At 44.0% G+C, this 144,179-nt stretch overlaps 1 protein-coding gene and 1 pseudogene across 9 annotated transcripts; one reads left to right on the top strand and one right to left on the bottom strand.

The window, feature by feature from the left end:
• The first annotated feature begins 35,135 nt into the window (after positions 1 to 35,135).
• On the top strand, positions 35,136 to 44,293 carry LOC118398321 (homocysteine-responsive endoplasmic reticulum-resident ubiquitin-like domain member 2 protein; annotated as a pseudogene).
• Positions 44,294 to 54,293: 10,000 nt separating this feature from the next.
• Positions 54,294 to 128,276, bottom strand: LOC118398320 (sodium bicarbonate cotransporter 3-like). Of its 9 annotated transcripts, XM_052470609.1 has the most exons (29): positions 113,829 to 114,199; positions 109,506 to 109,722; positions 107,997 to 108,038; positions 98,237 to 98,331; positions 95,119 to 95,265; positions 88,296 to 88,434; positions 87,437 to 87,597; positions 86,973 to 87,161; positions 85,526 to 85,906; positions 76,540 to 76,658; positions 72,217 to 72,374; positions 71,879 to 71,966; positions 71,485 to 71,631; positions 70,906 to 71,018; positions 62,924 to 63,098; positions 62,097 to 62,230; positions 61,147 to 61,392; positions 60,784 to 60,889; positions 60,530 to 60,691; positions 60,123 to 60,236; positions 58,763 to 58,924; positions 58,387 to 58,512; positions 57,934 to 58,059; positions 57,631 to 57,699; positions 57,211 to 57,384; positions 56,852 to 56,989; positions 56,564 to 56,670; positions 55,683 to 55,793; positions 54,294 to 54,929 (listed from the first exon to the last, which is right to left on the bottom strand). In XM_052470609.1, exons 4-29 carry the CDS (start codon positions 98,268 to 98,270, stop codon positions 54,845 to 54,847), a joined length of 3,711 nt encoding a protein of 1,236 aa, XP_052326569.1. In that variant the 5' UTR covers positions 98,271 to 98,331; positions 107,997 to 108,038; positions 109,506 to 109,722; positions 113,829 to 114,199; the 3' UTR covers positions 54,294 to 54,844. The 9 variants fall into 9 exon arrangements, with proteins under 9 accessions (XP_052326569.1, XP_052326568.1, XP_052326566.1 ...); XM_052470608.1 differs by lacking the exons at positions 107,997 to 108,038; positions 109,506 to 109,722; positions 113,829 to 114,199 and adding an exon at positions 128,134 to 128,276; XM_052470606.1 differs by lacking the exons at positions 55,683 to 55,793; positions 107,997 to 108,038; positions 109,506 to 109,722; positions 113,829 to 114,199 and adding exons at positions 56,295 to 56,346; positions 128,134 to 128,217 and having other exon boundaries at positions 98,250 to 98,331.
• Positions 128,277 to 144,179: the final 15,903 nt, after the last annotated feature.

Raw genomic sequence — 144,179 nt, 5'->3', positions numbered from 1 at the left:
CATGTCCAGATAAAATGTCCGGAGTGAAAAAGTTGAATGAAAAAGAAAAGTTGAGTGAGGGAAAAACCAAAAAATATAAACGGTAATTAAAAAGTAAAAACCGTAAAGTTGTCAGGTAGCAAAGTAAGGTTGGCAACAAAACGCACAGAAACACGTAAACAAGTCTGCAAGTTGTGACCGGAAATGGCGTCGTTATCCTCCAACAAAAATTAACATTCTTGCTAACATTAACACACAAAGCTGGTTTACAACCTCTGCCTGACTTGTGTGATAGTCTGTGCGAGGGGGGAACCAAAGGGCCCAGAAAGTCACGCCACCAGCGGCGTCTTGAGAAGTATGTGGGAACCCCTGTACCTGTTGCTGATGTGTCTGGGTTAGAGGAGCAATGCGATGTTCCGCAAAATTTTGCTACACTGCAGAAGTCTGACACAACCTTGAAATGTCAAACAAACAAGGACTTAGCTGGGGACAGTCAATCTTCATGTGGGAGGATTTACACGGTAGACAACCACATACTCTACCTTGGGCAGATAGCAGGAAGTTGGTGGTGCCATCTACCTGTAGACCACTTGTTCTCAACCTTGCACATACAGTTCCATGGGCAGGTCATCTAGGGCAACATAAGACCTATCTTAGGCTCCCGTTTCTTTTGGACCTCCATGTATACTGATGTGGACTACCTATCAAGGCTCCCGAACCTGGTCGCTTCAGGAGAGGAGGAAGGTAATGTGACGTAGAAGTCCGTCACTGGCCGCAGGCAGCATTTGGTATTTTAACGCACGCACACATTCATCACTCCTCCCTGCTCCGTTATCAGATAAGTTAACAATGTGGGTCGACACACAAGTTAACTTCTAAATCTTAGTACATACATTTCACTCTTACGTCAGTAACCGGTTGTGGGATAAAGAAATAAACAGACAAGTGTTCAAATTTAATATATGCAATATTTATTATACTTATCGATGTTGTGGATGAGCGCGTTGTTTGTTTGTTCTGTTCCTCTCTCTCTCCATCTCTGTAGCTTCCGGGTCAACTGGATAAGGACCCGAGCTAAGGGAGCTGGGCTGACTTTGTAGTGCCTGTCCCGAATGGTTCATTAATGTAAATGGGCATATTGAAAGACACTGTCAGTAGTGATGTAATTGTGTAAATGTTATATTGTGATATTGTTTCATAAAAAACATGTTGCAATCTATATACTTTAGTATGTTTAGTTAAATGGAAAATGTAGGTCTGACTAGGTAATTGCTTAATTAATTAGTGTTAGCCCCTCCCCTGGAGCCTCTCTTTCAGTTCATGGAGAGGCATTTTGGATTGAGCTGTGGATGGGGCAGCATTGTTTTGAGCTGTCCCATAAGGTATACGTTTGATGGCAGTACTGTTGTTTTTGTTCTGGAATCACTATGTAAATAAACACCCTTGCACAGAAGGACCTTTGTGGCTCCGCCATCTTTTTTATTTTGATAGAGGTTAGGTTTTCCAGTTTAGCCTTCTGGCCTACTCTACGTGACACTCCAGTTTTCGGTTCAACCAATAACATTACCCTGAGAGGGGGGAAGTCACAGGCATGGGAGGCACACAGGCACAGGCTTACAGCTCTCCATTAAATTGTCATATATATGTGCTTTGCGCGGATGTTCTGTCTTCACAAAATTGCTAAGACAAAAAGGGTAAAACCAAGGGGCTTAACATTCCTTTTGTTACATGCAGTGCAAGGTCTCTGTTATGTCAGCAAAGACTCAAGGTCCTACTTCCTGCACCATCTGCACTGAATATCTCAGACCTTGTGCTGTGGCACCTGAACAGTCCAAGTGACTCAGCATTTCCCTTAAGCCTCTTTGGTCATTTCCGCTTCCAGGAAAGAAAGATGACCTAGGATTACACTTTAACCTCTTACCTCCACCCGACACGCAGGCGTCCCATCTAGACATCTGGAAATGCAAATGCGCTACGCTAAATGCTAATAGCACTCGTTAAAACTCAAACGTTCATTAAAATACACATGCAGGGTACTGAATTAAAGCTACACTCGTTGTGAATCCAGCCAACAAGTCAGATTTTTAAAATGCTTTTCGGCGAAAGCATGAGAAGCTATTATCTGATAGCATGCAACACCCCTAAAGACCAGCAGGGGACGTAAACAAAATAATTAGCATAGTCGGCGCTACACAAAATGCAGAAATAAAATATAAAACATTCATTACCTTTGGCCATCTTCTTTGTTGGCACTCCTAGATGTCCCATAAACATCACTATTGGGTCTTTTTTTCCGATTAAATCGGTCCATATATAGCCTAGATATCGATCTATGAAGACTGTGTGATCAAGGAAAAAAACAGCGTTTTATAACGCAACGTCATTTTTTTAAATTCAAAAAGTCGACGATAAACTTTCACAAAACACTTCAAAATACTTTTGTAATGCAAATTTAGGTATTAGTAAACGTTAATAATCGATCAAATTGATCACGAGGCGATGTATATTCTATAGCTGTACACGTCTTGAAATAATGTCCGGGTAAATCTCAAGTATTGTGGTTTATATTCAACAATACGTTCAAGTGGCGCATTGATATATTTTCCAGTTTTCAGTGATCAGATTTTCCTGCGCTTTTCGATGAAACGCACGTTCTGTTATAGTCACAGCTGTGATTATCCACACATACTATCCACACATACTAATCATATGCATATACTATATTCCTGGCATGAGTAGCAGGGCGCTGAAATGTTGCGCGATTTTTAACAGAATGTTCGAAAAAGTAGGGGGTAGGATCAACAGGTTAATCCCGTCTGCCCACACTTTTGGAGAGTTTTGCACTCTCACAGAGACCATCAAAGCTTTTGGTCTCTGCTTTTGGTCTCTTTTCCCTTGCGTGTGTAGATTGATGAGGAGGAAAAACGTTTTTTTTATCACTTTTAGAATAAGGCTGTAACTTAACAAAATGTGTAGAGAGAAATGAACATTAGACTTCAATCAGGTAATTTTTTGGGTTGCCAAAAATATGCCTTAACCAGTTTCCAAATGGGTGGTGCTTCAGTTGACTGGGACTTTGTGATCTTTTTATTATGTGAATTAGAAATACCGCTTTCTCCCTCGATTAAAGTATTTTGCAGAACGGAGGGAGAGGTTTTACATGATGTGAAAGTTTATTAATGAAGATTTTCTGCAGTTTTACATCATGTATGGTAGTGGAACAATTCACCATCCATGAGATGTTTACAAACTATAGTTCCCTCTAGTTCGCTCAATACATACTGTACTATAGAGCCTATTGTACTACTCAGGTCAATATACAGTACCAGTCAAAACAAGGGTCTTTATATACATTTTGATTTGTTTAACACTTTTTTGGTTACTACATGATTCCGCATGTGTTATTCCATAGTCTTGATGTCTTCTACAATGTAGAAAATAGTGAAAATAAAGAAAAACCCTTGAATGAGTAGGTGTGTCCAAACCTTTAACTGGTACTGTAAGTCTGACAGACATAATTCACCTGCAAACGGAAAGGCTGTCAAGTTTTCTGACTTCAATAGGTCTATCAAACTGATTCTGAGTAAGGAGCTATAATAGGGTCCATACATGTTCATTAACAGTTGCATTCTACAGTACAGAGCTAAGTTTCCCATGGTGACGTCAGTTTGCTACCAAGTCGGGGATATGTCAAACAATGGAAGAATAGACGAGTGGGTTGACAACGTCATGGATATAATGGGCATGCAACTCAGAGGTAAAAGGCTGTGTGTCATTGTCTTCTGAACGGTGTGAGAGAGAAATTTGATATTTAATACTTAACGAATAGGAAGACATTTCTGTCCTGCTAGTGTCTGTGTTTTTATGGTCTCCACTTTAGTTCCCTGCAGCTAATCTGGACGTATGGTCACCAGAGATGGCTTGAGATGACAAATGAGTTGAAGACTGCATTACATAGACAAGAATGTGTTTTACAAGGGATAGCTTAGGAGTAGAACAATCCCTCATTGTCTCAAAATCATCCTTGTTGTCACTGCAGATTTCCTCCTAATCAAGGATCGGACCAATATGCGGCGTGTTAGGTGTCCATGTTTTAATAGGGAAAACTGAACATGAACACAAATACAAAATACCAAAGTGAACTGGCAACGAAACAGTCCCGTGTGGCACAAACACTGTCCACGGTGGCGGCTCTGGCGCGGTCCATGGACCCCACTCCACCATAGTCTTAGTCCGTTTTTGTGGCCTCCTAGGAACGGCGACTCTCACCGCCAACCTAGGACTGGCAACCCTACTAAAGGGCCCCACTGTACTAATCAAACTCCTCCGAACGGATCCTGGCTGACTGACGGCTCTGGCGGATCCTTGCAGACAGGCGGCTCTGGCGGCTCCTTGCAGACTGGCGGCTCTGGCGGCTCCTTGCAGATTGTCGGCTCTGGCGGCTCCTTGCAGACTGGCGGCTCCTTGCAGACTGGCGGCTCTGGCAGCTCAGGACAGACGGGAGACTCTAGCAGCTCTGGACAGGCAGGAGAGTCTAGCAGCTCTGGACAGGCGGGAGACTCTAGCAGCTCTGGACAGGCAGGAGACTAGCAGCTCTGGACAGGCGGGAGACTCTAGCAGCTCTGGACAGGTGGGAGACTCTAGCACCTCTGGACAGGCGGGAGACTCTAGCAGCTCTGGACAGGTGGGAGGCTCTAGCCGCTCTGGACAGACGTGAGGCTCTGGCAGCGCTGGACAGGCGGGAGTACCTGTAGGGATGAGACGGAAAGACAGAATGGGTCGGGGGGCTGCCACCGGAGGGCTGGTGCGTGGAGGTGCCACCGGATAGACCGGGCCGTGCAGGTGCACTGGAGCTCTTGAGCACCGAGCCTGCCCAACCTTACCTGACTCTAGCCCGACCGATACGAGGAGCTGGAAAGTAACGCACCGGGCTATGCTATGCTCCACAGCAATAACACGGTGCCTGCCCGGTCCCTCTCGCTCTCTGGAAAGCACAGGAAGTTGGCACAGGTCTCCTACCTGGCTTAGCCACACTCCCTGTGTGCCCCCCCACCCAAGACATTTTTGGAGCTGCCTCTCGGGCTTCCTTGCCAGTCGCGTTCGCTCGTATCGTTGGCTCCTCTCTCCGGCTGCCTCTGCTCTCCTCGCTGCCTCCACCTGTTCCCATGGTAGGCGATCCCTACCAGCCAGGATCTCCTCCCATGTGTAGGAACCCTTGCCATCCAAAACGTCATCCCATGTCCAGGAATCCTGATATTGCTGCTGCTGCCTCTCCTGCTGCCGCTGCTTCTCCTGCTGCACTTTGGGTCGGCGATATTCCCCTGGCTTAGCCCAGGGTCCTCTCCCCTCTAGGATTTCCTCCCACGTCCAGGAGTCTTGTGTCCTCGGCCGCTGTTGCTGCTGCCCGTTACCACGCCGCTTGGTCCTTAGTTGGTGGGTGATTCTGTCACGGCAGATTTCCTCCTCTTCCTCTGAAGAGATGAAACAAGGATCGGACCAATACGCAGCGTGGTAGGTGTCCGTGTTTTAATAGGGAAAACTGAACATGAACACAAATACAAAATAACAAAGTGAACTGGCAATGAAACAGTCCCGTGTGGCACAAACACAGACACAGGAAACAATCACCCACAAAATACCCACAGAACATGGCTGCCTAAATATGGTTCCCAATCAGAGACAACGATAAACACCTGCCTCTAATTGGGAACCAATCTAGGCAACCATAGACTTACATAAACACCTAGACCAGAAAACACCCCATAAACATACAAAACCCCTCGACCAGACAAAACACATAAATCCCCCATGTCACATCCTGACCTAACCAAAATAATAAAGAAAACAAAGATAACTAAGGCCAGGGCGTGACACTTGTATCTGGGAGACTAAGCCAGGGTGGGGTTAAGACAACAACCCACGTGCAGATAATGACAGGATGAACCCAGAGTGGCTTATGATGCTCCTTGGTCTGCATGGGAGGGGTTGAACCAACCATGACTGAGCATTGTTATTGTCAGCTATATATAGTACTCTGCATTTGTATAAATGTTAGGTTACTCGGTCCAACACTCAAGGGTGTGGGTTCAACCAGCCTCATTATTGCAATAATTAATTGATATTGAATAAAGATGATTGTTTGAAGAAATGACAAAGTCTCTCTCACTTGATGAGAATATTCCATGACAACGATCAGACAGCTTGCAACAATGACAAGAAGCTGCTGTGTGGTGAATCGTAGGTGGCTTGTTTCAACTCGACTTATCTTGCTCCTGATACCACCCTTCGTAAACTGTGTATTTGAGTGCCTATTGGGCAAATTTATTCATGTTGTCAATAAACAATTGCAGACGAAATATAGCTTACATGTCAATAATCCTTTTATTGTAAGCCAACTCTGTCTGTTTGTGCCTTGTAGTTGCACACACACCGGGTTTTGTTGGTAAACACCTCACCCATCTATTTGAATATTCGTTGATGGAGAGCATCCAGTTGCAGCACCTGCATAAACCAGTTGCTTTACCAGATAAGTGCCACGTTCTGCTCGTGCATATCAGTGATAAAACGTTTATTAAAGTAAGTCACCATATGTTGTCATTGAAATTGACTATTTTTGTCTGAATGGCATGCATTATATTGACTGGCTTTGCATGTGGACTATGTAGACAAGGAGGCAAGGGAATGGTCCTTTTAGCTCAGAGACAAAAGGGAATCCCGGGACGTAGAAACCAATTCATGATGTCCTGTGGAGACTGCTGTGGAGATGCAGATGGGGGGGGAGAAAGAGACTCTGAGACTGTGCAGACTGCAGAAGCAGACACCCAGTAGGTGAGGAAGCCTTACATAGTCAGGGTGTCACAAAGGTGCAGGTTTCCGGAGGAACCTCCAGGAGATTAGAATGGGGGAAAAAGTTACCTTTGGAGAGGTCCTGGCACTCAACTCTTCACTTTAATTGCCTGCACAGTAAGCTGGTGCTTATGATATTCCCGTAGGTGTCAATTTTCTCCTATATTCTCTGCAGCTTCCGCCTCCATTAACATTTCATTGACGTCATTGGGAGAGAAAAAAAACACAGAGCTAGCCTCTCCGATTTTGCAGAGACCCGATTCCATTCCCACACACACACACACACACACACACACACACACACACACACACACACACACACACACACACACACACACACACACACACACACACACACACAGAAAAATCCTGCGTGGGCTGATTGCAGTTATTGAGCACTGTGTCTGTCTGAATGACAGCACATTAACAGACAGAACAAAAACAGACGTCAATGACCAGATAGAGTGAGAGGGAGGGTCGAGGATGCATAGAGAGCGAAGGGAGAGCGTGAATTAATGACTGATAGACAAATAAAGCCTACTGATCTTGACAGTGTGTGAGAGATGATAGGAGCAGGGAGAAAGTGAGGCTGGATCAGAAGGTGTCGACACACAGGGTCTACAGAGATGGAAGGGTGGAAGTAAACCGAAAATCTAGGATTTAATAAGAAGCTGAAATTCTATAAAATAGCAGCCATGTCTGCAGCCATTGCTGCTGTCGATTTGCATCTCAAACAAGAGATCGTCACTTGGCTTCTCAAATGCATATGCATGATATTACCAGACAGGATTGATGTCAACACAGAGACAAACCTGTCTTACAATATATTTTCATGCAGGTGTCTCATGGATCGATAGTTGCATAAGAGGTTATCTGGTAGAGGCATGGGTGAGGGTAAGAGAATCTAATATAATAATAATAATCTATGCCATTTAGCAGACATTTTTATCCAGAACGACTTATAGTCCATAAGTCCCAGCGGGAATCAAACCCAAGATATCCTGAATGAAGTGATTGTGTAAGACCCAACGCTGGAGTAGAGAAGCAGGTACGGAGAGTGAACATTTAATAGTGCCAGGGAGGAAGAGCGGGAGCAGTTGTGACAGTACCCCCCTCTAGGGGTGCCACCGGCGTCCCACCTGGACTAGCCTGACGGGCCGGCCGAGCAGGGGCGCTGGACCAGCCAGCTGGGGCGTAGAAGCCCTACGAACCGGTAGAGGCGTAGGAGCCCGGCGAACCGGCAGAGGCGTAGGAGCCCGACGAACCGGCAGAGGAGTAGGAGCCCGGCGAACCGGCAGAGGAGTAGGAACCCGGCGAACCGGCAGAGGAGTAGGAGCCCGGCGAACCGGCAGAGGAGTAGGAGCCCGGCGAACCGGCAGAGGAGTAGGAGCCCGGCGAACCGGCAGAGGAGTAGGAGCCCGGCGAACCGGCAGAGGAGTAGGAGCCCGGCGAACCGGCAGAGGAGTAGGAGCCCGGCGAACCGGCAGAGGCGTAGGAGCCCGGCGAACCGGCAGAGGAGTAGGAGCCCGGCGAACCGGCAGAGGGGTAGGAGCCCGGCGAACCGGCAGAGGCGTAGGAGCCCGGCGAACCGGCAGAGGCGTAGGAGCCCGGCGAAACGGCAGACCTGACGAACCGGCAGAAGCGTAGGAACCTGGCAAACCGGCAGAGGCATGACAGTTTGGAGCGGGATCAGGCATGACAGTTTGAGCCGTGAGTCGAGGACCAATCAAATTAGATTCTCGCAGAGTCCTCATTCCTTAATTCTTGTTTGAGGAAGAATATTGAATAAATATTTTATTAATTTTGTGTGTTAAAAATAGTCACATTCAAATACATATTACACATCAAATTTAGTAATGTAACAGGATTTATTTGAAACTTCCCATGCAGTGAAACTTTCGTATGACTTAATACTATTTTATTGATAGGAGTGGGGGGAAGCAATGGTATGCGTAAGAAAGATGTCACGAGCTAGTTATAGAAAAGCTTGAGTAAATCTAGCTAGACTCTTAGTATAGACTTTTTGTCAGTAGACAAAAACAAGACGAAACAACGAAAATGGCCTTTAGGTGGGAAGAACTGAATTGAGGGTCAAAACAAAACAAGGCTTCACTTCAAGTGGCCTAGGGTGGTCTAGTGGTCTAAGCTGCGGTCTCTGGGACACATAAACCGCTACAACATGGGTTTGAATCTGTCCCACTGCTATTTCAGCATTTATCTTTCCTCTCCTATCTATCCTGTCCCACTTCTTTAAAAAGAGAAAAAAGTTTACATAAAGAAAGTCCTGATTCATCCCCAATCTCTCCAACTAGAGTTACCAGCTCTGTGTCACCTGAGTGCGTCATCACAGGGAAATAAGTCCCATCGGACAGCTAAGCACTATGCAGTCATGTGAGTCAACAGGTGCAATGATATTGAAATTTACAAATTCTGTGCAATCACGCAGACCTGTTATGTAACATGATTTGTTATGAAATAACAAAGGTTCGTAAGAAGCATTTCAAGGTCCTGGAGTGGTCTAGCCAGTCTCCAGATCTCAACCCCATAGAAAATCTTTTGAGGGAGTTGAAAGTCCGTGTTGCCCAGCAACAGCCCCAAAACATCACTGCTCTAGATGAAAATTGATGAAAATTACAGGCCTCTCTCATCTTTTTAAGTGGGAGAACTTGCACAATTGGTGGCTAACTAAATATAGATAGATGACAAATTGTTCACCCCAATCAACTGTACTGTCTATGGCCATCAATGGCATGTCCAAAACATAAATCGTTCCCTTTATTTTAGAGCCAGCCCATGTGTGAGGCCTGAATATGAGCCTGTCCACTATGATTACAGATGCTGCAAATCAAGGACGGCAGCAGCTTAGGAGTGGTCGACGCTAAAGGCACACACTTCCGAATGACGCACAACGGAGAGGAAAGAACACCGGGACCACAGAGGCAGGAGAACAGCTGGACTCTGGTAACAGCTGGTAATAGTGTCTCATAAGGGACTGTGAAAGGAAGTCGAACCTTGATGTGGCACCTGCTAGAAGGTACAAAGCACAGAAATAGCTTGCCATGTTGAAAAAATGAACACAACATTAATATAGAACTACAGTTCACACAAGGAAATGCCATATCTGCTTTTAGACTGGGATCTAATGCGGACCCTCAGATATCTAACAGTTTCTTTGTCCCGTTCCACCCTCTCTCGCCCGAGAAAGAGTAAAAGAAACGGAGAACATGAGTCATTTCACATGAATAGTATTTTTGCTCAGTCCTCCAAAAAGAACTCTGGAATAATAAATGTTTTTGGTCATAGTATCCTAACTAGAAGTCCTGTATTGCTATGTCTTGTCCACCACACAACTCACAGTTCAGCCAGCAAAGAAAGGGCTTAAGTCATACGCGTGCTTCCCATCCAAAACCGTTTGGGCATATAAAAACGATGAAATAACATATATGGAATTATGTAGTAACCAAAAAAGTGTTAAACAAATCAAAATATATTTGAGATTCTTTAAAGTAGCCACCCTTTGCCTTGATGACAACATTGCACGCTCTTGGCATTCTCTCAACCAGCTTCACCTGGAATGCTTTTTCAACAGTCTTGAAGGAGTTCCCAGATATGCTGAGCACTTGTTGGCTGCTTTTCCTTCACTCTGTGGTACAACTCACCCAAAACCATCTCAATTCGGTTGAGGTCGGGTGAATGTGGAGGCCTCTCCATCACTCTTCTTGGTCAAATATCCCTTACACAGCCTGGAGGTGTGTGGGGTCATTGTCCTTTTGAAAAACAAATGACAGTCCCACAAAACGCAAACCAGATGGGATATCGCTGCAGAATGCTGTGGTAGCCATGCTAGTTAAGTGTGCCTTGAATTCTAAATAAATCCCAGACAGTGTCACCAGCAAAGCACTCCCACACCATCACACATCCTCCTCCATGCTTCATGATGGGAACTACACATGCAGAGATCATCCGTTCACCTACTCTGCATCTCACAAAGAGACAGTGGTTGGTACCAAAAATCTCAAATTTGGACTCAAACCAAAGGATAGATTTCCACTGGTCTAATGTCCATTGCTCGTGTTTCTTGGCCCAAGCAAGACTCTTCTTTTTATTATTGGTATCCTTTATTAGTGGTTTCTTTGCAGAAATTCGACCAGCTGATGTACAGATGTGTCTGTTACTTGAACTCTGTGAAGCATTTATTTGGGCTACAATCCGAGGTGCAGTAAACTCTAATGAATTTATCCTCTGCAGCAGAGGTAACTCTGGGTCTTCCTTTCCTGTGGCGGTCCTCATGAGAGCCAGTTTCATCATAGCGCTTCATGGTTTTTGCGACTGCACTTGAAGAAACTTTCAAAGTTCTTAATTTTCCAGCTCATTTATAATATCATACATGATAAATATCACTGTCCACTAGATTCTCACCTGTTGACTTTTTCCCCATTTTGTTGTGTTACAGCCTGAATTTAAAATGGATTACTTTTAATTCATTTGTAAATATTTCGAAAAACAAAATTCCACTTTGACATAATATGGCTTGTCAAAGTCAAGCACAGAATTTCAAACACCAATTCAACCACAAAGACCAGGGAGGTTTTACCTATTGGTAGATGGGTAAACAAATAAAAAGCAGACATTGACTATCCTTTTGAGCAATGTGAAGTTATTAATTGCACTTTCGATTGTGTATCAATGCACCCAGGCACTACAAAGATACAGACGTGCTTCCTAACTCAGTTGCCAAAAAGGAAAGGATCTGCTCAGGGATTTTACAAAAAGGTAAATTGTGTCTTTAATACAGTTTAATACAGTTTAATGGCTGTGATCTGAGAAAATTGAGGATGGATCAAAAACATTGTAATTACTCAACAATACTAACATAAATTACAGATTGAAAAGGAAGCCTGTACAGGATATAAAAATATTCCAAAACATCAATCCTGTTTGCAATAAGGCATTAAAGTAAAACTGTAAAAAAATGTGACAAAGAAATTAACTATATGTCCTGAATACAAAGCGTTATGTTTGGGGCAAATCCAACACAACACTCACATTTTCAAGCATGGTGGTGGCTGCATCATGTTATGGGTATGCTTGTCATTAGCAAGGACTATGGAGTTTTTTAGGATAGTAAGAAACAGAATAGAGCTAAGCACAGGCAAAAAAATAGAGAAAAACCTGGTTGTTTGCTTTCCAACAGACACTGGGAGACAAGTTCACCTTTCACCGGGAAAATAACCTAAAACACAAGGCCAAATATACACCAAGATGACATTGAATGTTCCTGAGTTGCCTAGTTACAGTTTTGACTTAAATCAGTTTGAAAATCTATGGCAAGACTTGAAAATGTCTGTTTAGCAATGTAACAACCAACATGACAGAGCTTAAAGAACAATGTGCAAATATTATACAATCCAGGTGTGCAAAGCTCTTAGAGACATACACAGAAAGACTCACAGCTGTAAATGCTGTCAATGTGATTCTGACATGTATTGATTCAGGGTTGTGGATACGTTTGTAATCAATATATGAAATTAGTGTTTTATTTATTTATTTTTATTTTTATTTTGTGTAGATCTTTGACAATAAAATGACAATTAAATCCATTTGAATCCCACCTTGTAACATAACAAAACTGTAGAAAAGGTCAAGGAATGTGAATACTTTCTGAAGGCACTTTAAATGTAATGAACTTCCTTTATGCAGCAAAATATTTTCTCACCAGGTAAAGTGAGCACAAATGGGTAGAGAGGTACTTGAGGAGGATTGGGCTGTACCTTAGAAAACCTAGATTATTGTGTCCCAATCACATCTAGGCTATAATATTGTCATTGGACATCACCCAACTCTATTCTCAATACAGGCTACACAGTGCTTAGTCTTACTACTTACATAAAGGCAGTGTAAATTGTAGGTGAATCTAAGGGAACATTTCTTTGCCGCATGATACTGTATTACATTTCAATTACAGAACCAATACATGGAATATACCAAACATTAAAAAGTATTTAGTCAGCCACCAATTGTGCAAGTTCTCCCACTTAAAAAGATGTAATTTTCATCATAGGTACACTTCAACTATGACAGACAAAATGAAAATAAATCCAGAAAATCACATTGTAGGATTTGTAATGATTTTTTTGTGCAAATTATGGTGGAAAATAAGTATTAATTAGAAGTACTAATTAGAAAATTAGCTTCTCTACAGAAAATAAACTAACCTTCAGACATCTAGATGGCCGGGCGGGTTGGTTGTGGGGCCAGAACCTGCAGGGTTTCAAACTTTAGGACCCAGTTCCTACATTTGATTATAAAAATTGGTTTTATCAAAAATATTATTCTAAATTTTATCCCTGGGACCCTAAATGTGCAAATCAGAGCAAGATTACTGAATGTAAGTACATTACCTTTAGAGGTGAATGTATCAAACCAGTTGCCGTGAAAAGTGTTTTGTTATTGTGCACTCTCAAACAATAGCATGGTCTTTTTTTCACTGTAATATCTACTGTAAATTGGACAGTGCAGTTAGATTAACACGACTTTAAGCTTTCTGCCCATATAAGAAATGTCTATCTCTTGGGAAATGTTCTTGTTACTTACGCGTCATGGTAATCACATTGGCGCACGTTAGCTCAACCGTCCCGGTGGAGGGACACCGATCCCGTAGAAGTTATTAAATAAAACTGGTATACTTTTTTATTTATCACAATTTTCTTTAAACAATTTTGGTCTTTAACGGAGGGCCGACAGACAAGTTCCTTACTTTTTCACCCTTTCACTTGCCTCTTCCATTTTTGCAGTAGTGGCGCAATTAGTTGGTTGTAATTTGGGGTAGGGCTTTTCTTAGCTGTATGTGTGACATAACTCCACCAGTCGTATTTATGTTATCATAAATATTTTTTTATCAATTAGTATATTTGATTTAAAAGATTATACCTTTAAAAAAAAATGTTTTTAATCAATAACATTAATAACATTTGTATTATTTGTTCTGTCTATTCTGGTGGATTCAACTGAAATTGGTGGACAATTCTTGATACACACAGAAAACTGTTGAGTGTGAAAAACCCAGCAGCGTTGCAGTTCTTGACACAAACCGGTGTGCCTGGCACCTACAACTATACCCCTTTCAAAAGCACCTAAATATTTTGTCTTGCCCATTCACCCTCTGAATGGCACACATACAGTCCATTTCACAATTGTCTCAAGGCTTAAAAATCCTTCTTTAACTTTTCTCCTCCCCTTCATCTACACGGATTCAAGTGGATTTAACAAGTGACGTCAATAAGGGATCATAGCTTCCACCTGGTCAGTCTGTCATGGAAAGAGTTGTTCTTAATATTTTGTAAACATAGTGTATACTCAATGTACATGTCAAAAGTTACTACTTATTTATCCGTTTTTAAGAGAGATGAAATGACCCTAACCAGATGCAATATTTGTTAAACAACCCTAATTCATGAAGGGAAGGAGTAGAGAAGGAAGAGAGAAATACATTCTGAATGGACGTGGCGTAATCCTAAACTCAGACGACAGGATTTCACAGGGTCCCTGTTACATTATGATTACAACAGCTCATATTAACAATTTCCGTCTGGTGCTGCCACAGCTTCCGGCTGCCCTTTACGGAATGCCAATGGCCCAATTAGCGCCCCCAAGCAACAGGAAGCGCTGTGCCCTCTGGGGACATGAGAGCATGGCGTTGAATTCATAACTACAATAGTGGTACAGACAGTAGTCCTTGGAGTAAGGGAGTGTGTACACTTAATACTATGAAATGAATAATGGGGCACTACTTAAAAGTCAGGAAGAAACTGTGAAATAGTTCATAATAATAACTACGGTTATTTTATCATTCTGAAGTTAATTCAGGCATGCGTTATTGGAGACAGAATATATTTTACAAAACAAATAAGATTTATTTAGAAATAACAAGGCTAAAACAATGAGTATACAGAATTAATGAACAATAGAGATTGCAATTGGGGGGTGATTTTGTAGTTCACAAATGACAGCAACCATACGGCTGGCATCTGTCCGAACACAAGAAGCAGTTCACACGCTCATTGCAGGACTGTAAACTGAACAAGAGGTAAGGCCTGTTGTCAGGAGAGATATGATTGGCACAGGTGAGGGAAAGTTCTAGGGGCCGAGCCCACCCCCATTCATCTCCTGCATTGTTTTGTGACCTGTGCAGCCCGTGAATCAATAAATTATGCACCCTCTCATAAAGTATTCCAACGTCTGTGTGAAGACTGTGTGGTCGCATAGATACCAAACAACATACTTTTCCGTGGACATCTTGGATACTGATAGTCCACGGGGCGTATTTATCAAGTGTCTCCGAGAAAGAGTGCTGATTTTAGGATCACTTTTAGGTAATAATTATTAACATCAAATGGACAGGAGGGACCTGATCCTAGTGTCACGCCGAAGTTGGTCCCTCTCCTTGTTCCGGCGGCGTTCGGCGGTCGAAGTCACCGGCCTTCTGCCATCGCTGATCCTCTTTTTCATTTTCCTTTGGTTTTGTCTTGTCTTCCATCACACCTGGTTCCTATCCCATCAATGACATGTTGTGTATTTAACCCTCTGTTCCCCCTCATGTCCATGTCGGCGATTGTTTGTTGTAAGTGCTTGTGCACTTCTGTCCTGGTGTGCGGCAGGTTATGTACCAATTATTTGATTGTTCTGTTTTCCAGTGTTTTTGTTGTTGTTATTAAACCACGCCATTTGAAACCCTCTCCTGCGTCTGACTTCTCTTCCGCCAGTACGCACTCCTTACACACTAGATCAACATTGCTACTTTGAGACGCTTGACACTTATGGACCCAGAGCTCAAGAGCATGTCCCTTTCAGGTGAGCCGTTCATGGAAAGAATGAACTCAACTGACACAATCTATAGAGGACATAATGACAAAGGAACAAATTGTGGAGGTGTTTACAGAAAAGTATCCCATTATTTGGCTATTTTGTTTATTTGATTAGCGGCCACTTTGTTTGTTGAAAGAACCTTGGCAATGTGCTAATGATGTATAAGTCTGAATCATTATTCAAACAAGTTTACTTTAGGTGCAATGCGTCATTGATATGTTTCCCAGAACCATATCTTGCATCGTTCTGGGGGGAGAGGTTGAGATGTTGGACTAGAGTGGCAGAACCAGCACGGATCCTCTTTGGTAGCTAATTCTAACCCCTCCTCTCTGAAACCCTACCTCTTCAAACATTGTCTTAAATAATTCTCCTCACCTCAACCTTTTTTTAAACACCTAACCAGCACTTCCACTTGACCCCCCTCCTAGCACTGACTCTACTGACAGCTACATTATTGAGGAAAACCGTACTTTCTATGCCTGTGATATGTGGTTGTCCTACCTAGCTATCTTAAAATGAATGCACTAACTGTAAGTCGCCCTGGATAAGATGACTAAAAAGCAAGTCTATCGCCAAGCTTTCTGAAATTCAAACAGCCAGGTCTCGATGCTCCCCCTGGAAAATCGTGATTCGCCATATATGTGACACACAACCAGTGCACTGGAATGATTACACATTTTCCATCAAATCCCACAGCCTGCCGAAAAACCAGGTCCAAATTAGTCAATTAAAGATGTTTTCTTTTATTTAACTTTTATTTAACTAGGCAAGTCAGTTAAGAACTTATTCTTATTCACAATGACGGCCTACCCCGGCCAAAACCTAACCCAGACGTCGCTGGGCCAATTGTGCGCCGCCCTATGGGACTCCCAATCCCATAGGGCCGGTTGTGATACAGCCTGGTATCGCACCAGGGTCTGTAGTGACGCCTCTAGCACTGGGATGCCGTGACTTAGACCGCTGTGCCACTCGGGAGCCCAATGATCGTACTGTACGTGCAGCAGCTGGACACAATTCAACACTATATCTGGCTGGATCTCCAATTAAACTAATTGTAGACACAGAGGACCTGAGAAGTAGAGACTTTTGTTAATTCAACAGACTTTGCTTAGTGGGACAGTAGACAACCTGTCTCTTCTCTCATGTCTCAGGTGAATGAAGACTAAGTAGGCCTAGGTATGGTACTCAAACAACATTTTGATTAACTTGAATCTTGACCTGCGTTGTCATAGAAACACGCAACCGACTCCTTGTTGTTCAAATACAACACATATTTAATGCGCCACTCATTAATGCCCTCACTGTGGTGAAACCTTTTAAACTAAACACAAACACTTTTCACTTCACTCGTTTATCGCTCATCCTTTGTCAAGGCAAACCATGCTTGGGTTGCTGGATGATCCAAGCGTGGTTTGTTTTGACAAAAGATGGATGGAACATCAAAATACATTCTCAGCACTTGACGTGTTTGTTTTTTATGAATGAACAGTCATTCCTCCTTTGATGGTGCTGACATGCCTGCCTCGTTCTTCCTGCCATTCATGCTCGGCCTTATCCAAACAACAGACTTAACAGGGGGAGAATTTCACTACCGGTGGGTTGCTCTGACTGCAAACCTCCCACACAACAAAACGTCTTTGTGTTTACAGTCGTGGCATTTTTATCTTCTGGTGGGTTGATGTGTCTGACATTTTTGTCTTCTGGTGGGTTGATGTGGGTATGACAGCAGAGGGGGAAAAGTTTTGAGCAGCGGAATGAAGCAGTGTCTGGAACAGGGACTGGATATCAGCATTGTCTGTCAGAGAACCGAACATTGTATGAATGGTAAACAAAACAAGAGGGATAACTGGTGCCAGGTTGCTTTAGGAGTACAATTATGTAATACTGTCACGCCCTGATCTGTTTCACCTGTCACTGTGATTGTCTCCACGCCCTCCAGGTGTCGCTTATTTTCCCCAGTGTATTTATCCCTGTGTTTCCTGTCTCTCTGTGCCAGTTCGTCTTGTATGTTTAGTCAAGTCAACCAGTGTGTTTTTCCCGTACTCCTTTTTCTAGTCCTCCTGGTTTTCACCCTTGCCTGTTTCTGGACTCTGTACCTGCCTGCCTGTCCATTCTGCCTGCCTTGACCACGAGCCTGTCTGCCACTCTGTACCCCCTAGACTCTGATCTGGTTTGACCTTTTGCCTATGCACGACCATTCTCTTGTCTACCACTTTGGATTAATAAACATTGTAAGACTCCAACCATCTGCCTCCTGTGTCTGCATCTGGGTCTTGCCGTGTGCCTTGATAGTACGAACTGGCCATGACAGACTTGGACCAACTCCACCAAGCTGTCTCCCTGCAGGGAGCCACCATTGGTAGACATGAGGATTTGCTACAGGGCCTTTTGGAAGGGCTCAGGTCCTTGACAGAACGCCACGACTATGGGTTAAAGGCTATTATGGAGCAAATCAGGGAGTTCGCTTAGAGGCTGCCTGCCACCCCTGGAAAAACTCCAATCACCCAGTATTTTCCCCCCCTATCTGTGGTGAATTTGTACTGCCTATCCCGCTCCCCGAGAACCCCGCTCGCCTCCTCCGGAGCGATATTCTGGGAATCCTGGTACCTGCCGGGGTTTTCTTTCTCTGTGCTTATTTTTGACCTACAGCCATCTTTGTTTCCTTCAGACAGATTGAAGATAGAATGTATTATTACGCTAATGTCGGGAAGGGCGATCTCCTGGGCTATGGCAGTTTGGGAGCAACAATCTGCCATTTGTGGTCATCTGGAGGGATTCATGGCAGAAGTGAGAATGTTATTTGAGTCTCCAGTTTCCGAGAGAAAGGCGGCCAGTAAACTGCTTGACTTCAAAACTCACGTAGTGTTGCAGACTACGCGGTTGATTTTTGCACGTTGGCCGCCGAGAGTGCCTGGAATCCGGAGCCTCTTTTCGATACTTTTTTGCACGGAGTATCTGAGGAGGTAAAGGATGAGCTAGCTGCTTGAGAATTGCCGATGGATCTCGACTCCCTTATCACCCTTACCATTAAAATTGATGGACGCCTAAGGGAACGCAAGAGTGAGAGAAGGTCTGGTCTCGGGCACACTCGTGCACCCGCTATGGCGCGTTCACCTCCAAGGGAATCCGGAAGTTTCAGAAGGCAGCTCTTCTGAGAGGATTCGAAGCCACCCGAGCCCTCTTCTGGGAATCTACGACAGGTGAGTTGGATACTGCTGAGCCTATGAAATTGGAAAGAGCTAGGTTGTGAGTTGGGGAACGCTCATGAAGAATGAATAATAACTGTTGTTTGTACTCTGGAGGGGCAGGACATTAAATAGCTACCTGCCCTATTAGGAAACCCTTGTCTCTAGTGGGTACCAGTACTATGGTGAGTCAGACTGGGAACTCTCTAATTCCCATCACCCGCACACCCCTTTTTGCTCTTGTGATGTGGGGAGACCAATCTAAGTCTCTCCGAGTGCTCATTGACTCTGGGGCTGATGAGTTTTAGGCCACGATAGCTTCGGAGCATGGTATACATGCATGATTGGACCACAAGCTCCATCCTGGGTTGGAGCCCATTTTGCCATTCCCACTGCCTTCAAGCAGCACAGCCTTCCTCAAGTCATCTCCTCAGGATGTTAGCAAGACTGTGTATGTCTCTGCTATCCCAACAGAATACCATTACCTCCTGGAATTGTTCAGTAAGGAACGTGCTACTTCCCTTCCCCCGCACCAACCTGATGATTGTGCCATTCATCTTCTTCCAGGCAGGGTTTTTCTCAGGACAAGACCCTGAGTTCGTGCACTGACTGCCAGGGACTTAATAACGTTACTGTCAAGAATCGTTACCCCCCCTACCCCTCCTCGGCGTTTGAACCTCTCCAGGGGGCCACCATATTTTCCAAGTTGGACCTTCGAAATGCCTACCACCTGGTTCGGAAATGCGAGGAGGGGTGTGGAAGATAGCCTTCAACACAGGCAGTGAACATTATGAGTACCAGGTCATGCCATTTGGACTCACCAACGCTGTTTTCATGGCTTTGATCAAAGATGTGCTTCGGGACATGCTAAACCGGTTTGCGTTCGTGTACCTTGACGACATCCTGTTTTTTTCCTGATCTGCACAAGAACATGTTCTTCATGTCAGACAGGTCCTTCAGCGCCTCCTGGAGAACCGACTGTTCGTGAAAGCCGAGAAGTGAGTTCCACCACTCTACAATCACCTTTCTGGGATATGTCATTGCTGAGGGCAGTGTTCAGATGTATCCTGGAAAGGTGAAAGCATTGGTGGATTGGCCTCAATCAACCTCCAGGGTGCAGTTGCAACGGTTCCTTGGGTTTGCAAACTTCTACCGTTTCATTCGGGACTACAGCACCTTGGCGGCCCTCCTCCCGGCACTCCTCTCCCAAGATACCGTTCAAATGGTCTCCAGCTGTCGACAAAGCCTTTGTGAACCTGAAGCATCGGTTCACAACAGCACCCATCGTCATCCATCCGGACCCCTCTCGTCAACTTGTGGTGGAAGTGGATGCTTCAGATGTTGGAGTGGGAGCCATCTTGTCCTAGCGATCTGCTCAGGACCAAAAGCTTCATCCCTGTGCCTTCCTGTCCCACCGTCTCAATCCTGCTGAAAGGAACTACAATGTTGGCAACTGAGAATGCTTGGAGGTGAAGATGGGGTTGGAAGACTGGAGGCACTGGCTGGAAGGAGCAGAACAGTCATTCCTGGTGATCTACCATAAATACCAGGGAATATCTCCGTACAGCCAAGCGCCTCAACTCCACAATCTTCACAATCTCCTACCGCCCAGGGTCAAAGAATGTGAAACCTGACACACTCTCCTGCCTATACAGTTCCTCTGCCACACCCTTTACCTCTGAAACCATTCTCCCTACCTCATGCCTAGCTGCCACTGTGGATTGGGGTATTGAGAACCTGGTCCACGAGGCACAATGCTCCCAGCCTTGACCTGAAGGGGGGCCCGGATAACCGTCTGTTTGTCCCTAGTCTGGTCCTGGAATGGGCTCATTCCTCCAGGCTGACCTGTCATCCAGGGTCCCGTCATACACTAGCCTTCCTCCGACAACGTTTCTGGTGGCCCACAATGGTCCCTGACTTCTCTGCCTTTGTCACCACATGCACAGTGTGTGCTCAGAACAAGACCCCACGGCAAGCTCCTTGTGGCCTGCAGTCACTACCGGTTCCTCATTGTCTCCGGTGTCATGTACCTCTGGACTTTGTCACTGGGCTCCCTCCGTCTGATGGCAGCACTGTCATTCTGACGGTAGTCAATCGGTTCTCCAAGGCCGCCCAGTTCATCCCTCTCCCCAAACTACCTTCTGCCAAGGAGACAGCTCTCCTTATGGTGCAGCATGTCTTCCGGATCCATGGACTCCCGGTAGACATGGTCTCCGATTGGGGTTCTCCTCTCAGTTCTGGAAGGCATTCTGCACCCTTATTGGGTTGTCGGCCAGCCTGTCTGAGCGGGCCAATCAAGACCTGGAAACCACCTTGAGATGCCCAGGCTCAACCAACCCCACTACCTGGAGCCATCAACTGGCCGGCCTGGGTTGAGTATGCCCGGAACACTCTTCCCAGTTCTGCCACGGGACTCTCCCCTTTCGAGTGCTCCATGGGGTATCAGCCTCCACTTTTCCCTGAGCAGGGGGTCAGCGTACCCTCGGCCCAGATGTTTGTTTGTCGCTGTCGACGTACCTAGAGAAGAGCCAGGGTGGCTTTTCTCAAGACCAACTCCAGGTATCGCCGACCGCCGCCGGACCCCAGCTCCCCGCTACCGCATTGTGCAGAGGTATGGCTTTCCACTCGGTATCTGCCCCTTCGGGTAGAGTCCTGCAAGCTGTCTCCCCAGTTCATTGGTCCTTTTCCCCATCTCCAGAGTCCTGAGTTCCACTGCTGTCTGTCTTGTGTTACCCCGTACACTCCGTATTCACCCTACCTTTCATGTGTCTAGGATTAAGCCTGTGTCTCACTGTCCTTTGTCTTCTGTTTCCAGGCCTATCTTTGCCCCAAGCTTATCGGTGGCCAGCCAGCGTAAACGGTGAGATGCCTCTTGAAGGTTCGATCACGGGGCAGGGGTTTCCAGTACCTGGTTGACTGGGAGGGTTATGGTCTGGAGGAGAGGTGCTGGGTCCCTGCTACAGACATGTTGGACCAGGCCCTCATCGCTGATTTCCACCGCCAACACCCCGTTCAGCCAGGTATGCGCCCAGGTAAGACACCAGGTGGCGTCCCTGGAGTGGGGGGGGTTACTGTCATGCCTGATCTGTTTAACCTGTTCCTGTGATTGCCTCCACCCCCTCTAGGTGTCGCTTATTTTCTCTGATCTGGTTTTGACCTTTTGGATGTCCATGACCATTCTCTTGCCTACCCCTTTGGATTATTAAACATTGTAAGACTCTAACCATCTGCCTCCTGTGTTTGCATCTGGGTCTCACATTGTGCTTTGATAAATACCAAGTCCATGGACATTTTACGTGGGCTGCTGGTGGCTGAGACCCACGTAACTCACAGTGCAGGGAGAGCTGTGACACAATAGTCTGGAAAGGCGGACATTTGTATTAGTCGCTCAGGAATTGAGCAACGGGTTTGATTGGTTATCTCAAATGTATTTGTTTCCTTAGGGGTTGAGACCTGTCATTGTTTGGATTTGAAAATCCAACCGTTGTAATGGAAGGGGGCGGCGCTCAGGTGCTGTTTGGCTGTTTGAGTGAGAAAGACACAGCGGCGAGCCAACCAGTAAATGCAGAGCCCCCTTCATTATTGCACATTGTGTCAACAACATCAAAGAGCCATTCCAGAAGTCAGGACTTCGAGAGTTAGATGTTAGCCAGACTACTGGTGTATTACAAGTTAACAAGTGTATTTTTGTATCATTACTACCATTATTGCTTTACCCAATCTGAAAATGTATTGATTTCGGGCACCTGTCCTTTTGCCGTGTAGTTGGAGATTCCATTTGGGTGACACCTCTAAAAGGGTCATGAACAGTCAATCGTGTTTTTCATGCAATTTGATGATATTTTTAGGAAACCAGATCAAAGTATGAAAATGACTTTTGCTTCTACATTGATAAAGTTACTGGTCCCCTCCCCCATGGCAAATGCTTGGATTCATTATTAACTTAAGTCTAATTTTATTACATCAATGGTAACATGATATTCTCTTAACTCATTTAAATAAGTACTGCCTTGTAACCAACATCGGAGAAGGTGTGATTGCAGAGGGGTGTGGTATACATAGCTAGATATCTACTCTGCTGGTGCTAAAACGTGACTGTGTCAGCAAATTTAATTATGTTTCCCATTTCATCTGTGTCTGGTGTTAGCTAGCTAGATCTTCATCCAGCATGGAACAAAGGGGGGAGTTGTCAACACATCTGTTAGCACTGCTGTGAACCGCATCACAAGAAACATGCCAAATGGGAGATGTGTAAGGGAGAAAAAAATAACATAACATTGATGCAAATGATGCATTGATGCAATTTCAATATTGGTTTGTATATCACCAAATTCACTTGATAATTTTACTGCGACACTGCATCCAAGTTACTTGACATAGGCGTTTCAAAGAGCTGTCAGTCAAAGCGAGCTCATGAATATAAGCTCCCCGCCCAATCTGCCTGTCTTTTCAAACATCCTGGTAGTTAGCCATGACAGAAAAAGTGCTTTTCAGAATGACTGTTCAGGATCTTTAAGAAAAAGACACTGGTGAATGTAGACTTCTTAACAAGCAAGAAATCTATTTTTGGTCTGTGTAGCTGTGTTAATTTAGCTAAATGGGTGGATTTCTTTTCATTCTCTCCCCTACCAAGTTGTTTGTGTCTGAATGGGATCCGCCCAACGGGGTGTGGGCGACCTATTCATGGTTCTCGGTCATACTGATTGGTGTGGGTGCCAAAAATAACCCTCAGGAAACCAATTGTTACATATACACACAGATGGCAATATATCTCAATGATGGAAACATAGTGAAGTCATTACACAAGGACTAGGGCATTTTGCCCGAACTGTTCTGTCCCAGGCTAGCACACAATAACTAACAGGGCCGGATATAATTCTACTCTAAATGACGCTGGCGCCTCCATGGTAAAAATTGCAGCCAGTTTTCAACCAGATTAAGCCAGTGGGCCAATGAGTGAGCAAATGACCTCAGCGTTTATTAATTGGTCTACCTTTTCCGTCTCAGGACTGAGTGCTATTACAGTACAGAGTGTGCAGGCTGAGTCAGACTAAGTCTGAAGGCCGCTCTCATTCTTCCCCTGATCCCCATTATTCAGTCAAGTACACATGGAAGTCTTGAGGCTCAGTGGTGAATGGAAAAGGGAAATTACAGAGCATTGCTTACATTCCGGAAATATGATTCATCAATTGACGATGTGCTAACCAGTGCAGGGTTTAACCTCAACAATGTGAGCAATTATATTGTTAAGCCCATCCATTAATGAATGTAATGCAGTTTGAGGACATCAAGCAACCGTTTCTTTAGAAATCATCTAGCATTGCACTGAGCCCTCCAATTCTTGTTGCCACTATCCACTTAGAACTAACTTATGCAGAGATTGGAAGATGGGTCAGGTTCACTGAAAGTTAGAAGTGCTTTGGTCATATCTTACACTAGAAAAAGTATCCAAAAAGTATTGTGACTTTGACTTTTTCCTCCAACAGAAGGGGGAAGAGGGCACCTCAGAACCTGCCTACCGAATGGTGCAGCAGTCTAAGGCACTGCATCGCAGTACTTGAGGTGTCACTACAGACCCGGGTTCAATCCCAGGCTGTCTCACAGCCAGCCGTGAACGGGAAACCCATGAGGTGGTGCACAACTGACCCAGCGTCATACGGGTCAGAGGAGGGTTTGGCCAGCCGGGATGTCCTTGTCTCAACGTGCTCTCGCGAACCCTGTGGCGGGCCAGGGGCATGCACGCTGACTTCGGTTGCCAGTTGTGCGACTTGGCAGGGTTGTGTTTTGGAGGATGGATGGTTCTCGACCTTCGCCTACTCTCGACAACTTGCTAATCTATCCCCCCCACCCCTCTCTGTTTTCTCACAAAATCCAGTTATGGTTGTGGAGCTCTCTTGGAGTTCGAAAACGTGTTACCATGGGGACAGCAGCCGGCTCCTGCCACACTGAGACTGAGACTAGACTGTGTGCGCGTAAGAGACCAGCGAGAGCCAGTCATCTCAACTAGCAACTTCTCTCTCTACATACTATATTGATGTATTCTGAAGAAACAATGGTTAGTTATGTGTTGTTGATCCTAGTAGGTCAAACACGTTGATCCCAATCCTGCAGCATTAAAAGAAAATACATCCATGGACTCACCATCCATTGACTCACTTTTTGTGCATGCAAATAGATGAATATGATCGATTGCTAGGTTTGGATGATTTGTCTTGGCATTCATCCTGCAAATGATCATTGCATTATACTGTACATGTCAATCAAGCTTCCCTGACATTGCATTCTCTGTCAACTCTGTTGATGTGAAGGTGTGTGTGTAAAGCGTCTGAGAAGTCCCTGTAGAAATGGTTTACATTATGCATAATGCATGCAGATATTTGCCCACTTAATGTTTTAACTGAAGAGGTGCAGTATTCTTAATTTGCGGTCATGGGGGAGGGGTGGTCACACAGTCTGTAGGCTTTTGTTCCAGCCTTGTACTAAAACGCCTTATACAGTGCCTTCGGAAAGTATTCAGACCCCTTGACTTTTTCAACATTCTGCTAGTTTACAGCCTTATTCTAAAATTGATTAAATAGTTTTTTCCCTCTGTCTACACACAATACCCCATAATGACAAATCAAAAATAGTTTGGCCTGGCGGCCAGCTCTAGGTAGAGTCTTGGTGGTTCCAAACTTCTTCCATTTAAGAATGATGGAGGATACTGTGCTCGTGGGGACCTTCAATGCTGTGTAAATGTTTTGGTACCCTTCCCCAGACAATTGCTTCGAACTCATGGCTTGGTTTTTTTGGAAGGAGTATCAGACCACTGCAAATCTACCAAGACCTGCCCGTCCCTCTAAACTTTCAGCTCATACAAGGAGAAGACTGATCAGAGATGCAGCCAAGAGGCCCATGATCACTCTGGATGAACTGCAGAGATCTACAGCTGACGTGGGAGACTCTGTCCATAGGACAACAATCAGTCGTATATTGCACAAATCTGGCCTTTATAGAAGAGTGGCAAGAAGAAAGACATTTCTTAAAGATATCCATAAAAAGTGTTGTTTAAAGTTTGCCACAAGCCACCTGGGAGACACACCAAACACGTGGAAGAAGGTGCTCTGGTCAGATGAAACCAAAATTGAACTTTTTGGCAACAATGCAAAACGTTATGTTTGGCGTAAAAGCAACACAGCTCATCACCCTGAACACACCATCCCCAATGTCAAACATGGTGGTGGCAGCATCATGGTTTGGGCCTGCTTTTCTTCAGCAGGGACAGGGAAGATGGTTAAAATTGATGGGAAGATGGATGGAGCCAAATACAGGACCATTCTGGAAGAAAACCTGATGGATTCTGCAAAAGACCTGAGACTGGGACGGAGATTTGTCTTCCAACAAGACAATGATCCAAAACAAAGCAAAATCTACAATGGAATGGTTCAAAAATAAACATATCCAGGTGTTAGAATGGCCAAGTCAAAGTCCAGACCTGAATCCAGTCGAGAATCTGTGGAAAGAACTGAAAACTGCTGTTCACAAATGCTCTCCATCCAACCTCACTGAGCTCGAGCTGTTTTGCAAGGAGGAATGGGAAAAAATTTCAGTCTCTCGATGTGCAAAATTGATAGAGACATACCCCAAGCGACTTACAGCTGTAATCGCAGCAAAAGGTGGCGCTACAAAGTATTAACTTAAGGGTGCTGAATAATTTTGCATGCCCAATTTTTTAGTTTTTGAATTGTTAAAAAAGTTTGAAATATCCAATAAATGTCGTTCCACTTCATGATTGTGTCCCACTTGTTGTTGATTCTTCACAAAAAATACAGTTTTATATCTTTATGTTTGAAGCCTGAAATGTGGCAAAAGGTTGCAAAGTTCAAGGGGGCCGAATACTTTCGCAAGGCACTGTATCAAGGGTGATCAATGGAAACAGGAAGCATCTGAGCTCAATTACGAGTCTCATATCAAAGGGTCTGAATCTTTATGTAAATATGGTATTTTCACTGTTGTTTTTTTGCAAAGATTTCTAAAAACCTGTTTTCACTTTGTCATTATGGGGTATTGTGTGTAGATTGCGTGTCGATTTTTCTTCCTTTATTTAATCCATTTTAGAGTAAGGCTGTAATGTAACAAAATATGGAAAAGGTAAAGGGGTCTGAGTACTTTCCAAAGGCACTGTATGTAAGGGTTTGATGATTGGTTGAAACAGATACATTGAAGTGCACTGCATGGAATTGAGGCATATCAACTGCAAAGCACTATAATTTCTCAAGCCACTTTTGAACCACTTTTGATTTGCTCTGAGGTATACACTGTATGCACGAGTAGAGCTCATTTGCAGCTTACTGATCATATCAGTGCTGTCTCCATAGAGCATTTAGTCTGGTAGACTTTTGACAGCATAACAAAGAAGACCCCCCCCCACACACAATTTTGTATAGAGGGGGGCCATGTTATGGGGTTATTCAATCTCCAGAGTACTTCTAAAAAGCTCTTTAGACAAATCTCTAATAGACTAGCTTTTATGAAATAAAATAAAAATCGCTTTTGTTGTAAACAAAAACCAAGTTCCCTTGTATTTTTTTTTTTAAACAAATGGAACGGAAGACGCTCTTCTGTGAACTTGCTTAGTTTTCCAACTTTCGTGTCATTACAAAAAACAAATATCTACCGCCATCCACTGTAAGCTAGTGGCACTTTCGGTCTGTGGCCAACCCATTCATTTTCATTGAGAAGAGCGCATTCTACCGCAGGCTTACAGGGAGTTGAGTTAAGACCAAGGTTATTATAACGTGTTTTTTTATACATTTTGATTTATATTAGTTGTTAAACGTTCATTTCAAATTCAGTTGAATTTCAGTGAGATGAACAGCTGACTGAAGATGGGATGTGGATTCGAGTCCGTTTCAGCGATAACGGACTCGTATGAAAAAAAAAAGTGGTAAGTAAAAAAAAAAGTAAAATACAAGTAACAAATCCTTAAACAGCAGCGGTAAAAATAACAATAGGGAAGCTATTTACAGGGGGTACCGGTACATTTACCAAATTATACTGATTGGCCAGATGGAGGCACGAAAACAAGAGAGAGAAAATGCAAACTTAGGAAAAAGGTCACGCACCTCACCCCGTTTTGTCACGAAATTCACTACATAGACCCCTCTCCTCACAAGGAACACATTTGCTACATGGGCCCCTCTCCTCACAAGGAACACATTTGCTACATGGGCCCCTCTCCTCACAAGGAACACATTTGCTACATGGGCCCCTCTCCTCACAAGGAACACATTTGCTACATGGGCCCCTCTCCTCACAAGGAACACATTTGCTACATGGGCCCCTCTCCTCACAAGGAACACATTTGCTACATGGACCCCTCTCCTCACAAGGAACACATTTGCTACATGGGCCCCTCTCCTCACAAGGAACACATTTGCTACATGGGCCCCTCTCCTCACAAGGAACACATTTGCTACATGGGCCCCTCTCCTCACAAGGAACACATTTGCTACATGGGCCCCTCTCCTCACAAGGAACACATTTGCTACATGGGCCCCTCTCCTCACAAGAAACACATTTGCTACATGGGCCCCTCTCCTCACAAGGAACACATTTGCTACATGGGCCCCTCTCCTCACAAGGAACACATTTGCTACATGGGCCCCTCTCCTCACAAGGAACACATTTGCTACATGGGCCCCTCTCCTCACAAGGAACACATTTGCTACATGGGCCCCTCACCCCGTTTTGTCACGAAATTCGCTACATGGGCCCCTCTCCTCACAAGGAACACATTTGCTACATGGGCCCCTCTCCTCACAAGGAACACATTTGCTACATGGGCCCCTCTCCTTACAAGGAACACATTTGCTACATGGGCCCCTCTCCTTACAAGGAACACATTTGCTACATGGGCCCCTCTCCTCACAAGGAACACATTTGCTACATGGGCCCCTCTCCTCACAAGGAACACATTTGCTACATGGGCCCCTCCCCTCACAATGAACACATTTGCTACATGGGCCCGTCTCCTCACAAGGAACACATTTGCTACATGGGCCCCTCTCCTCACAAGGAACACATTTGCTACATGGGCCCCTCTCCTCACAAGGAACACATTTGCTACATGGGACCCATAAGGTCCACAATGATGGATTTTAGAATTTTGTGAAAAATTCACTACTCTTTGGCACGGAATGACCGATCTGCACGAAACTCGATATGTGGCATCTGCATCAATCGTGGGGGACGTTTACTGTTCCCTTGTTTTTATCTAGCTTAGAGTTTTATGAAACATTTATATTATGTATTTTATATTAGTTTGAGTTTTAGTGTTAGGGACAGAAAGTAGCAATGTCTTCCATGTTAGCCAGTGATAGCTAGTGCTAGTGATGCACAAGCTAGACCTATTTAAAACATTGCGTCAACCCCCATTAGATTCTGATTCTTATGCAGGCGAATCAATAACGAATGTGGTTGTGGGGATGGCAGGCCTTTATGTTGATTGCTCTGAGACATTCTTGGAAGCCATGTTTCATGCACTTTTCTTTTACCTTCACAGATTGAGAAGGTATGGAGAATCTGTGTGGCGTACGACGTATGGTTTGCTCAGGATAGGTCGATTTAGAAAAGAGGTTTGATGAGACACAACCTCAATAATCACAGATGTAAAACTGTCATTTGTGATCATTTGCACGTACATGAACAAGTAATCACTCCACAGTCTACAGTTGAATAGAATGCCATGTAAACGATCAGACACCGGAGGTTGTATTGTCACAGGCTGACAATAGGGAAAGAACACTGCTCATTAGGCAATTAAAGATGTCAAATAAGACATGGCATTAGAATTGGCCATCGTGGTCGTTATCCCGGTAATGCCGGAGGAGAGGCATGCATTTAGAAATCTCTTCCTCCCAACCAGACCTTTCACTCGTGTTAGTCACAATGTGTAGGCTGAGGATCCCATGAGTCACATCAGAGGCATTTGAGTCAACACTCTCCAACATAATGTACTGTTCTTTCTAGAGGCAAACACACACAATGCAAGCAGCAACACTAGAAGGAAAATAATATAACGGTAAAAGGGGAGAGAATGAGAAAGATTAGAGTGTTCTAAGAAGAAGACAATTGGATGTCAACCATTAAAACGACATTTCAAACTTTCCCAAAGAGTTTCAAGACTGGAACATGTGTTTTTCCTCCCCAACTAAACCTCATTTTCTAGGAAAAGCTTGTGGCGGAGCTGAATTTAAACTCTGCTCTGACTTATAGGGCTAAATGTCCATTTTCTCCTCTGCCTCTCTCACTCTACTCCACTCGATTAGGTCAGCAGTGACTGTCTGTCTGGCATCATATCTACTGCTAATGTATTTCCATGGTCTAGCATGCATCAGATCCAATTGTATCTTTGAATCAGGATTGTAGTAGACCATCCAACCTGGTAAAAGTGCTTGAAATATCTTTTGCTTGTTAAGCCCCCTAAGGTCGATGTACACGCCCCCCCGCGTAAATCTAATTAGCATAATACAAAATCCCCATAAAAATCTGTCAGTTTAAACTAGAGATTTGCATTGGATGCGTCTCATTTCCACCACATCCGCCTATGTTTCACCTCCACAATCATCGGTGAAAGGTGACAGAGCTAGAGCGGTGTTTGTCAGACCATGAGACATCCTGAAAATTGGTTTTCTAACAACATTTTCTGTAGCATCCAAACGGTGTGGCCTACAAACTATTGTATGGAAAGATGAGAATCTCATGAACACATACATGTTGGCATGGGGTCCCCAGATTCTTTCTGATTAGTTAGCGGGGGATCTACACTGTCTGAGAAAAATATTTTTGTTTGCTACAGGCCACGTTTGACAGATCTTGTGCTCTCTGCACAGTGCACATAGGCTACACGTTCAGGAATAGGACAATAGTATTTGCTATTAATTCAGTAATCAAACCTTTCCTGCAAATAGTAATAAAGAAAACCAGTGTGTCAGCAATCAGGTACTTCTGATTCATACTCTTTAGAAAAGCAGAGATTTGAACAGGGTATGAGTAACATCTGATACCACCTCAGTGGCCTTGTGGTTAGAGTGTCTGCCAGAGATTGGAAGTTTGGGAGTTTGATGCCTGGCCGAGTTATACCAAAGACCGTAAAAATGGGACCCGATAGATATGTCTCTGCATGGTCACTCAGCATTAAGGAGACACTGTAGATTGGGGGTAAGGCCCTGTGATAGACTAGTGTCTCGTCCAGAGGGTGTACTTGTACATTATAGCTGACTCACGCTACAGAAAGAGGCGATAGGCTCCTGCTCCTATGCGCCATCCCGGGCTCGCACAAGGCAACCTACTTACGATTAACCTCTATTTTAGTGGCCTGAACACAAAGGGGAGCCTCCGGTAACAGCAACCCCATAACAGAAGCCACTGGAAACTATGTCAAATAAAAAACGATTCTTCAAGAAAAGCTATTTTGACATTGTTTGCCTCGCAAGTGCCTTTGTGTCCTTGCCGATGTCTTATTTAAGTTATAGGTCAATTGTTACTAAGAGACCAGGATGGACTAAAACTCTGCATATTGTGTGGACTAGCCTACACAACCCTCAACAATTGAAGATCAGTCTACTGTACATACCAGACATCATATCAGATGGAACTACTGTACACTATAGCAACCATTTTATTTTTTTTGTCAATTCATTTATACATTTGTAGTAGGTTTTGTTACCTGTTTTAAACATTTTTATTGTATACTGTATTTCTTTTAATCGTATACTGTATTGAATATTGTTTTTTTGTGTTGTGGTTTTCATATAAACCCTTGGGCTTCCAACCATACTGTTTTTAATCAGTATTGTTGTCTATCACTTGTTTTCTTCAGGGCATATAAATTAAACTTAATTCAAACTCACAAGCACATCTTCCCGAATTGTCCTTTATTTGTTTACCAGCCTGCTGAATAGGTTGGATAAGATTGGGACCAAGATATATGGAATTGCAGTGGAGGTTTTCATTATGTTCTTCACCTGTTGACAAATCTGAAAAAAAGCTTGAGAGTAAAGAGTTAGACGAGTAAAAAGCCTTGTTACGCAAAGTCATGTAAATCCCATCTCACATCTATTGCTGTTCTCATTTGGACCCCTCCTATTGTTGCAATTTCCTACAACACCAGTAACACACAGGAGGTTTCTCACCTAAGAGTAATGCCCATGGAGGGTTTTGGAGCTGCAGTGTGAACAATTATTTGTGTTGAGGGAATAAATGGACGTATTCACACAGGGCAAAGAATATAAAATAAATTGGACATCTCTTAGCCACTAATGCAGTGTGGACCATTAGAGTGACTAGTATGTGCAGTCTCTTCGGTAACATGTAGCGCCTCTTGGAACCATCAGTGTCTTCCCCAGGCATACGTGGTAGAAAGACAATTGACAGGAAGATTACCTCTGTACTGTCATGCACTCTCAACAAGCCCCTTCTACATAAGAAGAGCGGGGGGTATTTTCGATATTCTACGTGGCTTACTGTTTGCACCTGGAATTCCAACCCAACTTTCTGAACCAAAATAAATAAATACTGAATCATGTTAAAAAGTGATGACCCCATTACACAGGGATGCTGGCCCATGTTGACTCCAATGCTTCCCATAGTTGTGTCAAGTTGGCTGGATGTCCTTTGGGTGGTGGAACATTCTTGATACACACGGGAAACTGTTGAGTGTCAAAAACCCTGCAGTGTTGCAATTCTCGACACAAACTGGTGTGCCTGGCACCTACTACCATACCCCGTTCAAAGGCACTTAAATGGCAATACACACCCCATGTTTCAATTGTCTCAAGGCTTAAACATCAGTCTTTAACATGTCTCCTCCCCTTCATCTACACTGATTGAAGTGGATTTATCAAGTGACATCAACATCAAAATCGTAGCTTTCACCTGGATTCACCTGGTCAGTCTATGTTTTGTATACTCAGTGTATATTTTCTTGTCAAGAGAACCATCTTCCTGTGCCATTTTGTAATGAATTGATTCAGCAAGATCTATAAGCGGAACTTACCCACTTGTAGAATTTTAAAGTATTTTTTCCCAAACTGAAAAAAACTCTCGCTGTAAGTACTTTGTAGGTAAAAGCCAACAAAACTCTCCAAATTTGTTATTTTCAATCCCACAGTCATAGTGCTCAGTAGTAATAAGTTGGTTCCAGGTCTGAACCACTGAATATAAAACAAGTCAAATATATTAGAAAGAAATAGAAAAGGGGGTGCCTGTGTCCCAAATGGCACCCTATTTCTTACATAGCACCCTACTTTAAAAAATAATATTGGTCATGGTCAAAAGTAGGGAATTAGGTGCCATTTGGAATGCAGCCACTAACTTCCCATCTTTATCTGAAGATATAGTTTTGCCACATAATGAACCCATTGCACTCACCCACCTAATTGAACTCGTCTTACTATTAGCTACCAATCAACTATTCAAGAGTTCAATTGACTATTATCTCTTCTAGATCTTCTCTGTCATCTAGTGGTGTCAAGTCAAATTGCACTGCTGTAGTGTACCACTGTCACTGAATTTGACAGAGGTTTTCAAACCCATTTCAACTGTTCCCTCTCCAAAGCTCTGAAGATTATTCGGTCACCAAAGTCAAATAAATTGTTCAAACGAGGACCGGTCTCAAGATGGGACAAAGAACTTGGGATACACAGGTGGTTTGGGTAATAGAACTTTCAAATTCAATTTCTACATAAATTGGTCATTAAATCTTATTTGATCTTCATCTAAGTCACAACAATAGACAGATATAGTGTGCTTAAAACTAATAAAACACACATTTTAGTATTTTTCTTGTCTATATTGAATACATAATTTAAACATTCACAGTGTAGGTTAGAAAAAGTATGTGAACCCATAGGATAATGACTTCTCCAAAAGCCAAGTGGGAGTCAGGGGTCAGCTAACCTGGAGTCCAATCAGTGAGACGAGATTGGAGATGTTGGTTGGAGCTGCCTTGAGTGGCTGTTCCCTGGATGTCATAAGGTGAATGAAAACACTCTAAATTACTTAAATGTAAATGTAAATGTAATGAGCTGCCTTGACCTATAAAGAAAACTCACAAAATGTGAGTTTGCTATTCACAAGAAGCATTGCCTGATGTGAACCATGCCTCAAACATAAGAGATCTCAGAAGAAGATGAAGTGTTGACTTGCATAAAGCTGGAAAGGGTTACAAAAGTATTTCTAAAAGACAAGGGATATCCTTGTCTCATCACGCACCAGCGACTCCTGTGGTGGGCCAGGAGCAGTGCGCGCTAACCAAGGTTGCTAGGTGCAAGGTGTTTCCTCCGACACATTGGGGCACTGGCTTCCGGGTTGGATGCGCGCTATGTTAAGAAGCAGTGCGGCTTGGTTGGGTTGTGTATCGGAGGACGCATGACTTTCAACCTTCGTCTCTCCGGAGCCCGTACGGGAGTTGTAGCAATGAGACAAGATAGTAGCTACTAACAATTGGATACCACGAAATCGGGGAGAAAAAGGGGGTAATAATTTTAATAAAAAAATAAAACTATAGTTTGTTAACAAGAAATTTGTGGAGTGGTTGAAAAATACATTTGAATGAAGTTTACAGAAGTGTATGTAAACTTCTGACATCAACTGTAGCTAGATAAAGTTTAGGCAATGACTAACAAAGACAGAGAAAGGGGACTGAAGAAGAACAACCCTTTATTCAATGAATTAATACAGCACATGGATTGGGCACAGGTCTCTGATTGCGCAGAGATGACCTGCAGGAATGTGTAGTCTTGCTGAGGTCTTCTGTTACTTATTAGCATTTCACATTTTTTTTGAGAAAATTGAGGCAAATATATTGATAAAACCCACCTTGTCCGAAAGAGAATTACATTTATCAAAACATTCAGGCCAAAGTAAGGCTACACCACACATCAGTTTGAATTGTTTGGAGAATTCACGGACATTTCCTAGCGACAATAGTCCTTGCAGTGCTTCTGCCGTAAACTCTTAAGAGCCCCGAAAACCTCTGTTGCAGATATGTCTAACTTCTTAGGCACGTGTGCTTTACAATTGTGGCTATAAATGACACAAAATCCACTTTCTTCACAATGAGTGTACCCAGATAACTCAATTGACTTAAAACACTAGCAACTGGTTGCAATGCATCCACCACCACATTTTCAACAAGGCTGCCTCTTGCCCCTCTGACTCTTCAACGTCTCCACATACAGTACCAGACAGAAGTTTGGACACACCTACTAATTTCAGGGGTTCTCTTTATTTTTTACCATTTTCTACATTGTGGAATAATAGTGAAGATATCAACTATGAAAAAAAACTTAAAGAATCATGTAGTAACCAAAAATCAAAGTATCTTTTATATTTTAAATTATTCAAAGTAGCCAGCCATTGTCTCCCAACCAACACCCTGCAAGAGTTCTTAACACGTAGCCCCTAACCTTAATAACTCATTGTAAACTTCTGGAAGTCCCAAGGAACCCGGTTAGCACGGACCATTCGATTATTAGAGTTCCGGATGTAAGGAGGAACAGCTGTTTCGGACACGATGACGTATATGTCCGCTTTCTTTCAGCTTTCGGCTGGATAGCAGGCTAACAACAACAACTGTTCGGATATACAGATTATATTGAAGGACTTGTAATTTAATTTTACAGGTGATCAAGGCAAAGTACAGTAATTGAGCTTTACGGTGATCAAGGCTAAGTACAGCCGCTGGAAGCTAAGGTGGTTACAGACATTTTATCGGCCTGACATTGCGAAAGACTGACCATCATCATTGCCAGAACGTTGAGTTGAGGATAACCAAAGATAACTGTTGTTAGCTAGCTAACAAACGTTAACTCTGATAGCTTACTTCTGCTGGTAGTATAGGCTGGTACCGAGATAGCGAACAAACATCAAATATCCGTGCTAAATGAAATGGCAAGCTAACGTAAATTAGCTTGATTGTTTAATAAGTACTATCTAGGCTTGTCGATTAAGGCAGCCCCCCGTACCTCTCTGATTCAGAGGGGTTGGTTGGGTTATATGCGGAAGACATATTTCAGTTAAAGGCATGCAGTTGTACAACCGACTATGTGTCCCCCTTTCCCTTCCTCCCAATGTCATAACTCAGAAGGGTCGCTTTAAAAAAATAAAAGTTACACATGGTAGATTATTATTAGCTGTAGCCAGCTAACGTTAGTTAACTAAGAAATAACAATCAGAGATGTGATCCTCATTCCGCCTGACTCTTTATTTTCTGACAAACCGTAGCTCGGTATGTAGCCTGTGCAACTCAAATCTACTTGCATAACACAGTGTTAATTTCCCATAACAATGTGTCTTTAATATTTTTTTCAGGTTTCAATGCGGTGGCCAAGTATCAGCTAATGTTATATCTTGCAGCTGGATAGCATTTAGTCGTCGTCCGCATTGGAAGAGACCATTCTGTTGTTCCAGCCCAACATCTCTGGGCTATATATGCAAGGCACCATAAGACTCCAGGAGGACACTAACAGATGGTGTAAAACATGGACCAGGGTGTTGCCGAAAGTTCTGTAATCCTTGTTATTAAGGCACCCGACCAGAAGTATGATGACCAGACAATCAACTGCTTCCTGAACTGGACAGTGGATAAACTAAAAACCTGTATCTCACAAAACCGGTGAGTAGGTTATGGCTTACATACAGTGAGATTGGTCTCAGTTTTCATTTCCCTTGAGGTCTGTTCAGATCAGTAATGTATATAAAAAAGTAATTGGTTCAGATGGGGTTTGAACATTCAGTTAGAAATATATTGCATGGTAGATTAAATCAAATAGAACAATAGAGCCATGTCCACTCTGATGTGGGATGTCTTGATTCTGAAAATCACTTCCCTGTTTATTTAAAATTTTAATTAATGGAGGTTACAGCCACCTGGGACAATTTGTCGCTCTCCCTGAAACATTATATAGGCAGACTATCAGTGTCACAAATGTCAAACTGCTACTGACATCCCATTGGGCAAAAACTGGTTGAATCAACATGGTTTCCACGTAATTTCAACCCCCCCAAAAAATCTGTGATGACTTTGAATTAATGTGGAAAATGAATTGGATTTGCAAAAAATCATCAACGTAGTCTATTTAAAAAAAAATTCCCCACCCAAGTTTGAACCTGAATCCAATGACATGGTGAAATGTTTAGTTGATTTCACATTGAATTCACTTTAGTTGATAACTCAACCAAATGTAAATCAAAACTAGATGTTGAACTGACATCTGTGCCCAGTGGATCAGGCCTACTCCTTCCTGGGCTGCATTTGTATGCACAGTTACAGCAGCCATCAGTGGGGATTAGCTGTAGTACAAAGGTGCAAGTGACTGGATGCATTGTGATCTGATGCAGGAGTTGGCTATAAGTAGGATACATAGCCAAGTAGTCCAGGACGAATTTGAATTGAATCCGTTGTTGACGTGAATATTTTTCAACGAGTGTGCTTAATCCTATTAGTTGGAGAGAGAAACAGAACCTATCTCGGGTTTGCTTTGATGTGAATGAGCCAATTAGTAGTATAGGTTTATAAACCGTGTGTTTTATTTACCTCGTTTATTTGTCTGGGAAAAAAGGACTGCAGAATACTGACAGTCTTATCTAGCTTAATTTAGTCTTTGCTGAATTCACCATCACATTTTCTGCACTAACATCCTCTGTACCCCTGCAATTGCATTTTGCTACACAGTGATGATTTCCTAACCTGGATAAACATCCGTTTTATATCTAGGCCAACACTTTTGAATTCATGTCACATCATATTACTAAAATTGAGAGCCTAATGTCTGTGATGTGAACCTATTACCAATGGAGATTCATTTTTAAAACTCACCACCACGACCAAAATAATGTCTCAAACAGTAGAATAACCTGAAATAACTAACTATGGGGATAAAAGAGAGGTGGGAGGAGGAGGATAAAGCAATAATGAAAGGTTGTGCTGGGCCTGTATTTGAAAAGATTCTTGCCTTGAAAGGGTGTAGATTTGACGTCCGGCTGGAAGGAGGGCAGTGAGATTCCTTTGTTCTCTGATTTCCTTATGGTTCCTGCTCAGTAAACACTGAGCACTTAAAATCACTCTCGTCTGGTAATCTACATACATACATACATACATACATACATACATACATACATACATACATACATACATACATACATACATACATACATACATACATACATACAGTTGAAGTTGGAAGTTTACATACACTTAGGTTGGAGTCATTAAAACTAGTTTTTCAACCACTCCACAAATGTCTTGTTAACAAACTATAGTTTTGGCAAGTCGGTTAGGACTTCTACTTTGGATCCTTACAAATCAGCTGGGCTAGACAATCTGGACCCTCTCTTCATAAATCTATCCGCCGCCATTGTTGCAACCCCTATTACTAGTCTGTTCAACCTCTCTTTCATATCGTCTGAGATTCTTAAAGATTGGAAAGTGGCCGCGGTCATCCCTGTCTTCAAAGGGGGAGACATTCTAGACCCAAACTGTTATTTACCTATATCCATCCTGCCCTGCCTTTCTAAAATCTTTGAAAGCCAAGTTAACAAACAGATCACTGACCATTTTGAAAATCACCGTACCTTTTCCACTATGCAATCTGTTTTCCGAGCAGGTCATGGGTGCACCTCAGCCACGCTCAAGGTCCTAAATGATATCATAACCACCATCGATAAAAGACAGTACTGTGCAGCCGTCTTCAATGACCCGGCCAAGGCTTTTGACTCTGTCAATCACCGCATTCTTATCGGCAGACTCAACAACCTTGGCTTCTCTAATGACTGCCTTGCTTGGTTCACCAACTACTTCTCAAACAGAGTTCAGTGTGTCAAATTGGAGGGCCTGTTGTCCGGACCTCTGGCAGTCTCTATGGGGGTGCCACAGGGTTCAATTCTCGGGCTGACTCTTTTCTCTGTATAAATCAATGATGCGGGTGATTCTTTGATCCACCTCTACGCAGATGACACCATTCTGTATACATCTGGCCCTCCTCTGGACACTGTGTTAACAAACCTCCAAACGAGCTTCAATGCCATACAACACTCCTTCTGTGGCCTCCAACTGCTCTTAAATGCTAGTAAAACAAAACGTATGCTCTTCAACGGATTGTTGCCCGCTCCCGCCCACCCGACTATAGCATCACTACTCTGGATGGTTCTGACTTAGAATATGTGGACAACTGCTAATACCTAGGTGTCTGGTTAGACTGTAAACTCTCGATCCAGACTCACAATAAGCATCTCCAATCCAAAATTAAATCTAGAATCGGCTTCCTATTTCGCAAACAAAGCATCCTTCACTCATGCTGCCAAACACCCTCGTAAAACTGACTATCCTACCGATTCTTGACTTCGTCGATGTCATTTACAAAATAGCCTCCAACACTCTACTGAGCAAATTGGATGCAGTCTATCACAGTGCCATCCGTTTTGTCACCAAAGCCCCATATACTACCCACCATGGCGACCTGTATGCTTTCGTTGGCTGGTCCTCGCAACATATTCGTTGCCAAACCCACTGGCTCCAGGTCATCTATAAGTCTTTGCTAGGTAAAGCCCCTCTTTATCTCAGCTCACTGGTCACCTTAGCAATACCCACCCGTAACACGCGCTCCAGCGGGTATATTTCACTGGTCATCCCCAAAGCCAACACATACTTTGGCTGCCTTTCCTTCCAGTTCTCTGCTGCCAATGACTCTGCTGCCAATGACTGGAACGAATTGCAAAAATGACTGAAGCTGGAGACTTATATCTCCCTCGCTAATTTTAAGAGTCAGCTGTCAGAGCAGCTTACCGATCACTTCAACTGTACACAGCCCATCTGTAAATAGCCCATCCAACCAACTACCTACCTCATCCCCATATTTGTTTTTGTTTTTCTGCTCTTTTGCACACCAGTATTTTCTACTTGCACATCCTCATCTTCACATAACACTTCAGTGTAAATAGGTCAATTGTAATTGTAATCACTATTGGCCTATTTATTGCCTTACCTCCTTACTTCGTTTTGCACACACTGTATACAGATTTTTCTATTGTGTTATTGACTGTATGTTTGTTTATCCCATGTGTAACTCTGTTGTTTTTGTCGCACTGCTTTGCTTTATCTTGGCCAGGTCGCAGTTGTAAATGAGAACTTGTTCTCAACTGGCCTACCTGGTTAAATAAAGGTGAAATAAAAAAGTAGAGTTCCAAACGTATTTGTCTGTTTTCTCAGATGGGTCATAGCCCCAGTGTCCCCTCCCAGAGTCAATCAACCTCCTCTGAAGAGAGCTTTGACGGGCTGAGACATAGGACAAGCCCCGCCCCTAACCATGCACCACACCCTGCCTTTAAGGGTAAGTCCTTATACACCAACACGGTTGGTTCTGGACACGTTATGATTGGCCAAGAGGTGAACTACTGTTGAGAGCTCTCACTTCACAATAGATTTGTGTGTTTTTTTATGTGTTAATGTGCTTGTTGTCTTCTGATAATACCCAAACCCCTTACCCCGCAGCTGTGTACTTACCTTGCAGCTACATGTGGAACCAGTTCCCGCCACAGCAAGGCCCTCCCACCAACATGCCAGCCTACCCTGACATACAGTACAATCCCATGATGCTGCTGTGGTGGCAGCAGGTGTACGCCCGGCAGTACTACATGCACTAGTAAGTGTGCTGTCTCCCAATAGCTGTGTGACAATATGCTCAATTACCCATGCTGTGTCATGGAATCACTGAGATTCAATCACAATGATCTCACTTTCAGATCTTCTCTATATAAAACAAACCAGGTTCTCAGGTGGACGAATGATCTGACTCATGGAAAAAAAAGTCACGACCATGCTGATGGAACGAGGAAGTGTCGGTACAATTTCATAGTTGTCGACAGAAAATGTTTGTACGACATGGGATCTTTTTGTGTCGTGAAAATGAATAGTGCGATAAATGGCGGTGGAAACGCCTTCATGCACAAATATAGTTTTTTATGTGGATTTTATAATATTCGCATGAAATCTGTCAACAATTAGATGGAAACCTAGCTACTAATCCAGTTTCTCTTTACATTAATTTCTCTCTCCTTTCTCTGTCTCTCTCCCTCTCTCTCTCTCTGTCTTTCTCCCTCGCCCTTCAGTCAGATGTTGGCTGCCTCGTCTCACCATCTCAGGCCTGACCTGCTCTCGGCCCAGCCTGGCCAATCAGATCCTCTGAACCCGCCTCCCCTGGAGGCGCGCCAAGGCGACCCCAACATCCAGTTGAACGCCCAGGGAGCGGAAGGCGCTGCTGAACGACGAAGATCAGAACTGTGATTGGCTGGACTGGGTGTACACTGTGTCATGCTCCGCCATCTTGCTCAGCATAGTCTACTTTTACTCATCCTTTAGCCGCTTCGTCATGGTGATTGGCGCCATGTTGCTGCTATACCTGTGAGTATTTCCCTGCACCCTATCAAATTAATGCTGTGTGTCCTTAGCGGTGACATACTAGACTTTCCCCAGAACTCGGATGTATGTGCTGTCTTGCCAATATCGAAAGAGATAGCTATACAGCTCTGGGAGCATGATCTTTCCATTACCGACTGACTAAGTGAAAGCCAGGATCCCTTATGGATGTTACGGAGTGACGCAGCGGTCTAAGGCACTGCATCTCAGTGCAAGAGGCGTCACTGCAGTCCCTGGTTCTAATCCAGGCTGCTCCACATCCGGCCGTGCATCACAATTGGCCCAGCGTCATCCGGGTTTGGCCCAGGGTAGGCCGTCATTGTAAATAATAATTTGTTCTTAACTGACTTGCCTAGTTAAATGTAAAAAATCCACTTCAATCAGTATAGAGGAAGGGGAGGAGACTGATATATAAGCCTTGAGACAATTGAGCCATGGATTGTGTATGTGTGCCATTCTGAGGGTGAATGGGCAAGACAAAAAATGTAAGTGTCTTTAAACCGGGAACTGCAACACTGCTGAGTTTTTCACCCTCAACAGTTTCCAGAGTGTATCAAGAATGTTCCACCACCCAAAGAACATCCAGACAATTTTACACAACTGTGAGAAGCATTGGAGTCAACATGGGCCAGCATCCCTGTGGAACATTTTCAACATCTTGTAGAGTCCATTCCCCAATGAATTGAGGCTGTTCTGGGGGCAAAAGGGGGTGCAACTCAATATTAGCGAAGGTGTTCCTAATGTTTGGTATACTAAGTGTATTTGTACAAATTGTGTAAATGGAAAGTGAGATTGTTCTGAATACTTTATTTTAACCCTATACATTTCTATCCGGGTCTTCTTGGCTCTTTGACCCAACAAATGTGTTATGAAATGGTCACCCATTATGTATCACAGGGTTTGTTATTGGCTGTTTCTCTGTGTTTTCGTTAGGCACCAAGCAGCGTGGTTCCCCCTTTAACCCGGAGAACGAACTTCGGAACCCTGGGGACGGGCCCCACCAGGACGAGATGGAGGTTGACCTTCATCATGACCTCCAAGAGATGGTAGGTCATCTGTGACCTCTGACCTTTTAACTCTAGTTTAAGTGCTTTTGAATGTCAGGACAGAACCCCCGGAATGATACAGTAATCTAATTTGCAATAGCAGTGATGCATGATTTATGTAATGCTTGTCTGGTAACGTAATATGGTATTGCTATGGTGAATGATTACAATTGTAAGAGGGGGAAACAATCGATTCATTTTTACAGTTTGTGTTGTTTGACCTACACAGGAGCAGGTGATGGATGACGGCTTAGGGGATGACGATGCGGACAGTGGAGAGAAAGGACCAGAGGATCCCAATGGTTATTCCCCATGTTGGCTTCCTCTCTACAACTTGGTCATTTATTGTCACGTTCTTCATGTCTCTTATACCTGAGGGGCCCCCCAAAATGCTGCCAACTGAGGCAATGAGCCATGGAAGTCAGAATGGCACTAGTGACTGGACTGAATACACTATCTTTAGTATGCCCAGTGAGTTCACCCCTAGGTCTACACAATCATTGTACAATCTACCGGATCACAGTGCACTACCGAAGAACTGAACGGTCACAGACAAAAAAGCGTTGAAGTGAACAACATGACACTTTTGGGGGAAAAGGACATCATTTGAAATGTTCAATGTCATGAGATCTAAATATTCTTCAGTATGATCTTCTCGATCGTTGTAGTATAGGAAACTATGACTTGTAAGGAGACGGAGAACATTGATCGCTGTGTAATATTGTCTGTTTATTACAATGATAATGAGCCCTATTTCTGTGTGAAAGAATGATCAAGTATGTACTGTCTGTATAGTTGCAATAATTGTTAAATTGTATAATAAGTGTATTATTTTAATATAAACTTCAAGAAATCCGTTGGAAAGTACCCTAAATCATATTTGTTGTGATGTGTTTGGCACGTAATCTGGTAAAATGGAACCTTGGCGTTCGTTTGTTGGTAAAGGTCATGAGCATTGTTAGAGTTGTGTAAATTTGAATCTGGTATCAGGATAAATATAACAATGAGTCACGAATGTATACTATTTATTTTTTATTAGCTCAGCAATAAATGGCAAATGCAACTTTCGTATATATGGGCTCACTATAATACCACGCAGGGCAGAACGGGGAACTGACAGGATGTACGTAAACAGTTGTTCTTATACTGTGATAGGTCAACAGACGGGTTGGAACAATGTCTATCACAGTAGAGGCTGAGCGTGGTTTAGACTTGCTCAGCCTATCGCAGGCGCTCAGGCGGGTCCCCACCTCTTGGCACTTCTTGGAGTCCTCCCTCCGTCGATGTATAGATTCTTACTGTCCTGGTATCGCAGCCTAGTTATAACAGTTGCTCAGTTCCTGCTATTGTGTTGTTCAGTATTTTTCCATCTGAGTCGAGCAGTCATTTGAAAGAGTAAGAACATTTCAGTGAGGCAATTAAGGCGAAATCCATTAAAGCCAAGATAATGGAATTCATTGACCTTGACAATCAACCGTTCTCTGTCGTAGATGATGTTGACTTTTGCAGACTGGTCGAGCACTGGTGCGGTGCACACTACCAAGTGCGCTATTTTTCAGATGTTGCCCTAACAGAGTTACACAGTAATAGCGTCACTGCTATTAGCTTCACGACATACATACTATGGAACGTATAACCATGTTGGGCTTCACCACTCTTTTCAAAACCATATTGATTTTTTATAGATAAATATTCAGTTAGATATATGTTCACTTAGATAAATGAATACATGTCACTGATGATTAATGCAAATAATACTGTAGTCTTTGCACCATTTATTAGGCGTTCCAACCCTGGAGGAAGATCCCTAGTAATTCTTGGTGCTTTGCAATGTGTTGTTCCTTCTTCCTTGGCCTTTTGCCCAGTTTGTTTTGCTAACTCAGGTAAATAAATCCACACACAGAGGTCAAAACGCATACCTGGGATGTACCAGTCATTTTTCAAGATTCTGTTAATGTACTGAAGATCCTGTTTATATACTGAAGATGTCTGTTTGCTTGTTATTTGACGGGCTATCTCCACTGCCAAGATGACGTCACTACTTGTTGTGCACCTGGTATTACTACTGAATTGATATTTAGAATTTACAGAGGTTAGCTAGCCAGCTATTTGTCGTCCTTAACGTAGGAGACACTGCTAGCTAGCTAACAGCTAGTCAACGTCTACCGAATTAACTTCCCACTCAACAACACTCAACAACCCGGTCGCATTCCGCTTCGCTCCACAGGTAGTATCACATTTTCATTTCATTTCATTACAGCACAACGGTTTGATTTGCTTGATCGTAGCTAGCTACATAGCTAGCTACATAGCCGTCCTTGTATCAAAGATAATTGTGTAGTCTAGAGCGATTTTCTAGGTTAGCTAGCCAGCTATTGTCGTTCTTTTAACGCAACGTAATGTAATCAACACTGCTAGCTAGCCAGCTAGCCCCCGAATAGCTGCACTGTAGAAACTATTACACTCAACGGAACGACTTGATTAGTGTAGTGTCAACAACGCAGCCACTGCCAGCTAGCCTACTTCAGCAGTACTGTATCATTTTAATCATTTTAGTCAATAAGATTCTTGCTACGTAAGCTTAACTTTCTGAACATTCGAGACGTGTAGTCCACTTGTCATTCCAATCTCCTTGCATTAGCGTAGCCTCTTCTGTAGCCTGTCAACTATGTGTCTGTCTATCCCTGTTCTCTCCTCTCTGCACAGACCATACAAACGCTCCACACCGCGTGGCCGCGGCCACCCTAATCTGGTGGTCCCAGCACGCACGACCCACGTGGAGTTCCAGGTCTCCGGTAGCCTCTGGAACTGTCGATCTGCGGCCAACAAGGCAGAGTTCATCTCAGCCTATGCCTCCCTCCAGTCCCTCGACTTCTTGGCACTGACGGAAACATGGATCACCACAGATAACACTGCTACTCCTACTGCTCTCTCATCCGCCCACGTGTTCTCGCACACCCCGAGAGCTTCTGGTCAGCGGGGTGGTGGCACCGGGATCCTCATCTCTCCCAAGTGGTCATTCTCTCTTTCTCCCCTTACCCATCTGTCTATCGCCTCCTTTGAATTCCATGCTGTCACAGTTACCAGCCCTTTCAAGCTTAACATACTTATCATTTATCGCCCTCCAGGTTCCCTCGGAGAGTTCATCAATGAGCTTGATGCCTTGATAAGCTCCTTTCCTGAGGACGGCTCACCTCTCACAGTTCTGGGCGACTTTAACCTCCCCACGTCTACCTTTGACTCATTCCTCTCTGCCTCCTTCTTTCCACTCCTCTCCTCTTTTGACCTCACCCTCTCACCTTCCCCCCCTACTCACAAGGCAGGCAATACGCTCGACCTCATCTTTACTAGATGCTGTTCTTCCACTAACCCCATTGCAACTCCCCTCCAAGTCTCCGACCACTACCTTGTATCCTTTTCCCTCTCGCTCTCATCCAACACTTCCCACACTGCCCCGACTCGGATGGTATCGCGCCGTCCCAACCTTCGCTCTCTCTCCCCCGCTACTCTCTCCTCTTCCATCCTATCATCTCTTCCCTCTGCTCAAACCTTCTCCAACCTATCTCCTAATTCTGCCTCCTCAACCCTCCTCTCCTCCCTTTCTGCATCCTTTGACTCTCTATGTCCCCTATCCTCCAGGCCGGCTCGGTCCTCCCCTCCCGCTCCGTGGCTCGACGACTCATTGCGAGCTCACAGAACAGGGCTCCGGGCAGCCGAGCGGAAATGGAGGAAAACTCGCCTCCCTGCGGACCTGGCATCCTTTCACTCCCTCCTCTCTACATTTTCCTCCTCTGTCTCTGCTGCTAAAGCCACTTTCTACCACTCTAAATTCCAAGCATCTGCCTCTAACCCTAGGAAGCTCTTTGCCACCTTCTCCTCCCTCCTGAATTCCCCCCCCCCTCCTCCTCCCTCTCTGCAGATGACTTCGTCAACCATTTTGAAAAGAAGGTCGACGACATCCGATCCTCGTTTGCTAAGTCAAACGACACCGCTGGTTCTGCTCACACTGCCCTACCCTGTGCTCTGACCTCTTTCTCCCCTCTCTCTCCAGATGAAATCTCGCGTCTTGTGACGGCCGGCCGCCCACCAACCTGCCCGCTTGACCCTATCCCCTCCGCTCTTCTCCAGACCATTTCCGGAGACCTTCTCCCTTACCTCACCTCGCTCATCAACTCATCCCTGACCGCTGGCTACGTCCCTTCCGTCTTCAAGAGAGCGAGAGTTGCACCCCTTCTGAAAAAACCTACACTCGATCCCTCCGATGTCAACAACTACAGACCAGTATCCCTTCTTTCTTTTCTCTCCAAAACTCTTGAACGTGCCGTCCTTGGCCAGCTCTACCGCTATCTCTCTCAGAATGACCTTCTTGATCCAAATCAGTCAGGTTTCAAGACTAGTCATTCAACTGAGACTGCTCTTCTCTGCATCACGGAGGCGCTCCGCACTGCTAAAGCTAACTCTCTCTCCTCTGCTCTCATCCTTCTAGACCTATCGGCTGCCTTCGATACTGTGAACCATCAGATCCTCCTCTCCACCCTCTCCGAGTTGGGCATCTCCGGCGCGGCCCACGCTTGGATTGCGTCCTACCTGACAGGTCGCTCCTACCAGGTGGCAAGGCGAGAATCTGTCTCCTCACCACGCGCTCTCACCACTGGTGTCCCCCAGGGCTCTGTTCTAGGCCCTCTCCTATTCTCGCTATACACCAAGTCACTTGGCTCTGTCATAACCTCACATGGTCTCTCCTATCATTGCTATGCAGACGACACACAATTAATCTTCTCCTTTCCCCCTTCTGATGACCAGGTGGCGAATCGCATCTCTGCATGTCTGGCAGACATATCAGTGTGGATGACGGATCACCACCTCAAGCTGAACCTCGGCAAGACGGAGCTGCTCTTCCTCCCGGGAAGGACTGCCCGTTCCATGATCTCGCCATCACGGTTGACAACTCCATTGTGTCCTCCTCCCAGAGCGCTAAGAACCTTGGCGTGATCCTGGACAACACCCTGTCGTTCTCAACTAACATCAAGGCGGTGGCCCGTTCCTGTAGGTTTATGCTCTACAACATCCGCAGAGTACGACCCTGCCTCACACAGGAAGCGGCGCAGGTCCTAATCCAGGCACTTGTCATCTCCCGTCTGGATTACTGCAACTCGCTGTTGGCTGGGCTCCCTGCCTGTGCCATTAGACCCCTACAACTCATCCAGAACGCCGCAGCCCGTCTGGTGTTCAACCTTCCCAAGTTCTCTCACGTCACCCCGCTCCTCCGCTCTCTCCACTGGCTTCCAGTTGAAGCTCGCATCCGCTACAAGACCATGGTGCTTGCCTACGGAGCTGTGAGGGGAACGGCACCTCAGTACCTCCAGGCTCTGATCAGGCCCTACACCCAAACAAGGGCACTGCGTTCATCCACCTCTGGCCTGCTCGCCTCCCTACCACTGAGGAAGTACAGTTCCCGCTCAGCCCAGTCAAAACTGTTCGCTGCTCTGGCCCCCCAATGGTGGAACAAACTCCCTCACGACGCCAGGACAGCGGAGTCAATCACCACCTTCCGGAGACACCTGAAACCCCACCTCTTTAAGGAATACCTAGGATAGGATAAGTAATCCTTCTCACCCCCCCCCCCCTAAAAGATTTAGATGCACTATTGTAAAGTGGCTGTTCCACTGGATGTCATAAGGTGAATGCACCAATTTGTAAGTCGCTCTGGATAAGAGCGTCTGCTAAATGACTTAAATGTAAATGTAAATGTACTTGTCACAGGATTAAGAAACATACACAATTATCATAGTATAGGTCCAACATGAGAATTTTTCATAAATTATGGTTTGATGATGGATCCATGTATTTTGATTTTCTCAAATTGTATTTATTTCTCTCTTTAGGCTTCACTTGCCATCTGCTTTATTATGTTGTTTGGGAATTTGGCACTTTGACATCCTTTAACACTTCTTCCCTGGTTGCTGGTTGGGGGGGGGAAGACTAGGAAATAGACTGAAATGCCTGAATACACAAGTGTCATTTTGTCACACTCATTCCTGTATGGTGGTGTTTTTTAGGCCATCATCGCACTGAGAGACGATGTCGCACGAGTCTGCAAACCTGGAATCTGTCACAATTGCAGTTATTTAGTTATATGCTGGGGTAAATTGGTGAAATTACGTTCCTCAGAATTTGACATTTTTCTGTGACCTTTTTCAAGAGAGATCTATTGAATTCCAATGGTATGATAGCATCACAAGGGTCTCAACTCTCTACCCCCAATGTAACACCTGGTAAGATGCAATTACATACAGAGTATTGTGAAAGTATTCAGACGCCTTCTCTTTTTCCAAATTTAGTTACATTACAGCCTTATTTTAAAATTGATAAAATTAGATTTTTTCCCTCATCAATCTACACACAATAACCCATAATGACAAAGTGAAAACAGGTTCTTAGAAAGTTTAGCAAATTTATAAAACCCAAAAAAATCTGAAATACCTTATTTTCATAAGTATTCAGACCCTTTGCTATGAGACTAGAAATTTAGCTCAGGTGCATCCTGTTTCCATTGATCATTCTTGAGATGTTTCTACAACTTGATTGGAGTCCACCTGTGGTAAATTCAATTGATTGGACATGATTTGGAAAGGCACACACCTATATAAGGTCCCACAGTTGACAGTGCATGTAGTTATGTTTGTTCCTTATATAATGACAAACTGGGGCGTAGGTTTAACTACTTTTAATGAACATATACTTCAGCTAGACAACTCCATGATTAGCCATGCAAGGAATTCCTTAACCATCCGCATAGCCCGCTGGGTAACGTAGTCTCAATGTTATTAACACATAACAACACACGTCAGAGCAAAAACCAAGCCATGAGGTCGAAGGAATTGTCCGTAGAGCTCCGAGACAGGATTGTGTCGAGGCACAGATCTGGAGATGGGTACCAAAAAATGTCTGCAGCATTGAAGGTCCCCAAGAACACAATGGCCTCCATCATTCTTAAATTGAAGAAGTTTGGAGCCACCAAGACTCTTCCTAGAGCTGGCCAGCTGGCCAAACAGCAATTTGGGGAGAAAGCCCTGATGGTCACTCTGACAGACCTCCAGAGTTCCTCTGTGGAGATGGGAGAGCCTTCCAGAAGGAGAACCATCTCTGCAGCACTCCACCAATCAGGCCTTTATGGGAGTGGCCAGACGGAAGCCACTCCTCAGTAAAAGGCACATCACAGACCGCATGGAGTTTTCAAAAAGGCATCCAAAGGACTCTCAGACCACGAGAAACAAGATTTTCTGGTCTGATGAAACCAAGATTGAACTCTTTGGCCTGAATACCAAGTGTCACGTTTGGATGAAACCTGGCACCATCGCCATGATGAAGCATGGTGATGGCAGCATCATGCTCTGGGGATATTTTTCAGCGGCAGGGACTGGGAGACTGGGCCAACTTTGATTTGATTTGAGGGAGACATGGTGGAGTGGTAACGCGCATGTAAGCAGTTGCTCCCAACGGCACTTGGGTACTCTGCAGCATCCACTCTTGCTCTTGCTGCAATTACGCAGGTACTTTCTCGAAGCGGACAACACAAACAACTGGATTCGTTATCCCTTTCATGCCCTGCCTCCAGTCCACTTACCGATATCGAAATTGCAACAAGCGGTTCTGTGAAAATGTAATTTAATCAGAAGCCACTGCCAGATTTCTGGATTGGGCTGCGACTCAGAATATCCTGCCTTGGCAAATCTTGCTGTTAAGACACTGCCCTTTGCAACCACGTACCTATGTGAGAGTTGATGCTCAGGCCCTCACTAGCATGAAAACCAAATACAGGCACAGACTGTGTGGGAAATGATTTAAGACAGACTCTCCAATACAACCCAACATTGTGCATCCTTTCAATTACTACCTTCTCATTAACCTGTGGTGAGTTATTCACAATGTTTGATGAACAAATAAGGTTTTATAGGTAAGATGGCTAAATAAAGAGCAAAATGATTGATTATTATTATTTGTGCCCTGGTCTTATAAGAGCTCTTTGTCTCTTCCCACAAGCCGGGTTGTGACAAAAACACACTCATTCTTATGTTTAATAAATGTATCTGATAGTGTGTGTGTTGCAGGCTTACAATGATGGCAAAAAACAACATTTGAGAGTACGCTGACCCTGGTGCTAAAGGGGGTACGCAGCTGGAGATTGAATGTTTGGGACTATAAAAAGTTTGGGAACCACTGGTCTAGAATTACATTTTCCCTTCACTGGAACTAAGGGGCCTAGCCCAAACCATGTAAAACAGCCCCAGACCATTATTCCTCTTCCACCAAACCTTACAATTGGCACTATGCATTGGGGCAGTTAACGTTCTCCTGGCGTGAGGACGTGTTTCGATTGCTCCAGTCCAATGGCGGCGAGCTTTACACCACTCCAGCCGATCTTGGCATTGTGCATCATGATCTTAGGCTTGTGTGCGGCTGCTCAGCCATGGAAACCCATTTCATGAAGCTCCCAATGAACAGTTCTTGTGTTGATGTTGCTTCCAGAACTTGGAACTTGGTAGTGAGTGATGCATCCGAGGACATATTTTTTTCTGTGAGCGTGTGTGGTCTACCACTTCCTGGCTGAGCCGTTGTTGCTCCTAGACGTTTCCACTTCACAATAACAGCACTTACAGTTGACTGGGGCAGCATTAGCACGGCAGAAATTTGACAAACTGACTTGTTGAAAAGGTGGCATCCTATGACAGTGCCATGTTGAAAGTCACTGAGCTCTTCATTAAGGCCATTCTACTGCCAATGTTTGTCTATGGAGATTGCATGGCTGTGCGCTAAATCTTTCACACCTGTCATCAATGGGTGTGGGTGAAATAGCCTAATCCACATACTGATGTATATGCTGTATAGTGTATATATTTACAAAAAAATATACAGTATATGGGTATTGGAAATTATGCAAACAATTACATTGATGGAAGACACAATCGATCTGAAATATTAAAGCTGACCCACCCCCTAAAAATATATATACACAGTACCAGTCAAAAGTTTGGACACACCTACTCATTCAAGGTTTTTCTTTATTTTTCACTATTTTCTACATAGTAGATTAATAGTGAAGACATCAAAACTATGAAATAACACATATGGAATCATGTAGTAACCAAAAAAGTGTTAAACAAATCAAAATATAATTTAGAGTCTTCAAAGTAGCCACCCTTTGCCTTGATGACAACTTTGCACACTCTTGGCATTTTCTCAACCAGCTTTTCCAACAGTCTTGAAGGAGTTCCCACATATGCTGAGCACTTGTTCAGAGCGAAGTGGTATCCCATAACGCACTGCATTTTTTTGAGTTTGCGCAATTTAACACAAATGAATGTCGGCTTGCCTAATTATGAGTCACCTGTATTTATTTGAGTCTGTTTTCGAGACATGACACGCTACATCTGAAATACTTCCCACATTAAAATGATTAACTGTTACCAAGGTTTTTATTGTGTAAAACGTCAGGGGGAATTATTTCATTTGAATTTCATGCATGTTTTATTATTTAAATGTGGAACATAAATTGCATTATTCAAGTCAAGGGTGTGTCCTGGAGTTGAAGGGTTTATTTGATCCCTTCGCAACTCTTGAAGTCACCCTGCGAATTTCGTCAGCATCACGCGACAACGGAGAGCCCTCCGTGAGAGTTGGCAGGGGTTTGGGATTCACCGTAGGTACTGTACAGACACTGATGGTGTGCTTTGCACTTGGCTTAAATATGCAGACAGGAACAATAGACATTTCATTTACTTTTAATTGATTTCCATCAACACTTACAAAAAAAAAAATAGTTTCCGCCCTACATGTTCTTATTGTATTCAACAACATATTGCAGGAGAATGTTCTGTGCTTGACTGAGGTCAGTGTAATACATGGTCCTAAAGAATACCCTGTTTCTATGGTACAGATCAGAGCCATATTATATTATTCATGGTAAAGATGATACAATACAGATGGAATCCGTTGCACTGCAATACCATTTGTGTTCTACAATGAGTTGTACCTACTGCATACATATAGTATCACAAATACCAAAACAACATTTGTAATGACTTAAAATAGCCAACATTTGACCAGAATTGTGGTCAAACAAAAATTGCAACAATGCACATTTACCTTTTTGTTAAAAGTTAGGTGTTTGGCGAAATGCATTAGATTTCTGTCATTTTCATTCGTGATAAGTTACAATAATTCTGTGCACATTTGCTGATATTGCATGTAAAAAAATTACAGTTCATACCATTTGTGAACAAACACCACGTCTGTGACATACAAACACATACAGTACATTATTGACAAATTAGTATGATGAAGTGTACTAATGAGTTCCTATTTGTCATGTAATACATCAGGTTAGTAGTCGGGTTGAGGAGGACGTGACTTTCACAAAAACATTCAGAGCACTACCGCATTCATATTTCACTTCCGTTTCAGCAGATATGATGAACAGCCTGTCGATATGCCGTCCTAGCTTGCTCGTCTCTCTTACGCATTTTGAGCCACGTGTGTGTGCACTACCTGAACATTAACACTATGTCTACCGTATGAATAAAGACAAACAGGGAGCATTCACAAGGCACGTCAGCTATTGTCTGTATAATCAGCCACACACTAATAGTCAATAGACACACAACGTGGATGGGGTTTGACAAACTCCCTTTAGACAGCTCAATAGAAACATCACTCCAGACATTGTATTGTACTGAAAACTCGTCTATTATTGCTAAAACAGGAGCACGTGTGCTAAGCAAATGAGAAATATATAATTGCATTTTACAGATCATTTTTGGAAATATCTTTCAGCATAAAAATGACATGTGCAATATTGAACTTACCTTTACGGTGTACATTGTGACACACAAGGATCAAAACTTGTACAGCATAAATGGTACAATATTGTGAGAATACAATTTGACTGCACAGAATAATGTTGTTCATTGCTTTTAGAAGAAATCTAACGGCACATTGCCTTTTTGTTCACTTTCCTGTTTATCAAAAATAATTGTCCCAAGAATAATTAATCCAACAATAATACACAAAATAGGTTATAATATTGAAATACTGTGCGAATAGTGACAGACAAGCGATGAGTGTAAAGAACTTCCCACAATCAGAAATCATATTGATTTCAAAGTTGTAACTTTTTCTTGACATTTGAGCAAACAGTTCTGTGGGTCTTCAGATTCAATGGTTTTTAACTCAATTCAGGCCTGTGCACTCATTCCTACTGGCAAACAAATCTAAAGTGCTTATTGTAGTATTCATCCCATCACTTTCTTAACCTTAAATTAGTATTTCAGAAAATGTTCCATTGAAACATACAACAGAAAGCACACAATTCCACAGAAACAGCATAACAGTGACATATACTTACAACAATAACAAATATTCTCAGTTGGAACAACTTGATCTGAGCAGCAATACCAATACTGAGAATGCAACTTGCAGAGTATACAGTACAGATACAGTACAGGGGCAGTGAAAAGATGTTGCCACTTCAACCGTTGTCAATGTTTCACAAAGCGAGAAAGATTACGGGGTAAAGGCGTCTGAATGTCTACATTCTTCTTTTGGTTTGCAACAGTTTCGTTTTAGATTACCCGTGTTAAGTCAGGATGTTACCAGTTTGCACTGATGAACTCACAGAAATAACAACTTGAATCATCATGGCTTGACTGATGTGTTTTTGGAGCTGGTGTAGCTGGGTTTGTGTATAGTACGTGGTCCTTCTGTAGCTCAGTTGGTAGAGCATGGCGCTTGTAACGCCAGGGTAGTGGGTTCGATTCCCGGGACCACCCATACGTAGAATGTATGCACACATGACTGTAAGTCGCTTTGGATAAAAGCGTCTGCTAAATGGCATATATATTATTATATTATTATATTACATTTAGGAAAGGAAATATATATTATTTTAAAAATGTAGACAGAGACCAGAATAGCTAAAAAAAAACAGGATGCAAATGTGAATCTCTTAATTGGTAATAAAATATTACTTAAAATGTACATGAGAAAATATACCTTATATAATACAATTAAGTATATTTATGCATACACAACAATTTAAAGAAGATTCCGCATATGTGTGGCGGTGGTGGCCCCATCCTTTGGCATCTGTGGCAGTGAGTGTGAAATGATTGGTTGACATGGGGTTTTGACCCATGGGGTTTCGGTAGGCAGTGTGAGTCTGGTTCATTCATGTTCCGGCAATGTGCTCGCCACTGCCCGGGCAGTCAGTCCTCTGTGCACTGGGGGGTCCTCAAGACCCCCTTAGCTCACTGGACCACTGGAGCTCAACTGTTGACCCATCAAGACCCACAAAAGGGGCTTCTTTTCCAGAGACCAGTCTGATTGCTCTGCTCAAGTCCTAGCTTGCTCACTGTACCAGGGTGGCCCTCTGTGGGGTTCGGTGGGGGGTTAGTACAAGGTCTCCTCGATCACAAGGCAGTCTCTAAGGCTGAACTCTCTCCTCCTGCCTCGGTAGTGTCCATGTTGACTCTAACACAGGCGACCTTCTCCTGGCTGCCAGGAGACAAGGGAGGGAAACATCAATGGGCTGGTTGTGCTGTGCTGGGCCAGGATATCAATGTGTCAAGGATGAGCAGGAAATGTGTTTCTGATGTAAGTGCAATGCTGTCTGTGAAAGTGTCAGACGGCAATGCTAAAAGTAAACTCAAAGCTCATACCATGCTCTAAGAATATACGGTTGTTAAACACCCTAACTTGAAGATGGCGGGCTCATGTGTTCAATTATGTTGTCCTTAACCATTATAATTAGGACGGAACGATCAAATGTGGTAGCACCCAGTTAGATCCTCAGGACATGTAAGAACCTCAGGGCAAAGCCTCAACGCTTTGCTTTTATGTATTGTAGGCAAATACAATATTCAAGAAAATAGAATGTATTCTTGTTTTATGGAAATATCCACACACAATTCAGATCTCACAACATACATATGCAACTGAAAATTATGCAAGTTATGACACAAGCAAAAGCAAGATCTTAATAGTCTCATTACATACGAATGGATAGATTGTCCTTATCATACCTATTAGTTCACGTGCTAGTCACAGAATTAAGTAGATTATTTAGTTGTATTAGATTCGTTACTGTCCATTAGAATCGTCACAGAATATAATAGAATTATATGACCTACAAGTGATCTTGTCTTAATGAGATTTCAGTAGACCTGAGGTGTGCCTGGAAAAAGGCTCATCCATTTTCAGGACAAAGAGGGGTGACAGCTAAAGGCGAGTCGTCGTCGGCATAGCTACCTTTGGCTACGCTTCATAGACGGGCCGAAGTCGGCGCTCATCGCCACTGCTTTGCATGCCCCGCTTTTGGCCATTTCCTCAGAGATATTAACATTGCTGAGGTCACATGAGCTACGTGCAGCGAGGAAAACAGGACAGAACAAGGGAGGGGAGACAGACATGCATGCATATGGATAAGGTAAACAAACAAAAGATTGAAGCACACAGGGCTACTCGGCACCAGTTCTCGGTCAAAGCGTTTCTCTGTCATTGTATCTTGCACTGAAAATATGTGAGGCAATTGTGACTTGGATGATGGTTGTCTAGGGTGAGGGTCTAGGGTGAGTTCTCTATGTAATCAATGTGTACATTAGTCATTAGTATTCACATGCTAGAGCCTTTTTACCTTGCCATGATACAATGGAGCAGTATGTATCATCATAACAACCCCCCCATAAAAAAAGAAAACACAAACGCAACACACAGGGGAGTGTGTTTTCAATAAAAAGGCGTCATCTACAAGGTATAGTAAATAGCCAAGTTACGATTTTGGCCATGCGCTCACTGATGTTACTGTATATTACTGAGTAGAGTTAAAACTCAGCACGTGGGCTGGATGTATCAGACACCCACCCCTACCGCCTCTTCATCCACTGGGAGGGTACGAGCGATTATTCTGTACGATCTGTTCAAGATAAAACACGTTACCGAACTAACATCATCACGGTTACCTTTACGTTGCAATACCAAGAATGTAGAGATGTTGTTGTTGTTTTATACCCTAATAAAATGACATCATCAAGTCATACAAAGATAAAGCCAAAGAAAAGTGTGCCCTTCATTTATCTATCCAGTGGAATGTTGTGTAATTGTACTCCTGTTGTTGGGTGGGCGGCACTCACCTCCCTGAGAACGTTTTGACTGGGATCTTGAGCAGGTTCCCAGCGTCATAATGGACCTTCACAGCATTCACGCCCACCTGTTCTACGAGCAATAAAGCCTGGGCCTCCTGGGACCAAGGGGAGAATTACAATTGAGTGTACCCATGAGAGTGCAGTCAAATTTGACATCGTCTGAGCAGCTTTGCCCGATTCTAGTTTGATTTCTGTGGGGGAAAGTCGTGTTAGCGTGTTAGACAGTGAATGTTGTCGGGGGGGAGCTAATGGCTTTAAAGTGCAGCTGTGTGTTACCCGTTTCTCCCTCTCCTTCTTCTTCTTGTCATCCTCTTTCTTCTTCTTGCTCTCGGGCATCAAGTCGTCCAGATAGCTGAGCTCCCTCTTGGTAAAGAAAAAGTCGAGAAGCTTCCGAATGAAGACGAGGGCCAGCACCTTTAAGCAAAAACAGGATATTTTAAGAGGGGGAGAAAGGAGGCAAAATAACTACACAGACCCATACACACGGTTTTAGATATTTTCATGTTTACAAACACCCTTGTTGGTCGACAAGATATCACATTTCTCCTGTTTGTAAATGTGGAGAGTGATATTAACCATTGAGAGATAGATTGATGGCAGTACTACTATTGCACATTTCTCTCTATGGGTATTACCATCATGGGGAAAACGACAGCGGCTGCGGAGGCCTTGATGACCCAGAGCAGTATGAGGCAGGTGAGCTGCACCAGGGTGAAAACATGGACCTTCCACAGGGGAACGTAGCGCAGGTAGATCAGGTCAGGCTGGTGCTTGGCTGGCATACCAAACAACTTGATACGGTCAAAGAACTAAGAGAGCGAGAGGGAGAGAGAGATGTGAACATTGTCCCGAGCACCATTCATCATCCATTTCGCATTTTTGCCAGGAAACACATTTGCAATGAAAGAGTTCAACTGGAATGACATGTTTTCTTGATCAAAAGGAGTTTAATTACAAAAAGAGTAAGCTCATCACTACAGACAAGGCATTGCATTACTGTCTAAAGATCAACATCTCTGATCATATCTTCAACTAATCAGTGAATATAATCTCACCTGAATGCCTTTGAGTGAAGAGGCTCCCATGTAGAGGAAGACCCCGTACAGCACCGGCATAGGAATGAACTGGAGGTTGGGCACGAAAAGTTGAACATACAGTATATAATAATAATAATCATAATCATTTCAAGCGCCTTTTTCAAAAAATCATCCATGTCAACATTTCAACTGTAAGGTGAACACCTAAGAGTCAAACTGCTTAGCATTCACATTGCATTAGGGGTCCAGCGCCCATTGTCATACATTAATAATCCATCTTGTTTTTTTATAACACTTTTCTAAAACCCAAAGAGCTTTGACCTTGAGTGCGGAGGTCATGAAGACGGAGCAGCCCATGAGGACAAATATCATGAAGCCGGTGACCCTCTGCTCTCTGATGCCCAGGAACTTGGGCTGTTCTCCTGGCGCCGAGCAGCCCGACTCCACCTTTAGGTTTGATTCCATCACATTAGACGAATGTCGATTATACTCAAGAGAAAAAAAGCCAAAATCACAACTAATCACTTACAACAGAGGTGTCAAACTTAATACCCGGAGGGCCGAATGTCTGCTGGTCTTTGTCATTTCCTATCAATATGTTCAGTTAAGACCTAGACAACCAGGTGAGAGCAGTCCCTAACTAATTAATTGATCAGCGAAGTACAAGGGAGGAGAAGAACATTTAATAAACGCAGACACTCTGCCCTCCAGGAATTGTGTTTTACACCGCTGACCTATAACGAATAAACAAAAGACAGCAGCAGGCTTGCCAACCTTGAGGCTGTTGACGTGGGAGATGGAGAGCACGGTGGCGGCTACGAACCAGGGCAGGCCCATGATGGAGCAAACCCCCAGCATTACCGCCACCACCAGCAGGTCCAGATGGTAGCCACAGCCTTTCTACATGACGGAGAAGAAGGGGGGGTGAAAGAAGAGGATAAAAAAAAAGTGATTATAGTAGTCGGGAGCACCACATTTTACACCGTGAATACGCTTCATGAAAACACTAGCTACATTCAACCCGGTGAATGTTAATATAATGGACAGTACTAGGAGACAGAACATTGTAAGAAATGTGTCTGTTCCACCTCACCTTGACAGTGGAAATGGAGACTACGGACGTCTATGCCGTAAACCAGCGCTCGCTCACCTTGAGCTTGTGCTCCTTGCGGTTGATGATGACGGCGGTGATCTGCTGGTCCATGAAGATGAGGATGGTGCAGAGCAGAGCGGGCAGCGCCGACACCAGCAGGGTCCACCAGGGGTTGGTGCCCAGCGGGGAGATCAGCCAGCCGCGATGCTTGGAGGTAGGCTGTAGACCCAGAGCATAGAGTTAGCTTTTAAACTATAATGCTAATAGCTGGCAGTCAGGCTATAGTGTTCCGAGTTAAGTTTATTTGTCATATGCGCAGGAACACACGGTGTAAACAGTACAATGTAATGCTTGCAGGTTCTCCTCTCGACAATGCGACAACAATAAGAATAGAAAATAATGAAGTAATGCAAATGTATAAAAAGAACAGAAGCTCAATAGAAGCTGCAAAAAAATGGAATACAAATTTAGCAGAGGTATAAATATAAGGAAGGCACATTACAATATTTACATGTGTGCCGGGGAAGGGAGATATGAAGTGTGTTGTGCAATATTAAACAGAGGTCCAATAGCAGCAGTTTTGTGTGTGTGTGTGTGTGTGTGTGTGTGTGTGTGTGTGTGTGTGTGTGTGTGTGTGTGTGTGTGTGTGTGTGTGTGTGTGTGTGTGTGTGTGTGTGTGTGTGTGTGTGTGTGTGTTTGTATCTGCATATGTGTGGGCTTGTGTCTGTGAGTGAGTGAGTGAGTGAGTGAGTGAGTGAGTGAGTGAGTGAGTGAGTGAGTGAGTGAGTGAGTGAGTGACTTAGTGAGTGAGTGACTTAGTGACTGAGTGACTGAGTGACTGAGTGAGTGCAGGTACGGAGAGTCAGTGTAAATGGTCAGTTCCAGTTCAAATGTTTGGTTTGTGGGTTAAAACTATCTCTGAGCCTAGTGGTCCAACACCCTATGCTCCGATACCGTCTGCCAGACGGTAGATGAGTGAACCGTCCGTGGCTGGGTTGTGTGTGGTCCTTCGTGATGTTTTCCATTGTACATTACATTGTCCTGTGTACACTTGACTGTATCCTGTGTGACTTTGATAGATTTTTGGCTATAATGCTAAGGCTAGTAGCTAGCTATCGCATTTACACTAGATAGCCTGCCGTGGTGCTTGGAGGTGGGCTGCAGCAGGGCAGAGAGTTAGCTTCAACGCTAAGGCTAAAAGAAAGTCACCCCATTGCGCTAGACAGATCTGTATAGGCCAGTTTCCACATTAGCTGACTACTATCACTTACTGCCTCGAGTATCAGCCCAGGATATATATATATCATTGCTGTCATCAGCATCACATGACATGTTGACATTATCAGTATGCCCTATGGCAGGCAGTACAGCGTCTTTTGAATGCCTACACAGAAATACAATATCAAAAGAGTCCTACCTCAAAGCGGTCGGGTACGTTGAGTTTAGGAGAGGGGATGCCCATCAGATAGTCCACCAGCACCATGATCATAATGGTCAGAAACACGGCAAAGTCACTGATGGTGGAGCGCACCTGCACAACCCGTGATAAGGACATTGCACAAACATGGTCGTGTGTAAACAACAAAGCCATTATAATTCACTCAGTGGGAACACCCACACACAGTAGCTAACGGTGATGGCAAAGCGCGGGACACATTGTGTGGGAGGAAGGTGATGACCTTGAAATTAACTGTGAATGTTGTTGCAGCACAATGAAACTTTTAGAGGAACATGAACACGCCCACGCGGACACGTGCACGCGCACACACACACACACACAAACACACAATAGCTGTACACCCTGATTGAAAGTGAATAACACACCTTTGTAGGGAAGTATCGCTCGGTCTTGATCTCCTTGAGGAAGGAGGAGAGGAAGAAGGTGGTGAAGAAGAGGATGATGGACCAGAAGAGGACATCTGGGATATAGGGGCCGTGGTGACCACAGGCAGAACCAGCAAACTCTCCATGGAGCAGGTTACACATCTGGCAGAGAGAGTAAAAGGGTCAGAGAAATACACAGGCTCAACAGATGTTTTTGCAGTGCGTGTGTTCTTTGTGTGTGTCCTCTGACTGACCGATACGTTGAGACTGTTCCAGGAGATAGTGTCTGGTGTGTGTCCTGTCTGGTTCCACGTCTGCAAGATCTCAGTGGAGGCGTTGGCCGGTGGAGAACAATGACACCTGAGTCAAGAGAAGAAATCTTACACACTCCATGCCTCACACACAACCATAATTTCCCCTTTTCCATCTTTGGGGCGCGAGTCAGTGGTAATATCATCTAAAACACTGCAATCCAAATAGAAAAGGTACATTTCCTGAATAAAATGTGTGATCGGTCAGCGATCAAAACATTTTTTTTTTTTAAGGCAACGGAAAAATGGCAGCGCCCACTTCCCGCGGCATTTGCCTTCCACCGAGGCTCCCTAACCCAGACTCACGAGTAGAGGGTGAGGTTGTCCAGCTCGTTGTGCATGTTGACGGGGTAGTGTTCCCCCAGGTGGAAGAGCTTCTCCAGGGCCTCGTAGATGAAGATGATGCAGATGAGCGCGGCGAAGGCCTCCTCTGTGAAGCGGGTGATGTAACAGACCAGGGAGCTAGCGTCTGTGGCCACCAGGACCAGGCAGAGGAAGGCCGTCCACAGGCCGATGCTGGTCCTCAGAGACAGGTAGGACAGGCCGTAGTCCCTGGGTAGGAGAGGAGTTTGAGATTCAATAGCAGGGCTGTCAAATCATTAAACAATGTAGTCGAGTTAACTCGCAGGATTCTCTACGATTAATCGCAAATTACGAATTTGCTCAGTGAGCTGCAAATTTAAGATTTTTCATATAAGAAAACATAACAAGAATATTGATGTCTTGATTTTATCTAAAGCAAAGGTTAGAAAAATTAGGTAAATTAAGAAAGCACACTTTATTTAACCTCAATATCAACTTTACAAAGCATTGTATTAGATTTTAGCTGTATATATAATGCATTTTGGATGTTTTCAGTGTACTTTCACATTCATATCTTATTAGGTACTGCAAGCAGTGAGCTCAAAGCATAGAGGTTATGACAGTTGTAGGGGAGGAGCCATCACTCGGACCGGACCATGCCTTATGAAATGATTGAGGATTCATCAATGAACGACCTTGAACCTGTCCCAACTTCTTTCATAACTAGTTATGGCCCTGCGTTTTTCCTGACCATGTGACTTGACCAAGAAAAACTCCAGGCACTTGACTTACTGTGCATGTATACAGTACATAAAACTCAGGGAGTTACTGAGTTTTAGAAATCCCCAAATTAGAAATCCCCAAATGGCAGGTGAGCTTGTACTTGCAGGTTGTTACCACCAGAGGGCCACAGTGCAAATGAAAGTGAAACCAGGATATGGTTTAGCACTCACTTGCAAAACTTGAAGAGGATCTTCTCGAAAACTAGGACAGGCCCCGTACTGCCCAGTATAGTGAGGGGCTGCCCCGCAAACAGAGAGAAGGCCACTCCTGTGAGGGATGCCCCAAACAGAGACTCTATGGCACTCTGTAGCAAAAGAAGAGAGGGAGGGGGAAAAGGAGTGAGAAGAGGAGGAGGTGGTAAATACATAAGAGGAAACCAGAGAGAAGGAGAGACTAAGGGGAATAAGGCAAAGCGGACAGAACACCCCACATAACATAGCACATCAGTTTAAAGCGACATTCCAGCTCAGGCTGCCTAGCATCAGACAGTGTCGACAAACTGCTTTTCTCCTTCCACTCCGTCAGCCTGTCGGTACTTGTATCCCTCCGCCACTGGCCTTCTAGTGAGTTTACTCAGACGCATCACACACCCCGGCACGCTGACGCTAGCTATGCCAACAGTCTCCCTCTGGAGTTACTGTAGGGTTTTTGTGTGTGTAGCTCATTGTCAGGATCAAAACATATAGACAGTATATTGAGTAGCTCGCAGTGAGGAATAGGGACACTGTCTAACCACATCCGAATTGCTTACAGTGATGTGAATCCTATATGCTTTTAGTGATATTTGTATATAGTAATAAGCAAATAGGGTAAGACCTTTTGGTAAGACCTTTTGGTAAACCTATACATAATTAGTGCAAGGCTTACATTGACTTGTAGCCTGGTTAAACCAGTTCAACCAGGCAGCTGAGTGACTTTCATACATTAAGGGATACAGCACAGATAGAAGACAGACTGCTGTAATCGGAGTGACACTCTTGGACAAGGACCCACTCACTATGTTGCCCTTAGTGGCCTCTCCCAGCAGCCCCCCGAAGGTGATGACAGGGGACATGCAGGCGCAGTAGAGGAACAGGATGGAGGCCAGACACTGCAGGTTCAACGAGTCCCGGATGTCGCTCCAGTAGAACGGGGCCTTCCGCTTTATATCCATCACCAGGCCTCCAAAGATCCTAGAGGAAGGGGAAAAAACACAACGCTTTTACAGCGGGCTAATTAAAGTAGCAGCATTATACTCGCGTGGTGGAGTATCCCAGATGAATCCCAGATTACATCCGTAGACTTCTGGATGAGGTTTTTTGGACCATACAGGGGACCATACAACCCACTGGGGGCACACCTGTTGAGTCAACAGTTTCCACGCCATTTCAATGAAATTACATTGAGCCAACGTGGAATAGACGTTATTGACGTCTGTGCCCAGTGGGAACACATTATTGGACACCGAGATAACTATTTTGGGTCTATAGGGCTCCCAGAGATTTGTTAGGACCCACAGATAACTTACACCAAAACCTAGGTACTTTCTGATACTGTAACATGAGAAACGGTTCAGTACTTTTCGGTTCTTCTACCGAATGTGTCTCGAGTCGTAACACTGACTGAGATGATCAAGCCTGTCTAGTAATATGTCGACTGGGCCAGCAGCCTAACTTTTCAGCGCGTTTGGCGTTCCAGTTCGACAAATTATACTGACCAAAAATATAAAGGCAACATGCCACAATTTCTCATTTCTTACAGAGTTACAGTTCAATAAAGGAAATCAGTCAATTGAAATCATTTCATTAGACCCTAATTTATGGATTTCACATGACTGGGAATACAGATACACATCTGTTGGTCACAGATACCTTGAAGGAAATGGGCCTCTGTCACGACTTCCGCCGAAGTCGGTCCACCTTTCATTTTCCATTGATTTGTCTTGTCTTCCCTCACACCTGGTTTTAATTCCATCAATTACATGTTGTGTATTTAACCCTCTGTTTCCCCCCATGTCCTTGTCTGTAATTGTTTCTTGTCGTGCTTGTGTACGTTATGCTGGTGGATACCGGGTTTTGTTTGACCCATTCATTGATTGTTCTGTTTACGGTGGTTTTTATGTTTATTATGTTGTAAATCAGGTTTCGCTCTCTTTGCGCCTGACTTCTCTGCCGCGAGTACGCACCCCGTTACAGCCTCACAATGGGCCTCAGGATCTTGTTACCGTATATCTGTACATTGAAATTACCATCAATAAAATGCAATTGTGTTCGTTGACCATAGCTTATGCCTGCACATACCATGGAACATTTCTGGTATCTTTTGTCTCAGCTCAGTACACTGAACAAAAATATAAACGCTACATGTAAAGTGTTGGTCTCATGTTTCATGAGCTGAAATAAATGATTGAAGAAATGTTCCATACGTACAAAAAGCTTGTATCTCTCAAATTGTCCACAAAGTTGTTTAAATCCCTGTAAGTGAGAAATGTATCCTTTTCCAAGATAAATAAATCAAATCAAATTGTATTGGTCACATACACAGATGATATTGCGGGTGTAGCGAAATGCTTGTGTTTCTAGCTCCAACAGTGCAGTAGTATCTAACAATTCACAACAATACACACAAATCTAAAAGTAAAAGAATGGAATTAAGAAATATATAAATATTAGATTGAGCAATGTCGGAGTGGCATTGACTAAAATACAGTAGAATAGAATACAGTATATACATATGAGATGAGTAAAGCAGTATGTAAACATTATTTAAACATTGTTAACTTCTTTGGGACGGGGGGCAGTATTGAGTAGCTTGGATAATAAGGTTCCCAGACTAAACTGCCTGCTACTCAGGCCCAAAAGCTAGAATATGCATATAATTAGTAGATTTGGATAGAAAACGTTTCTAAAACTGTTTGAATGATGTCTGTGAGTATAACAGAACTCATATGGCAGGCAAAAACCTGAGGAAAAATCCAACCAGGAAGTGGGAAATCTGAGATTTGTAGTTTTTCAAGTCATTGCCTATCGAATATACAGTGTCTATGGGGTCATACATTCTTTAGAACCTTGTTTCAGGCTTCTACTGTGAAGGGGGAGAGAATAAGAGTTGTTTGAGTCAGGTGTCTGGCAGAATGCCATGAGCCAAATCATGCGTGTGGCCGTGACAGGTAGCTGCGTTTCATTTCTAAAGACAAAGGAATTGTCCGGTTGAAACATTATTTAAGATTTATGATAAAAACATCCTAGATTGATTCTATACATCGTTTGACATGTTTCTACGACCTGTAATATAACTTTTTGGACTTTCCGTCTGAGCTAAGCGATCGCGCATTGAGCATTTCGATTATTGGGATAAACAAAAAGGAGGTATTTGGACATAAATGATGGACTTTATCGAACAAAACACACATTTATTGTGGAACTGGGATTCCTGGGAGTGCATTCCGATGAAGATCATCAAAGGTAAGTGAATATTTATAACGCTATTTCTGACTTTTGTGACACCTCTCCTTCTTTGGAAAATGGCTGTATGTTTTTCTGTGGCTAGGTGCTGACCTAACATAATCGGTGTGCTTTCCCCATAAAGCCTTTATGAAATCTGACACAGCGGTTCAATTAAGGAGAAGTTTGTCTATAATTCCATGCATAACACATGTATCTTTTACCAATGTTTATTATGAGTATTTCTGCAATTTGATGTGGCTCTCTGCACTTTCACTGGATGTTTGTTTGAGACAATGCATTTCTGAACATAACACACCAATTTCAAATTAGGTTTTTGGACATAAAGATTAACTTTATTGAACAAAACACACATTTATTGTGTAACATGAAGTCCTGTGAGTGCCATCTGATGAAGATCATCAAATTTCTGACTTTTGTGACACCTCTCCTTCTTTGGAAAATCGCTGTATGTTTTTTGTGACTAGGTGCTGACCTAACATAATTGTTAAGTGTGCTTTCACCATGAAGCCTATTTGAAATCGAACACTGTGGCTGGATTTACAAGAAGTTTCTCTTTAAAGTGGTGTATAATACTTGTATGTTTAAGGAATTTTAATTATGGGATTTCTGTTGTTTTGAATTTGTCGCCCTGCAATTTCACTGGCTGTTGGCGAGGTGGGACGGTAGCGTCCCACATATCCCAGAGAAGTTAACGTGACTAGTGTTCCATTATTAAAGTGATTCCAAGTCTATCTTGTATATAGGGCAGCAGCCTCCAAGGTGCAGGGTCTCATAACCAGGTGGAAGCTGGCTAGTGATGGCTATATAACAAGGTCTGATGGCCTTGAGATAGAAGCTGTTTTTCAGTCTCTCGGTCCCTGCTTTGATGCACCTGTACTAACCTCGCATTCTGGATGATAGCAGAGTGAACAGGCCGTGGCTCGGGTGGTTGATGTCCTTGAAAATCTTTTTGGCCTTCCTGTGACATTGGGTGGCGTAGTTGTCCTGGAGGATGGGTAATTTGCCCCCGGTGATGTATTGGGCAAACCGCACCACCCTTTGGAGAGCCCTGCGGTTGCGGGCGGTGCAGTTGCCGTACCAGGCGGTGATACAGCCCGATAGGATGCTCTCAATTGTGCATCTGTAAAAGTTTGGGCCAAATTTCTTCAGCCTCCTGAGGTTGAAGAGGCGCTGTTGCCACTGTCTGTGTGGCTGGACCATTTCAGATCGTCATGTGCGCTGAGGAACTTGAAGCTTTCCACCTCCTCCACTGCGGTCCCGTCGATGTGGATAGGGGGCTTGCTCCCTCTGCTGTTTCCTGAAGTCCACGATCAGCTCCTTTCTTTTGTTGACAATGAGTGGGAGGTTATTTTCCTGTCACCAATCTCCCAGGGCCCTCACCTCCTCCCTGTAGGCCGTCTAATCAGGTAATCAGGCCTACTACTGTTGTGTCATCTGCAAACTTGATGATTGAGTTGGAGGCGTGCATGGCCACACAGTCATGGGTGAACAGGGAGTACAGGAGGGGCTGAGCACACACCCTTGTGGGGCCCCTGTGTGTAGGATCAGCAAAGTGGAGGTGTTGTTTCCTACCTTCACCACCTGGGGGTGGCCCGTCACAAAGAACATGACCCAGTTGCACAGGGTGGGGTTCAGACCCAGGGCCCCGAACTTAATGATGAGCTTGGAGGGTACTATGGTGTTGAATGCTGAGCTACAGTCAATGAACAGCATTCTTACATAGGTATTCCTTTTGTCCAGATGGGATAGGACAGTGTGCAGTGCGATGGCGATTGCATCGTCTGTGGATCTATTGGGGCAGTAAGCAAATCCATCCACCTGACAGGTGTGGCATATCAAGAACCTCATTAAACAGCATGATCATTACACAGGTGCACCTTGTGCTGGGGACAATAAAAGGCCACTCTAAAATGTGCAGTTTAGTCACACAACACAATGCCACAGATTTCTCAACCGCAGACCATGTGTATGGTGTCGTGTGGGCACATGGTTTGCTGATGTCAACATTGCGAATAGAGTGCGGTGGGTATAGAATCTTTGAAACTGTTGCTTTTATATTTATGTTCAGTATAATTTGAACCAATATTATGAACATGGATGAGTAAATTTACCCTGATATGTAAATTACATTTTAAAACAGTTAGCAGCTTTAATTGTAAAATATTTATATGCTTATGTATATTTTTGCAGAAGGATTTTAGGCGAAAGTCAGCCTACCATTACATCTGTGCTAGAAGTTAGAACTTCCTTCACACAAAGTATGACAAAAACTCAAAAGATGCCCAAAGGTTATTCTGTGACTTTAGCTAATACACTTTTTTTTGCCTTGGTATCGAGTATTGACATTGAGTATTATGATACTAAACCTGGTATCGAAGTCAAAATTCTGGTATCGTGACAACACTACCATCAATAGGGTCTGCCAGAAAATAAATTTGGAACCCCCAAATGTGGTAGACATTTTTGGACACTTCCTACAAGACATTTTAGAGATCTTTGGTTAATGGTCATTTCCTAACTGTGATGCTTAGAGCTAGGTTCCTTGCTGAGGCGAACCCTATTAGTTTCCCACCGGGGTTGGACATACTCCTGCTCTCTGACCCAGATACCACTCAACCCATTCACACCCAGGTTCCTACCTCACACACACACTCAGCTAACTTACACAAACACACTCAACCCACCACTCTCAGGTCTAAGTCACCACCCCTTTGTGTGTTCAGGGACTGCATAACACCCCGTAAAGACTATCCCTTATCTCTACCTTAGTCTCTCTCTCTCTCTCTAATGCTCTTTATCCCTCCTTCCCCCCCTCTACCTCTCTCTGTCGTTTTCTGCCGACATGCTGCTTTTTATAGCAGCATGCCGAGAGTAGATCTGCGGAAGGGTAAATAATGCAGTGCCCAGTCTGCGAGGTGTGTGTGTCCTGGGGGAGTGAGATCACAAATAATCACACTCTACCAGCCACGTGATCTCAGAGGCTTTCACCCGGAGAACCGGAGGATTTACTTATGTCAGCATCGTAACTGTAACGTGTGCAGTGCATTGGCAATGTCACAGTATGTGAGCATTGTATGTTATTCATTTTGGCCTTCATAAACAGTTTCGATACTGGATTACCTTATACGTGTTTAATGCATTTCATCATGAATAAAAAGCAGTTTTATTTCTGACATCAAAACAGTTCAAAAAAATAGTTTTACGACCTATTGCCTATGTCACACCATAGTATTTTTTTTAAACAGTGGCGTGCCGTGGGCCTGGGCCTTCAGTGAGGTCCTACAAAGTCCCACCCGAATTAATCCACCTCTTATTACCATCATTATGATGCCATGGCTCTGGACTCTATACATTTATTCAGAAACGCAGTATAACCAGGCGTTGTGTCGCACCCAAAGCAGTTTCACCGTGATGATAAAGACACATAACTATTCACTGAAAATAAAAGGGAAAAAAAACGAATAATTTGCAACATAGACTATTTGCCATTTTATTTTGTTAATATATAGGCTATTTAATATTAACGAAATAAAATGCGAAACATACATACTGAGGAAGTACAGTTCCCGCTCAGCCCAGTCAAAACTGTTCGCTGCTCTGGCCCCCCAATGGTGGAACAAACTCCCTCACGACGCCAGGACAGCGGAGTCAATCACCACCTTCCGGAGACACCTGAAACCCCACCTCTTTAAGGAATACCTAGGATAGGATAAAGTAATCCTTCTCACCCCCCTTAAAAGATTTAGATGCACTATTGTAAAGTGGCTGTTCCACTGGATGTCATAAGGTGAATGCACCAATTTGTAAGTCGCTCTGGATAAGAGCGTCTGCTAAATGACTTAAATGTAAAAATGTAAATGATAAAGAATCAAATGCATTGTATGCCTACACACCAAAGACGGATTATTTGAACACAAAATCCATCCTCCTTTCTTTCCTCAAGAAGACTTCAATGACTCTGTTGTACAGTCTATCTGTGCGCTTTAGTTCCACCAATAAGTCCTTTTTTATCGACATGGAGGCTAATGCTGAAAGCCGAGTCTGTCCAGTAGCATTTCTGGAATACGTTTTGATTCGCTTTAAGGCCGAGAATGACCGCTTGACAGAAGCCGTGGACACAGGGATAGTCACTGTCACACATGCCAATGTGTAAAGTTGCCCCATGTCCTCATTCAGATTTTTCTGCTTAAGGAAATCAAGGAGATCAGAGGGACTTTCCGTGACTCTCTGTTATGCTGGAGAAGGCCGTTTGCGGGAATTTTTTCCAGGTAGGTCTGAAAGTGCTGGGGGTCCAGGAGGGAGAGAAACATACATTTTTTGTGGTCTTGAAACGTGTTTCGTATCTGGCAAAGAATGTTGTCCAGAATATTGCTGTGGAGTTGTTGGTAGTATGGGTCTCCTTGTGCTGGGCCTCTACGTACGCTGGGTGAACTGGGTGTCATCGTAGATTTGACTGAACCTGCGCCTCTCTCGCTCAATTGTAATAATAGGCATTCCCAGCAGCACAGTTTGCAGTGCTTCTCGGAGCCTGTGAGCCATTGATAGCGCTCGTAGTTGGAACTTTGAAAGTGGCGAACAAACCCCTTTCCCACCTGTGACTGGCTTTGTAGCGCCGGGCGACTTCTCCTTACAATGTCTAACTTTTCTTGAAAAGTTAGTCTTGAGAATGGCGTTATAATTATATCCTCGACCAAATCGATATCTTCTCCTCCTTCCATTGTGGGTTGAAAAAACAGCTTAGTAGTACGCAAATTAATTTGTTTATCAAATTCAGTTTCGTAGTTCTGAATAGACCTGCCCATAGGACCTGCCTCTCAATATTGGTAATCCAATCAAAAGACGTGCACGCACTACGCCTGCTAGCTGGCTCCTGTGTAACACTGGAGCCAGCCAGCAGGCTTACAATAGGCAACTCTAAAGCTGATTGGTTGACACTAAATTTCCATTCACTTTAAGCTACAAGCGCCCGCACTGTTGATGCCGAAGGCCTGAGGGCAGATTTTAGACCCCTGGCAACACATGATGGCTGAATATGATTGGATAAAAGATCTAACATAAAGACCAGCCCTCCAAATCTCAACCTGGGGCTGGAAGCAGTACAACCAAGAGGAAAGCTATGAAATGAAGAGTATAACTCTTACTCTGGGGAATAATTTAATACATATTTGTGGGAAAATATATATTTTTAAAAATTGTATTCTGATGATGTTTAGGCCAGCAGAGAAGGCCTTGCTGGCCCTGACGGCCCACCACTGAAAAAAAAAATCTTAGGCAGTGTCTCAAATGATACCCTATTCCACATGTATGGTAGTCCACTACTGTTGATCACAACTCTATGTAAGAAATAGGGTGTCGTTTGAGATCGTCGTTACCCTAATCAACTGTTCTCTATGGGGCAGTTTCCCCAGACACAGATTAAGCCTAGTCCTGGAATAAAAAGTGGGGAATCTCCATTGACAATGCTTTTAGGTCCAGAATTAAGCTTAATCTGTGTCTCGGAAACCTCCGCTATAAATGAATATGCATTGCTCACCGTCCGGTTCTCTGCAACTCGGGCCCAGCTCCGTGGCCTTCATCCTCCTCCTTCAACATCTCCCCAGAGGGTGAGGGCGACCCGTTGGGCTGGGAGGGAATCTTCCTCTTCAACTACAAGTGAGAGTGCCATTATAGGTTTGGCTCAGATGGTAGAGCATGGAGTTGGCCACGCCAGGGTCATGGGTTTGATTCCCGCTGTGGCCACCCATACGAAAATACATGCACGCATGACTAAGTTATTACAGGGCTGTTATATCCTCTACTGCCACCAGGAGGCACAGTCATACACATCATGGAAACGCCATAGGAAACGAACATGCAAGCCAGTGCTCTTCAAACCTGGACACCCACAGGTGGTACAGGGTAGACTATGTTTCCAACACATCTGATTCAACTAATCATCAAGCCCTTGATTCATTTAATCAAGTGTGCTCGTTGCTAGACTGAAACAAAACCCCTTGTGGGTCTCCAGGACCAAGATTGAAGAGCACGACGTGACCAATCGTCTAAAATCAGGCTCGACTTCAGACATGTTGATTTTCTGTTTCTGTTTATATATGTCGACTTAGACCCTCACCTGCGATGGGACGTTCTTGGGGGGTTCGATTCGTATCGAGGGGTCCCATTCTCCTGGGGGCAGGACTGTCACCTGGTCCAGAAATTCATCTATCCCAGACAGAAGGTCCATCCGATCTTTGGCCTTGTACGCCACATCATGGAATATCTACAGAGAAATGCAGGAAAGAGTATAGCTTTTACGTTCTGATCTTAAAATTGATCTCGTCTGAACGCCACACCTAAAGATCCACCCCCCCTAAAGGGAAAAAGTTACACGAATGAGTTAGTCTATTCTATGCATGTGGGGGGAGGGGAAGCTAATTCATGTTTATGACTGAATGTTACTAATCTTCATAAGACTATAAGGATAACTGCACAAACAGCAGCACGTAAAACATCTCCCGTCCTCTCACCTCATCTGTCATCAGTGTGGCCATGGATCTGCCAATCTCATGGTACTGAGGGCCTTTCCCGTGTGGACCCAACAGCAGAAACAAAAACCTGTAGGGGACACAAACCATTTGCACGCATTAGACTCAACGCAATGTAGATGGCCAGGTAGAGGCAGATACAAAGTATTTTATTCAAAACCCAACATAATTTAGTATATTCGGTGATAGGACTTATGGCTCCAAATAGAAATGGTTTTGGCTACTGGTAGGGGAGCAGGTGCATGAATAAAACCTAGGACCAGCAGGTTAGACAGAGAAAGAGCAGGGAAAGAGTGGGTGTGGAGATGTAGTGTACCTACCTGGTGGGCACGGGCACCTCCGTGAGCCCCGTGATGAGGACGGCGGGGGACAGGCGTACGAAGGCGATGATGGGCCTCTCCAGGAAGTCCACCTCCCCTACCAGCACGTTGGACGCCTCGGCACCCGGAGGAATCTTCTTCATGAAGTTCATGTCCACCTAAAAGGAGCAGAACGGGACCCGAGAGAGAGAGAGGCTTTAGAAAGTAAAACTATATGAGACAGTGTCTCCCAATCCTGGCCCTGTTTCTGTGAATCCTGTGAATCCTGGTCCTTGATGATGAGTTGATTAGTTGGGAAAAAAGAAGAAGAAAAAGTGCATTCTTTTGCCGGACTTAATTCCCGCCCACGACTTTTCTTACCGCGCCCGCCCGCTCCTGCAGACTTCTCGTCCGACTCCCACCCGCAAGAACCGGTCCCAAATCTGGGCCCAGTCCCGCAATGGAGGTGTGTGGGACACAGCTTGCTTTGCATCCCCGGTCCCAGCAATTTAGATAACACAAAAGAAGCAGGACGATTCGCAGGCAGACAAATTCATGCGTCACCAATGCTTATTTCTAGTCAATGTCGGGGCCTAAACTATAGCCTATCCTATTTAGGAAGTCATTCCCCACGGAAAGACAACGGCGCCGTGCTTCTCCGCCCATGCATATAGGCTACAGGCTATTGAATTTAGACCACACATGGGCGCATTTGTTCTCGTGCGCCCAACAAAAACGAGGAGATATAGGCTAACTGAACTTGAAGCAGAATTAGCCTATAAGAGTTTGTGAACTGTGACACAAAAAGTTGTTTTTATTTTTTTTATACAAGAGATAACACATACAACACAGAAAGACAACCGTTCAAAATAATCCGTGGGACTGTAGTATGTTTTCATCCCAAAGTTGTCTTGTCTCACTGCCCACAGCATGACAAATGCCAACCGCGCTGCTATGATCTGTCGGGGACTACAAGGTCCCGCGGGATGCACACGGCAGTGCAGCCTCGTACTGGGAAACACTGGTATAACAAATCAAGCCGAGCAAAATATATCATTTATGTCATTATATCTACCTGGAGCCCAATTGGCACAACAGAGTAGGGAGAGAGTTCAAATTAAAGGAAGGAATGACTGGGGATGGAGGGATCATGCTCAGTGGCAGATTGAAGCTATGGATGGACGCTAGGGTTGGAGGAAGCTACGTTGTTAGTGGCAGTAGAGGGAAGCTATACTGATCAAGTGGCAGTACTGATCAAAGGAGTAACTTTCATCTCAAGGTCGGTTGTTTGAACTGAGTAACAGCGCTGGGAGACCTTGCCCACTGAGATAGGTAATATCTGCATCTCTCTCTCTTCCACAAACACACACACTCTGTCTCCTTCTCCCTCTTTTGATTAGACTACCCCAGTCAAGTATGAGATTGCTTCTTGGCAAACACATGAAAGCTGGTTGTAAGCCGACTCCTCACAGCCGTCAGCCTACGTATTTCAGGGCTGAAAAGAGTCATAAATGGATATATAAGATCTCACTTACAGTTTTTCCTTAGTCGCTTTGGTGCATTTCTTAGATCAAAAGTGCAATTCTTGATACTACTTGTACAAATTCCAAATCATCTAGTCACTTGTGCACATCATTAAAGCAATATTTTATTCCTTTGAACAAATTGCAATTGATAATGTAGAAGTGTCAGCTTTTTTCCACATTATCATTTGCTCATGTCATGTTGATCAAAATTTAGTAGATGGTTCTCTGTTGAATAGTCTTACCCCTCAAAACATCTAGGCATTAGTTCCTTGCATAAGCCATTACATGCAAAATTGTTGAACTATTTGTCATAAACTGTCAAGCATAGTTTTACACATTTCTATTAGACCTTTTGTACAAAAATGTGAATTGATGAATCGTGCACGTGAAATTGACCCTCACTCATGAAGGAATGTAAAGTGTTAGTTCAACCAACAATCAACCAGTTGCTCAAAGGTGCATCTCATGAAGAATCAATTGGCAAGCATATATAGACAGACCACAACACAGAGTTGCAATTTTCCAATAATGGATGGACCAGGAAACGAACAGGATCAACAGCCAAGAGGAGGAAGAAGAGGAGCAAGGATGCGTGGTGGAAGGCAAAACAGAGGAAGAGGCAGAAGAGGACATAGGCGCATATCTGACGACATAAGGGCCACTATTGTAGACCATGTTGTCAATCGTGGCCTTACAATGGCTGAGGCGGGTCGAAGGGTGCAGCCGAATATTGGGAGATCAACCGTGTCCTCAATAGTTCAAATGTTTCGAAGAGAGAACAGGTATGTCCACCAATGTACAGTGCACTGTTACTGTATATAAGCAGTATACTGTATACTTCATATTCCAGTAGTCCACTTGTATTTCACAGCATACAGAAATATACTCTATACAGATACATACTGCACCTTACATGCACCCACCTGTATGTTTTACAGTAAAATGTGTGTTCGCATAGTTTTTGTCTATGTGAAAGTGTGCGATGCATCACTGCATTTTTCCCCACATTGGACTGCAAGATTACCTCAAACCGGTGGCAGAGGACGCCGTTTCACACATCAACAGGAGGGGGCTATTTGCACTATGGTCCGAGCAAACAATGCCATGAGACTCAGCGAAATACAAAGGACCATTATAGAAGACAACGATGTCTTTGAAAACATCCATACGGTTAGCATCTCAACCAACCAACAGGGTGTTGCATAGAAACCAGATGAGTATGAAACAGCTGTACCGTGTACCATTCCAAAGAATGAGGACAGAGTTAAGGAACTACGGTACCAGTATGTACAGGTAAAACATATATCTATGTAACTACTTTACAGCAACATTTTATAGTGATACATAGTACAGTAAGCATAAACTGCACACATTTCCATTGCTGTGGAAGGAACATGCAATATATGTATATTTTATGTCACTCTTCCTTACCAAAACAAATTCAACTGTGTGTTCTGGGATATAGCGTATGATGGAGTTGGAATCAAGTGAACCTTCTCACAACTTTGTATACGTGGATGAAGGCTGGCTTCAACCTGACCAAATGCAGAAGGCGGGGTCGGAATATCATCGGTCACAGAGCTTCTGTGGATTTGCCAGGCCAAAGGGGAGGAAATATGACCATGTGTGCTTCTATTTCGGAGCATGGTGTCCTAACCCATATCCCCCTTATAGGGCCATACAACACCCAGCATCTACTCAACTTTTTAGAGACTCTCTACAGGGCTCTCATCCCTGATGATGAGAGGGGTGTGTTTAGAGAGGATTTGCCAGAGTATGTGGTCATTTGTGATAATGTGAGTTTCCATCGATCAAACATCATAAGGCAATGGTTTGTGACCCACCCGAGGATGCTCATGGAATTCCTCCCACCTTATTCACCATTCCTTAACCCAATTGAGGAGTTATTTTTAGCATGGAGGTGTACGATCGTCAGCCACACACAGATGACCCTGCTGGCTGCAATGGATGCAGCATGTGAGGACATCACAGTAGACGCCTGCAGAGGATGGATAAGGGATTCCAAAAGATTCTTTCCACGTTGCATTGGAAGGGAAAATATCCGGTGTGATGTGGATGAGAATATGTGGGCCGACAGACAGGAACATCTGGATGTGTAGAGACAGCACAACAGTGCTGCGGGCAAAGTTGTGGCTTATGGGTGGTTTCCTGTGTTTCTTTCTAATTTAGTTTTTTTTCCTTTGTGCCCCTTGGGTTGTCCAGTCTCGTTCAATCAATAACCCACATACAGTAATATGTAAAAAGTACTGTTGAAATTGATATATGCCATAGAAGTGCAGCCTTGTGCATTTTCAATACAGTAACTGTCATCCAATCTGTAGCCTAAGTTTACATCAGGTAATACTGTCAAAGTACACAGTTACATTGACAACATGCCTAAACATTTTGATGACCTTGTTCGTGAACAATGACTCAATGACTTATCATTCTGATGACACTGACATGATCATTGGCATGAATATTTACTTTTGAGAGATGTACTAAGGATTTTTAGTGACTGACTAGCTTTAGAAACTTAACTATTGTATATTGCAGTTTGTACAAATTGTTCTGAGAAATGCACTTATTATTTTGCACATGTTAGGGATGATGTGAAAAATGCACCAAAGCGACTGAGCAAAACTGTAACCAAGCTCAGTTATTGAATTAAACAATGTACAGTTCACTTTGAGACTGGCTCTTGGTTCTAGCACGCAGGGAGTGGGTGAAGTTTCTTATGCTCAGAGAGTAAGGGCTGTGATTGATGATGGTTGTCTTGGATGGGGGGGGGGGTCCTTTGCCCAGTAGCAGGGATTACCTTGCTGAAGTCCACACTGCTGTTCTCTTTACTGACCCCAGCTCTGGAGGGCCTCCTGTCTCCGGTCTTGCTGCTGTTGTCCAGGTTACTGGGGACAGAGTGCGTGGACATCAATGGCCCTGCAACGACAAGACAAGACAAAAGGACAGACAGACAGACACAGACACAGACACAGACACAGACAGACAGACAGACAGACAGACAGACAGACAGACAGACAGACAGACAGACAGACAGACAGACAGACAGACAGACAGACAGACAGACAGACAGACAGACAGACAGACAGAGACGGGATAGCGGCAGAAGAGTGTTAGAAATTTCAGCTCTGGAGGACCGAGGTACCTGCTGCTCAGTGCATTCTCGTGGATACATTAGAATGCCTACATTTGATAATACTGTGTTTTTCATATATAATTTACAGTAAATGCAGAGTTTGCAAAACATCAAAACACAATACAGGTTCTTCTATTGAAAATGTATACAGAAATAACTCTGATAAATTATTTGCAATTATTTTTCAATAGGCTCTCTGTATAGGCCCAGACTACATATGCATATATAATAGTATATAGTATAATATACTATATAATATACATAGTTTGATTTATACACTCTCAAAGACCTTAACAAATTGCTAACATAATTAACATTTATTACGGCCTGCGGTGATAAGGGTTCAAGAAATTGCGCATCCGCCTCCCCACTTCAATGCACCCTATAGCCATGTGAGGTGAGCCGTACACAGGAAACGCCAGCACTTCAGCGAGGGAGACATGCATTGAGGAAATTACCACAGAAACGAATGAACTGTAACACAGCAACCATGCACACACACTCCCCTCCCTCTGTCTCAATCACCTAGAACGTGGAGGAGTGTTCAAATGAATATGAATGGGTGAATTTCCTTGTGGTCCTCCTTGACCTGTGACCTGTTGTCACCCGGCCCTGCGGGCTACTAGGCCGCCATGTTGGCATGAACAGAAGCGCCATCGCTCACATTCCTCACAAAGCCCCTGGGAGTGACAGGGATTATCGGAGGTTGCATCCGCGGACACGCTTCATTCAGGAAGATAAAGCCCGGAATGCGGGCTCCACGCTGGACCTCAGGCCATGGTCCATATGCAAACGAGTACAAATAATCAAATCATATCATTCCAAAACCAGGGGCACACTGAGGGCAAAAACGTCTGACTCTAATGATAATTTGTCTTCATCTGCATACTAAGAGATGGCACTACATGTTATGTGTGGTACTGTGGCATTAGACATCTCGTTAGATAGTTTTTACCAGAGAATCCGGCAATCAAAATGTGAGTAGGTGTACTGTATACAGTTGTGGCCAAATAATTTGGCACCCTTTCACTTTTCATAAATTATTTCCTGTTTCCAGCAATGTTGCAGTACTTGACATGCTCAAACCGATGTGTCTGGCACCTACTACCATACCCCGTTCAACGGCACTTAAATATTTTGTCTTGTCCATTCACCCTCAGAATGGCACACATACACAATCCATGTCTCAATTGCCTCTAGGCTAAAAAATACGTATTTAACCAGTTATGCATTAGGGGGCTCTAATTCAAATTTCTGGATGAAAAACGTTCCCGTTTTAAACAAGATATTTTGTCAGGAAAAGATGCTTGACTATGCATATAATTGACAGCTTTGGAAAGAAAACACACTGACGTTTCCAAAACTGCAAAGATATTATCTGTGAGTGCCACAGAACTGATGCTACAGGCGAAACCAAGATGAAATTTCAAACAGGAAATGCCCCAGATTTTGGAGGCGCTGTGTTCCAATGTCTCCTTATATGGCTGTGAATGTGCAAGGAATGAGCCTACACTTTCTGTCGTTTCCCCAAGGTGTCTGCAGCATTGTGACGTATTTGTAGGCATATCATTGGAAGATTGACCATAAGAGACTACATTTACCAGGTGTCCGCTTGGTGTCCCCCGTCAAAATTATTGCGTAATCTCCAACCGCATGCATTTTTCCATGTGGTTCAGAGGAGAAACCAAACTTCCACGAATTATATATCATCGAATAGATATGTGAAAAACACCTTGAGGATTGATTCTAAACAACGTTTGCCATGTTTCTGTCGATATTATGGAGTTAATTTGGAAAAAAGTTTGGCGTTGTAATGACTGAATTTTCGGGGGGTTTTCTTAGCCAGACGTGATGAACAAAACGGAGCGATTACTCCTACACAAATAATCTTTTTGGAAAAACTGAACATTTGCTATCTAACTGAGAGTCTCCTCATTGAAAACATCTGAAATTCTTCAAAGGTAAATGATTTTATTTGAATGCTTTTCTTGTTTTTGTGAAAATGTTGCCTGCTGAATGCTAGGCTTAATGCTATGCTAGCTATCAATACTCTTACACAAATGCTTGTTTAGCTATGGTTGAAAAAGCATATTTTGAAAATCTGAGATGACAGTGTTGTTAACAAAAGGCTAAGCTTGAGAGCCAATATATTTATTTCATTTCATTTGCGATTTTCATGAATAGTTAACGTTGCGTTATGCTAATGAGCTTGAGGCTATAATTACGGTCCCGGATACGAGATTGCTCGTAGCAAGAAGTTAACCCGTCTCCTTTCCTTCATCTACACTGATTGAAGTGGATTTTCACCTGGATTCATCTGGTCAGTCTGTCATGGAAATAGCAGTACACTGTTTTGTACATTCAACATTGCAGAACCAATTTTAGTTTTGTAAACTATATCAAGTTTATCATTTTAATTGAGAAAATAAAGACAAATGGCATGGACAAAATGATTGGTATCCCGAGGCTAGTACTTGGTTGCACAGCCTTTGGCCAAGATAACTGCAGACAAATGTTCTTGCAGCCATCAATGAGCTTGTTGCACCTTTTACGGGTCATTTGTCCTACTTTTTTTTGAGCAGCAAACCGCTCTAATACTTCAATGTTTGAGGGGGTGCCCTCCACCAACGGCTGTTTTCAGACCTCGCCATATGTTGTTAGATGTGATTAAGATCTGACCTCTTCTCTCGCCCACTCCATTACAGTCCATCATCTCTCTTGAACCATCCCTGGGTGCTTTTGGAATGCGTGTTGGTGGTCGTTGTCCTGCTGGAAGACCCACAACCTTCAATGGAGACCCAATTTTTGGACACCGGGTTGAACATTGCACTCCAAATAACTGCTAATCTGCAGGTTCATTGTGCTTTGTGCACGTACCAAGGCCCCCAGTACCAGAGTCAGCGAAGCAACCCCACAGCATTATCAAACCTCCCCATCTTTGATTGTAGGGAGGGTGTTCTATTCATTGTTTGCTTCTAAAAGCTCCAACAAATCATCCTTAACCGCCTGTCTATGCCAGCATGGGATTCAAACTCAAATGAGCGATACTCAGAACGAGGTGAAGTACGTAGCATATCGTTTGTTGGCAAATGGTGTCATGTCGTCAAGCATGGGATTCAAATGCAACGTTCACTCTAGACATTAAGTAATGGAAGATTACAGAACCACACAAGTACTTATAATAAGACCACCAGCTTCCACCCTTAATTCATGTTTCTCTCCAAACCAGCAGTCTCCAGTTGTCATGACCCAACCTTCCAGTTCAGCTCTTTTCTGGGAAGACAAAAAGTCACGGTGGATGACAGTGGGACTGAGAGAGTTACGTGCCAACGTTTACAACCCTCCCACCCCAACCCCACTCCTTGGCTTTATATTTAGCATGCTATTTGCACACGTAGGAGTCTCGAGCTAGACTCTTAAAGAAAACGTCTCTGAGACATCTGTGTGTTTATACTCAGGAATTATGGAGGAGAGATGCCAAACAATGCTGCTCTGGAAAAAGACCAGATGTTTTTAAATTGTTTAAGTCTGTCCTGACTGTATATTCACAATAGGACAGTCATGCAGAGCAGTGACAGTTATAGCTGGGAGGATACGCCATGATATGAGACCTGTTGCCATAGTGGCGAGTCTGGCGACTCAACTCTTACACTGACTGGATTACACAGGCCCTCAAGGGATGGAAAATGTGCAGTCGATTAAACCCCTTCAGGTTTCATCTTAGGACTTGAATGGGGGAAAAAAGGTTTGCAATGAAAAAGTGGACACAGAAATATCACAGAACCAGGGTCCATCCAAATCTTTTTTTTCTTACCGTTGCCCAAAAATCTACTGGGCTGAACAGAATTTCTACTGGCCCGGACATTGTGTAGTTAAAATGCATTGCCTAAGCAGAACCTACAGGTTGGCAGGTTTCCTCTCTATATTCAGCTAGCATTAGGCTACATTTGGTTATTATGGAATGTATCAAAACGCTGTGTAATAGAATCTAGCGATATAATGATTTAGAATTGCATTAATTGGGAAAGGGGGACACCTAGTCAGTCATACAACTGAATTCATTCAACTGAAATGTGTCTTCTGCATTGAACCCAACCCCTCTGAATCAGAGAGGTGGGGCAGGGCTGCCATAAATGCTAGCATGTTCACTATTGAAGGTTGACGTTTGTAAATCAATTTCCCTAACGTAAATGGATTGGTGAGCTCTTCTTTTTACTCTGGACGGCTCGCGTGTGCCGCGTGAGCGGCTCAACTTATGTACTGCTCGAGAAGTTGTGAGTCGCGATCAGGGTGGTTGAATGAATGGCCAATCATATTTCTCAAATACAAAAAGCATGACTTTTCCGCGTGTAGTCTTCAATGGTGTTCAAGACTGCAACACGGCAGGTAATCTCAGCCATCCCCTCCGATGGCGACGGAGGGGATGGCTGCCGTTTTATGGGGCCTAAACTAACCATGCTTTTGTTTTTTTCCGCATTGTTTGTAACTTATTTTGTTCATAATGCACTCACTTCCGTAGCACTCACTTCCGTCATCATGAAGTGCTTTGAGAGACTAGTCAAGGACCATATCACCTACACCCTACCTGACACCCTAGACCCACTCCAATTTGCTTACCGCCCAAATAGGTCCACAGACGATGCAATCTCAACCACACTGCACACTGCCCTAACCCACCTGGACAAGAGGAATACCTATGTGAGAATGCTGTTCATCGACTACAGCTCGGCATTCAACACCATAGTACCCTCCAAGCTCGTCATCAAGCTCGAGACCCTGGGTCTCGACCCCGCCCTGTGCAACTGGGTACTGGACTTCCTGACGGGCCGCCCCCAGGTGGTGAGGGTAGGCAACAACATCTCCTCCCCGCTGATCCTCAACACGGGGCCCCACAAGGGTGCGTTCTGAGCCCTCTCCTGTACTCCCTGTTCACCCACGACTGCGTGGCCACGCACGCCTCCAACTCAATCATCAAGTTTGCGGACGACACAACAGTGGTAGGCTTGATTACCAACAACGACGAGACGGCCTACAGGGAGGAGGTGAGGGCCCTCGGAGTGTGGTGTCAGGAAAATAACCTCACACTCAACGTCAACAAAACTAAGGAGATGATTGTGGACTTCAGGAAACAGCAGAGGAACACCCCCTATCCACATCGATGGAACAGTAGTGGAGAGGGTAGCTAGTTTTAAGTTCCTCGGCGTACACATCACAGACAAACTGAATTGGTCCACTCACACTGACAGCGTCGTGGAAGAAGGCGCAGCAGCGCCTATTCAACCTCAGGAGGCTGAAGAAATTCGGCTTGTCACCAAAAGCACTCACAAACTTCTACAGATGCACAATCGAGAGCATCCTGGCGGGCTGTATCACCGCCTGGTACGGCAACTGCTCCGCCCTCAACCGTAAGGCTCTCCACTGGGGTAGTGAGGACTGCACAACGCATCACCGGGGCAAACTACCTGCCCTCCAGGACACCTACACCACCCGTTGTTACAGGAAGGCCATAAAGATCATCAAGGACATCAACCACCCGAACCACTGCCTGTTCACCCCGCTATCATCCAGAAGGCGAGGTCAGTACAGGTGCATCAAAGCTGGGACCGAGAGACTGAAAAACAGCTTCTATCTCAAGGCCATCAGACTGTTAAACAGCCACCACTAACAGTGTGAGTGGCTGCTGCCAACACACTGTCATTGACACTGACCCAACTCCAGCCATTTTAATAATGGGAATTGATGGGAATTATGTAAATATATCACTAGCCACTTTAAACAATGCTACCTTATATAATGTTACTTACCCTACATTATTCATCTCATATGCATATGTATATACTGTACTCTACATCATCGACTGCATCCTTATGTAACACATGTATCACTAGCCACTTTAACTATGCCACTTTGTTTACTTTGTCTACACACTCATCTCATATGTATATACTGTACTCGATACCATCTACTGTATGCTGCTCTGTACCATCACTCATTCATATATCCTTATGTACATATTCCTTATCCCCTTACACTGTGTATAAGACAGTAGTTTTGGAATTGTTAGTTAGATTACTTGTTGGTTATCACTGCATTGTCGGAACTAGAAGCACAAGCATTTCGCTACACTCGCATTTAACATCTGCTAACCATGTGTATGTGACAAATAAAATTTGATTTGATTTGATTTGATTTGATTTAATGTTGCTGCTACCATCTCCTATGACCAAAAAGAGCTTCTGGACATCAGAACAGAGATTACTCATCTTGATCTGGACGAAGATCAGGGTGCCTGGTAAGGAGCCGGCGACGAGTGGCTAATATGCCTTTGCCATCGGTACTATTGGCCAACGTACAATCGCTGGATGATAAAGTGGACGAACTACAAGCACGTATATCCTACCAACGGGACATTAAAAACAGGAATATCTTATGTTTCAATGAGTCGTGGCTGAACGACGACATGAATAACATACAGCTGGTGGGTTATACACTGTATCGGCAGGATAGAACAGCAGCCTCTGGTAAGACAAGGGGTGGCGGTCTATGTAGATTTGTAAACAACAGCTGGTGCATGATATCTAAGGAAGTCTCAAGGTTTTGCTCGCCTGAAGTAGAGTATCTCATGATAAGCTGTTGACCACACTATTTACCAAGAGAGTTTTCATCTATATTCTTCGTAGCTGTCTATTTACCACCACAAACCAATGCTGGCACTAAGTCCGCACTCAATGAGCTGTATACGGCCATAAGCAAACAGGAAAATGCTCATTCAGAGGCAGCGCTCCTAGTGGCCAGAGACTTTAATACAGGGAAACTTACATTTTATGTCATTTCTACCAGCGTTTTAAATGTGCAACCAGAGGGAAAAAAACTCTAGACCACCTTTACTCCACACACAGAGACACGTACAAAGCTCTCCCCCGCCATCCGTTTGGAAAATCTGACCATTATTCTATCCTCCTGATTCCTGCTTACAAGTCAAATATAAAGCAGGAAGCACCAGTGACTCGGTCAATGAATAAGTGGTCAGATGAAGCAGATGCTAAGCTTCAGGATTGTTTTGCTAGCACAGACGGGAATATGTTCCGGGAATCTTCCGATGGCATTGAGGAGTACACCACATAAGTCACTGGCTTCATCAATATGTGCATCGATGACGTCATCCCCACAGTGGCTGTACGTACATACCCCAACCAGAAGCCATGGATTACAGGCAACATCCATACTGAGCTAAAGGGTAGAGCTGCCGCATTCAAGAAGCGGGACTCTAACCTGGAAGCTTATAAGAATTCCCGCTATGCTCTCTGACGAACCATCATACAGGCAAAGTGTCAATACAGGATCATACTACACCAACTCCAAAACTCGTCGGATGTGGCAGTGCTTGTAAACTATTACAGACTACAGGAGGTGAGAGAGCTGGCCGTGTGGTGTCAGGACAACAACCTCTCGCTCAACGGGATCAAGACAAAGGAGATCATTGTGGACTACAGGAAAAGGAGTACCGAGAATAACCCCATTCTCATCGACGGGGCTGTAGAGGAGCAGGTTGAGAGATTCAAGTTCCTTGGTGTCCACATCACCAACAAACTAACATGGTCCAAGCACATCAAGACAGTCGTGAAGAGGGCACGAAAAAACCTATATTCCCTCCGGATACTGAAAAGATTTGGCATGGGTCCTCAGATCCTCTCAAAAGGTTTTACAGCTGCACCATCCAGAGCATCTTGACTGGTTGCATCACTGCCTGGTATGGCAACAACTCGGCCTCCGACCGCAAGGCACTGCAGAGGGTAGTGTGTACGGCCCAGTACATCACTGCCATCCAGATGCTAGAACGATGCTAGAACGAGGAGCGGAACGACGAGTTCCACCCTCTCTCCTTTGCAAGTCGGATTTTCCCTCACCTACGAAATCGTGACTTGTCCAAATAACCAGTGACGAAAAACCCTAACACCAGCACTACTGCTCCCTGCTATCCCACACATCCCACTCCTTCCCAACAGATTCTAAGGTACCAGTTATGTTTCCGTAGATCTGCCCATTAGAGATTACATAGCAGGTAAATGTCAAAATGGAACACCAGAATGCACTGAAAAGTTACTGGCCCGGTCAGCCCAGTGACTGAGGAGACCCACTGGCTCTACATGTTTTTACTGGCCATTGTTAATGTCGGACCCTGCAGAACTATGGTATGGTAAATGATGAAACAAATTCTCGAGGAGAGCCATGCACACACACTGAGCAGAGAGAAGTGGAGGGACCAAGCCAAGCAAGGTAGGGGCTCGTGTGGGAGGGCTGGGATGAAGAAAGGTGGCGATAGACGGAGAGAGAAAGGAACGTGAACAATAAATAGCCTAGGAATGGAGCGAGATATGAGGGAAAAGGAGAGAGTGCAGAGAAATGTATTGGATAAGACTAAACTAGAGAAACACAGACAGAGAGGTATGCAAGAAAGGAACAAGGTGGAGGGAAACAGTGGGAGGTCTTGTTGAGTTAACAGAGGAGGGGTATAAAAAGTGAACCTTGCTGGGGGGGGTTTGTCATGGATTTGTAGTCGGGTAGGTGAAGGAGGGCACAGCCAGCATGCTGGTGCTAGTGTTCTCTGTTCAAGCCGTGACTCACACTGGCAGGCTACACAGATATTTGCCTTCTAAGGGCAGCTGCTGGAGCCCTCTAGTCTGCAGCGACGGTTGCCGATTGGTATACGCCTCCTCATCCTTTGTAATGGCGTTGGGTGGCGACTCGTCGTCCTCAGGCGGTGACACCACCACCTCCGGGATGGCCTGGGGGACTGGGGCGGGGCCAGGGGCGCGGGGAGGGTCTGGGGAGCGGCGGGGAGTAGGGGGGGTGTTCTGAGGGGTGGTGAGGGGCGAGGGTCCGGGGGAGAGCCCCCCAGCGGAGGTGGAGGAGGAGGAGTTAGGCAGGAGGAGGTTCAGGAGGACGGAGACCCGGGACTCTCGCCTCTGGGACAGGTTGGAGACGGAGGCCCCCGGCTTCAGGGAGTGGCGGGAGGCAGAGAGGCCCTCCCCTGTAGCGGTGGGAAGACAACAAAAAAACAAAGAAGGGAAAAGAGGGAGAGAAGAACGGGAGGAGGGAGGAAAAAGGGGGAGGATGGTATGAGGAGGAACATATGAGGGAGAATGTCATCAGAGAGGTGGTTTTAGGGGTGCATTCTCTGGGGGCAGAGAGAGAAGTTGGTGGGAGCTTGGGAGGAGTGTGGTCAAAGAGAGACAGAGGCGATAGGTTCTTGCAGGGGAAAAGTGAGAGAGGGGAGGTGTCCAAAACAGACCAATAGGCTTGTCCGCTCACCAATCACACAGTGACAGACTGAGGGGGAGCATTTTGGGTAGAGAGTTGCTTGCAAGCAGGAGAAGAGATGTGGGTTGGTTAGCATAGTGTCAGTGTACAGTATATTGTGCATACAAATACAGAACCACACGCAAAACCAGACATATTTCATGTCTGTCCAAGTTGTGCAATAACTTACTATGATTGTGTAGCACATTAAACATATGACATTTCACGCGTATTTTATACCCGGGCAACATTGCATTCAATGCATTCAATAGAACAAAATGTGACAGTAGGACAGTGACCAGAGAGCATTACAATTGTAGCACGAGCTCGTTATTTCAGTCACATAAAACAGTCACACACCATACTCATCGTACACATCACACCCTAAGGTCATGCTAAGGTCAGGCAAACAAAACATTTCGAACTGCAAGAAGAGCATCACCCCAACCATTCCGACATAGAGTAGAAGCCATTGTTAATTCTGAGGGCAAACCCTGAGACAGGCCAGCCACACGCACCATCCTCACCCAGATGTATCCTTTACGGTGGTGGTGGGGAGGGTTCTACATGGACCCCAAAAGGGTTCTACCTGGAACCAAAAAGGGTTCTCCTATGGGGACAGCCAAAGAACCCTTTTGGAAGGCTTTTCCCTAAGAGTGTATGTGGGAGATGTTGTCACCGTTCCTTTATTGGAATACCAAGGATTGCAAAGATTATTTGAACCCCCCTCGAGGCTCGAGGAAAAAGAAATGGACTGTGCGTGGTGCGGGGGGGGAGTGGGGGGGGGGGAATCTCACCGTGTCTCTCAAGCAACAACGGGTCTGAATGTTTCTTGCCTATGTCTGCGATTGAGCGCACCAGCGGGATGCGGTTGCTGAGCTTCCTCTCGTTCTGATGGTGGTGTCTCTTCAACATGGCCTCGCGCACCTTCTGACACAGCTCCTCCTGCAGCTGGCCTGACGCCACCATGCCGTCAATCAGCATGTCTGGACACACACATGTAAATACACACATGTATGCATTGTATTGCCTTGTATCGTTGCTCATTTGGAGGTTTACACCACTGGTACACACACACTTGCAAATGAGCTTGCACGCACACACACACACACACACACAAATTCAGTTTCACCTTATTCAACCAACTTTTCATTATTGCCTTGTTTATCATTTGCATACACAAATCGAAATAATCAAATAGCATGCACATGAGCGTACACACATGCACACATACACACAAACTCTTCTGATATGAATGTACCTGCAATCTCCTCGATACAGGTGGCCCTCATGTCCAGCATGACGGTTCCGTTGAGGATGCAGCTCCTCAGCTCAAACAGGCTGTGTAGAGACAGGGTGGCCACGTAGGGCTTGCTCCAACGCTCCCCTCCATCTTCCACGTCCTCCTCAAACTTCAGCCACCTAAACACGCACGTGCACAGACACGGACACAAGACAAGCACACACAATAAAAAAAAATCTAAATCAAATTTCCCCAATGCTGACTAAGACCAGGCCTGAACATATCAGACAATTTGCATTCCCTTGAGTGGTTCACTTCTGAGAGGTAATGGAAAAAGTTTGATAGCGTTTTTTCCGGCTTTTACCTCCTGTCAGACTGGAACCAGTTTTAACCAGTTTTTTTTTAAGAGAGGTAAATTGCTGTGTATTTGTGTCTGAGCCGTGAATGTAGGCTGACATTGTCTGGGATGGTGATAATGCCATGGCTATGGAGGATGACTAAGCTAGATTGACTCACAGCCAGACTTGTAGGCAGTAGAGCTCTGTCAATCTTACCCATTACTCATGATAACACATTCCCACTCACACACAAGACACGTCACTATCTCATAGTTCTCTGTTCCCCCGCAGCCGCAAGACAATTTCAAGGTTATAAAAAGGCCACAGTTTACCAGCCTACAGTTTTGGCCATTAAAAGGTTGGTTTCCCTGAATATTTTACCACAGTCAAGAAGACGACTTCAAAATTCTCAAGATGCAAAGTTAAACTAATCAATAAAGTGCTGCTGAATTTAGACCTGAACGAACATTAAACGGCATGATGAAGTCACATGGTCTCTGGAGTGTGGAAGCTGGACCCTGGGCTGGGCTGTGACCTACCTGGCTGTCTCCTTCCACTCGGTGGCGCTCCCGTCCCTGAAGGACAGCTCGTCCAGCTCGGTGAACAGGTCGTGGGGGACGTGCTCCACGTCATCATCTTCCGTACCCAGGATGAACTGCACCCGCTGGGAGGGCGTGTCTAGAGGGGGGGAGGGAGATACAGAGATATAGAGACAAGGACTGGAGGAGAGGGTGGGAGGAGCAGGATCCAACGCTGAGCTTCTGAATGGACCGCTGTGAATTCCTCTGCATTGCAAAGAGGGAATAAATATGTTCAATAATCAGGTGTGTGTGGGAGTAGTAACAGGCAATGTGAACGAAGAGCGCTAGAGTGAAGCTGGCGGGAATCACCACAACGATAACAGCAGATTTCCAGGAGCAAAATTCACCATTGGAAGAGGAATGGATATTGGACGGATAAAAAGAGTGAGAGAGTGAACGACAGTCAGACAGTTCAAATTGTCATGTTGTGCTGTTTTCCCCACCGTCTATCCCTTTCCCCCGGGCGGTTGGGGCTGTGTGTGAGTGTGTGCGTGTGTGGTGTTTGTGGCCTCGGCGGTGGTGCCTGCGTTTGCTGTCTCGGCCCAGCGGCACATGGACCACGATGTAGACGCACGCACACACGCGCACACACACACACACACACACTCCCCCTCCATCAGTGTCACTGCTTGCTCCTGGAGGCCCGGGGTTGCCTTTAAGAGTGATGCTCCATTCACAGCATGCACACTCTCTCTGAATGAATGGACAGATTGGCTGAAACATGGAGACCTAACACTCACAGGCGCCTGAGAGACTTTGCCAGGTACCCTGACCTGCCTACCACAGGGTTCTATTTCTGCCTCTGGGAAGCATGATACAACACCGTATTCAAATTGAGAATAGTAATCAAAATGTTATTTGGGAGAATGCTTGAGGGTAGCAGCTGGGGTGGGAGTTGTTTTGAGTTGACGTGATTCCAATACGTTATGATTATGTCTAGTGCTACACAACTGACTCGTTATCCAAATTAGGCCATGGTGGCCTACTACAGAAATACATGATTTACATAAGTATGCAAACCCTTTGCTATGAGACTAGAAATTGAGCTCATGTGCATCCTGCTTCCATTGATCATTCTTGAGCTGTTTCTATAACTTGGAGTCTACCTGTGGTAAATGATTCAATTGATTGGACATGATTTGGAAAGACACACACTTGTCTATATAAGGTCCCAAAATTGACAGTGCATGTCAGAGCAAAAACCAAGCCATGAGGTCAAAGGTATTGTCCATAGAGCTCAGACAGGATTGTGTCGAGGCACAGATCTGGGGAAGGGTACCAAAAAATGTCTGCAGCATTGAAGGTCCCCGAGAACACAGTGGAACTGTCATGTCTACTCCCGCTCCCCCTCTCCGGCGCTCGACGTCGCCAGATTATTCATTATTACGCACACTTGCCACCATCGTTACGCGCACCTGCGCCCCCATGAGACTCACCTGGACTCCATCACATTCCTGATTACCTCCCCTATGTCTGTCACTCCCTTTGGTTCCTTCCCCAGGTGTTATTGATTCTGTTCCTGTGTTTTTTGTCGGTACGCTACTTGTGTTTCTTGTTTTATTGATTATTAAATTCACTCCCTGGACTTGCTTCCCGACTCCTAGCGTACACGTTACAGGAACCAACAAGACTCTTCCTAGAGCAATCGGGGAGGGCCTTGGACAGGGAGGCGACCAAGAACCTGATGGTCACTCTGACAGAGCTCCAGAGTTCCTCTGTGGAGATGGGAGAATCATCCAGGAGGACAACTCCTTTTTCTGAGGAGTGGCTAGACGGAAGCCACTCCTCCGAAAAAAATAGGCACATGACAGATCACCTGGAGATTGCCAAAAGGCACTTAAACGACTCAGACCATAAGAAACAAGATTCTCTGGTCTGATGAAACCAAGATTGAACTCTTTGGCCTGAATGCCAAGTATCACATCTGGAAGAAACCTGGCACCATCCCTACGGTGAAGCATGGTGGTGGCAGCATCATGCTGTGGGGATGTTTTTCAGCGGCAGGGACTACTTCCGGGTTGGAGCGAGCGGTCGCATTCGCACTTCGGTCCGCAGGTAGTATTACTTTTCATTACTTTTCATTACATTTCATTATAGTACAACGGTTTGATTTGTCTAATCTTAGCAATTTCTTCTTAGCTAGCTACTTAGCTGTCTTTGTATCAAAGATATCAAAGATAATTGCGTAATTATCGTATTTCGTCGTCCTAACGTAGTCTACTGCCCAGCAGCTAGCCACATAGCTAACGTCCACCGTATTGCAGCACCGTAGAAACTATTACACTCAACTGAACGACTTGATTAGTGTAGTGTTAGCTAGCGACATAGTTGTCTTTGCTGTCTTCGTATCCAAGATAATTGTGTAGTTTAGAGTGTGTAGTCTTAGAGTGATTATCTTAATTTACCGAGGTTAGCTAACCAGCTATTTGTCGTCCTTAACGTAGGAGACACTGCTAGCTAGCTAACAGCTAACAGCTAACAGCTAGCCAACGTCTACCGAATTAACTTCCCACTCAACAACCCGGTCGCATTCCGCTTCGCTCCACAGGTAGTATCACATTTTCATTTCATTTCATTACAGCACAACGGTTTGATCTGCTTGATCGTAGCTAGCTACATAGCCATCCTTGTATCAAAGATAATTGTGTAGTCTAGAGCGATTTTCTAGTTTAGCTAGCCAGCTATTGTCGTTCTTTTAACGCAACGTAACGTAATCAACAGCCAGCTAGCCCCGAATAGCTGCACTGTAGAAACTATTACACTCAACGGAACGACTTGATTAGTGTAGTGTCAACAACGCAGCCACTGCCAGCTAGCCTACTTCAGCAGTACTGTATCATTTTAATCATTTTAGTCAATAAGATTCTTGCTACGTAAGCTTAACTTTCTGAACATTCGAGACGTGTAGTCCACTTGTCATTCCAATCTCCTTGCATTAGCGTAGCCTCTTCTGTAGCCTGTCAACTATGTGTCTGTCTATCCCTGTTCTCTCCTCTCTGCACAGACCATACAAACGCTCCACACCGCGTGGCCGCGGCCACCCTAATCTGGTGGTCCCAGCGCGCACGACCCACGTGGAGTTCCAGGTCTCCGGTAGCCTCTGGAACTGCCGATCTGCGGCCAACAAGGCAGAGTTCATCTCAGCCTATGCCTCCCTCCAGTCCTCGACTTCTTGGCACTGACGGAAACATGGATCACCACAGACAACACTGCTACTCCTACTGCTCTCTCCTCGTCCGCCCACGTGTTCTCGCACACCCCGAGAGCTTCTGGTCAGCAGGGTGGTGGCACCGGGATCCTCATCTCTCCCAAGTGGTCATTCTCTCTTTCTCCCCTTACCCATCTGTCTATCGCCTCCTTTGAATTCCATGCTGTCACAGTTACCAGCCCTTTCAAGCTTAACATCCTTATCATTTATCGCCCTCCAGGTTCCTCGGAGAGTTCATCAATGAGCTTGATGCCTTGATAAGCTCCTTTCCTGAGGACGGCTCACCTCTCACAGTTCTGGGCGACTTTAACCTCCCCACGTCTACCTTTGACTCATTCCTCTCTGCCTCCTTCTTTCCACTCCTCTCCTCTTTTGACCTCACCCTCTCACCTTCCCCCTACTCACAAGGCAGGCAATACGCTTGACCTCATCTTTACTAGATGCTGTTCTCCCACTAACCCTATTGCAACTCCCCTCCAAGTCTCCGACCACTACCTTGTATCCTTTTCCCTCTCGCTCTCATCCAACACTTCCCACACGGCCTCTACTCGGATGGTATCGCGCCGTCCCAACCTTCGCTCTCTCTCCCCGCTACTCTCTCCTCTTCCATCCTATTATCTCTTCCCTCTGCTCAAACCTTCTCCAACCTATCTCCTGATTCTGCCTCCTCAACCCTCCTCTCCTCCCTTTCTGCATCCTTTGACTCTCTATGTCCCCTATCCTCCAGGCCGGCTCGGTCCTCCCCTCCCGCTCCGTGGCTCGACGACTCATTGCGAGCTCTCACAGAACAGGGCTCCGGGCAGCCGAGCGGAAATGGAGAAAAACTCGCCTCCCTGCGGACCTGGCATCCTTTCACTCCCTCCTCTCTACATTTTCCTCCTCTGTCTCTGCTGCTAAAGCCACTTTCTACCACTCTAAATTCCAAGCATCTGCCTCTAACCCTAGGAAGCTCTTTGCCACCTTCTCCTCCCTCCCGAATCCTCCTCCCCCTCTCCCCCCTCCTCCCTCTCTGCAGATGACTTCGTCAACCATTTTGAAAAGAAGGTCGACGACATCCGATCCTCGTTTGCCAAGTCAAACGACACCGCTGGTTCTGCTCACACTGCCCTACCCTGTGCTCTGACCTCTTTCTCCCCTCTCTCTCCAGATGAAATCTCGCGTCTTGTGATGGCCGGCCGCCCAACAACCTGCCCGCTTGACCCTATCCCCTCCTCTCTTCTCCAGACCATTTCCGGAGACCTTCTCCCTTACCTCACCTCGCTCATCAACTCATCCCTGACCGCTGGCTACATCTCTTCCGTCTTCAAGAGAGCGAGAGTTGCACCCCTTCTGAAAAAACCTACACTCGATCCCTCCGATGTCAACAACTACAGACCAGTATCCCTTCTTTCTTTTCTCTCCAAAACTCTTGAACGTGCCGTCCTTGGCCAGCTCTACCGCTATATCTCTCAGAATGACCTTCTTGATCCAAACCAGTCAGGTTTCAAGACTAGTCATTCAACTGAGACTGCTCTTCTCTGCATCACGGAGGCGCTCCGCACTGCTAAAGCTAACTCTCTCTCCTCTGCTCTCATCCTTCTAGACCTATCGGCTGCCTTCGATACTGTGAACCATCAGATCCTCCTCTCCACCCTCTCCGAGTTGGGCATCTCCGGCGCGGCCCACGCTTGGATTGCGTCCTACCTGACAGGTCGCTCCTACCAGGTGGCGTGGCGAGAATCTGTCTCCTCACCACGCGCTCTCACCACTGGTGTCCCCCAGGGCTCTGTTCTAGGCCCTCTCCTATTCTCGCTATACACCAAGTCACTTGGCTCTGTCATAACCTCACATGGTCTCTCCTATCATTGCTATGCAGACGACACACAATTAATCTTCTCCTTTCCCCCTTCTGATGACCAGGTGGCGAATCGCATCTCTGCATGTCTGGCAGACATATCAGTGTGGATGACGGATCACCACCTCAAGCTGAACCTCGGCAAGACGGAGCTGCTCTTCCTCCCGGGAAGGACTGCCCGTTCCATGATCTTGCCATCACGGTTGACAACTCCATTGTGTCCTCCTCCCAGAGCGCTAAGAACCTTGGCGTGATCCTGGACAACACCCTGTCGTTCTCAACTAACATCAAGGCGGTGGCCCGTTCCTGTAGGTTCAACATCCGCAGAGTACGACCCTGCCTCACACAGGAAGCGGCGCAGGTCCTAATCCAGGCACTTGTCATCTCCCGTCTGGATTACTGCAACTCGCTGTTGGCTGGGCTCCCTGCCTGTGCCATTAAACCCCTACAACTCATCCAGAACGCCGCAGCCCGTCTGGTGTTCAACCTTCCCAAGTTCTCTCACGTCACCCCGCTCCTCCGCTCTCTCCACTGGCTTCCAGTTGAAGCTCGCATCCGCTACAAGACCATGGTGCTTGCCTACGGAGCTGTGAGGGGAACGGCACCTCAGTACCTCCAGGCTCTGATCAGGCCCTACACCCAAACAAGGGCACTGCGCTCATCCACCTCTGGCCTGCTCGCCTCCCTACCACTGAGGAAGTACAGTTCCCGCTCAGCCCAGTCAAAACTGTTCGCTGCTCTGGCCCCCAATGGTGGAACAAACTCCCTCACGACGCCAGGACAGCGGAGTCAATCACCACCTTCCGGAGACACCTGAAACCCCACCTCTTTAAGGAATACCTAGGATAGGATAAGTAATCCTTCTCACCCCCCTAAAAGATTTAGATGCACTATTGTAAAGTGGCTGTTCCACTGGATGTCATAAGGTGAATGCACCAATTTGTAAGTCGCTCTGGATAAGAGCGTCTGCTAAATGACTTAAATGTAAATGTAAATGTGAGACATGGCAGGATCGAGAGAAAGATGACCGGAGCAAAGTACAGAGAGATCATTGATGAAAACCTGCTCCAGAGCGCTCAGGACCTCAAGACTGGGGCAAAGGTTGACCTTTCAACAGGACAACGACCCTAAGCACACAGCCTAGGGCCTGAATACTTATGTAAATGTTACATTTCAGTAGTTTAAAAAATATACATAAATTAGCGACATTTTCTAAAAATCTGTTTTTACTTTGTCATTATGGGGTATTGTGTGTAGACTGACGAGGGAAGAAAACAATTTAACCCATTTTAGAGTAAGGCTGTAACGTAAAACAAAATGTGGAAAAAAGTCAAGGGGTCTGAATACTTTCCCGAATGCACTGTATGTGCCACCACACATTTATTCAATTGCATGAGGAGATGAACGAGGAGCTCCACGGAAGGTGGAACAGAAGTTCATTGTGTAAAAAAAAGAAAGACACTACATTAACCTATTAAATTGTTGTCAGCATATATAGTGTCTGACCTTCTTCCTTTAGTTTTTTTTACTATTCCTTTAGTCAGCACCTCTACTAACATTTCTAACAGTCAGCTAATGGGTAAAAATGGTTCACTTATTAAATTGTTGTCAGCATATATAGTGTCTGACTTTCTTCCTTCCTTCCTTCCTTTTTTTTAATACTATTTCTTTAGTCAGCACCTCTACTAACATTTCTAACAGTCAGCTTTCTACTGGACTTTAAGGTAGAAGTTGGTTACCATACGTGGGGTCCTCACGGTCCTCCTCTTCGTGGTCCTCCTCCCGCTCCCGCCTCTTGCGGTGGTGTTTGTGGCCTCTGCGATGGTGCCTGCGTTTGCTCTCCCGGCCCAGAGGCACATGGACCCCGACGTAGACCGCCCTGTGGCCTAAGACAAACCAGACCAGACCAGAGAGAGATTGACAGATTACCTGGTTTCCATTTTCTGTGAATAACCTACTTAGATAGGGAAGGAAAAGACCACATTCGTTTATTTTTGCTATTACTTTTTTCCATTATAGCTTTTGTTCCACTGGATTGTTAAAATTGTTGCTCTGACATGCAAATGTCCTAGTTTTTGTGCCAATAGTCACTTTTGGAGGACGAGCCATTGCACTTTGAAATGTGAGATACTCTCAAGTTAGGGAATAATGAAAACAAGACAAGAGGGGAGAAGAGGAAGGAAAGGATAAGAGAAAGACATGAGTCCATCAGATGAATATACAAAGAGAAAGAGATGAAGGGAAGGAGCCATAGAGTGTTTTAGTGGGATACAGCGACTGAAAATACAAGAACAGAGGGAAAAGATAATGAAGGGGGAGAGAGAGAGAGAGAGAGAGAGAGAGAGAGAGAGAGAGAGAGAGAGAGAGAGACACACGACAGACACGGCAAGGGAGGAATCGGAGATACATGTGGAAATGATGTTGTTGCTAGCAGCACTCTCCGGACGTGAGCCGCAATTGACACTTCCTTTAACCCTCGAGTCTAGGTAGACTTACTGCTATTAGCCCATAGAAACGCATTGAATAACAGTTTCATACATGGAAAAATAGTAAAAGAATATCCAAAGGAAGTTTCTTTTGAAGTGTGGGAGATATAAGAAGAAAAATACTTTGACACATATTTAAACCCTTTTTTAGGCACTAAACTACGTCAATGTACACTGAGTGTACAAAACATTAACATCACCTTTTATTGAGTTGCGCTCAGAACAGCCTCAATTCATCAAGACATTGACACTACAAGGTGTCGAAAGAGTTCCACAGGGATGCTGGCCCATGTCGTGTCAAGTTGTCTGGATATCCTTTGTGTGGTGGACCATTCTTGATACACACAGGAAACTTTTGAGCGTGAAAAACCCAGCAGCATTGCAGTTCTTGACACAAGCTGGTATGTCTACAATACCCTGTTCAAAGGCACTTAAGTCTTGCCCATTCACCCTCTGAATGGCACACACCCACAAGCCATGTCTCTATTGTGTCAAGGCTTACACATCTTCCTTTAACCCGTCTCCTCCCCTTCATCTAGACTGATTGAGGTGGATGTGACATCAATGGGGGAACATGACTTTCACCTGGATTCACCTGGTCAGCCTTCGTCATGTTCTTAATGTTTTGTCCACTCAGTGTATACGTCCATTCATTTCTTTTAAACCTTCAGACGAGTCCTGTGATGCTTGTGGGGGGTCGTAGAGCAAAACCACCGACATGTTCGTGTATCCATAGACACGTCATAATAGTTTGTAGGTTAAACCGTTCGGACACGACAGACGTTTTCGTAAGACCGATTTACGGGATGTCTCATGGTCCGACAAACACGGGAGGTCAATATCGGCGGAATGAGACGCAGCTCGTGCAAAACATATACTCTAGCTGAAACAGACCTAAGCCCATTTTGATGCGGATTGTTTCATTATTGTGATAATTTGATTTCAATCAAAAGGGTTAAAAGCCTCTCCTCTCTCGGCCTCGTTCCCAGGAGATGGAACCACTCTCAATCACAGCTGGCTCACTGCCAGCTCACTTTCAAGGGAACACAGTTATTTTCTAAAATAAACTAAAATACTGTCCTCATCCTGGAAAAATGCACTGTGAATGTCTGTGAGCACGTACTGTGGATGTTTCACGTTTCAAATGACTCACCATACTGATTTGTATGACCCTAAAGAGCCTGCTGACTATTTTAGTGCTCTCTTGGTCAGCCATTCCGTATTCTGCGCTGCAACCTCAAATGAAATATGCAGCCTTTTTCTGCCAGGGCCAAGTATTGGTATGTGTTGTCTTTGCTCAGTACCTAGTAATTAGAGATAATCACAGGTCCTGTTTGAAATCCCCTTGAATGTACAGCTCAGATAGAGAAAGGTAGCTTTGTAACCTAGACAGCCAAGATACTCAGAGGCCATGTGGACAGCTAATCATGTCCTAATCTCCCAATTTGCGGCTCATCAAAGTTAGATAACCAGAGAATGTTGGGGTTAAGGAGACACATGTACTATAGTTTTCTGTGATATGACACTACAATACCACAGCCGATATTATCCCTGCAGACAAAACTGGTCAATATCATCCCATAACCAGTTTCTGGTTGAAAGGACATCATTTCAGACATTTTTCCCCGCGAGCATGGCATTTCATCCCATTGGAAATCCTTATTTTGTAATTGAAACCAAAACTCTAGGCTTTGTGATATAATTATACATAATTGTTTTTATAGAGCCCTATAGGTGTTTTTTTTTTTAAACACAAGGAGTCTCCAGCTGGACCTGAATAAAGCTGTACATGACAGATAGGCTCAATTACAGTTACAATATTCCTGTGGGCTCGTGTACGCCTGGCTAATGAACATACCCTTCTGGAACGCTACAGGAGTGGAGAGCCAGGCTGGAGCTGGCTTTAATCTGCCAAGAACTCAGCAACACCTGTCCTTTCTATTCACAGCACGTCTCTAGGCCTATATGTGGACAGGAAGCACCCGCCCGGAGACAACTAAACAGGCATGTAGACAACAGTAACAAAGGAAAGCACACATACTGTAGCTATACACGCACGCACGCACGCACGCACGCACGCACACACACACACACACACACACACACACACACACACACACACACACACACACACACACACACACACACACACACACACACACACACACACACACACACACACACACACACACACACTCACACACACTTACTGATACCAAGGTTGGAGTCAATTCAATATCAATTCAGTCAATTCAGGAAGTAAATTGGAAGTGGAACTGACCCCAATCCTGACTGTACACCACTCCAACACATCCACTATGCACACAGGACTAGACATACACAACGTTACAGTAAGTGGGTAGGGCTGTACTGTAGGGTCTTACTCTCCAACTCTTCCGTCTCATAGTTGGTGTGGGTGGTGGAGCTGGTTTTCCCAAGGTCAACGATGGCCTCCTCGTCAAGACCCTGAGAGACAGAGACGGGAAAAGAGGTGTCGGACCTTTAATGGACCAATAAACGGACAGTTGAAACCAAGACTGAGCCAGAGGCATATCAACAAAAATAACTTTAGACGACTGCCAGAGTGGCATAACAGCACATCCAACCATTAGTCTAGGTTTACCACCGAAATCACCAACTAGATGGCTGTTTGTCTGATACTCAAGGAACAACGTGTGGAACAGCAGCTTTTGTTGCCTTCGCAGAGAACAAGCTGCTTCGACACACACACACACACACCATTTCAGCGTGTTTGAATTTGATTTCAGGGTTCAGGGAAAAATAAGGCTACTATAATATATTGTCCCCGGGAATAGGCATCTTTGACAGTATTCCTTCCTGCACCTGGGCTAGGAAATGTTAGCCTGGTCCCACCATCCAGAACACTGTGCTCTCGTTTCGTTTCACTTAACTGAATCTGTGTAGCAAAACAGAAGACCATACGCTCGTGAGATCAGGATGGTCCTAACGAAGCGAGGGGGAAATGTAGCTTATCGGATAGGATGAAGGTGTTGTCATCCTCCGGAGGAAAGGTAATGGTACTTTATCACAAGGATGTTTCAGTGAGTGTTCGTGGGGAGAGACACTAGGGCCCTCAAATTAAAATCTGGACCTCGAAGCCAGTTTCACTGCTTAAATTTTTTTTTTAAAGTCTCTCTAATCAGGGACTGATTTAGACTTGGGATACTAGGTGAGTGTAATTAATTAATTATCAGGTAGAACAAGAAATCCAGCGGGCTCCAGAACTTGCAGGGTATGATTCGAAAATCCCTACACTAGTGGATTAGGCCGATATCTGCTTTAAGTATTCTTCATGGACCTGTACTGGTACAGTACAAGCATAAGGTAACATAAATCACCGTTTGGCAAGAGTAAGTAAGTTGATGTATCATTTAGCATAAATGTACTAATGCAGGGATGCAAAAAGCGGCAATCCCGGAAACGGGGCAATTTAATAATAAAGTGTATTTTTTAAGGAACCGTTTCAAACATTGACACATTGAATTAGGCCTATCGTTAGTCAGGGCAAGTACATTTGTTTTTCTTCAACCAAATCTCTATTTTGGGATGTAAAATGCCATGCTATAGAAGTGTTCAGACACTTTTTTGTGATTTGACTTGGTTTTGAGAAACTTACCCCACCAGTGATAGACCTCCTCAGGCTCATTCGGCAGTATGTGGGCGCGCAGAAAGCACGGACAAAGCTCCAAAAAACACACAAATACGTCCTTTCAGAAACAGCAAAGCTTCCGGTATAGTGATGCGGGTCTCTAAATGTTGTACACGTGAAATTGTGTCATTCCAAACTATCTGCAATTATAGATTTTATTTTGTTGAACTCAAGCAATCATTTTTAGTGTGTAAGCATGTGCGTCCTTTCAGCAAAAATAGAGATTCTGTAAAAAAAAAACACTGTCCTTTAAGCTTGGCCGAATTTGCAGCATCAGTCCATAGATGGACTTTGAAATAACATAATATTAACCAGCACTGTCAGCAATGCTCAGTAACTTTAACTTTGGGAGTTACACACACATCCGTTCCTAGATGGGCTTTAAAATAATGTAATATTAAACAGAGTCTCAGCGATATGTTGGTACGAGTAGCAATGCACATATTCAAATGAGCGCGAACTTCACACTTTGCTCTCACACAGGCACACAGAGTATCTGCGCATGTGCACGGGTGCGCTTCACGCTGCTACAACGTGGTAGCTACAGGACCAAAGCAGTGGAGTTAGCCAACATGCTCAAACGGTCTGAGTTGCTGAATTGAACCCGATATTGCCGTTTACTTTATGCATTGTGAGTCTATCTTTAACCAGCACAGTCAGCAGTGCTCAGCATCTGACTTTGAACTGTGGGAGTTACACCGATCGTGATGCATGTTGGGGCTTCAATAATGCAAGCTGCACTCTGTCTGGCCTAGCTGGCTGGCAGTCCAGTAGAACAGGGGAGGTTCAGCCTAGCTGGCTGGCAGTCCAGTGGAACAAGGGAGGTTCTGTCTGGCCTAGCTGGCTGGCAGTCCAGTGGAACTGGGAAGGTTCTGTCTGTCCTAGCTGGCTGGCAGTCCAGTGGAACAGGGAAGGTTCTGTCTGGCCTAGCTGGCTGGCAGTCCAGTGGAACAGGGGAGGTTCTGTCTGGCCTAGCTGGATGGCAGTCCAGTGGAACAGGGAAGGTTCTGTCTGGCCTAGCTGGCTGGCAGTCCAGTGGAACAGTGGAGGTTCAGCCTAGCTGGCTGGCAGTCCAGTGGAACTGGGAAGGTTCTATCTGGCCTAGCTGGCTGGCAGTCCAGTGGAACAGGGAAGGTTCTGCCTGGCTGGCATTGCAGGTAAAAGCTGATTTATGCTTGATCCAGCTATCCTGTCTGGAGGCTCCGTATGGAGGGTGTGATGCAATTGCAGAGCTTCTGTATGTTTGCGGAGTCCAAATCAAGCCCCATATCGCATCGCTGTGCACGTCCCAAAAGCTGTAACAAGTGCTACGTATACGGAGGGCTACGTAAATTCCACATAGCTCTGTATTGACATGATTGGTTGTTGGTAGGTGGGGGCGGTATGTCCTGTATAAACACAAACTCACTTCCTTGACAACTTCCTTAACAACAGTCCTGCTCCGTGAAGCGCAATAATTATGAATACCCTGACTTTTGCAGAGGCAGCATCGCAGTAAATGCTGTACAGGCAATACAGACATCGGCTTGACCATAAATCAGCTATAAACAGGGGATATTCTGCCTTATTTTTGACTTAAGCTTTTCGCCTGCCTTTCCACCTTTGGGACGACGACTCCCATTGTTAGTAGGGAAGTCAGGATATTTTTTCTATGGCAAAAATGTAAACACGAGGCAGACCAAACTCTTTGGTCCTTTAAAAACCTGCTGTATGTAAGATATAGTGCACTACAGCTCGGAAAATAAATAAATATGAGTCTGGATGACAACATAATGGTGTTTGTTTCCAACATTAGAAGAAGTTCAATCTGCTTCGTTTTTTGTTGAGTATCACGATACTGGCATCGTCCCAGCCCGAATTGTTAGGTTTGAGACATGAGCATCTCGTGATTATATACATATCTCTGGTGCAGTGGAACAGAGGAGGTTCTGCCTGAAGACCAAAGTTAATAGAAAAACTGTTGTAGGCCAGTTACAGTTGTCGGAAGTCGGAAGTTTACATACACTTAGGTTGGAGTCATTTTCAACCACTCCACAAATTTCTTGTTAACAAACTATAGTTTTGGCAAGTCGGTTAGGACATCCACTTTGTGCATGACACAAGTAATTTTTCTAATAATTGTTTACAGACAGATGATTTTGTTTATAATTCACTGTATCACAATTCCAGTGGGTCAGATGTTGACTGTGCCTTTAAACAGCTTGGAAAATTCCAGAAAATGATGTCATGGCTTTAGAAGCTTCTGATAGGCTAATTGACATCATTTGAGTCAATTGGAGGTGTACCTGTGGGTGTAGTTCAATGCCTACATTCAATCGCAGTGTCTCTTTGCTTGACATCATGAGAAAATCAAAAGAAATCAGCCAAGACCTGGAGGCGAACATAGCACAGCAGGCTATGCATCGGTGAGCTGCTGGAGAAACAGCGTCAGCTGACCGCTCTCCTGCGAGCTGAACTCAGCCAGCTGACAGCCGCCCAGACCAGCATAGCAGCAGGCGCAGCAGTCTCTCGTCCCAGGTTTATACTGAGGCTGACAGAGGCTGACGAAATCCAAGCCTTCGAGAGGTCGGCGGCTAGGGAGAAATGGCCCCATGAGCAATGTGACCAGCCTGCTAGCACCCTTCCTATCAGGCGCGGCACAGAAGACCGATGAGGATCTGACGGTTGACCAGGCGACGCATTACGAGGGGCTGAAAAAGGAAATCCTGCGCCGGTATGGTTACACCCTGATTAGCAAGGCACAAAGATTCCACGATTGGGCGTATGATCTTACAGCAACCCACGATCGCAAATGCATGATCTAATTAGGCTGGCCAAGAGCTGGCTAACTGCTGAACTCCTGACGCTCACGACCATCGAGAAAGTGGTCATAGATACATTTATACGCTCTCTCCTGTTCCAAGCAAAAACGTTATCCAGCCAAGCTAACCCGCAGAGTGAAGATCAGCTGGTGGGACATGTGGAAGGTCAACAGGTGGCCTTGGAGGTCCTGCGCAGTGGACAATCAAGAAGGCGGATCCCTCCACTCGCCCGATGGAGCGAAAAAGGAAGGAGGACCATGCCGGGACCCCAGCCAAGGATGGGGGGGGGGGGATGCCAACATCTAGCTTCCCGAGCCTGACGCCTCTTCCTGAACCTGGACAGCAGGAAGTGCTACGAGTGTGGCGAGCCGGGACACATCATCTGGAACTGTCCAAACCGCGATGTCCCGAGGCCTTCGGCCTCAGCTGGTGAGGTAGCCACCGGGTGTCCCTGCGGCTTACTGAGGGCATACTGTGCTGAGGAGAGTGGTACTTCCCCTGTCACCCCGGTAAGAGCCAACAGAAAGGACACCACGGCACTTGTGGACTCCAGGAGTTTGGTGACCCTGATTCAACCTGACTTCGCCCAGTCCCGAAACTGACTGACACCGTGGCCATCACATGCATACACGGTGAGACCAAGGACTACCCTACCACACTCCTCCACCTACAGACCACAAAGGGACAACACACGGGAACAATGGGAGTCGTCCCAAACTTGCCTGTGCAGGTCCATGTCGGAAGGGATTTCCTGCTGTTCGCCAACTGTGGACCAATATGTTCGGAGATGTGGGGAACCGAGGGAACCAGAAGGGAGGAGGAAACCTGAGAAGTGGGAGGGACACCAGAAGGAGGGATGCCCGGATGTGTGGATTCCAGGAAGTGGACCCCCAGGCATCAACCGATCCCCTCTCAGAGGGGGACTCTGAAGTCAGAGTGGATGGAGAGATGGCGAGTCTGGAAGACATGTTCCCAATGGATCATGAGGTGGCACCAGAGCCCGTCTCTCTAGTGAGTCGGTTCGGCACGGCCCAACTGGAGGATCCCAACTTGGCCAGCGCTCTCTATCAGGTGACCGTAGTGGACGGAGAGCCTGTGGAGGGGGTAAGTCAAATAACCTACCCCCATTTCTCTATAAAGAAGAAGTTGCTATATCAGGTTGTGAAGAAGAATGACGAATATCTGGAGTTGTTGTTTGTGCCCCATCCCTTCGTACCATCTGTCCTGCAGTTGGTGCACTCCCACCTTCTTGGGGCTCACCTAGGTGTGGGAAAGACCTTAGACAGGATCAAGGCACGATTTTACTCGCCAGGGGTGAAGAAAGCAGTGGAAGAATACTGCCGCAGTTGCCCGGAGTGCCAGCAGGTGGCTCTAAAAACACAATTTTCGCAGTCCCTTAATTCCCCTACCCATTATTTCAGTTCCTTTCAGCAGGATGCAATGGATCTGGTGGGACCTCTACCCAAGCGCAACCGAGGCCACCAATACAATATGGTGATTCTGGATTATGCCACCAGGTACCCGGAAGCCATTCCCCTGCGCACCATGGCCACCAAGGGAATCGCACGTGAGTTGGTTATGCTGTTCTCCCGAGTAGGCGTTCCCGACAAGATATTGACTAATCAGGATTACCCCTGGAGAACGGAACGGACAACGAGAACAGCTTGTGGACTGTGAAGTAATTAGTGAATTCCCCCTTCTTCCCCAGTGTACAAAAATCCCTAAAACTTTCCATTTGCATTCTAGTTGTGCTACTGGTGCATGTTTTGTTATTGAACTTGGTGACGCAGAAACCCCACACCCTTGAGCCTGCTACAGCATCATTAAATATATTGGAGGCAAAAATTACAGACAGTAATGTACAAATAGCTAAATCAAACTCAACTGGATGTACATGGTATTGATTTTAATATAATTTAAATGTATAGGTCTATACAGGGGTTGGAACAGTAATTATATTCCAATAATTTATTTCTGAACAGAATCACTATTCTTTTCGTTCCGTTCTACTGTTCCGACCTGCAAAATAAAGTTCTGAACCGGTTCGAACCAAAAAAGTACCAGTTTATATCGTTCATTTTTAAACCTCTGAAATATATATTTTTTAAATACATTTAGCTCGACATTATTTACTTCACCAATCAGTGCTGATTAGAGCAGTTTAGGAGCGGGCAAGCTATAGTTGTTTACATGCACGATGGACAGACAAATATAGGGCGAGAGATGTGATTTTTGCAGGTGGGGAGAAAGCAAGAGAGGGTGGATGAGGAGGCTTGGTTTGAAGCGCTTGGCATCTTGTTATGACATGCATTATTTGAATTAGGCTCACGGAATTATACCTACAGAGGATTGGCTTCTATGGAGGAACTTTGAATGTCTTTGAACAATCGAGAGTTGGCTTAACGTTGGACTAGAGCGAAAGCAAGCATGTGTGTGCAGAGCGGCACCAGAACTAAACACGCTTACCTTTTTGTAGTTAATAAATCCAATGTGAAACATGATAGCTATAGTATCCTTCACTAGCATTGAAAAAGTGAATCCATTCTTCTGTAATTACAGTAGGCTACAATATCCTATGCTTCGGAAGGAGAGAGGCAGGTAGCCCACACACGAACAAAGATTTTCAGCTGGCAGGCAGACACTGGAATACGTTTCTGAGTGATAGAGAGAGGGCTTTGCATAGGAGCTTTGTTTTTTTGTGGGACTGAAAAAAATGCCCGGAAAGTAACGCGCTATTAATCGGTTCTCATGCTTTTAAAATCTTGGTTCTGCTACAGTATAGATCACTTAGGTTCTGATTCTGTTCCTCCAGTTTTTGGTACTGTTTCCTGATTCGGTTCCAACCCCTGGGTCTATGTAGCCTATACTGTATTTATATTTTAATACAGTCATCTCGGTTTTCATTGAAACATACATTTATCATAAACTTGTTATTAACATATGCAAAGAAATCGGCATCATTGTATATGTAGTCATATTCATTCTGAAGTTATCGGCAGTCACAGAATGACAGATACAAATCAAGATGTTTATCTTTAGCGGAGATCTTACTTCTGTGTATAAAATGACACGGAAAGGCCAAACATTTTCTAACAACGCACTTCGCTGTTCTGGTCTGGAAGGCAAACGGGTTTGGTAAATAACAAGCGTTTTCAAGAGCAATAGTTTTAGGAAACAGCTCTGAGATTTAACGATGCTCCTGTGAAGGTTCTTACGATGAACTTTGCCTTACAGTGCTTTTGGGAAACGGGGCCCTGAACTTATGATGCAGCAGAACATCTTTTAAGTTTTAATAAGGTGGCTTTGGATAATAAATTAATCTTCAAGATGTCTGTGACAGGCTATTGAAACGTCATAAATAAAGCAATACTATGAGCCCAATGATCGTGGCAGTACATCAGAGCACTAGACAAAAGGACCATTTACACCGTTCCAAAAATGTATTCATATTTCACGCCTTGTAGCAACAACACTGCCTAACAGAAACGTTCACACTTCATAGCGACAACCTCTTGGTCCCAAAGTCCAATTAAAAACGGTAATTTTTTTATCAGTGCTATACTGATAATCATAATTACACTTGATATGTGACCGGAATCCAACCAAACCTAATAAGAGCGCACCACTCTGCTTCCTCCAATACAAAGCCTTTTATCCCTCATTAGTGATGTTTTACACCATTCCCCTCTGTTTCCTATGCCCCCCTCCCACCCTCTCGACGAGGACAGACACGTCTCTCAATCTATTTCAGCCCCACATGAGGTATTGTGACTGGGAGAGGAGGCTATTTTTGACCTGCCTGAGCCTCCATAACGGATGCAAAAAAAATACCACAGGGTGAACCAGAACTCTGCTGGCTTAGATCTACTATACTGAGGAGTTTGGCTCGATTAAGTTGGATACGGGGACATGTTGTATGGCTAAAAGAGGGGAAAAGTAAGGTTGCTATAAGTAGAATTCTCTAGTGTTTCTGGCTTTTATTTATGTAAAACCAGGTGTGCTGTCCACTGGACCGCTCAGTTATGGTTTAGAAACCATCAGAGCAGCACTTGCCTGCACTTGCACTTGTCCAGTCCGTACAGACAGGTTATTTCAGAAATTCTTAATAAAATAGAAATACGCCTATTAGGGCCGGGTGCTATACAGTATACAGGGACTGCTTTGGGTTTTTACTTTACCTTCCATAATGGTATTTCAACGTTTGTTTGTTAAATCGGATACACCAATCCGCTTTTATAGTTTACTCCGCTACTTGTGTCGTCTCTCTCTCGCTCACCAAACCCCACCACCTGTCACTCAAGGAGCGCAGTTGTCGTTACTCGATCACAAGGTCATATGCAGACAGTTCCCTCAGAGTTACTCTTTGGTCTGCATGTTCAACGGAGCAGATGCATCAGTATGTTGACAACCATGCTGCTTTCCACTTTACTTCTTAATATGAATCCGCAAGTGTTCTATAACTATAACTACACTATTAGTTTGTGTTTCTTACCGTCTGCAAACAGCTAGCTCGTCTTTTCTTAGCAAGTTATGGCTCGAATAAATTGTGTTAGCCGCTAATGCTTATCGATACCTAGGTAGCTAGCTACTAAATGTACTGAGTCAGAGCAAGCGTAGCTAGCTAATAAAGCCTGATACCAGTGCTGGTGTAGGCCTAAATCAGCATGTTTTTTTCTAAATGAGAGGGGAACAGGCAAAGCATGAATATGTTGACTACATGAAGTAAGAGAAAACATTTAATGTAGCCAAAGATTATAGGGTTCCAAACCCCTGGGAAACGCTGACCAACACTTTGGTTCCTACCCTGTCACAATAACGCATCCAAAAAGATCCTATTAGTATTCTAATTCCACGAACGCCTCCCTAGCTTTGCCATCCATTGTCATGTCAAATGGCACTGTATTCAATGTGCCCAACAGTTCACCCAAGTGTTTTGATCTACATTGCAAGTCAAATCGCAAGTGCAATATTTGGTCAAAAACATTTTTGTGCAGCCCTTACATGACAGTGTGGAAATGATCTCAAATTAGATCAACTTTTGGTTGAAATTTGATTGAACTGTATAAAACAATCAGAATGGGGAAAGACATCCTAGGGTCATGCCATATTGCCCAGCCCTAAGACCTATATGGTACTAGGTTGGTAAGTGATGAATAAGAATATCAGTGTATTTGACGGCTTTAAATGCAACACCAGAATTTGAGATATCCCACCAATCACAAAGAAACACTGCTGCTAAGCAGCGGAGAGAGCTGATGGATGTTAAACACACAGTAGGAGGATAGGAACATGATATGCACAGAGCACATATCTCTGACATTGGGGTCCCTTTTGCTCCGACCCCTCTCTCCACTGAACTATGCAAGCCCCTCTTGCACTGAGCCCCCATTCTCATGAAGAGCACGTATGCAGATACAGATACAGACACACAGAGGTACACCACACACACACACACATTTGCAGTGTTTTAAATATAAACTAGGACTCGCTAAAAGTCTTACAAGAGTCAATTAAAATGGAACAAATTGTATTTTACATATCAGTCACAGCACAAGTGACATGCGTCTTGAAAAAAAACGTGTCTACCACACACAGCTAGTCTACCTGTAAAAAGAGAGTGCACACATACAAAACATGCTCTTTTCATGACATAGACTTACTATGTGAATCCATGTGAAAGCTATGATCCCTTGTTAAATCCACTTCAATCATCGTAGATATAGGGTATAGAGAGAGGTTAAAGAAGGATTTTTAAGCCTTGAGACAATTGAGACATGGATTCCGTATGTGTCATTCAGAGGGTGAATGGAAAAGACAAAAGATGAAGTGCCTTTGAACGGGGCATACCCTTCATCTAGGTGTCAGGCGCCCCGGTTTGTGTCAAGAACTGAAACGCTGCTGGGTTTTTCACGCTCAACAGTTTCCCGTGTGTATCAAGAATGGCCCACCACCCAAAGGACAACCAGCCAACTTGACATAACTGTGGGAAGCATTGGAGTCAATATGGGCCAGCATCCATGTGGAACGCTTTCGACACCTTGTGTAGAATTCATGTCCTGACGAATTGAGGCTGTTCTGATGCCAAAAGTGGTGGGTGCAACTCAATATTAGCAAAGTGTTCTTAATCTTTTGTACACTCATTAGTATGGCCTTTGGGTCTCCATCTCACCCCTCACGAGATAGCATCCATAATCGATTTCAAGAGTCATCACACTGGCCGGGGGAACTGCAGCAGTGATCTATTCCAATCCTTTCCATGTGACTGTCTTACGATGACATTGAGATTCACACCACCTACACATTACCATAATCGCCTCTCTCCTGTTTGAAATACCACCTTGGGAGAACAGCGAGCACCTGCCTGATGACCTGACCCCTGTGTCCCAAATGGCACCCTATTCCCTGCATAGTGCACTACATTTGACCAGAGTCCTATGGAACCTAGTTGAAAGTAGTGTACAGCATAGGGAAAAAGGTGCCATTTGGCAAGTAACCGACTTCTCTTCTGCTGCTCGTGGATTTCCACGGCAATTAGCTCTCTGACAGTCTCTTGATGGGTGAACGGTAATAAAAGTGAGAGGTGAGCCAGGAAATAAAGACAGGGGTTTGATAGCGGGCCAGGACTAGGTGGAGTGATGATGCTGGGCCGGGCTCAGTGGGCTGCATAACTACTGTTGTTGACTGTTCATTGTGATGGGGACTTGGGGAGGCTAGAGACTGAATCCGTTTAATACATTCACCGGATACAAGGCATCAAATAGGCTAAGCTATACTAAGCCAACGTTTACACTTGAGAAAAGCAGATTATTCCAAGGTTCATTACCAGTTCAAAGCCTCTTAAAATATACCTAGTGCCTATGGAAATCTATTATCATGATGTTTATGAGCATGTCAAGAAATAAAATAACCGTCATAACATTATATGATGACCAGACACCGCAGTCATATATATATAGCACCAGTCATATGTTTGGACACCTACTTTATACTATTTTCTACATTGTAGAATAATAGTGAAGGCATCACAACTATGAAATAACACATATGGAATCATGTAGTAACCAAAAAGCATTAAACAAATAGAAAAATATTTTATATTTTTCAAAGTAGCCACTCTTTGCCTTGATGACAGCTTTGCACACTCTTTACATTCTCTCAATCAGCTTCACCTGGAATGCTTTTCCAATGGCCTTGAAGGAGTTCCCACATATGCTAAGCACTTGTTGGCTGCTTTTCCTTCACTCTGCGGGCCAACTCATCCCAAAACATCTCAACTGGGTTGAGATCGGGGGATAGTAGAGGCCAGGTCATCTGATGCAGCACTCCATCACTCTCCTTGGTTAAATAACCATTACATAGCCTGGAGATGTGTTTTGGGACATTGTCCTGTTGAAAAACAAATGACAGTCCCACTGAGCACACACCAGATGGGACGGCGTATTGCTGCAAAATGCTGTGGTAGCCATGCTGGCTAAGTGTGCCTTGAAATCTAAATAAATCACAGACACTGACACCAGCAAAGCACCCCCACACCATCACACCCCCTCCTCCATGCTTCACGGTGGGAACCACACATGCGGAGATCACCCGTTCACCTACACTGCGTCTCACAAAGACACAGCGGTTGGAACCAAAAATCTTACATTTGGACTCATCACACCAAAGGACAGATTTCTACCGGTTTAATGTCCATTGCTCGTGTTTCTTGGCCCAAGCAAGTTTCTTCTTATTATTGGTGTCCTTTAGTAGTGGTTTCTTTGCAGCAATTTGACCATCAAGGCCTGATTCATGCAGTCTCCGCTGAACAGATGATGTTGAGATGTGTCTGTTACTTGAACTCTGTGAAGCATTTTTTGGGCTGCAATTTCTGAGGCTCTAATGAACTTATCCCCTGCAGCAGAGGTAACTCTGGGTCTTTCCTTTCCTGTGGCAGTCCTCATGAGAGCCAGTTTCATCAAAGCCAGCAGCATACCACCCTGCATCCCACTGCTGGCTTGCTTCTAAAGCTAAGCAGGGTTGGTCCTGGTCAGTCAATGGATGGGAGACCAGATGCTGCTGGAAGTGGTGTTGGAGGGCCAGTAGGAGGCACTCTTTCATCTCATCTAAAAAATATATATATATCCCAATTCCCCAGGACGCTGCCCTGTGTAGGGTGCTGTCTTTCAGATGGGACGTTAAACAGGTGTCCGTCCTGACTTTCTGAGGTAATTAAAGATCCCATGACATTTATCATAGGGGTGTTAACCCTGGTGTTCTGGCTAAATTCCCAAGCTGTCCCTCATACCATCATGGTCATCTAATCATCCCCAGCTTACAATTGGCCTGTTCATCCCCCTTCTCTCCCCTATAACTATTCCCCAGGTTGTTGCTGTAAATGAGAATGTGTTCTCAGTCAACTTACCTGGTATAATAAATAGCACTTAATGGTTTTTGCGACAGCGCTTGAAGAAACTTCCGAAATTCTCCGAATTGACTGACCTTCATGTCTTAAAGTAATGATGGACTGTTGTTTCTTTTTGCTTATTTGAGCTGTTCTTTCCATAATATTGACTTTTACCAAATAGGGCTATCTTCTATATGCCACCCAACCTTGTCACAACACAATTGATTGGCTGAAACGCATTAAGACGGAAAGAAATTCCACAAATGGAATTTTAACAAGGCACACCTGTTAATTGAAATAAATTGCAGGTGACTACCTCATGAAGCTGGTTGAGAGAATGCCAAGAGTGTGAAAAGATGTCATCAAGGCAAAGGGTGGCTACTTTGAAGAATCTCAAATATAAAATATATTTTGATTTGTTTAATACTTTTTTGTTTGCTACATGATTCCATATGGGTTATTTCATAGTTGATGTCTTCACTATTATTCCACAATGTATAAAATAGTACAAATAAAGAGAAACCCTTGAATGAGTAGGTGTGTCTAAACTTTTGACTGGTATTGTATACACAGTACATTCGGAAAGTATTCAGACCCCTTGACTTTTTTTCACAGTTTGTTACATTATAGCCTTATTCTAAAAATAATTTTAAAATCCTCATAAATCTATACAAAATACACCATTAACGACAAAGCGAGAAAAAAAATGTTTTTAGAAATGTTTGCAAATGTATTTTTTTTTAAAACTGAAACATCACATTTACATTAAGTCTTCAGAGCTTTAGCTATGAGATTCGAAATTGCGCTCAGGTGCATCCTGTTTCCATTGATCATCCTTGAGATGTTTCTACAACTTTAAATATTCTGTATAGCTAAAGGGTAATGTGTCACCCAATTAATTATCTTTTACTCGTCTATTCAAAATCAAATACAAATTCACTAATTGTAGTCTAACTGTAAGCCGCCCTGCACAATCAATGAACAAAAAACATCGCCTAGGGCTAGTTCTCTCCCCAACTCATGGATAGACATTTTGGAGTGTAGCGTAAGGTCTATCCAGTATGCACAATAATACAGTCCACACTCAAAGGCGATCACTCGAATTTGTGTAATTTTGAAGTATAGAAGCTAGACAAATTATGTGCCAAAGACATCTTAAATCAATTTTGTTTTATGTGTTTCTGCCATGTGTAATATGCGGTAGGCTATGCATTGTATGATAGCACAATCATCCATTTTAATTCAGGCTTTTCTTTCGTGCTTGGGCTCATTAGCCTAATAAGCTCTAATATGCTTATGGGGTTTTGAATGAATCATCACCTTGGAAAGCGCTGTCCATTTTGTTGTTTGGCTTTGAAACAACATCCACAAACAACCATGTTTTACACTGTTTCAACCTGCTGTTCAACTTCTTTCTCCAAATTGACCATCACAGTGAGGTGAGTTTTAAAGGCATGATACTGTTTTGATGATAAGTGTTTGATGTGATTTTCAACTGCACTGACATTGATGTCATTGTGGTTATTGGGACAATAGAACCCTGAGTACCAGGCCATTAGCGACCTGATGGTAGTTAGCGAGTTGGGAACTACCAACGCATGTCCAGAGTGTATAAAAGGAGATTACCGTGACTCAACAGCGATCACTTGGAATTTTATTGTGGCCATGACTCATGACTGCCGGTGTGGCGGTAATACGGTCACCACAACAGTCCTAGACGGGAGTTTGTTTCTACGGTAACATGGACTCTTAAAAACGTGATGATACTTTGTTGCTCCTTGCTGAAACAAGAAACTAGCAAATGACGCTTTGGTTGCCTAGGCAAGGCCCCACAATGCAACAGCACACACAGAAATATAATTAATAAAATGGGCGTGGAACCTTTAACACTGGCAATTTGACTGGTAAACTCATGGGTACACTCGCAATGGCTGCCTGGTATTGTGATGCAATACTTTCCATGGTAATGTAGAATGTTCATTAAAATTATATTAACTGATGTGGCTCATGCAATGGAATGTATTGCATCAGTTCAGTTGAATGAACAAATCACAGCACAAACAGTGGGGACACTTCCTGCTTTTACTTCCTGCTTTGCTCCTATGGGTACACTCGCAATGGCCGACAGTTCTAATATATATTACGGAGAGCGTGATCATTTGGCTGGCCAATTACCGTCATCCATGGTTTTGATTTAGCTTAACATGTTAGACCAATAAACTGTATTTGTGTGCGTGTGTAAAGGGTCAGTTATTGTATAGTCTACAGTATCTGATAGAATGGGGGCTACCATTTTAAATTAAATTCGCTGAGCATTGAACACTGGTGCTTGTCACCGTGACTGTGTGAATGTGAAATTAATCGGTGTGGATGACTGGCTTTCAGTGTAGGAGTGATTTCAGAGCCCCTCTATTCAGAGTTCCCTCTATTCCAGGCTGCCGTTACTGGGACTTGTTCCAGGCAGGGGGTGACGTAAGTCACATAGCTCTAGAGACACACACCAGTCCTCTGAGTTGCATCTCCACCGTCACACATGGGCTAAACACAAAACCAGAGCCAGCAGCAAACTGCATGCCCCCCGCCCCCAGAAAATAGGCTAAAGCATAGGCTACACAGTCACGGAAACCATTTCCATTCCTCTCTAAGACACATTTTCCTCTCCTTGTATGTACAACCTAATAACCACAGGTGTCTACTTATTCCACCTTCCATGTCATTCTCGCCTTAGAGGCTATTTCAATAGCCAAACATGATGTATTTCCCTCAATGTGTCTGACATCAACTTCTATTCAATAGATAAACAATAAACATCATATTCATAATCTATACATTTTTTATCAAAGGTGCATACTCTAGTCTGCTGCCCCATTTTCCTCCTCTAGTCCTATATCTCACGCTCTTTAAAGCAGCCATATCTGTTCCTGTCTAATTTTCTCCCACTCTTGCTCCTCAGGGCTAGTGAAGAGCGGGAAGGACCATTTCTTTTCTAAGAGGCATTTGTTGGTGAGGCAGGCAGGGACTCTCCCCCCATCAGAGATGGAGAAGACACACACACACGTCCACACACACACAGACGTGCACACAAGACAAACAAACAGAGCAGACCTACCGTCAGCACATGCTCCCCTTCATGGTTCCCCTCCATCGGGTCTAAAACATCAGCGGAAGCCGAGGCAGCTGTGGCGTTAGCTGGCTTTGTCTCTCTGTTATCTCCCCTGTGTGTGTGTGTGTGTGTGTGTGTGTGTGTGTGTGTGTGTGTGTGTGTGTGTGTGTGTGTGTGTGTGTGTGTGTGTGTGTGTGTGTGTGTGTGTGTGTGTGTGTGTGTGTGTGTGTGTGTGTGTGTGTGTTTCTGTGAGCGTGTGTTTCTGTGAGCGTGTGTTTCTGTGAGCGTGTGTGTTTCTGTGAGCGTGTGTGTGTGTGTGTGTGTGTGTCTGAGCTCTGACTAAGACACTGGAATAGTGGGCTGCTGTTGCCTGCTCGTCTGTGTTAATACGGAGGGGAGAAAGCAGAGTGCTGCCTGTCTTAAAACAGACCTGCTCCTCTCTGACAGCCCGCTCCTTTTTCAGCAGCCAATCCCCCGCCACCATGAATATTTCATTTGCACAGCCAAGAGCGCACCCAGACGTGCACGCAGACAGAGAGGACATACACAGACACAGAGGACACACACACACAATCACCCACAGTGGCATTCAGGGCAGACACCCGCCCACACACACACAGACAAACATTACCCAGAGGGTGTGGAGAATTGAAAAGGACAGACAGAGATGTACTCATTAAATGTCTTTGCCTCCTTTGATTCTGATACATTAGTGATCTTTATCACAGTCTCAAGGTCATGTACACGTCTTTCAGCACCTTCTAATCCCATAGAGATTCATGGCCACATGAGGTCGTCAAACACAGGGAAATAACAGTGTAACATCACAATTATACAATGGTAATAGAAAGAACATGGTAAATCAAGGTGTCTGTCTCAAATGGAACCCTATTCCCTATATAGTGCATTACTTTTGACCAGAGCCCTACAGAAGTAGTGCACTGCACTATGGGTCCTGGTCAAAAGTAGTACACTTCATAGGGAACAGGGTGCCAAGGCCTACACCGCCTAAATAAAATACAAGTTTCAACTTTTAGTCGCAATCACAGAAAGGTAGCCTACAACAAGTAATGAACGGCTAAAGACAGGACAGAACCATACATCTGATCCATTGCCTCATGTGCAATACAGTTCTGATGAAACCGGGGGGCAGGGTGACACCTAATGGCCAACTCTGAATCTCACATGGAGGCAAAGCATTGGCACGCCAGCTGACACAGTACATTTTTAGATTCTAGCAGACATTCTTATCCAGCGTGACTTAAAGGAGCAATTAGGGTTAAGTGCCTTGATCAGTTAGATTACCCCAGATCATCCATGAGAAGGCTGGGCACCCTGGCTGGAGGTGTGCTGTGCTCCCCCTGGGGCATCATTTTACTCCTGGGTTTTTTCTGGATCAAAATGGGGCTAAAGTGGTGGCCTCTTAAAGAAGAAGTTACAGGTCTGTGAGAGCCAGAAATCTTGCTTGTTTGTAGGTGACCAAATACTTATTTTCCACTATAATTTGCAAATAAATTCATTAAAAATCATACAATGTGATTTTCTGGAGAAAAAAAAAATCTAAGTTTGTCTGTCATAGTTGAAGTGTACCTATGATGAAAATTACAGGCCTCTCTCATCTTTTTAAGTGGGAGAACTTGCACAATTGGTGGCTGACTAAATACTTTTTTGCCCCACTGTAGACAAGTTGGTTTAATTTACTTGAAAGGAAGTGAGACTTTGTCATTGTGTTTCTTGGCTATTTACACTGTTTTGTTCACAAGCTAGGTTGTTTTTCAATGTTTGAGTTTCAACTGTTCGACAAGAGAAGACAATTGGGCTACTACTCAGACTCTCAATCGCACAGGCGCAAACATGACTAATGTCGTGTTACCAAGGTAACCTTTCACCCTTAAAAAGGAAGGTGAAATTGTTTGTCTCATCTGTGATATTTTGGTTAAAAGAAACATTACAAAGCATGTTGATCCATTTCTGGTGTTATGTTTGTGTAATTTTAGCTGTAAAACAAATATTTGGGCAGGTAAAAAACCTGAGTGGCTGGTAGATTTTTACATCTACCTGCCACAGTGGCTGGTGGACAAAAAGTAAATGTTAGGCCCTGAATTCTACACATTTTTCTATGGTTTATGCTATCAGAGTGACTCAAACATTATAACAAAATCAATGGGGACACCATACCTTAACAAAAAATACTCCTGAATGGATCATTATTGGAATTTTAGATTATCCCTGACTGTCTGTCTATCTTATATTTGTGTGATTTTTTTGTTCTCAAAGATGATCTTCTAAAAAGCATATTTAGGTAATTTTCTACATACTCTATATCTGGTTTTAGCCAAGTCGTTTACATTCACACGGAAAACGTTTTCGTATCCCAAATTCTTTTTTCTACATGTACTGTTTGGACAGCCCGCCCAATACTTTTCTATGCAGAAAAAAACTGTCCTCCAAGATGATTTCACTGACCAATTCAATTAGGCCTACACCTTATTTGTGAGACAGAGAGGAAGAGGCCTCATTTCTGAAGGTTTCACTATGCCACAACAATGGCACATTCAAGGTAGGGCTAGGCCGTATACCGTATTTTACTGGTGTTGATGCACAGACCGGTTTGGATTTTTACATTACTTTCTATAACAGTTAGAGGTCGACCGATAAATCTGAATGGCAGATTAATTAGGGCCGATTTCAAGTTTTTATAACAATCGGAAATCGGTATTTTCTTTTTTTTTACACCTTTATTTAATCCTTATTTAACTCGGCAAGTCAGTTAACACACACAGGGGATTCAATCTTGCAACCTTACAGTTAACTAGTCCAACGCTCTAACCACCTGATTACATTGCACTCCATGAGGAAACTGCCTGTTATGCGAATGCAGTAAGCCAAGGTAAGTTGCTAGCTAGCATTAAACTTATCTTATAAAAAACAATAAATCGATCATAATCCGTAGTTAACTACACATGGTTGATGATATTACTAGTTTATCTAGCGTGTCCTGCGTTGCATATAATCGATGCGGTGCGTATCGTTGCTCCAATGTACCTAACCATAAACATCAATGCCTTTCTTAAAATCAATACACAGAAGTATATATTTTTTAAACCTGCATATTTAGCTAAAAGAAATCCAGGTTAGCAGGCAATATTAACCAGGTGAAATTGTGTCACTTCTCTTGCGTACATTGTACGCAGAGTCAGTGTATATGCAACAGTTTGGGCCGCCTAATTTGACAGAATTTTACGTAATTATGACATAACATTGAAGGTTGTGCAATGTAACAGGAATATTTAGACTTCTGGATGCCACCCGTTAGATAAATTACGGAACTGTTCCGTATTTCACTGAAAGAATAAATGTCTTGTTTCCAGATTCGACCATATTAATGAGGCTCGTATTTCTGTGTGTTATCATGTTATAACTAAGTCTATGATTTGATAGAGCAGTCTGACTGAGTGATGGTAGGGAGCAGCAGGCTCGTAAGCATTCATTCAAACAGCACTTTCGTGCGTTTGCCAGCAGCTGTTTATGACTTCAAGCCTATCAACTCCCGAGATTAGGCTTGTGTAACCGATGTGAAATGGTTAGCTAGTTAGCGGGGTGCGCGCGTTTCAAACGTCACTCGCTCTGAGACTTGGAGTAGTTATTCCCCTTGCTCTGCATGGGTAATGCTGCTTCGAGGGTGGCTGTTGTCGTTGTGTTCCTGGTTTGAGCCCAGGTAGGAGTAAGGAGAGGGACGGAAGCTATACTGTTACACTGGCAATCCTAAAGTGCCTATAAGAACATCCAATAGTCAAAGGTTAATGAAATATAAATGGTATAGAGAGAAATAGTCCTATAATTCCTATAATAACTACAACCTAAAACTTCTTACATGGGAATATTGAAGACTCATGTTAAAAGGAACCACCAGCTTTCATATGTTCTCATGTTCTGAGCAAGGAACTTAAACGTTAGCTTTCTTACATGGCACATATTGTACTTTTACTTTCTTCTCCAACACTTTGTTTTTGCATTATTTAAACCAAATTGAACATGTTTCATTATTTATTTGAGGCTACATTGATTTTATTTATGCATTATATTAAGTTAAAATAAGTGTTCATTCAGTATTGTTGTAATAGTCATTATTACAAATAAATAAAATAAATAAAAAAATGTCCGATTAATCGGTATCGGCTTTTTTTGGTCCTCCAGTAATCGGTATCGGCGTTGAAAAATCATAATCGTTCGACCTCTAATAACAGTATTTGAATGTTTTGTTTGTTAAATGTGATACGCCATGTATAACGCCAATTTTTATAGTGTACTCTACTTGAGTCATCTGTCATCTCGCTCATGCTGCTTTCCACACAGACCTAGCTCCTTGCGTTCAGTCTGCATGGTCAATGCAGCACATCAAATAAAATCCCATTTTATTTGTCATATGCACCGAATACAACCTTACCATGTAAGTAAGCATTTCAAACATTCAAATACCGTTATAGAAGGTAAAGTGTTGATGACAACATATGTTTTCACTTTGCTTCGTAATATAAATCCACTAGACTAGTGTTCTATAATGACACTATTAGTTTGTGTTTCTTACATCTGCAAACAGCTAGCTCATCTTTTCTTAGCAAGCTGGGCCTAAATTGTGCTAATTGCTAGTTAGCTAATCGCTAGCTAGCTGGCTAGCTAGCTAATAAATGTACTGAGTCTGAGCAAACGTAACTAGCTATACAGCCTGGAAAAAAACAAGGATGGTGCGACCCAAATCAGCATGTTGTTTGTGCAACAATATCTTCTAAATCAAAGAGGAATACGCAAAGCATGAATATGTTACCTACATGAAGTAGCTAAGAAGAAACATTCAATGTAGCCAAAGGTTATAGGGTCCACTAGGAAACACTGACCATCACTTTGAATCCTACCCTGTCACAATAACTCCTCCCTGGCATTTTCATGTCAACCAACACAGAATGGAGAAAGACCCATTGAAATCACTTAGAATGTATGTGTTGGCACCCTAGATTCACGCACTACTCATAAAGCAAATGTCAAACTGTTATTATACAAAAACATAAAATACCGTCATTTAAAAATTGTAAAAATACAGTGATACATGATATTTTGGTATTTTCGCCCAACTTTAATTCAAGTCAATTGCTTGACTCACCAGTCAAGAACCAAGCTATATCCAGCTATTACCGTTATCTTGCATGATTTAAAATCATCTAAACTAGAAAGGTAGGTTACTTCTCTAAAATCAGCCAAATGTGTGTTTTCAACTGGATGTTTTTGATAGATGGAAGAGTAGCCTACTCTTGTTTGTTTAGCTTTCCCCCTTCTGATGACCAGGTGGCGAATCGCATCTCTGCATGTCTGGCAGACATTTCAATGTGGATGACGGATCACCACCTCAAGCTGAACCTCGGCAAGACGGAGCTGCTCTTCCTCCCGGGGAAGGACTGCCCGTTCCATGATCTCGCCATCACGGTTGACAACTCCATTGTGTCCTCCTCCCAGAGCGCTAAGAACCTTGGCGTGATCCTGGACAACACCTTGTCGTTCTCAACTAACATCAAGGCGGTGGCCCGTTCCTGTAGGTTCATGCTCTACAACATCCGCAGAGTACGACCCTGCATCACACAGGAAGCGGCGCAGGTCCTAATCCAGGCACTTGTCATCTCCCGTCTGGATTACTGCAACTCGCTGTTGGCTGGGCTCCCTGCCTGTGCCATTAAACCCCTACAACTCATCCAGAACGCCGCAGCCCGTCTGGTGTTCAACCTTCCCAAGTTCTCTCACGTCACCCCGCTCCTCCGCTCTCTCCACTGCCTTCCAGTTGAAGCTCGCATCCGCTACAAGACCATGGTGCTTGCCTACGGAGCTGTGAGGGGAACGGCACCTCAGTACCTCCAGGCTCTGATCAGGCCCTACACCCAAACAAGGGCACTGCGTTCATCCACCTCTGGCCTGCTCGCCTCCCTACCACTGAGGAAGTACAGTTCCCGCTCAGCCCAGTCAAAACTGTTCGCTGCTCTGGCCCCCCAATGGTGGAACAAACTCCCCCACGACGCCAGGACAGCGGAGTCAATCACCACCTTCCGGAGACACCTGAAACCCCACCTCTTTAAGGAATACCTAGGATAGGATAAAGTAATCCTTCTCACCCCCCCCCCTTAAAAGATTTAGATGCACTATTGTAAAGTGGCTGTTCCACTGGATGTCATAAGGTGAATGCACCAATTTGTAAGTCGCTCTGGATAAGAGCGTCTGCTAAATGACTTAAATGTAAAAATGTTAAATGTAGCTACACTCTTAATCTAACTAAGCAGCAATCACCTTGTCACTTAGGTGGCAAAGATTATGGTACCCATCCAAAACTGGTGCCAGGAGCACAGATTTGGCCCCATCTTTTAGTGATGCAGGAAAAAAAATAGTTAGTTATTCTTTCTGACAATATATAATTTTGACAATATCACAATATTATTTTTGCGCTAGTTTGCTGAACCTGCACGAAAACTCCTGTATTTTTCCTTCATTGTTTGTTCTCCATCTTCTTTTTAAATATGGAGCCAATTTGTTTCCATGGCTGATCAAAACTAATTTGCTCATGGCTCATGCCTAGGCAACAGAATACTTTCCTACAGTACCTTCCTTTCAGCAAGGAGTAACAAAGTTTCATCACATTGTAAAGAGCCTATCTTACCACAGAAATGGCCTCAACCGCACAAATGCCCGGCTGTCTTGTCTTTAGTCAGATGTCCCCCACAAAAACAAATATTAAACGATTATGAAAGTAATTTTATTTTCATCCATAATCGGCAGTTCCACGATTATACGGTAATTGTGCCAGCCCTAACTGAAATACACCCCTCCAGTTCTGGAGGACATGACAAATGCCTGTGGCTGTTGTGTAGCTATGTTTTTGTATTGCACATGTGATGGTAGAGTTTGCAAAACAAATACCCACTGGATAGATGCAAATAATCATGGTATCATTATGCCTGGTAAGCATAGGCTACTTTGTAGTTAGCATTTAATTGAATGCCTTTCCATATACCAGAAGACTTTTCATTAGCATCATCGCTAACGGCTACACAAAGTGGTAAACGCACATACACAGAAGGGGAATTCTCATTGTCTCTTTAGAAAGTTGCAGGAAATACGAATCAATTATGCATTTTGTCCATGTCTTATGATTAACTTGGGCAAGTGAATTCATTTTCAATACATTTAGTTGATTCCCTAAGTTAAATGCATTTTTGAATATTGTACAATTCCGATTCAATGTCAGATTCTGTGATCCCGTCCATGTTATCCGTATCGCACATTTATAGGGCCATACTTTTGTATACTGAAGGTGTCGGACTGGAACCAATGGGTTGACTGCTTTTGGGGGGGACTTTCTGCACTCCAGCCAATGGCTAAACCACTGTCCTCAGTCTCCTCTCAGCACCTGACCTTGGGAAAGTTCCAGAGCAGGAAATGTTTCAGTCTAATTGAGTCCCGTAGACAGACAGGCTGTTGTCCAGATTCCAGTATGAATGTTCAGACATGGAGAAGCTAGTATACAGACTCCTCAGACTAAACTACCTCCTGTAAATTCATATGACTGCAGAATCAAGACTCCACAAACCAGCAAAGCTTACTAACTAACTACTGGGCTACATGGGCTCTTGAGGTTTCCTTTAATTTGATAACCTGTCCTGCTTATCCTGACACACGCAGATATAGGTGAAGCCCAATGAATCAGATTGAACATTACACCTCAGTGGTAGGGAGTAGAGACCAGAGACCAGACTCTCCAGTCATCATTTTGGTCTGTTTCTCCTTTAGGCTCATAACCCATTGTACCTACTTCACAACCCCACTCCTACAAATCATGCTTAGACTAAGCAATAAGCTCAGTGCAGTAAAAACTCTTATCAAATTCTCACGACTGGAATTTAATTATGGAGGGGGGAGAATTCTGTGGGCAAATAATAACATTTAATTTGAAAGTAAGCAACCAAGCATAAACAAACAAAAGCGTACAAAAAGGTATTATTTTCACATTCTTGGCCGTGAGCCTTCCAAGAAAAACAGCACTTAAAGGCTTACAGTCTTAGTCCACTACAGACTGTGCTTTACTTCAACCCTACCCAAGACTATGCCTAGCATTATAGATACAGTACTGTATGAACAGAAGCACCGTTGTGTCTTGTCTTGGTTCATGCGGTACAAAATGTAGGGTGAAGATGGAGGCTTTGTTGGATACGGGAGTCCAGCAATTAAGGAAGACGTCAGCTTCTTTGATAACGCCTCTACAGAGCTTTAAATGGAATAGAGCAGAGAGCCTGAACCTGCTGAACTAAGAACCTATTTCAGATCTTAGTGGGGGAAGACAGCAGGACACAAAGCCTTTTGGCACGATTCTCCTGGCACCTGAGGTACAATTCGATGACAACAGAGGTAGAGCCAAGGTCAAACGCAGGTGGTGGTAAAAGCTCAGAACCTTATGTGTGGTCAAGGGAAATGTGTGTGAAAGGAAAATAAATTACCTACGGTGCATTCGGAAAGTATTCATACCCCTTGACTTCTTCCACATTTTGTTACGTTACAGCCTTGTTCTGAAATTGATTCAATTGTTTTTTTTCCTCATTAATCTACGCACAATACCCCATAATGGCAAAACAAAAACTGGTTTCTAGAAATTGTTGATAATTTATTAAAAATTAAAAACAGAAATAACACATTTACATACAGTACCAGTCAAAAGTTTGGACACACCTACTCATTCAAGATTTTTCGTTATTGTTTATTATTTTCTACATTGTAGAATAATAGTGAAGACATGATGAAATAACACATTTGGGAACATGTAGTAACCAAAAAAGTGTTAAACAAATCCAAATATATTTTATATTTGAGATTCTTCAAAGTAGCCACCCTTTGTCTTGATGACAGCTTTGCACACTCTTGGCATTCTCTCAACCAGCTTCAAGAGGAATGTTTTTCCAATAGTCTTGAAGGAGTTCCCACATATGCTGAGCACTTGTTGGCTGCTTTTCCTTCACTCTGCAGTCCAACTCATCCCAAACCATCCAAATTGGGTTGAAGTTGGGTGATTGTGGAGGTCAGATCATCTGATGCAGCACTCCATCACTCTCCCTGCTAAAAAAAAAGCCCTTACACAGCCTGGAGGTGTGTTTTGGGTCATCAGACCAAAGGAGAGATTTCTACCGGTCTAATGTCCATTGCTCGTGTTTCTTGACCCAAGCAAGTCTCTTCTTCTTATTGGTCTCCTTTAGTAGTGGTTTCTTTGCAGCAATTCAATAATGAAGGCCTGATTCACACAGTCGCCTCTGAACAGTTGATGTGTCTGTTACTTGAACTCTGTGAAGCATTTATTTGGGCTGTAATCCGAGGTGCAGTTAACTCTAATTAACTTATCCTCTGCAGCAGTCCTCCTCATGAGAGCCAGTTTCATCATAGTGCTTGATGGTTTTTGCAACTGCACTTATAGAAACTTTCAAAGTTCTTGAAATTTTCCGGATTGACAGACCTTCATGTCTTAAAGTAATTATGGACTGTTGTTTCACTTTGCTTAGTTGAGCTGTTCTTGAAATAATATGGACTTGGTCTTTTACCAAATAGGGCAATCTTCTGTATACCACCCCTACCTTGTCACAACACAACTGATTGGCTCAAATGCATTAAGAAGGAAACAAATTCCACAAATTAACAAGGCACACCTGTTATTGAAATGCATTCCAGGTGACTAACTTATGATGCTGGTTGAGAGAATGCTGTGCATTGCTGTCATCAAAGCTACTTTGAAGAATCTCAAATATAATTTTTTTTTTTTTTTGTTTAACAGTTTTTTGGTTACGAAATAATTCCATGTGTAATTTCAGAGTTTTGATGTCTTCACTATTATTCTACTATGTAGAAAAAAACCTTCAATGAGTAGATGTGTCTGATACTGATACTGTAAATATTCAGACCCTTTACTCAGTACTTTGTTGAAGCACCTTTGCCAGTCATTACAGCCTCGAGTCTTCTTGGGTATGACGCTTCAAGCTTGGCACACCTGTATTTGAGGATTTTCTCCCATTCTTTTCTGCAGACCCTCTCAAGTTCTGTCAGGTTGGACGGGGAGCGTCGCTGCACAGCTATTTTCAGGTCTTTCCAGAGATGTTCGATCGGGTTCAAGTCCGGATTCTGGCGTGGCCACTCAAGAATATTTAAAGATTGTCCCGTAGCCACTCATGCTTTGTCTTGGCTGTGTTCTTAGGGTCGTTATCCTGTTGGAAGGTGAACCTTCACCCTAGTTTGAGGTCCTAAGCACTGTGGTGCAGGTTTTCATCAAGGATCTCTCTGTACTTTGCTCCGTTCATCTTTCCATCTATCCTAACTAGTCTCCCAGTCCCTGCCGTTGATAAACATCTCCACAGCATGATGCTGTCATGCTTCACCGTAGGGATGGTACCAGGTTTCCTCCAGGCGTGACGCTTGGCATTCGGGCCAAAGAGTTCAATCTTGGTTTCCTCAGATCAGAGAATCTTGTTTCTCATGGTCTGAGTCCTTCAGGCGCCTTTTGGCAAACTCCAAGCGGGCTGTCATGTGCCTTTTATTGAGGAGTGGATTCTGTCTGGCCCCTCTACCATAAAGGCCTGATTGGTGGAGTGCTGCAGAGATGGTTGTCCTTCAGGAAGGTTCTCCCATCTCCACAGAGGAACTCTGGAGCTCTGTCAGAGTGACCATTGTAGAGGACGACCGATTATGATTTTTCAACGCCGATACCGATTATTGGAGGACCAAAAAAGCCTATACGGATTAATCGACAATTCCTTCGACCTCATGGCTTGGTTTTTGCTCTGACATGCACTGTGAACTGTGGGACCTTATATAGACAGGTGTGTGCCTTTCCAAATCATGTCAAATCAATTGAATTTACCACAGGTGGACTCCAATCATGTTATAGAAACATTTCAAGGATGATCAATGGAAACAGAATGCACCTGAGCTCAATTTCGAGTCTCTTAGCAAAGGGTCTAAATACTTATGTCAATAAGGTATGTCTTGTTTTTACATTTTTGTATACATTTGAAAATATTTCTAAAAACCTGTTTTTCGCTTTTTCATGATGGGGTATTGTGTGTAGATTAATGAACAAATAATTGAATCATTTTAAAATAAGGCTGTAACTTAACAAAATGTGGATAAAGTCAAGGGACCTGAATACTTTCCGAATGCACTGTATATCGGGAAGGCAAGGGGATGTGGTCACCATGCATGCAGTAATTGAGGGGAAATGGATATGGGATGAGTTCGCTGGTCAGTCATAGGACCTATAGGTCTAAATGCTCAAAATAATTTGAGAGAAAATTATTCCCATATTATCTCAAACTATGGGGGATATTCTTAAATTGAGGGTGAAAGAGTTGTGAAAGCTATGGCCTGATAGAATTTAATCTCTTGAAAAGTGGTTCTAAAGCTTTGCCACCAAGTGCATAAAAATCCTGTAGGAGCATGTCCACTAATTGACTTAGAGGGGATTGGTGTACACACACACAAGCTATCATTTGTTGGGGAAAGTAAGCCAACCAAGTAATGTACTCTGAGCCTGTGTATGAATGAAAGCTATTTCTAGTTTCACTCAGGGTCGGGTGATGAATGTCTAAAACCTAGGTAGTTTCATTTGGACTTGCCGAGCACAAGCAAGTTCTGCTTCAATCAGGCCACAGCTTTCACCACCCCTTCCACCTCATTTGTTAATCTATTCCTGTTGGTATCATTTTTCTATCATTTTCCTATTTTTCTCTCTGCATTGTTGGGAAAGACCCGTAAGTATTTCACTGTTACTTTACACCGGTTGTTTACAAATGATGTGACAAATAAAATGTTAGTTGATTTCATAATCTAATACATTGAGGCTTACAATGATTGTTTGTCAGGAGTTTCAGGGGCTCTCTACAAATGCCATAAACTGATTCAGGAGGAATCATTTGCAGTAGGAGAGGTCAGGAGGCTTACACTTAAGTGATAAGGCATTATCACTTTTATACAAAGGGTTACCAACAAATTCAAATAATGATCAATATATTTTCATTAAAAATTTTATTTTGATTTTTTTATTCATACTATTTCATCCTTCCACAAGATATAGTCCCGACACAAATCTAGGGTTGCTACCCAAGCCGGCTGATTGTTTGTTCCATTGGTTCGGTAGCCGGCTGGTCTTTCGTTCTATTGGTTCGTTTGCCAGAGAAGGCGAACCAGTCGTTCAGTCTTTTTGTTTTGTACAAGCAAGGGATAAATGTTGTTTGTCCTAAATATTACATTGCCATACTGGCTGGCAATGTTCTTATCCCTTGCTTGCTAGCCAACTATGGCTAACTTAGTCACGTCACGTGCAGCCAGAATAACAACAGTAGCTGTATTTGTATTTGTTTAAGCTGTTTTCTAGTGACATTTATATGGATACTTCCATAACAATAAGCCAATGAGGTGCAATGTCGCCTGGCACAGAAAACGTGCTTTCTCGTCAAGACACTGTTGTTCAGAGGAGCTAGCCAACAACACAGCTAACACAATCACTTCAAACTGAAGCTGGAAAGACTGCAAACTAGCTTCACTTCGTTTCGTTGTACCTTTTTTTCAATTGACATTACTTTGTATATATCCATAAAAAATTATGACAGCTGGTTCGTAACGTCAACTGGCTGAGAAACGCTGCCTGCCTGTCTGTCTCATTCCGACTCCCGACACGTTCATTACAATGGGACAGCTGGAGATCAAATTTCAATATTGAAACAATGTTGCAAATGTCGGAGAGACAGACAGCAAGGTTTATACAAATCTCTGCTGTTGAAAACAAAATGTTAGTCTAAAAGAAATGTGAGATAATGTCTACATGCTTTGTATTAGTGGAGATCAAGTTTATAACTTACGAAACGTCATAGATTTAGCCGGTGGTAACTTGTGGAATAGACACCGGCTGGAATGCGCTATTAACCAATCAGCATTCAGGATTAGACCCACCCATTGTATAATTGAGGGTTAAATATGGGAGACCAGCTAGGCCTATATGATGTCATGATGACATTCCTGGTAATACTGTATTTAAACAGTCCCAAAGGTGAACAGAGCAAATCTAATGCCCTGCTGACAAAAGAACAATCACATATTCTTCAAGTCAAGATGGAGGGGGAGCAGCTCTGACAAAGAGTGAAGCTGGGCTTCATTAAACATGTCCTTTTCAAGCAGTCATTTGTCTGAGGTCTCCTGTGTCACAGTCAAGCAACTGATTGACTAGAGGCAGCCTTGAGTGGAAAGATGCACGCAGGGCAGCAAAGGGTCAGGTTACTCCACCCTCTCACCTCCCCAACACACACACTTCCTAAGACATCATTATGATAAGACTGCAATTGGATGAGGAGGAATGGCAAGTATACTTACCTTCTAGTAAGTGACAGCTAAGGAAGGACTGAGGAATGTAAGAAAGGATGGGAAAGCACATATAAAGGTGCACTTGATTCTTAGCCTGAGTACCAGTTTGTGCTATGATGCCAAGTCCTTGTCACTCATAGCCATCCCAAACATTTTATGCTTGACAAGGAGAGCAATGCAGCAGGCAAGAGCACAAACAGATCTGGGACCAGGCTACCAAATCTAATCTCACTTTAGAGAGCACTGCCACTGTGGACAGAATAAATAAGTAGAGTATATAGGTTTTGGGCCATGTTGCTCTTTTGCCTCTTCAACACTTATATTTCTCTCGCCAAAATGAAAGACCCACCCAACAAAACAGGAAGTACAGTAAGCCCGCTCACTAGTACAATTACCCGCTCACTAGTCCAACTGGGCTGTCATATCAGTATAATTTTAACAGTCAAAACTAAAGTGATCAAAGCATATTTGACTTGCAACTCAGTCAGAGAAAAGTCAACTTTACTAGCTAGCTAGCTACTTACTTAAACATTGTCTTAGAGGACAGTCAATGAGGAGTTCATGATCCGCTCATCCTCCTCACAAGCGTCATAGCGACAGAAACAGAAAGCCACGAGTGTCTTGTTGACATTAGCTAGCAACTTGGCTAGCATCCCCCAATCTGACACAGTATTAGAAAACTAAATAAAATAACTGTTGCTCTGCATAAGTGCGGTTGTCAAAATATTTTTAAATCGTATTTTCTCACCATGTGTTTTAATACAAAAGCTATTCAATCCAGCACAGAGACCGGACAGAAGCATATTTCTCCATCTCTGCATTTGCTAAGTCGCAAAAAAGGTCATTATGGGCGACCTAATACATACATATTACGTTATCGATGACTTACTGTCCTCAAAAGGGGTCTTTCCTGTTCACTGTTTTCTTCCATTTCACCTGTCGCCTCAGCAAATGTGATAGACCGGTGGCACTTCAATATACTCAAGGAAAATGTGACGGTCTGGTAAAGGTTTCGCCACATTAGCTACTCAGCGTACGTTAGGGAGACGCCCTTCGACACGATTGACAGCCTTTCGCACCACTAGCCGATAAATGACTGGTGTCCATAGCCAATTAAATCTAAGGAATGCCTGATGGACGGTGCGTATCCCTGTCCTCTCCTCGAGCGAGCTTTGTGACAAAGCAAGCGACTGGCAACATGGTCTTGAACAGGTCCCGAGCAGACAGCAGGGATGCAAATTCTATACTAAATAGATACGCCAAAAAGGGGACGTAGTAAATCAACATACAGTCGAGGCATTTGTAGAATAATGAAACCACATTTGTAGAATAATGAAATGTGTAGAATATATTTAGTAAACCACAGAGCAGAGAACAGTGCTTTGAAAGCAAAAACGCAAAAGAGAGCATGCTGCACTCTTCATCTTCCACGAAAGTCAGTGACAATCACTAGCTAATTGTCAACCTAAAGTAGAGAAGATTTTGATTTAATTCGTTTTCTGTAGGCTTGCCTTGAAAGTCGGCTACTCTAAAACAGGGTTTATCAACCTATTTCCAAGTTCACTGAGGCCCCTGTGCCAGGGGTCCTAGGCCCCTGCAATTAAGAATCACTCTTAGGGTGCGTTCGTAAATTCACTCTGGCTACTATCTACTCCGATTTCAGAGCACTCTTGTCTGAGTGTAACTGAGTGTAACTGATTAACTTATGAACTGGACAATCTGACAAGGCTCTGAATTAACACCCAGAGCACCCAGAGCGCACTCTGAGCGCACTATGACCCTCCAGATTTAATTTACGAACACACCCCTAATCTCAAAACCAGGATAGGATAGGTCAAATTTCCATAGCAGCCCGCAGAGATCATCATCATTTTCCAATTATAACCAGAGTTATAAATGTAAGTTAACTAATTACACAATTTGGAACAAAATCACTGTGACTGATTATGAAATGTTGCACTACTCTCCAGGAGACTAAATGTACTATGAAGCACTATGATTTTAAAATATAGCCCATGAAAAAATATGATGAAATAAGGTAAGGCCTCTGAGCCTGAGCAGTGACAGGGACAGAATGCATTTTCTCCTTCTAACCAGCAAGTGGCAGTCCAGTATTACTCAATTTTGCCCTAGCCTGGGATATAACATATAGATTATCTTATATTTACTCAACATATATCATTAACTATATAAGGAATAGAAGGGCAAATTAAGTTATTGATTAAAACTACCTAGACATTGCCAGATCTTCTTAATTCATGCATTGTAAAAGGTTAGTATCCTGTGACAAGGTTGGGCTCATTTCCATTTTAATAAACTACATTCAATTCTAGAAATGCATTTGTTTATTGAATGGAACATGTATTGACATTTATTTTAAATCATGTTTTTTTCTATTCTTGAATTGTAATTCCAATTCCAAAATGCACTAAAATGCAATCATCCCCAACCCTGTTCTGTTTGGCCGGATCAGCAAGCTATTCCATTCAATTTGAATCCCCCGTATCTCTCTCTATCTTTTAAACCCCAACACCGTCTTTCAGACCAAAGATATACCCATAGTCATTCTGAACATTACAACAAGAATCAAACAAAGGTTCAACAAGCCCAAACCCTGCCTTCTGCAGTGTTCATGGGAGACTATAAATAAGGCACCCCCAAAAAGGCATAATCACACGGCAGAGCTGAAATAGAACGGTGAGGTGGGAGATCAAACTATCACCTCTTAATTGTGCCCTGATTCTTAACAGGCTGAGAGCCCATTAACGCACAGTGAAATGCCGTCTGCCTTACTTAAAACATGCACCGTGCTGAATACAGCTGGGAGAGATCAATCTGAAATATCATGCACGACATGAAAGCTGCGTATGCCTCCCCACCTGCACTGGACGATACTAACACTAACAGATGCAAATTGCTACATTATAATGCATGAAGAAGACAAGAGTTTTCACTCTTAAAGCACCAAAATGGAGAGAAAAGGGTAGTGATGTCACAGTTTAAAAATGGGAAGTGTCTAGCCCTTGAGGTTGACGTCTTGTAGTGACATCAATATCAAGGAACCCTCTTGTAAAAGCAGTACGGGGGGGGACTGGCTGCAGTTGCGTTTTGGTAGCTCAGCTAATGCCATAATATTATGAGGCAATCTGGTCAGACTCAACTGAACCCTAGAAATGCATGCAGGTTAATGAAGGTTATCCAATCAGTAGGCTTTTCACGTAGGCTTTTACTGATGTCCTCAACCACACAAACAGCTGAAATCCTTTCCATACGATTGCAATAGATTTGAGTGTTTAACGTGACACCGGCCACCACACTGATGAGTATTGAACAGGTCAGGTTTTGTGACAGGAGGCTACAGAAATCAAGTGTCTCTAGTCTCTTTTCCTACAGATTTACAGGATGTTTTTTTTTCTAGTGGTCATGCTCTCCCAGGCACTAGGAGAGAAGGGGTTTGGGAATGTGAAATTCCCAACTCTGTCGGAAGCGCTCCTCCAAATTGCCAATGCATTGATTTTGACCACAGACCTGTTCCACTCGGGCGCCTCCTGACTCCACTTGGCCCTAACCCCCCTCCCGACCAAACCATGTCTGCAGTCTTGTGGGAGCTTTAGTGCTCCTGAACCCTGGTTGGCTCCACTGAGACCCACAGCATGGGGAGGTAGAGCAGGGGGGGGGGTATGGAGAGACCCATCCAGTCTAGTTCACCCAAATGGACACAGCGGTGGGTAGGGGATGTGGTCTGGAGATAGAGGGGGCAAGGAATGGGGGGTCCTACGACCCACCAGCAGAGGTGCGTCCTAGCACCCCCTGGGAAGAGCGCTGGGGATTTGAAATCAATGCACTGTTAAGTGCAGCCTAGCAGCGGGACACTGCCTCTTGTTCTGACATTAGTCATGCGCCACAGAGTGGGGCCCTATCAGGGTCCAAGGAGGATGGAGTAGGCTACCATGCAGACCCTGCAAGCGGCAACGCCTCTCTGTTTCTTGAGGGTCTCTGCTAACACTCAACGCCCTACTCAGGAAACTTAGGGTCTTGCTAAGTTGAGACTCAACTCACACATAGGCCTAACACATAAGGGTCCTGTGAGCGTTTCACCCCGTGCCGCAAACACGGTCCACGCCTTTCCCTGGCGGTTGAGGAAAAGATTCAATGAGCAAATATTTGGTTTACAGTACATGACATTCTGAGGGTTGCTAGAAAGAACGCTTTGTCATCATTATGAAAATCAAATGCCCCCCAATGAAAACAAATAAAAATAAAAAGGAAAGTCAAATGAGAAGTTGCTGGAACATCATTGTATTAAATCAGTGTCAAACTCATTTTACCCTGCGGGCAGCATTCGGTCTTCACCAAGGTCCGGAGGGCAGCACTGAAAATGTGTTATATTTCCTCGCTGTCAAAATGTGCCAAAACATTTTCCTCTATCCACCGATTTGGGAATTTTTCATCCTCCATGACTCTCGAGCTTTCGTTTCGGTGATTGTTAGCGAGATCTGGACAGAGTGAAGAGACTGTATAAACATACCTTATCATTTCTACCGTTTCAATTTGGTTTTAGTCATTTCAATTTAGATTGATGTCGTTTTTTTTCCTAAAACATCAGCCATAGGATTTTGCACATCATCATAATGAATGTATCCACCATTACAGCCCCGCAAACATTGTAACATCCAGCCCCATAGCATGTTAGAATAAGATATGAGAATTCAAGTGGTCCCCATTTCAAACCAATACCTCGGTCTTTCTATTAATGTTGACAAGAGTCTTGTAAGGTCGCTACAAGACCATGGTGCTTGCCTACGGAGCTGTGAGGGGAACGGCACCTCAGTACCTCCAGGCTCTGATCAGGCCCTACACCCAAACAAGGGCACTGCGTTCATCCACCTCTGGCCTGCTCGCCTCCCTACCACTGAGGAAGTACAGTTCCCGCTCAGCCCAGTCAAAACTGTTCGCTGCTCTGGCTCCCCAATGGTGGAACAAACTCCCTCACGACGCCAGGACAGCGGAGTCAATCACCACCTTCCGGAGACACCTGAAACCCCACCTCTTTAAGGAATACCTAGGATAGGATAAAGTAATCCTTCTCACCCCCCTTAAAAGATTTAGATGCACTATTGTAAAGTGGCTGTTCCACTGGATGTCATAAGGTGAATGCACCAATTTGTAAGTCGCTCTGGATAAGAGCGTCTGCTAAATGACTTAAATGTAATGTAAATGTTGTAAGATATACTTGTGCTGAGAAATGCTGTACACACACGAGTCAAAAAGTGTGATTTCAAAAGTGACACCCAGCCCCAGTTTCCCCTATAGACGAATGTAGAAGTGTCACAAAGCTCAATAGATGGATGTGTTTGCCGTCTACGTATGTGCGAAGAACCGGTTGCTGACAATACAGGAGTCAAAGTTGTATTTTGCCTCGCTTGCTGAAACATTTTTTGATGTAAAAACTATGCTGAGAACTGCATGAAAGAATCTTCAACATGACTCCAATAAAGCACATAGGGTTGTATGAATGACTTGACATGGTGGCAGCATGGTGGTCCATAGTGGTGGCACTATGGGGGTCCATAGTGGTGGTCCATAGTGGTGGCACTATGGTGGTCAACCAAATGCTTGTCTTCTCTTGTCACAGATCTGAGCTGTGACTTTTCATTAGACGCAATGACATAATATCCAACACACCTGAAAGAGGATATATCACAAAGAAGAACCCTTTCATTTGATTTAACATGTATTTAACCAGGAAACCTTCAATTAAGACACAGTCTCTTTCACATCTCTAAAACATTCACCACCATCTCAATGCATTCTGTCCTTTGGTTACTTTTTGAAGGGGAGCTTTAGAATTCTCCTGACCCAGAAACATGTTGCCTGTGGTCCCATTTAGCCACTGAGAGCAGTGATAGTATGTGACTGGAGAGGTGAGGAAACTGCCTCGGGTTCTGGTCTGAGGATGTCAACCCTCCTTGGCTCTCTGTCTCAGCGGCCTTTCTCATGGCTCTAACAGGCCGCTCTCGCATGTATTATGACTCCTGGGTGCAGAACTGCAGGCACCCCATTGCAACGCCCTGGTGTTATTATTATGTCCAATGCAATGTCCTACCATCCACTAGGGGCAGCATGAGCAACTATTACCACATAATAGGCTCGCAAGCCATGGCTCATGGGTTTAATCCCAGTGCTAGGCGCTCGTTTGACATTTTATTTTAACCCTATCCAAACCTTAACCCTTTCCTTAACCACTCGGAATGAATGCCTCAACTTAACTGTTGAGTTGTGTTGAGTTGACTGAAAGCTAACATACAGTGCATCCGGAAAGTATTCAGACCACTTGACCACTTCCACATTTTGTTACTTTACAGCCTTATTCTAAAATTTATGACATCGTTTTTTTACTTATCAATCTACACACAATATCCCATAATGACGAAGAAAAAACAGGTTTTTAGACATTTCTGCAAAAAAAAAATATCTATACTGAAATATCACATTTACATAAGTATTCAGACACTTTACTCAGTACTTTGTTGAAGGACCGTTGGCAACAATTACAGCCTTGAGTCTTCTTCGGTAAGACACAACAAGCTTGGTACACCTGTATTTGGAGAGTTTATCCCATTTTTCTCTGCAGATCCTCTCAAGCTCTGTCAGGTTGGATGGGGAGCATCACTGCACAGCTATTTTCAGGTCTCTCCAGAGATGTTCCATTGGGTTCATGTCTAGACTCTGGCTGGGCCACTCAAGGAGACTTGTCCCGAAACCACTCATGCATTTTCTTGGCTGTGTGCATAGTGTTGTTGTCCTGTTGGAAGGTCCTGAGCACTCTGGAGCAGGTTTTCATCAAGCATCTCTCTGTACTTTGCTCAGCTCATCTTTCCCTTGATCCTGACTAGTCTCCCAGTCCCTGCTGTTGAAAAACATCCCCACACCATGCTTCACCTTAGGGATGGTACCAGGTTTTCTCCAAAAGTGACACTTGAGATTCAGTCTTGGTTTCATCAGAACAGAGAATCTTGTTGCTCATGGTTCGAGAGTCTTTCGGTGTCTTTTGGCAAACTCCAAGCAGACGGTCATGTGCCTTTTACTGAAAAGTGGCTTCCGTGTGGCCACTCTACTCTAAAGGCTTGATTGGTGGAGTGATGCAGAGATCGTTGCCTTTCAGGAAGATTCTTCCATCTCCACAGAGGAACTCTGGAACTCTGTCAGAGTGACCATTGTAGAGGTCGACTGCCTACCGTAGAGGTCGGCCGATACCGATTATTGGAGGACCAAAAAGTGATCATCGGGTTCTTGGTCACCTCCCTGACCAATGCCCTTCACCCACGATTGGCCTGGTGGCCAGCTCTAGGAAGAGTCCTGGTGATTCCAAACTACTTCACTGTGTTCTTGGGGACCTTCAATGCTTCATAATTTTTTTGGTACCCTTCCCCAGATCTATGCCTCGACTCAATCCTGTCTCGGAGCTCTACAGACAATTCCTTGGTTTGGTTTCTTGCCCTGACATGCACTGTCAACCGTTTTACATTTATTTAACTAGACAAGTCAGTTAAGAACAAATTCTTATTTTCAATGATGGCCTAGGATTAACTGGGTTAACTGCCTGCTCAGGGGTAGAACGACAGATTTGTACCTTGTCAGCTTGGGGGTTTGAACTTGCAACCTTCCGGTTACTAGTCCAACGCTCTAACCACTAGGCTACCCTGCCGCCCCATGTTCAAACAATTAAATTTACGACAGGTAGACTCCAATCAAGTTGTAGAAACATCTCAAGGATGATCAATGGGAACAGGATGTTCCTGAGCTCAATTTCGAGTCTCATAGCAAAGGGTCTGAATACTTATGTCTATAAGGTATTTCTGTTTTTAATTTTAAATATATTTGCAAAAATGTCTAAACTGTTTTTGTTTTGTCATTATGGGGTATTGTGTGTAGCTTGATTAGGGACATTTTTTTAAATCAATTTTAGAATAAGTCTGTAACGTAACAAAATGTGGGAAAGGTCATGGGTTCTGAATACTTTCCGAATGCACTGTGTAGACAGGTGTGTGCCATTCCCTATCATGTCCAATCAATTGAATTTGACACAGCTAAACTCCAATCAAGTTGTAGAAACATCTCAAGAATGGTCAATGGAAACAGGATGCACCTGAGCTCAATTTCTAGTCTCATAGCAAATGGTCTGAATACTTTTGTAAATTATGTATTTCTGTTTTTGTTTTTTATACATTTGCAAACATTTCTAAAAACTTATTTTCACTTTGTGATTAATGAGGTATTGAGTGATGAGGAAAATGTTTTATTTAATCCATTTTAGAATAAGGCTGTAGCGTAACAAAATGTGTAAAAAGTCAAGGGGTCTGAATACTCCCTGAATGCACTGTACATCAACATATTCCGTAATTGAAACATCCACACAGTCCATATGTTGCTGCAGTTGTGCACAGGGACTGCATTTTCTTTTGTGATTGAGTTGGGCTCTTACAGTATGTGAAAACAGCACATTGGGACCAATGAAGGCCTATGGGAAGGGCACGTACTGTACAAAGTACCTATATACCCAGACAGACCCATACCAATGCTGCAGGACTACATGAAATTACAGCTTGTCTGTTAATTCGATATACACTGAACAAAAATATAAACGCAACATGCCACAATTTCAAAGATTTTACTGAGTCATATAAGGGAATCAGTCAATTGAAATACATTCATTAGGCCTTAATCTATGGACTTCACATGACTGTGAATACAGATATGCATGTGATGGTCACAGATACCTTTTTTTTGTTTTAAGTAGGGTCGTGGATCAGAAAACCATATGCAGGGTGACACATCTCCTTCTCATAGATTTGATCAGGCTGTTGATTGTGGCTTGTGGAATGTTGTCCCACTACTGTTTTTTTTTCATTTCTTTTCTGTCATTTAGCAGACGTTCTTATCCAGAGCGACTTACAAGAGCAATTAGGGTTCGATTTTTCACATAGTCCATTTTATGGATTCGAACCAGCAAACTTTTGGTTACTGGCCCAGTGCTCTTAATCACTAGACTACAGGCTGTGCAGATTTGCTGGATATTGGCTAGAACTGGAACACACTGTTGTACACCTCGATTCAGAGCATCCCAAACATGCTCGACGGGTGACATGTCTGGTGAGTATGCAGGCCATGGAAGAACAGGGACCTTTTCAGCTTCCAGGAATTATGTACAGATCCTGTGACATGTGGCCGTGCATTATCATGCTGAAACATGAGGTGATGGCGGTAGATGAATGGCACGGCAATGGACCTCAGGATCTTGTCACGGTATTTCTGTGCATTCAAATTGCCATCGATAAAATGCAATTGTGTAAGTTGTCCGTAGCCCATACCACAACCCACCGCCACTGTGGCCAATCAACAAACTGCTCGCCCACACGACACCAGAAGCACTGTTTGCCATCTTCCCGGTAGAGTTGAAACCAGGATTCATATGTGAAGTGCACACTTCTCCAGCGTGCCAGTGGCAATCGACTGTGAGCATTTGCCCACTGAAGTCGGTTAAGACGGCAAACTGCAGTCAGGTCAAGAACTTGGTGAGGACGACGAGCACGCAGATGAGCTTCCCTGAGACGGTTTCTGACAGTTTGTGTAGAAATTCTTTGGTTGTGCAAACCCACAGTTTCATCAGCTGTCCGGGTGGCTGGTCTAAGATGATCCCGCAGGTAAAACAAAACGGATGTGGAGGTCCTGGCCTGGCGTAGTTACACGTGGTCATGTGGCTGTGAGACTGGTTGCAGGTACTGCCAAGTTTTCTAAAATTATCTTATGGTAGAGAAAGGAACATTCAATTCTCTGGCAACAGCTCTGTTGGACATTCCTGCAGTCAGCATGCCAATTGCACACTCTGTGGCATTGTGGTGTGTGACAAAACTGCACATTTTAGAATGGCCTTTTATTGTCCCCTGCACAAGGTCCACCTGTGTAATGATCATGCTGTTTAATCAGCGTCTTGATATGCCCCACCTGTCAGGATGTTGGATTATCTTGGCACTGGAGAAATGCTCACTAACAGGGATGTAAACAAATTTGTGCACAACATTTGAGAGAAAGAAGCTTTTTGTGCGTATGAACAATTTCTGGGATCTTTCATTTCAGCTAACGAAACAACCAACATTTTACATGTTGCTTTTATATTTTTGTTCAGTATAGATTCAATCGATTGCTAATATAGAGCTTCACTGATACGGAATAAAATTAATTGTTTGCTATGAGAAGCTAAGAAAACAATGTACACATCGGCATCATCCCACTGCGCCCAGCTCCTATATTCAACAATGTCTGAGTTTCAAGAGCATGCTGTTGAGGTGTCTATTGATTACTGTGCCTTTTGCATGAATGGTTTTGAACAGCGACTGAAGTCTATCGACTTGTTGTTGGAGTTCTGACTTGTCACGGCTCCCTGAGCTCTCTCTTGTTTTGTCCAGGAAAAGATCTATGATGCACTATGCAGAAATCGATACCCTATTTCCTGGTTGCTACAATTCTGTTAATTTCAGTTTAAGCAACAAAACGAGCAAGTATAGCGCAGAGAATCATTGTACCATCTAAAGCCCTGTGAAATATATTTTCCATAACCAAAAATATTGTATTTTCAGCTGTTTGAAGCTGGTGTACAAAACAGAAAGTAAAAGAAGCAAAAACAACAGGAACAGGAGGCATAGAAATAGCGCACATAGAACAAATTCTCCACTTTTTAAAAACTGCTTTCAATGAGAATGACAGGTCTATAACACACATTTCTAAGGGAATTTGGTTTGGTCGCCCAGAAAATTACATATTTCAGCTTTAAGTCAATGAAGGGAGGGCGTTTAGAGAACGGTTCACTGCAGGGCAGGGCAAAATCAGTCCAACACAAGACAGGCACTTTAGTAATGTTAACACACCACACAGAAAGTCCTGCTTTTAGGTTCCTCTCCTTCTCTCTTTCTTCCTCTCTCACATTTTTCATACGCTATGAGCAGAGATTATCACGTTCTGACCTTAGTTCCTTTGTTTTGTTTTTGTTTTAGTATGGTCAGGGTGTGAGTTGGGGTGGGCAGTCTATGTTCTTTTTTCTATGATTTGGGATTTCTGTGTTTGGCCTGGTATGGTTCTCAATCAGAGGCAGCTGTCAATCGTTGTCCCTGATTGAGAACCATACTTAGGTAGCCTGTTTTCACCCTTGAGTTGTGGGTGATTATTTTCTGTTGTGTGTCTTCACCAGACAGGACTGTTTCGTTGTCATTTCGTACTTTCACTTTGTTGTTTTGGATTTCAGTGTTCAGTTTGATTCATTAAATATTTACTTCATGAACACATACCACGCTGCGCTTTGGTCCTCTTCTTCTTCCACCGACGACCGTTACAGAATCACCCACCACCAAAGGACCAAGCAGCGTGGTATCGGGCAGCAGCGAGATCTGAACTATGTGACAACTTGGGACGAAATAGAAAGGTGGTCGGTCGATCCAGGGAGAGTGCCGGAGCCCGCCTGGGATTCTCTGTAACAGTGTGAGGAGGGTTACAGGAGAATGGAGTTGGCGACACGAACACGGCAGCGCAACAGGCACGAGAGGCAGCCCCGAAAATGTCAGGTAGGAAACCTGAGCCAACTCCCTGTGCTTACCGTGGAGAGAGGTGGACCGGGCAGGCACCGTGTTATGCCGTGAGGCGCACGGTGTCCCCGGTGCACAAGCACAGCCCAGTGCGTTACAGCGCAGCGCCTCGTATCGGCCGGGCTAGAGTGAGCATCGAGCCAGGTGCCATGAAGCCGGCTCAGTGCATCTGGTCTCCAGTGCATCTCCTCGGGCCGGGATACATGGCACCAGCCCTACGCATGTTGTCCCCGGTTCGCCAGCACAACCCAGGTAGGGTTGTTCAGGCTCAGTGCTCGAGACCTCCAGTGCACCTCCACGGTCCGGTCTAGCCGGTGCCTCCTCCACACACCAGGCCTTCAGTGGCAGCCCCCCGCACCAGGCTGTCTCTCCGTCTCTTCCCTACAGATGCTCCCGCCTGTCCAGCGCTGCCAGAGTCTCCCGTCTGTCCTGAGCTGCCAGAGTCTTCCGTCTGTCCTGAGCTGCCAGAGTCTCCCGTCTGTCCTGAGCCGCCAGTCTGTCCTGAGCCGCCAGTCAGCCAGGAGCCGCCAGATCCACCAGTCAGCCAGGAGCCGCCAGGAGCCGCCAGAGCCGTCAGTCAGCTAGGAGCTGCCAGAGCCGTCAGTCAGCCAGGAACCGCCAGAGCCATCAGTCAGCCAGGAGCTGCCAGAGCCATCAGTTAGCCAGGTGATGCCAGAATCGCCCTTCACTCCGGAGCTGCCGGAGTCTCCCGCCTGTCCGGTGCTGCCGGAATCTCCCGTCCATTCGGGACCTGTGGCGAGGGTCCTGAGTCCAAGGTCGGCGGCGAGGGTCACGACTCTAAAGAGGCCACGGAGGCGGGCTAAGATGCGCAAAAAAACTATGGTGAAGTGGGGTCCAGAGCCGCCACCGCGGACAGACGCCCACGCAGACCCTCACCTATAGGTTCAGGTTTTGCGACCGGAGTCCGCACCTTTGGGTGGGGTGGGGGGGGGGGGGTACTGTCACGTTCTGACCTTAGTTCCTTTGTTTTTGTCTCTGTTTTAGTATGGTCAGGGCATGAGTTGGGGTGGGCAGTCTATGTTTCTTTTTCTATGTTGGTTTTTGAGTTCGGTCTAGTATGGTTCTCAATCAGAGGCAGCTGTCAATTGTTGTCCCTGGTTGAGAATCATACTTAGGTAGCCTTTTTTCCACCTGGGTTTTGTGGGTGTTTATTTTATGTCTAGTGTGTGTTGTCACGTTACAGAACTGTTTCGGTTTCGTTGATTCACGTTTATTATTTTGTTCCAGTGTTCAGTTGTGTTTTTGAATAAATCAATATGGACACTTACCACGCTGCGTTTTGGTCCGATCCTTACTCCTCCTCAGACGAAGAGGAGGATATCCGTTACATGTATAGTGTGGACTGCAAGAGAGAAGGTCCAGACCATATAAGCTCAGCTAAAAAAAGAAACGTCCTCTCACTGTCAACTGCTTTTATTTTCAGCAAACTTAACGTGTAAATATTTGTATGAACATAAAAAGATTCAACAACTGAGACATTTATTGCTCTGGCCACATTTGCAGTCCTCATGCCTCCTTGCAGCATGCCTAAGGCAAGTTCGTGCATCTTTCTTTTGGTGTTTTTCAGAGTCAGTAGAAAGGCCTCTTTTAGTGTCCTAAGTTTTCATAACTGTGACCCTAATTACCTACCGTCTGTAAGCTGTTAGTGTCTTAATTAATGGCCGTTCCAGAGGTGCATGTTCATTAACTGTTTATGGTTCATTGAACAAGCATAGGAAATAGTGTTTGAACCCTTTACAATTTGGATTTTTACGAATTATCTTTGAAAATTATATTTTTTTGCTGAGTTTATGCTATAAAGGTCTTCAGGCACCACCAATGCAAGCAGCCCTCTAGTGTATAGCCTCAAGGCTACTGGCCCCTTGAGACATTAGTGGCCCTGTGCTGCATTGCCCTCCAATATCTATACAGGCTACTTTTAAAGCACTAATTTCCTTCAAGGCAAGCTTCACTTGTTAAATATCTTGGGCGTTCACTTGACAAGCCTAAATGTCAAGTTACGTAGTTGACTGTATGGCCACACCTCATGCCTGGTGTTATAGGCAGAGGTCAATACACAAGAGCAAACAAGAGCACTTAGCTCGTCAGATGCTACGGAATACAATGATTCACTGACATTAACACAGAGCAAACAAGGAAGATGTCTTGCTCTAAACTCTGTTCCCCAAAGAGTCTATTTCTTGCATGCTTCCTTCCTGAAAGACCAGAGCGATCAGAACTCTAGCTTGTTAGGAGGTGTTAATTGGAGTTAGTCAGATTCTTCACTTTCTGTCAAGGAGTCTAACAACAGAATTAATTAGAATATGGGGTATTTAAGTCCATTCAAATGGGAATCATTGAAGGCAGGATTTTAAAGTTCTCACTAATTTATCATTGTGAATGTTATGACTTCTCCCTTCACTACAACTAACCATTTGGACATTGGATAAACTGTGGTGAAAAAATGTCTGTGAAAGGGAATATACAGTGCCTTCGGAAGGTATTCAGACCCATTGACTTTTCCATATTTTGTTAGGTTACAGCCTTATTCTAAAATGTATTTAATTGTTTTTTCCCCCCTCATTAATCTACACACAATACACCATAATGACAAAGCTGAAACTGGTTTTTCGAATGGTTTGCTAATATATCAAAAATGTAAAAGAAAAACTGAAATATCACATTACATAAGTATTTTAGACCATATACTCAGTATTTTGGCAGCGATTACAGCCTCGAGTTGGGTATAACTTGGCACACCTGTATTTGGGGAGTTTCTCCCATTCTTCTCTGCAGATCCTCTCAAGGTTGGATGGGGAGCGTTGCTGAACAGCTATTTTCAGATCTCTCCAGAGATGTTCGATCGGGTTCAAGGTTTCATCAGACCAGAGAATCTTGGTTATGAGGGTTTGAGAATTTTTAGGTTGCTTTTGGAAAACTCCAATCGGGCTGTCACATGCCTTTTACTGAGGAGTGGCTTCTGCCTGGTCACTCTACCATAAAGGCCTGATTGGTGGAGTGCTGCAGAGATGGTTGTCCTTCTGGAAGGTTCTCCTATCTCCACAGAGGAACTCTAGAGCTCTGTCCGAGTGAGGTATTTCTCTTTTTTAAATCTGCTAACATTTCTAATAACCTGTTTTCACTTAGTCATTAGGGGGTATTGTGTGTAGATTGCTGAAGATCTTTTTTGTTCAATCCATTTTAGAATAAGTCTGTGAAGTAACAAAATGTGTAAATAGTTAAGGGGTCTGAATACTTTCTGAAGGCACTGTATTATCCATTATTTATACTGGTTTACAACAATTTAATGGTGAATTAATATATAGTTTTGTATGATCAGGAAGGTTTTACAGCAAATTTCCTGCAATTCTACCCATTTTGCCATGACTTATGAAAATTATGACAATATGACATTTGCATAAGAGTGACTAACAAAATCTATGGGGGCCTCCTTGAGGTCATGGCCAGCTTTGTAGAATTGCAGAAAGTTTTGGTTCAAACTGAAAAATGTAGAATTGACAGAAATGAAAACTTACATTTTCTCTCTCCATAGTCAAGAGAGGGACAGGGGGTGGGGGGTAACTGAGTCCAGTTATATGCATAAATGAGCTAGCAAATGGTGGATAGTGTAAGGCCTAACAATATCCTGCAATTACTTCTTAACGGAAGTGCACAGTCTTATTATACAGTTAACAGTCTTTCGCGGTGCTGGTGGTGGACTTTCGCGATGCTGACACCCAGGCCTTACACCATCCACCACACATCATGTCATATTAAATGAACTCATACATTGTAATAATAACAGGCTAATATTAATAACAATAATGATCAGGTAATTATTATCTATAATATGGATATGGTTGTGGTCTATGTAGATGAATGCCTACAGTCGTATTTGGTCTAAATGGCGTTAGCTCCAACAGGCTGCAATAAGTCCATCACAAAAACTTGAATGTTGTATTTTTTCACATTTTGAAAATTAAAATAAAAAATAAGGCAAATTAGGTCAATTCACACGACAGCTATATCTCTAAGCATGTCAAATGAATGCTTCGGAGTTATTGCGAAAGGTACGAATTAAACAAAAATATGTGGTTGTCCAAGATGATCAGGGGTGATAATCAAAAAGATTTGTCATCAACATACGGGGGGAATCCTCATCTACAAATACTTTCTGGCCTGCACACGCACGTGCGCGTTCGTGATCACAATGAAAATGGTGAGTAGCCTCATGATAATCATACTGTAGCTAACTAAAGTGACACTTAATTGTTTGTGGTTGGGTCAACCATACCATAATCCCAAATCATTTATTATGTTGGACATTTCCAAAAATTATGCCTATAACTGTTCATTTAAATTAAAGGTAGACTCATCGATAATACGTAGGCGACGTGCAGAAATTAAACAGAATAGCGGGTACATTTTGTAGTATTTGCAGACATTCAATCTCTCCCTGTCTGTTGTCCCCACATGCTTCAAAATTTCAATTATTGTTCCTGTATCCAAGAAAGCGAAGGTAACTGACCGAAATGAGAAGGTAACTGACCGCTTTGAGAATCTAGTTAAGGATCATATCACCTCCAATTTACCCGACACAATTTACCCGTCCGATTCCACGGACGACGCAATCGCCAATGCACTGCACACTGCCCTATCCCACCTGGATAAGAGGAATACCTATGTAAGAAGGCGGTTCATTGACTACAGCTCAGCCTTCAATGCCATAGTGCCCTCCTAGCTCATCAGTAAACTCAGATTGCTCCCTGTGCAACTGGGTCCTAGACTTCTTTACAGGCCAAGGCCAACCAGGTGGTGAAGGTAGGCAACAAGACCTCCTCCACTCTGATCCTCAACATAGTGGCCACACAGGGGTACACGCTCAGCTCCCTGCTGTACTTCCTGTTCACCCATGACTGCGTGACCACACACATCTCCAACTCAATCAAGTTTACTGATGACACCACAGTGGTAGGTAGGCCTGATTACCAACAACGATGAGACAGCCTACAGGGAGGAGGTGAGAGGCAGAGCGGTGCCAGGAAAATAACCTCTCCGTCAATGGAAACAAAACGAAGAAGCTGATCTTGGACAACAGGCGATGGCAGAGAGAACACGCCCACACCCACCCCGATGTAGCTTCAGCGGAGGGTCAAAAGCTTCAAGCCCTCTGCGTGCACATCACTGAGGATCTGAAATGCTCCCTTCACACCGACCGGTGCAACCCTGCCTCTTCAATAGGCTGAATAAATTCCGTGAGCCACGGCCTGTTAACCCCACTACCATCCAGAAGGCGGAG

This window comes from Oncorhynchus keta, chromosome 19 (genome assembly GCF_023373465.1).
Source record: "Oncorhynchus keta strain PuntledgeMale-10-30-2019 chromosome 19, Oket_V2, whole genome shotgun sequence".
Classification (NCBI taxonomy): Eukaryota; Metazoa; Chordata; class Actinopteri; order Salmoniformes; family Salmonidae; genus Oncorhynchus; species Oncorhynchus keta.
This window is presented reverse-complemented; position numbering and strand designations above follow the sequence as displayed.

Excerpts from the sequence above, each read along its gene's own strand:
- LOC118398320 (XM_052470603.1), bottom strand. The coding sequence starts at position 104,862 with ATGCTAGTGAAGGATACTATAGCTATCATGTTTCACATTGGATTTATT. Across the intron at positions 87,162-87,436 it reads CTGTATCGAGGAGATTGCAG|ACATGCTGATTGACGGCATG; the intron begins GTACATTCATAT and ends GTGTGTGTCCAG. Across the intron at positions 56,990-57,210 it reads CTGTCGTTTTCCCCATGATG|GTGCTGGCCCTCGTCTTCAT; the intron begins GTAATACCCATA and ends TTTTGCTTAAAG.